This window comes from Oncorhynchus kisutch, unplaced genomic scaffold, assembly GCF_002021735.2.
Source record: "Oncorhynchus kisutch isolate 150728-3 unplaced genomic scaffold, Okis_V2 scaffold770, whole genome shotgun sequence".
Taxonomy (NCBI): domain Eukaryota; kingdom Metazoa; phylum Chordata; class Actinopteri; order Salmoniformes; family Salmonidae; genus Oncorhynchus; species Oncorhynchus kisutch.
Window position 1 is genome coordinate 40001 of NW_022262715.1, and position 126434 is coordinate 166434.

At 45.2% G+C, this 126434-nt stretch overlaps 7 protein-coding genes and 1 long non-coding RNA gene across 21 annotated transcripts in view; 5 read left to right on the forward strand and 3 right to left on the reverse strand.

Moving 5' to 3' along the window:
• LOC116361900 (ras GTPase-activating protein 3-like) overlaps window positions 1–518 on the forward strand; it is a 35243-nt gene extending 34725 nt beyond the window's left edge. The window contains exon 16 of the mRNA XM_031816269.1: window positions 1–518. This exon is cut by the window's left edge and continues 3320 nt beyond it. The gene's annotated coding sequence lies outside the window, so the exon portion shown is untranslated.
• A 4290-nt stretch (window positions 519–4808) lies between these two features.
• Window positions 4809–51169, forward strand: pros1 (protein S). Of its 2 annotated transcripts, XM_031816263.1 has the most exons (14): window positions 4810–5043; window positions 10932–11089; window positions 11829–11853; window positions 16952–17038; window positions 20622–20744; window positions 21840–21971; window positions 28227–28355; window positions 32312–32552; window positions 32656–32842; window positions 43280–43444; window positions 43874–44042; window positions 48927–49063; window positions 49169–49391; window positions 50069–51169. In XM_031816263.1, the coding sequence occupies exons 1-14, from the start codon at window positions 4962–4964 to the stop codon at window positions 50230–50232; spliced, it is 2022 nt and encodes a 673-aa protein (XP_031672123.1). In that variant the 5' UTR covers window positions 4810–4961; the 3' UTR covers window positions 50233–51169. The 2 variants fall into 2 exon arrangements, with proteins under 2 accessions (XP_031672124.1, XP_031672123.1); XM_031816264.1 differs by lacking the exon at window positions 28227–28355 and having other exon boundaries at window positions 4809–5043.
• A 1944-nt stretch (window positions 51170–53113) lies between these two features.
• Window positions 53114–54943, forward strand: LOC116361899 (thioredoxin-like protein 4B). Of its 2 annotated transcripts, XM_031816268.1 has the most exons (4): window positions 53114–53285; window positions 53378–53474; window positions 53676–53827; window positions 54034–54943. In XM_031816268.1, exons 3-4 carry the CDS (start codon window positions 53706–53708, stop codon window positions 54197–54199), a joined length of 288 nt encoding a protein of 95 aa, XP_031672128.1. In that variant the 5' UTR covers window positions 53114–53285; window positions 53378–53474; window positions 53676–53705; the 3' UTR covers window positions 54200–54943. The 2 variants fall into 2 exon arrangements, with proteins under 2 accessions (XP_031672128.1, XP_031672127.1); XM_031816267.1 differs by having other exon boundaries at window positions 53197–53474.
• On the reverse strand, window positions 54585–64619 carry LOC109877028 (cotranscriptional regulator FAM172A homolog). Of its 4 annotated transcripts, none has more exons than XR_004207676.1 (5): window positions 64353–64618; window positions 62281–63117; window positions 59557–60378; window positions 58226–59093; window positions 54585–58183 (listed from the first exon to the last, which is right to left on the reverse strand). XR_004207676.1 is itself a non-coding variant. In XM_031816265.1 (5 exons), the coding sequence occupies exons 2-4, from the start codon at window positions 63039–63041 to the stop codon at window positions 58847–58849; spliced, it is 1830 nt and encodes a 609-aa protein (XP_031672125.1). In that variant the 5' UTR covers window positions 63042–63117; window positions 64353–64619; the 3' UTR covers window positions 54585–58770; window positions 58830–58846. The 4 variants fall into 4 exon arrangements, 3 of the variants coding, with proteins under 3 accessions (XP_031672125.1, XP_031672126.1, XP_020324941.2); XM_031816265.1 differs by having other exon boundaries at window positions 54585–58770; window positions 58830–59093; window positions 64353–64619; XM_031816266.1 differs by having other exon boundaries at window positions 54585–59093; window positions 62281–63017; window positions 64353–64465.
• Window positions 64620–69700: 5081 nt separating this feature from the next.
• LOC109877029 (39S ribosomal protein L16, mitochondrial) lies at window positions 69701–80114 on the forward strand. 6 transcript variants are annotated; one of them, XR_004207677.1, is made up of 6 exons: window positions 70340–70576; window positions 74007–74078; window positions 75594–75742; window positions 77063–77356; window positions 79295–79591; window positions 79745–80114. XR_004207677.1 is itself a non-coding variant. In XM_031816272.1 (5 exons), the coding sequence occupies exons 2-5, from the start codon at window positions 74045–74047 to the stop codon at window positions 79484–79486; spliced, it is 669 nt and encodes a 222-aa protein (XP_031672132.1). In that variant the 5' UTR covers window positions 69701–69804; window positions 74007–74044; the 3' UTR covers window positions 79487–80114. The 6 variants fall into 6 exon arrangements, 5 of the variants coding, with proteins under 5 accessions (XP_031672132.1, XP_031672131.1, XP_031672133.1 ...); XM_031816272.1 differs by lacking the exon at window positions 70340–70576 and adding an exon at window positions 69701–69804 and having other exon boundaries at window positions 79295–80114; XM_031816273.1 differs by lacking the exons at window positions 79295–79591; window positions 79745–80114 and adding an exon at window positions 79043–79285 and having other exon boundaries at window positions 70339–70576.
• Window positions 80115–81459: 1345 nt separating this feature from the next.
• LOC116361901 (centromere protein Q-like) lies at window positions 81460–102676 on the forward strand. 4 transcript variants are annotated; one of them, XR_004207678.1, is made up of 9 exons: window positions 81460–81810; window positions 82123–82244; window positions 82337–82506; window positions 82830–82898; window positions 96098–96227; window positions 96378–96497; window positions 98080–98151; window positions 100545–101818; window positions 101871–102676. XR_004207678.1 is itself a non-coding variant. In XM_031816275.1 (8 exons), the coding sequence occupies exons 1-8, from the start codon at window positions 81693–81695 to the stop codon at window positions 100710–100712; spliced, it is 969 nt and encodes a 322-aa protein (XP_031672135.1). In that variant the 5' UTR covers window positions 81460–81692; the 3' UTR covers window positions 100713–102676. The 4 variants fall into 4 exon arrangements, 3 of the variants coding, with proteins under 3 accessions (XP_031672135.1, XP_031672136.1, XP_031672137.1); XM_031816275.1 differs by having other exon boundaries at window positions 100545–102676; XM_031816276.1 differs by lacking the exons at window positions 81460–81810; window positions 101871–102676 and adding an exon at window positions 81828–82007 and having other exon boundaries at window positions 100545–101171.
• A 3076-nt stretch (window positions 102677–105752) lies between these two features.
• LOC116361903 (uncharacterized) lies at window positions 105753–106657 on the reverse strand. Its single transcript, XR_004207679.1, has 2 exons — window positions 106330–106657; window positions 105753–106198 (listed from the first exon to the last, which is right to left on the reverse strand). It is a non-coding gene; the product is annotated as an uncharacterized LOC116361903 (long non-coding RNA).
• Window positions 106658–115454: 8797 nt separating this feature from the next.
• LOC109888161 (C5a anaphylatoxin chemotactic receptor 1) lies at window positions 115455–123046 on the reverse strand. The gene is made up of 3 exons (XM_031816278.1): window positions 122705–123046; window positions 118451–118644; window positions 115455–117898 (listed from the first exon to the last, which is right to left on the reverse strand). The coding sequence occupies exons 2-3, from the start codon at window positions 118595–118597 to the stop codon at window positions 116927–116929; spliced, it is 1119 nt and encodes a 372-aa protein (XP_031672138.1). The 5' UTR covers window positions 118598–118644; window positions 122705–123046; the 3' UTR covers window positions 115455–116926.
• Between the last annotated feature and the right edge of the window lie 3388 nt (window positions 123047–126434).

Sequence of the window (126434 nt, forward strand, 5' to 3'; positions counted from 1 at the left end):
CTACAAATGTATATTTTCTATCTTTGTGGGGGGTTTTTTAAATGTTTGATGGTCCTCAACATTGAGTGTGTTTTATATCTTCAGACGAGCGTCTTGTCCTACAGAATAGTCTGTACCTTAATGCTCCTTGTGTTTTATATCTTCAGACTAGCGTCTTGTCCTACAGAATAGTCTGTACCTTAATGCTCCTTGTGTTTTATATCTTCAGACTAGCGTCTTGTCCTACAGAATAGTCTGTACCTTAATGCTCCTTGTGTTTTAAATCTTCAGACTAGCGTCTTGTCCTACAGAATAGTCTGTACCTTAATGCTCCTTGTGTTTTATATCTTCAGACGAGCATCTTCAAATTGTCCCCCCCCTCCCCCTAAAAAATATAATCCCCTCCAGGATTTTCCTCTTCTAAAGGATAACAGTGTATTTTGTATAAATATATCAAGAGTATTAAGACGTTATTATGTATCTCTGTACAGAACAACTGAATGGTTTAAAATGAGAAAGAACTAAATGAAGGCAAACCGGTTGTTGTCTGAGTGGCTTTCATTCAGAATGTGTTGTCTTTTACATGGATGTATCTGTTATTTGACCAGGTAAGTTGACTGAGAAAACGTTCTCATTTACAGCAACAACCTGGGGAATAGTTACAGGGGAGAGGAGGAGGATGAATGAGCCAATTGTAAACTGGGGATTATTAGGTGACTGTGATGGTTGGAGGGCCAGATTGAGAATTTAGCCAGGACACCAGGGTTAACACCCCTACTCTACTCTTACCTCTACTCTAATGATAAGTGCCATGGGATCTTTAATGACCACAGAGAGTCAGGACACCCATTTAACATCCCCCTACACAGGGCAGTGTCCCCAATCACTGCCCTGGGGCATTGGGATATTTTTTTAGACCAGAGGAAAGAGTGCCTCCTACTGGCCCTCCAACACCACTTCCAGCAGCATCTGGTCTCCCATCCAGGAACTGACCAGGACCAACCCTGCTTAGCTTCAGAAGCAAGCCAGCAGTGGTATGCAGGGTGGTATGTTGCTGACCAGGACCAACTCTGCTTAGCTTCAGAAGCAAGCCAGCAGTGGTATGCAGGGTGGTATGTTGCTGACCAGGACCAACCCTGCTTAGCTTCAGAAGCAAGCCAGCAGTGGTATGCAGGGTGGTATGCTGCTGACCAGGACCAACCCTGCTTAGCTTCAGAAGCAAGCCAGCAGTGGTATGTAGGGTGGTATGCTGCTGACCAGGACCAACCCTGCTTAGCTTCAGAAGCAAGCCAGCAGTGGTATGTAGGGTGGTATGCTGCTGACCAGGACCAACCCTGCTTAGCTTCAGAAGCAAGCCAGCAGTGGTATGTAGGGTGGTATGCTGCTGACCAGGACCAACCCTGCTTAGCTTCAGAAGCAAGCCAGCAGTGGTATGTAGGGTGGTATGCTGCTGACCAGGACCAACCAGTGGTATGCAGGGTGGTATGCTGCTGACCAGGACCAACCAGTGGTATGTAGGGTGGTATGCTGCTGACCAGGACCAACCAGTGGTATGCAGGGTGGTATGCTGCTGACCAGGACCAACCAGTGGTATGTAGGGTGGTATGCTGCTGACCAGGACCAACCAGTGGTATGCAGGGTGGTATGCTGCTGGAAAGTGTTCTGAGGTTAGTCTGTTTCTTGTAGTACGGAAAGCCCAAGTGTTCATTGAAGGATCTGTCCTTTTGATTGGTCAAACCAAGACGGGGGGGGGGGGGGGACCAAGGAGTTGAAAGGTCACAGATGTGTGTATTGATGGTACTATTTGGCCATAAACTTGCAGTGTGTCCCGTCAATGTGATAATTTATAATGGAGTGCGTGAGAGAGAAAGTGTGTGTGTAGTGCCTGTGTAGTGCCTGTGTAGTGTGTGCTTGTATGTATGCATATTGGCGTCCCCCTCAAGCAAGGACAGCAGTCCCTGCCTATCTTCTGAAAACATCTGAAACCTCTTCATACAGTATCTAAACATCTGAAACCTCTTCATACAGTATCTAAACATCTGAAACCTCTTCCTCTTCATACAGTATCTAAACATCTGAAACCTCTTCCTCTTCATACAGTATCTAAACATCTGAAACCTCTTCCTCTTCATACAGTATCTAAACATCTGAAAACTCTTCCTCTTCATACAGTATCTAAACATCTGAAACCTCTTCATACAGTATCTAAACATCTGAAACCTCTTCATACAGTATCTAAACATCTGAAACCTCTTCATACAGTATCTAAACATCTGAAACCTCTTCCTCTTCATACAGTATCTAAACATCTGAAACCTCTTCATACAGTATCTAAACATCTGAAACCTCTTCATACAGTATCTAAACATCTGAAACCTCTTCATACAGTATCTAAACATCTGAAACCTCTTCCTCTTCATACAGTATCTAAACATCTGAAACCTCTTCATACAGTATCTAAACATCTGAAACCTCTTCATACAGTATCTAAACATCTGAAACCTCTTCATACAGTATCTAAACATCTGAAACCTCTTCATACAGTATCTAAACATCTGAAACCTCTTCATACAGTATCTAAACATCTGAAACCTCTTCATACAGTATCTAAACATCTGAAACCTCTTCATACAGTATCTAAACATCTGAAACCTCTTCATACAGTATCTAAACATCTGAAACCTCTTCATACAGTATCTAAACATCTGAAACCTCTTCATACAGTATCTAAACATCTGAAACCTCTTCATACAGTATCTAAACATCTGAAACCTCTTCATACAGTATCTAAACATCTGAAACCTCTTCATACAGTATCTAAACATCTGAAACCTCTTCATACAGTATCTAAACATCTGAAACCTCTTCATACAGTATCTAAACATCTGAAACCTCTTCATACAGTATCTAAACATCTGAAACCTCTTCATACAGTATCTAAACATCTGAAACCTCTTCATACAGTATCTAAACATCTGAAACCTCTTCATACAGTATCTAAACATCTGAAACCTCTTCATACAGTATCTAAACATCTGAAACCTCTTCATACAGTATCTAAACATCTGAAACCTCTTCATGCAGTATCTAAACATCTGAAACCTCTTCCTCTTCATACAGTATCTAAACATCTGAAACCTCTTCATACAGTATCTAAACATCTGAAACCTCTTCCTCTTCATACAGTATCTAAACATCTGAAAACCTCTTCATACAGTATCTAAACATCTGAAACCTCTTCCTCTTCATACAGTATCTAAACATCTGAAACCTCTTCATACAGTATCTAAACATCTGAAACCTCTTCATACAGTATCTAAACATCTGAAACCTCTTCATACAGTATCTAAACATCTGAAACCCTTCCTCTTCATACAGTATCTAAACATCTGAAACCTTTTCCTCTTCATACAGTATCTAAACATCTGAAACCCTTCCTCTTCATACAGTATCTAAACATCTGAAACCTCTTCATACAGTATCTAAACATCTGAAACCTCTTCATACAGTATCTAAACATCTGAAACCTCTTCATCTAAACATCTGAAACCATGCCCCCTCTAGTCAGGGGTTTAAATACTGTCTCTGCAGTCTACCAGGATCTCTAGTCAGGGGTTTAAATACGGTCTCTGTTCCTCTGCAGTCTACCAGGATCTCTAGTCAGGGGTTTAAATACGGTCTCTGTTCCTCTGCAGTCTACCAGGGTCTCTAGTCAGGGTTTAAATACGGTCTCTGTTCCTCTGCAGTCTACCAGGATCTCTAGTCAGGGGTTTAAATACGGTCTCTGTTCCTCTGCAGTCTACCAGGGTCTCTAGTCAAGGGTTTAAATACGGTCTCTATTCCTCTACAGTCGACCAGGGCCTCTGGTCTGGAATGTAAAAACTGTCTCTGTTCCTCTGTTCCTCTACAGTCTACCAGGGCCTCTGGTCAGGAATGTAAAAACTGTCTCTGTTTATCTACAATATTCCAGGGCCACTAGTCAGGGGTTCAAATACTGTCCTCAACTCAAAGTCCCAGCACAGCAAAACAGGGCAGGCAGCACAGTGTATGTTTGTAGAGCAGAGAGTAACAGCGCTCCCTCTGTCACCTCCACCCCGTAACACCAGTGTGTCGTGAACAACATTTGCGGGGTCAACAACAGTGGAATGGTCGGTTCACCTTCAAAATAAAAGTCCCCCCACTGAAACAGATGGAAACGGATGCTATTTTTGGAATCATTCCACACTTGTACTAGATAATGCTAAACGCGGTTGGAATGTTGTTATAGAACAACCAGTGTGTGCTCAGTCGGTATATTGCAATGTACAGCCTAATCACTGACACTCACAGAACACAACTGGTATAACTTTAGACAGTCCCCTCGCCCATACCCGGGCGCGAACCAGGGACCCTCTGCACACATCAACAACAGTCACCCACAAAACGCTATTTAGCACGCACCACCGCTAACTAGCTAGCCGTTTCACATCCGTTACACACCCATATTACTATTGTAGCTCTTAAAGACGAACAGTTGTGTTCTGTCAGTTTTTCTGGGTATCTTTACTTGACTTTACTATTTACATTTTTGACTACATTTACTTTTACTGAATTACATTCCTAAAGAAAATAATGTTGTTGTTTTTTAAACTGCATACATTTTTCCTGACAAGTACTGGTTTCATTTTGAATGTTTAATAGGACAGGAAAACGGTCCAATTTATGCACTTATCAAGAGAACATGGACTCAAACGGATCTATACAGACCCAGTGCACTACTTTGGTGAATATATATATATATTAGTATTTTATTTTGAAGGCTTAACGCCGATTCCAGTTTTGTTGCTCATGTTAATGCTGTTCACGACACACACGTCTCCCTCCTCTCCTCTCTCCGCTCCCGGTCCAGTCCCAGCTCCCTCTCCACTGAACAGGCGAAAACATTTTCGGGAAGATTAAAGTTTTTGTCGCGGACCTGAGCTGTTCCGAGGATCGGTTTTATTATGTGGAGAAATAAACATAGTTTATTAGGAGAATCGGTGGCTTGTTTCATCTTTCTGGTGGCGCTTTGCGATGCTCATCGATGTAAGTGAAACTTTATTTGACTTTATGTTGGATAACGGAAACATGGACTTATGTCTGTGGAAAGTCAAAGTACAACTTTGGTGGTTGTTTTACGCTTTAAGATCAGGGGGTGTATGTTTGGTGTTTTTCTTTTCCCAAAGAATTAACGGTAACTTCCATACTAAAATACAATTTATATCCGTCAAAGCCAACGAATTAATGGTAACTTCCATACTAAAATACAATTTATATCCGTCAAAGCCAACGAATTAACGGTAATTTACATACTAAAATACAATTTATATCTGTCAAAGCCAACGAATTAACGGCAACTTCCATACTAAAATACAATTTATATCCGTCAAAGCCAACGAATTAACGGTAATTTACATACTAAAATACAATTTATATCCGTCAAAGCCAACGAATTAACGGCAACTTCCATACTAAAATACAATTTATATCCGTCAAAGCCAACGAATTAACGGCAACTTCCATACTAAAATACAATTTATATCCGTCAAAGCCAACGAATTAATGGTAACTTCCATACTAAAATACAATTTATATCCGTCAAAGCCAAAGAATTAACGATAACTTGCTACTAAAAGACAACTTTAATGCGCCGAAAGCCAACGCTACTTTCCACAACATGTTATAAAGTCTGAAACGTGTTTTGAGCTGCGTATGTCGACAAAAAGGCAACAGGTGATCGGATGTTTTTACACTGTTAATGCAGTCCTGGAAGATGAGTGACGCCTCCTAGATTATTTATGTTTTGTTTTTTTTAAACAAAATTGCTTTAAATAATTTAAATAAGACCACGTGTTGGGGGGGGGGGGGGGTAATACCCTGCTAAAACAAGAACAAAGACCTGTTGAAATGGGACTGTTTACTAATCCGTTTAATCTACAGTTTGATCCAAATGAGTCATCCATCAAATCATGTGTAAAATATCAATATAGATTCCTATGTGGTCACATACACCATTCACACAAACCCCATACTCCCCCCCCCCCCCCCCGCTGTCATCACATTGTAATAACGATGTAATTAAACACGTGTTGTGTGAGTGTTACGGACGTCATCAGTACTTCGTAACTTCTTGCGTTGTGTTTAAAAAAAGAAAGAAAGGACGGGCCCTGCCATCGATCACACAGTTGATTTGGTGTTTATTCTGACTATAGACAGAAGGAAACACATTTAGATGTGCAGGAATCAACCAGTATGTTGACTGCCGAACATTCGTGATTCCTCCGCTTGCATGTCAATATCAGTATTAAGCAGGGAGCTAATGTGACCATTGTAATTAGAGCATGCTAGCTAACTCAAGTTTTACAGCAATAACATTGAATAAAAAGTACATCCCAGGAAGCCCCCTCAATATCTAACAGGTACTATACATGTACTGTATACATCTGGACATGTACCTAGTGAACTCGTACACATTGTCCATCTGAAAATAGAATACAGTGTTTCAGAACGGGACCTAATGCCTAATGCTGGCGTAACCGATGTGAAACGGCTAGCTAGTTAGCGGTGACGCGCTAATAGCTTTTCAATCGGTGACGTCACTCGCTCTGAGACCTTGAAGTAGTTGTTCCCCTTGCTCTGGAGCGATGGGGTGACGATGCTTCGAGGGTGGCTGTTGTCGATGTGTTCCTGGTACGAGCCCAGGTAGGGGCGAGGAGAGGGACGGAAGCTATACTGTTACACTTGAAGTGTTAATATCAGACTGGGAGGAGTTTACATTTTGTGATCTCCCCCTATCTGCAAGTGTCGCCAATATCATGACACCTAATTGATATGTAAATTCAACCAACCCGACACGCCTGCTCCCACTCCCCGTCTCTGGCGCTCGAGGGCGCCAGGCTGCCCATCATTACAGAGACCTGCCACCATCATTACACGCATCAGCGCTCATTGGACTCACCTGGACTCCTTCATGTTGTTGACTGCCCCTTCTATATCTGTCTGTTCCTCAGTTTGTTCCTCGTGTCAGCATTATCGTCGTTGTGTTTTTATCCCTTGTCCAGACGCGGTCCTTGTTTGTTTCTTGTCCCTTGTTTATTAACTGTTAACTCCCCTTGTTTATTAACTGTTAACTGTTAACTCCCCTTGTTTATTAACTGTTAACTCCCCTTGTTTATTAACTGTTGACTCCCCTTGTTTATTAACTGTTGACTCCCCTTGTTTATTAACTGTTAACTGTTAACTCCCCTTGTTTATTAACTGTTGACTCCCCTTGTTTATTAACTGTTGACTCCCCTTGTTTATTAACTGTTAACTGTTGACTCCCCTTGTTTATTAACTGTTAACTCCCCTTGTTTATTAACTGTTAACTCCCCTTGTTTATTAACTGTTGACTCCCCTTGTTTATTAACTGTTAACTCCCCTTGTTTATTAACTGTTAACTCCCCTTGTTTATTAACCTGTTTAACTCCCCTTGTTTATTAACTGTTAACTCCCCTTGTTTATTAACTGTTGACTCCCTTGTTTATTAACTGTTAACTCCCCTTGTTTATTAACTGTTAACTCCCCTTGTTTATTAACTGTTAACGGTTGACTCCCCTTGTTTATTAACTGTTAACGGTTGACTCCCCTTGTTTATTAACTGTTGACTCCCCTTGTTTATTAACTGTTGACTGTTGACTCCCCTTGTTTATTAACTGTTAACTGTTGACTCCCCTTGTTTATTAACTGTTGACTGTTGACTCCCCTTGTTTATTAACTGTTAACTGTTGACTCCCCTTGTTTATTAACTGTTGACTCCCCTTGTTTATTAACTGTTAACTCCCCTTGTTTATTAACTGTTAACTCCCCTTGTTTATTAACTGTTAACTGTTGACTCCCCTTGTTTATTAACTGTTGACTCCCCTTGTTTATTAACTGTTGACTCCCCTTGTTTATTAACTGTTGACTCCCCTTGTTTATTAACTGTTAACTCCCCTTGTTTATTAACTGTTGACTCCCCTTGTTTATTAACTGTTGACTCCCCTTGTTTATTAACTGTTGACTCCCCTTGTTTATTAACTGTTAACTGTTAACTCCCCTTGTTTATTAACTGTTAACTCCCCTTGTTTATTAACTGTTGACTCCCCTTGTTTATTAACTGTTAACTCCCCTTGTTTATTAACTGTTAACTCCCCTTGTTTATTAACTGTTAACTCCCCTTGTTTATTAACTGTTGACTCCCCTTGTTTATTAACTGTTGACTCCCCTTGTTTATTAACTGTTAACTCCCCTTGTTTATTAACTGTTAACTCCCCTTGTTTATTAACTGTTAACGGTTGACTCCCCTTGTTTATTAACTGTTAACTCCCCTTGTTTATTAACTGTTGACTCCCCTTGTTTATTAACTGTTAACTCCCCTTGTTTATTAACTGTTAACGGTTGACTCCCCTTGTTTATTAACTGTTAACTCCCCTTGTTTATTAACTGTTAACTCCCCTTGTTTATTAACTGTTGACTCCCCTTGTTTATTAACTGTTGACTTCCCTTGTTTATTAACTGTTGACTCCCCTTGTTTATTAACTGTTAACTCCCCTTGTTTATTAACTGTTAACTGTTAACTCCCCTTGTTTATTAACTGTTGACTCCCCTTGTTTATTAACTGTTAACTCCCCTTGTTTATTAACTGTTAACTCCCCTTGTTTATTAACTGTTGACTCCCCTTGTTTATTAACTGTTAACTCCCCTAGTTTATTAACTGTTAACTCCCCTTGTTTATTAACTGTTGACTCCCCTTGTTTATTAACTGTTAACTCCCCTTGTTTATTAACTGTTGACTCCCCTTGTTTATTAACTGTTGACTCCCCTTGTTTATTAACTGTTAACTCCCCTTGTTTATTAACTGTTGACTCCCCTTGTTTATTAACTGTTAACTCCCCTTGTTTATTAACTGTTGACTCCCCTTGTTTATTAACTGTTAACTGTTAACTCCCCTTGTTTATTAACTGTTAACTCCCCTTGTTTATTAACTGTTAACTCCCCTTGTTTATTAACTGTTAACTCCCCTTGTTTATTAACTGTTGACTCCCCTTGTTTATTAACTGTTAACTGTTAACTCCCCTTGTTTATTAACTGTTGACTCCCCTTGTTTATTAACTGTTAACTCCCCTTGTTTATTAACTGTTAACTCCCCTTGTTTATTAACTGTTAACTCCCCTTGTTTATTAACTGTTAACTCCCCTTGTTTATTAACTGTTAACAGTTGACTCCCCTTGTTTATTAACTGTTGACTCCCCTTGTTTATTAACTGTTGACTCCCCTTGTTTATTAACTGTTAACTCCCCTTGTTTATTAACTGTTGACTCCCCTTGTTTATTAACTGTTAACTCCCCTTGTTTATTAACTGTTGACTCCCCTTGTTTATTAACTGTTAACTGTTAACTCCCCTTGTTTATTAACTGTTAACTGTTAACTCCCCTTGTTTATTAACTGTTAACTGTTAACTCCCCTTGTTTATTAACTGTTAACTCCCCTTGTTTATTAACTGTTGACTCCCCTTGTTTATTAATTCCATTTAATTCCAACACAACCAATAGATAACTCCCTGTACTTGCATCCTTGTCTCCCAGCGTCCGTCCAACACAACCAATAGATAACTCCCTGTACTTGCATCCTTGTCTCCCAGCGTCCGTCCAACACAACCAATAGATAACTCCCTGTACTTGCATCCTTGTCTCCCAGCGTCCGTCCAACACAACCAATAGATAACTCCCTGTACTTGCATCCTTGTCTCCCAGCGTCCGTCCAACACAACCAATAGATAACTCCCTGTACTTGCATCCTTGTCTCCCAGCGTCCGTCCAACACAACCAATAGATAACTCCCTGTACTTGCATCCTTGTCTCCCAGCGTCCGTCCAACACAACCAATAGATAACTCCCTGTACTTGCATCCTTGTCTCCCAGCGTCCGTCCAACACAACCAATAGATAACTCCCTGTACTTGCATCCTTGTCTCCCAGCGTCCGTCCAACACAACCAATAGATAACTCCCTGTACTTGCATCCTTGTCTCCCAGCGTCCATCCAACACAACCAATAGATAACTCCCTGTACTTGCATCCTTGTCTCCCAGCGTCCGTCCAACACAACCAATAGATAACTCCCTGTACTTGCATCCTTGTCTCCCAGCGTCCGTCCAACACAACCAATAGATAACTCCCTGTACTTGCATCCTTGTCTCCCAGCGTCCGTCCAACACAACCAATAGATAACTCCCTGTACTTGCATCCTTGTCTCCCAGCGTCCGTCCAACACAACCAATAGATAACTCCCTGTACTTGCATCCTTGTCTCCCAGCGTCCGTCCAACACAACCAATAGATAACTCCCTGTACTTGCATCCTTGTCTCCCAGCGTCCGTCCAACACAACCAATAGATAACTCCCTGTACTTGCATCCTTGTCTCCCAGCGTCCGTCCAACACAACCAATAGATAACTCTGTGTACTTGCAGCCTTGTCTCCCAGCGTCCGTCCAACACAACCAATAGATAACTCCGTGTACTTGCATCCTTGTCTCCCAGCGTCCGTCCAACACAACCAATAGATAACTCCCTGTACTTGCATCCTTGTCTCCCAGCGTCCGTCCAACACAACCAATAGATAACTCCCTGTACTTGCATCCTTGTCTCCCAGCGTCCGTCCAACACAACCAATAGATAACTCCCTGTACTTGCATCCTTGTCTCCCAGCGTCCATCCAACACAACCAATAGATAACTCCCTGTACTTGCATCCTTGTCTCCCAGCGTCCGTCCAACACAACCAATAGATAACTCCCTGTACTTGCATCCTTGTCTCCCAGCGTCCGTCCAACACAACCAATAGAAACACATTGAATACATATTTCTGGAGTAGCAAGTGAAAACATAACCAACCCAGTTACACATGTGTGTCTCCAGTCCTAACTCAGAACAGGGCCTCCCAGTTTCTGTCTCGGCACCGCAGGGCCAACTCCATGTTTGAGGAGAGTAAGAAAGGTAACCTGGAGAGAGAATGTATCGAGGAACTGTGCAACAAGGAGGAGGCACGGGAGATCTTTGAGAACTACCCAGAGACGGTGAGTGGCTCCTGAGGGCCCCTGGCACACTACTTACAAGATGGTCATGTCAGGAGGGACCTGGGGAGAGGGTAGTCACTAGATGGTCATATCAGGAGGGACCTAGGGAGAGGGAGAGGGTAGTCACTAGATGGTCATGTCAGGAGGGACCTGGGGAGAGGGAGAGGGTAGTCTCTAGATAGTCATGTCAGGAGGGACCTGGGGAGAGGGAGAGGGTAGTCACTAGATGGTCATGTCAGGAGGGACCGAGGGAGAGTGTAGACACTAGATGGTCATGTCAGGAGGGACCTGGGGAGAGGGAGAGGGTAGACACTAGATGGTCATGTCAGGAGGGACCTGGGGAGAGGGAGAGGGTAGTCTCTAGATGGTCATGTCAGGAGGGACCTGGGGAGAGGGAGAGGGTAGACACTAGATGGTCATGTCAGGAGGGACCTGGGGAGAGGGAGAGGGTAGACACTAGATGGTCATGTCAGGAGGGACCTGGGGAGAGGGAGAGGGTAGTCACTAGATGGTAATGTCAGGAGGGACCTAGGGAGAGGGAGAGGGTAGTCACTAGATGGTCATGTCAGGAGGGACAGAGGGTAGGGTAGTCTGTAACAGACTCAGGTCATTGGGACGTTGACTAGTGTTGACGTAGCTGAGTGGGATGGAGTGGGGCGTTGACCTCAAGCTGTTGACTGGTTGAAGAACTCAGACAGACACGAGGCGTCTGCTAATAATGTCTCCTCTCTTTTTACAGGAACACTTCTATCCTCAATATGTCTGTGAGTTTCAACCCCACTCTGTTGAAGTCCTGTTTTCAGACATGTTTCCATTAACAACATCTAGCGATATAGAATCTAGCTGACCGTTCCTCATTGAGTTATCATGTGACTGATGTCAGCTAATATAACCCCACTGTGTTGTTGTCTGTCTGTCTGATGTCAGCTAATATAACCCCACTGTGTTGTTGTCTGTCTGTCTGATGTCAGCTAATATAACCCCACTGTGTTGTTGTCTGTCTGTCTGATGTCAGCTAATATAACCCCACTGTGTTGTTGTCTGTCTGATGTCAGCTAATATAACCCCACTGTGTTGTTGTCTGTCTGACTGATGTCAGCTAATATAACACCACTGTGTTGTTGTCTGTCTGTCTGATGTCAGCTAATATAACCCCACTGTGTTGTTGTCTGTCTGACTGATGTCAGCTAATATAACCCCACTGTGTTGTTGTCTGTCTGATGTCAGCTAATATAACCCCACTGTGTTGTTGTCTGTCTGACTGATGTCAGCTAATATAACCCCACTGTGTTGTTGTCTGTCTGACTGATGTCAGCTAATATAACCCCACTGTGTTGTTGTCTGATGATATGACTGATGTCAGCTAATATAACCCCACTGTGTTGTTGTCTGTCTGTCTGATGTCAGCTAATATAACCCCACTGTGTTGTTGTCTGTCTGTCTGATGTCAGCTAATATAACCCCACTGTGTTGTTGTCTGATGATATGACTGATGTCAGCTAATATAACCCCACTGTGTTGTTGTCTGTCTGTTTGATGTCAGCTAATATAACCCCACTGTGTTGTCTGTCTGATGTCAGCTAATATAACCCCACTGTGTTGTTGTCTGTCTGTCTGATGTCAGCTAATATAACCCCACTGTGTTGTTGTCTGTCTGTCTGATGTCAGCTAATATAACCCCACTGTGTTGTTGTCTGTCTGACTGATGTCAGCTAATATAACCCCACTGTGTTGTTGTCTGTCTGATGTCAGCTAATATAACCCCACTGTGTTGTTGTCTGTCTGTCTGATGTCAGCTAATATAACCCCACTGTGTTGTTGTCTGTCTGATGTCAGCTAATATAACCCCACTGTGTTGTTGTCTGTCTGTCTGATGTCAGCTAATATAACCCCACTGTGTTGTCTGTCTGATTATATGACTGATGTCAGCTAATATAACCCCACTGTGTTGTTGTCTGATGATATGTCTGATGCCAGCTAATATAACCCCACTGTGTTGTTGTCTGTCTGTCTGATGCCAGCTAATATAACCCCACTGTGTTGTTGTCTGTCTGATGTCAGCTAATATAACCCCACTGTGTTGTTGTCTGTCTGATGTCAGCTAATATAACCCCACTGTGTTGTTGTCTGTCTGATGTCAGCTAATATAACCCCACTGTGTTGTTGTCTGTCTGATGCCAGCTAATATAACCCCACTGTGTTGTTGTCTGTCTGATGTCAGCTAATATAACCCCACTGTGTTGTTGTCTGTCTGATGTCAGCTAATATAACCCCACTGTGTTGTTGTCTGATGATATGACAGATGTCAGCTAATATAACCCCACTGTGTTGTTGTCTGTCTGTCTGATGTCAGCTAATATAACCCCACTGTGTTGTTGTCTGTCTGTCTGATGTCAGCTAATATAACCCCACTGTGTTGTCTGATGATATGACTGATGTCAGCTAATATAACCCCACTGTGTTGTTGTCTGTCTGTCTGATGTCAGCTAATATAACCCCACTGTGTTGTTGTCTGTCTGTCTGATGTCAGCTAATATAACCCCACTGTGTTGTTGTCTGTCTGATGTCAGCTAATATAACCCCACTGTGTTGTTGTCTGTCTGTCTGATGATATGACTGATGTCAGCTAATATAACCCCACTGTGTTGTTGTCTGTCTGTCTGATGTCAGCTAATATAACCCCACTGTGTTGTCTGTCTGATGTCAGCTAATATAACCCCACTGTGTTGTCTGATGATATGACTGATGTCAGCTAATATAACCCCACTGTGTTGTTGTCTGTCTGTCTGATGTCAGCTAATATAACCCCACTGTGTTGTCTGATGATATGACTGATGTCAGCTAATATAACCCCACTGTGTTGTTGTCTGTCTGTCTGATGTCAGCTAATATAACCCCACTGTGTTGTTGTCTGATGATATGACTGATGTCAGCTAATATAACCCCACTGTGTTGTTGTCTGTCTGTTTGATGTCAGCTAATATAACCCCACTGTGTTGTCTGTCTGATGTCAGCTAATATAACCCCACTGTGTTGTTGTCTGTCTGTCTGATGTCAGCTAATATAACCCCACTGTGTTGTTGTCTGTCTGTCTGATGTCAGCTAATATAACCCCACTGTGTTGTTGTCTGTCTGTCTGATGTCAGCTAATATAACCCCACTGTGTTGTTGTCTGTCTGTCTGATGTCAGCTAATATAACCCCACTGTGTTGTCTGTCTGATTATATGACTGATGTCAGCTAATATAACCCCACTGTGTTGTTGTCTGTCTGTCTGATGCCAGCTAATATAACCCCACTGTGTTGTTGTCTGTCTGATGTCAGCTAATATAACCCCACTGTGTTGTTGTCTGTCTGATGTCAGCTAATATAACCCCACTGTGTTGTTGTCTGTCTGATGTCAGCTAATATAACCCCACTGTGTTGTTGTCTGTCTGATGCCAGCTAATATAACCCAACTGTGTTGTTGTCTGTCTGATGTCAGCTAATATAACCCCACTGTGTTGTTGTCTGTCTGATGTCAGCTAATATAACCCCACTGTGTTGTTGTCTGATGATATGACAGATGTCAGCTAATATAACCCCACTGTGTTGTTGTCTGTCTGTCTGATGTCAGCTAATATAACCCCACTGTGTTGTTGTCTGTCTGTCTGATGTCAGCTAATATAACCCCACTGTGTTGTCTGATGATATGACTGATGTCAGCTAATATAACCCCACTGTGTTGTTGTCTGTCTGTCTGATGTCAGCTAATATAACCCCACTGTGTTGTTGTCTGTCTGTCTGATGTCAGCTAATATAACCCCACTGTGTTGTTGTCTGTCTGATGTCAGCTAATATAACCCCACTGTGTTGTTGTCTGTCTGTCTGATGATATGACTGATGTCAGCTAATATAACCCCACTGTGTTGTTGTCTGTCTGTCTGATGTCAGCTAATATAACCCCACTGTGTTGTCTGTCTGATGTCAGCTAATATAACCCCACTGTGTTGTTGTCTGTCTGTCTGATGTCAGCTAATATAACCCCACTGTGTTGTCTGATGATATGACTGATGTCAGCTAATATAACCCCACTGTGTTGTTGTCTGTCTGTCTGATGTCAGCTAATATAACCCCACTGTGTTGTTGTCTGTCTGTATGATGTCAGCTAATATAACCCCACTGTGTTGTCTGTCTGATGTCAGCTAATATAACCCCACTGTGTTGTTGTCTGTCTGTCTGATGTCAGCTAATATAACCCCACTGTGTTGTTGTCTGTCTGTCTGATGTCAGCTAATATAACCCCACTGTGTTGTTGTCTGTCTGACTGATGTCAGCTAATATAACCCCACTGTGTTGTTGTCTGTCTGATGTCAGCTAATATAACCCCACTGTGTTGTTGTCTGTCTGTCTGATGTCAGCTAATATAACCCCACTGTGTTGTTGTCTGTCTGTCTGATGTCAGCTAATATAACCCCACTGTGTTGTTGTCTGTCTGTCTGATGTCAGCTAATATAACCCCACTGTGTTGTTGTCTGATGATATGACAGATGTCAGCTAATATAACCCCACTGTGTTGTTGTCTGTCTGTCTGATGTCAGCTAATATAACCCCACTGTGTTGTTGTCTGATGATATGACTGATGTCAGCTAATATAACCCCACTTTGTTGTTGTCTGATGACATGACTGATGCCAGCTAATATAACCCCACTGTGTTGCTGTCTGTCTGTCTGATGCCAGCTAATATAACCCCGCTGTGTTGTTGTCTGTCTGTCTGATGTCAGCTAATATAACCCCACTGTGTTGTCTGTCTGACTGATGTCAGCTAATATAACCCCACTGTGCTGTCTGTCTGTCTGATGATATGACTGATGTCAGCTAATATAACCCCACTGTGTTGTTGTCTGTCTGTCTGATGTCAGCTAATATAACCCCACTGTGTTGTCTGTCTGTCTGATGATATGACTGATGTCAGCTAATATAACCCCACTGTGTTGTTGTCTGTCTGTCTGATGTCAGCTAATATAACCCCACTGTGTTGTTGTCTGTCTGTCTGATGTCAGCTAATATAACCCCACTGTGTTGTTGTCTGTCTGTCTGATGTCAGCTAATATAACCCCACTGTGTTGTTGTCTGTCTGATGTCAGCTAATATAACCCCACTGTGTTGTTGTCTGTCTGTCTGATGATATGACTGATGTCAGCTAATATAACCCCACTGTGTTGTTGTCTGTCTGATGTCAGCTAATATAACCCCACTGTGTTGTTGTCTGTCTGATGTCAGCTAATATAACCCCACTGTGTTGTTGTCTGTCTGTCTGATGATATGACTGATGTCAGCTAATATAACCCCACTGTGTTGTTGTCTGTCTGATGTCAGCTAATATAACCCCACTGTGTTGCTGTCTGTCTGATGTCAGCTAATATAACCCCACTGTGTTGTTGTCTGTCTGACTGATGTCAGCTAATATAACCCCACTGTGTTGTCTGTCTGTCTGTCTGTCTGATGTCAGCTAATATAACGCCACTGTGTTGTCTGTCTGATGATATGACTGATGTCAGCTAATATAACCCCACTGTGTTGTTGTCTGTCTGATGTCAGCTAATATAACCCCACTGTGTTGTCTGTCTGATGTCAGCTAATATAACCCCACTGTGTTGTCTGTCTGTCTGATGTCAGCTAATATAACCCCACTGTGTTGTTGTCTGTCTGATGTCAGCTAATATAACCCCACTGTGTTGTTGTCTGACTGATGTCAGCTAATATAACCCCACTGTGTTGTCTGTCTGATGATATGACTGATGTCAGCTAATATAACCCCACTGTGTTGTCTGATGATATGACTGATGCCAGCTAATATAACCCCACTGTGTTGTATTTCAGTTTGTCTGGGTTCACATCGTGTGGGCATCAACAACCAGAACTCTGGAGACTCCAACGTCCCTTCAAACCTCAGAACCTGTGTCAAAGGTTGGTAAAGGTTCGAGACGGTTGTTGGGGTTCAGAGGTCAGGGCTACGGGTTGGTTTAGAGAAGGGTTGTCAACTAAAATAATTCCCCGCCGGCCTCATTTAGTCTTCAATGAGGTCCGTAGTGTAATTTAAAGTTGTCACCGCCTTATTTTTACACCACGGTCCGTATATTTGACCCCCCTGGTTTAGGGGTAGGTTGCTGGCCCATGGGTCGTATGTTTGACCCCCCCTGGTTTAGTGGTAGGATGCTGGCCCATGGGTCGTAAGTTTGACCCCCCTGGATTAGTGGTAGGATGCTGGCCCATGGGTCGTAAGTTTGACCCCCCTGGATTAGTGGTAGGATGCTGGCCCATGGGTCGTAAGTTTGACCCCCCCTGGTTTAGTGGTAGGATGCTGGCCCATGGGTCATATGTTTGACCCCCCTGGTTTAGTGGTAGGATGCTGGCCCATGGGTCGTATATTTGACCCCCCTGGTTTAGTGGTAGGATGCTGGCCCATGGGTCGTATATTTGACCCCCCTGGTTTAGGGGTAGGCTGCTGGCCCATGGGTTGTAGATTTGACCCCCCTGGTTTAGTGGTAGGATGCGGGCCCATGGGTTGATTATTTGACCCCCCTGGTTTAGTGGATACTAAACTGGATACCTGTATGGATACCTGTATGTGTTCTGTCTGGATACCTGTATGTGTTCTGTATAGTCCTGTCTGGATACCTGTATGTGTTCTGTCTGGATACCTGTATGTGTTCTGTATAGTCCTGTCTGGATACCTGTATGTGTTCTGTATAGTCCTGTCTGGATACCCGTATGTGTTCTGTATAGTTCTATCTGGATGCCTGTATGTGTTCTGTATAGTCATGTCCTGTCTGGATACCTGTATGTATTCTGTATAGTCTTGTCTGGACACCTGTATATGTTCTGTATAGTCCTGTCTGGATTTCTGTATAGTCCTGTCTGGATCCCTGTATGTGTTCTGTATAGTCCTGTCTGGATCCCTGTATGTGTTCTGTATAGTCCTGTCTGGATACCTGTATGTGTTCTGTATAGTCCTGTCCAGTCTGGATACCTGTATGTGTTCTGTATAGTCCTGTCTGGATACCTGTATGTGTTCTGTCTGGATACCTGTATGTGTTCTGTATAGTCCTGTCTGGATACCTGTATGTGTTCTGTATAGTCCTGTCTGGATACCCGTATGTGTTCTGTATAGTTCTATCTGGATGCCTGTATGTGTTCTGTATAGTCATGTCCTGTCTGGATACCTGTATGAATTCTGTATAGTCTTGTCTGGATACCTGTATATGTTCTGTATAGTCCTGTCTGGATTTCTGTATAGTCCTGTCTGGATCCCTGTATGTGTTCTGTATAGTCCTGTCTGGATCCCTGTATGTGTTCTGTATAGTCCTGTCTGGATCCCTGTATATGTTCTGTATAGTCCTGTCTGGATTTCTGTATAGTCCTGTCTGGATACCTGTATGTGTTCTGTATAGTCCTGTCCAGTCTGGATACCTGTATGTGTTCTGTATAGTCCTGTCTGGATACCTGTATATGTTCTGTATTGTCCTGTCTGGATACCTTTGTGTGTTCTGTATAGTCCTGTCTGGATACCTGTATGTGTTCTGTATAGTCCTGTCTGAATACCTGTGTATGTTCTGTATAGTCCTGTCTGGATGCCTGTATGTGTTCTGTATAGTCCTGTCCTGTCTGGATACCTGTATGTGTTCTGTATAGTCCTGTCTGGATACCTGTATGAGTTCTGTATAGTCCTGTCCTGTCTGGATACCTGTATGAGTTCTGTATTTTCCTGTCCTGTCTGGATACCTGTATGTGTTCTGTATAGACCTGTCCTGTCTGGATACCTGTATATGTTCTGTATAGTCCTGTCTGGATACCAGTATGTGTTCTGTATAGTCATGTCCTGTCTGGATACCTGTATGTGTTCTGTATAGTCTTGTCTGGATACCTGTATGTGTTTTGTATAGTCCTGTCTGGATACCTGTATGTGTTTTGTATAGTCCTGTCTGGATACCTGTATGTGTTCTGTATAGTCCTGTCTGGATACCTGTATGAGTTCTGTATAGTCCTGTCCTGTCTGGATACCTGTATGAGTTCTGTATTTTCCTGTCCTGTCTGGATACCTGTATGTGTTCTGTATAGACCTGTCCTGTCTGGATACCTGTATATGTTCTGTATAGTCCTGTCTGGATACCAGTATGTGTTCTGTATAGTCATGTCCTGTCTGGATACCTGTATGTGTTCTGTATAGTCTTGTCTGGATACCTGTATGTGTTTTGTATAGTCCTGTCTGGATACCTGTATGTGTTTTGTATAGTCCTGTCTGGATACCTGTATGTGTTCTGTATAGTCCTGTCTGGATACCTGTATATGTTCTGTATAGTCCTGTCCTGTCTGAATACCTGTATATGTTCTGTATAGTCCTGTCTGGATACCTGTATGTGTTCTGTATAGTCCTGTCTGGATACCTGTATGTGTTCTGTATAGTCCTGTCTGGATACCTGTATGAGTTCTGTATAGTCCTGTCCTGTCTGGATACCTGTATGAGTTCTGTATTTTCCTGTCCTGTCTGGATACCTGTATGTGTTCTGTATAGACCTGTCCTGTCTGGATACCTGTATATGTTCTGTATAGTCCTGTCTGGATACCAGTATGTGTTCTGTATAGTCATGTCCTGTCTGGATACCTGTATGTGTTCTGTATAGTCTTGTCTGGATACCTGTATGTGTTTTGTATAGTCCTGTCTGGATACCTGTATGTGTTTTGTATAGTCCTGTCTGGATACCTGTATGTGTTCTGTATAGTCCTGTCTGGATACCTGTATGAGTTCTGTATAGTCCTGTCCTGTCTGGATACCTGTATGAGTTCTGTATTTTCCTGTCCTGTCTGGATACCTGTATGTGTTCTGTATAGACCTGTCCTGTCTGGATACCTGTATATGTTCTGTATAGTCCTGTCTGGATACCAGTATGTGTTCTGTATAGTCATGTCCTGTCTGGATACCTGTATGTGTTCTGTATAGTCTTGTCTGGATACCTGTATGTGTTTTGTATAGTCCTGTCTGGATACCTGTATGTGTTTTGTATAGTCCTGTCTGGATACCTGTATGTGTTCTGTATAGTCCTGTCTGGATACCTGTATATGTTCTGTATAGTCCTGTCCTGTCTGAATACCTGTATATGTTCTGTATAGTCCTGTCTGGATACCTGTATGTGTTCTGTATAGTCCTGTCTGGATACCTGTATATGTTCTGTATAGTCATGTCCTGTCTGAATACCTGTATGTGTTCTGTATAGTCCTGTCTGGATACCTGTATGTGTTCTGTATAGTCCTGTCTGGATACCTGTATGTGTTCTGTATAGTCCTGTCTGGATACCTGTATGTGTTCTGTATAGTCCTGTCTGGATACCTGTATGTGTTCTGTATAGTCCTGTCTGGATACCTGTATGTGTTCTGTATAGTCCTGTCTGGATACCTGTATGTGTTCTGTATAGTCCTGTCTGGATACCTGTATGTGTTCTGTATAGTCCTGTCTGGATCCCTGTATGATACCTCTGTGTGTGTTGTTCTGCAGAGATCAGTGACCAGTGCCTTCCGTTTCCGTGTTACAAGGAGGGTTCTGAACGCTGCATCGATGGCCAGGCCTCCTTCACCTGTCAGTGTCGACCAGGCTGGAAGGGGCCGCGCTGTGAGGATGGTAGGTACCAGACAGACAGGGTTGGGGTTAGACAGGCCTCCTTCACCTGTCAGTGTCGACCAGGCTGGAAGGGCTCCAACTTAATACTGGGTCCTACTGGGTAATATATACTGGGTCCTACTTAATACTGGGTCCTACTTAATACTGGGTCCTACTTAATACTGGGTCCTGGCTTAATACTGGGTCCTGGCTTAATAATGGTCCCTACTTAATACTGGGTCCTAGTTTAATACTGGGTCCTGGCTTAATACTGGGTCATACTTAATACTGGGTCCTGGCTTAATACTGGGTCCTGGCTTAATACTGGGTCCTACTTAATACTGGGTCCTGGCTTAATACTGGGTCCTGGCTTAATACTGAGTCCTGGCTTAATACTGGGTCCTGGCTTAATACTGGGTCCTACTTAATACTGGGTCCTGGCTTAATACTGGGTCCTATTTAATACTGGGTCCTACTTAATACTGGGTCCTGGCTTAATACTGGGTCCTGGCTTAATACTGGGTCCTGGCTTAATACTGGGTCCTGGCTTAATACTGGGTCCTGGCTTAATACTGGGTCCTGGTTTAATACTGGGTCCTGGCTTAATACTGGGTCCTACTTAATACTGGGTTCTACTTAATACTGGGTCCTACTTAATACTGGGTCCTGACTTAATACTGGGTCCTGGCTTAATACTGGGTCCTGGCTTAATACTGGGTTCTACTTAATACTGTGTCCTGGCTTAATACTGGGTCCTGGCTTAATACTGGGTCCTGGCTTAATACTGGGTCCTGGCTTAATACTGGGTCCTACTTAATACTGGCTCCTGGCTTAATACTGGGTCCTACTTAATACTGGGTCCTGGCTTAATACTGGGTCCTGGCTTAATACTGGGTCCTGGCTTAATACTGGGTCCTACTTAATACTGGGTCCTGGCTTAATACTGGGTCCTGGCTTAATACTGGGTCCTGGCTTAATACTGGGTCCTGGTTTAATACTGGGTTGCTGGTTTGAATCCGTCTCTAAAAGCTTGGTCAGAAACGTTGGTTTTGCTGACTTACTGGGCAGGAGCAGGACTTCTTGAATAACGATGTTATTGGTTGTTTTATTGATCAGACATTGACGAGTGTTCAGACCCAGATCACCAAGCCGGCTGCAACCAGAAGTGTTACAACTCCCCCGGGAGCTTCCGTTGTATGTGTGACGATGGGTACCGGTTCAGAACCAGCGAGAAGATCCACTGTACAGGTACCAGTTACTGTTATATAGATCCACTGTACAGGTACCAGTTACTGTTATATAGATCCACTGTACAGGTACCAGTTACTGTTATATAGATCCACTGTACAGGTACCAGTTACTGTTATATAGATCCACTGTACAGGTACCAGTTACTGTTATATAGATCCACTGTACAGGTAACAGTTATATAGATCCACTGTACAGGTACCAGTTACTGTTATATAGATCCACTGTACAGGTAACAGTTATATAGATCCACTGTACAGGTACCAGTTACTGTTATATAGATCCACTGTACAGGTAACAGTTATATAGATCCACTGTACAGGTACCAGTTACTGTTATATAGATCCACTGTACAGGTAACAGTTATATAGATCCACTGTACAGGTACCAGTTACTGTTATATAGATCCACTGTACAGGTGACAGTTACTGTTATATAGATCCACTGTACAGGTAACAGTTATATAGATCCACTGTACAGGTAACAGTTATATAGATCCACTGTACAGGTATCAGTTACTGTTATATAGATCCACTGTACAGGTGACAGTTACTGTTATATAGATCCACTGTACAGGTACCAGTTACTGTTATATAGATCCACTGTACAGGTACCAGTTACTGTTATATAGATCCACTGTACAGGTAACAGTTATATAGATCCACTGTACAGGTAACAGTTATATAGATCCACTGTACAGGTACCAGTTACTGTTATATAGATCCACTGTACAGGTGACAGTTACTGTTATATAGATCCACTGTACAGGTACCAGTTACTGTTATATAGATCCACTGTACAGGTACCAGTTACTGTTATATAGATCCACTGTACAGGTACCAGTTACTGTTATATAGATCCACTGTACAGGTAACAGTTATATAGATCCACTGTACATGTACCAGTTACTGTTATATAGATCCACTGTACAGGTACCAGTTACTGTTATATAGATCCACTGTACAGGTACCAGTTACAGTTATATAGATCCACTGTACAGGTACCAGTTACTGTTATATAGATCCACTGTACAGGTACCAGTTACTGTTATATAGATCCACTGTACAGGTACCAGTTACTGTTACATAGATCCACTGTACAGGTAACAGTTATATAGATCCACTGTACAGGTACCAGTTACTGTTATATAGATCCACTGTACAGGTACCAGTTACTGTTACATAGATCCACTGTACAGGTAACAGTTATATAGATCCACTGTACAGGTACCAGTTACTGTTATATAGATCCACTGTACAGGTAACAGTTATATAGATCCACTGTACAGGTACCAGTTACTGTTATATAGATCCACTGTACAGGTACCAGTTACTGTTATATAGATCCACTGTACAGGTACCAGTTACTGTTATATAGATCCACTGTACAGGTACCAGTTATATAGATCCACTGTACAGGTACCAGTTACTGTTATATAGATCCACTGTACAGGTACCAGTTACTGTTATATAGATCCACTGTACAGGTACCAGTTACTGTTATATAGATCCACTGTACAGGTACCAGTTATATAGATCCACTGTACAGGTAACAGTTATATAGATCCACTGTACAGGTACCAGTTACTGTTATATAGATCCACTGTACAGGTGACAGTTACTGTTATATAGATCTACTGTACAGGTAACAGTTATATAGATCCACTGTACAGGTAACAGTTATATAGATCCACTGTACAGGTACCAGTTATATAGATCCACTGTACAGGTACCAGTTACTGTTATATAGATCCACTGTACAGGTACCAGTTACTGTTATATAGATCCACTGTACAGGTACCAGTTACTGTTATATAGATCCACTGTACAGGTACCAGTTATATAGATCCACTGTACAGGTAACAGTTATATAGATCCACTGTACAGGTACCAGTTACTGTTATATAGATCCACTGTACAGGTAACAGTTATATAGATCCACTGTACAGGTACCAGTTACTGTTATATAGATCCACTGTACAGGTACCAGTTACTGTTATATAGATCCACTGTACAGGTAACAGTTATATAGATCCACTGTACAGGTACCAGTTACTGTTATATAGATCCACTGTACAGGTGACAGTTACTGTTATATAGATCCACTGTACAGGTAACAGTTATATAGATCCACTGTACAGGTACCAGTTACTGTTATATAGATCCACTGTACAGGTAACAGTTACTGTTATATAGATCCACTGTACAGGTATCAGTTACTGTTATATAGATCCACTGTACAGGTACCAGTTACTGTTATATAGATCCACTGTACAGGTACCAGTTACTGTTATATAGATCCACTGTACAGGTGACAGTTACTGTTATATAGATCCACTGTACAGGTAACAGTTATATAGATCCACTGTACAGGTACCAGTTACTGTTATATAGATCTACTGTACAGGTAACAGTTACTGTTATATAGATCCACTGTACAGGTACCAGTTACTGTTATATAGATCCACTGTACAGGTACCAGTTACTGTTATATAGATCCACTGTACAGGTAACAGTTATATAGATCCACTGTACAGGTACCAGTTACTGTTATATAGATCCACTGTACAGGTACCAGTTACTGTTATATAGATCCACTGTACAGGTAACAGTTATATAGATCTACTGTACAGGTAACAGTTATATAGATCCACTGTACAGGTACCAGTTACTGTTATATAGATCCACTGTACAGGTACCAGTTACTGTTATATAGATCCACTGTACAGGTAACAGTTATATAGATCTACTGTACAGGTAACAGTTATATAGATCCACTGTACAGGTAACAGTTATATAGATCCACTGTACAGGTACCAGTTACTGTTATATAGATCCACTGTACAGGTAACAGTTATATAGATCCACTGTACAGGTGACAGTTATATAGATCCACTGTACAGGTGACAGTTACTGTTATATAGATCCACTGTACAGGTAACAGTTATATAGATCCACTGTACAGGTACCAGTTACTGTTATATAGATCCACTGTACAGGTGACAGTTACTGTTATATAGATCCACTGTACAGGTGACAGTTACTGTTATATAGATCCACTGTACAGGTACCAGTTACTGTTATATAGATCCACTGTACAGGTACCAGTTACTGTTATATAGATCCACTGTACAGGTACCAGTTACTGTTATATAGATCCACTGTACAGGTACCAGTTACTGTTATATAGATCCACTGTACAGGTAACAGTTATATAGATCCACTGTACAGGTACCAGTTACTGTTATATAGATCCACTGTACAGGTACCAGTTACTGTTATATAGATCCACTGTACAGGTAACAGTTATATAGATCCACTGTACAGGTACCAGTTACTGTTATATAGATCCACTGTACAGGTACCAGTTACTGTTATATAGATCCACTGTACAGGTACCAGTTACTGTTATATAGATCCACTGTACAGGTAACAGTTATATAGATCCACTGTACAGGTACCAGTTACTGTTATATAGATCCACTGTACAGGTAACAGTTATATAGATCCACTGTACAGGTAACAGTTACTGTTATATAGATCCACTGTACAGGTACCAGTTACTGTTATATAGATCCACTGTACAGGTAACAGTTATATAGATCCACTGTACAGGTGACAGTTATATAGATCCACTGTACAGGTGACAGTTACTGTTATATAGATCCACTGTACAGGTAACAGTTATATAGATCCACTGTACAGGTACCAGTTACTGTTATATAGATCCACTGTACAGGTGACAGTTACTGTTATATAGATCCACTGTACAGGTAACAGTTATATAGATCCACTGTACAGGTACCAGTTACTGTTATATAGATCCACTGTACAGGTAACAGTTATATAGATCCACTGTACAGGTACCAGTTACTGTTATATAGATCCACTGTACAGGTACCAGTTACTGTTATATAGATCCACTGTACAGGTAACAGTTATATAGATCCACTGTACAGGTAACAGTTATATAGATCCACTGTACAGGTAACAGTTATATAGATCCACTGTACAGGGAACAGTTATATAGATCCACTGTACAGGTAACAGTTACTGTTATATAGATCCACTGTACAGGTGACAGTTACTGTTATATAGATCCACTGTACAGGTGACAGTTACTGTTATATAGATCCACTGTACAGGTACCAGTTACTGTTATATAGATCCACTGTACAGGTAACAGTTATATAGATCCACTGTACAGGTGACAGTTACTGTTATATAGATCCACTGTACAGGTAACAGTTATATAGATCCACTGTACAGGTACCAGTTACTGTTATATAGATCCACTGTACAGGTACCAGTTACTGTTATATAGATCCACTGTACAGGTACCAGTTACTGTTATATAGATCCACTGTACAGGTAACAGTTATATAGATCCACTGTACAGGTACCAGTTACTGTTATATAGATCCACTGTACAGGTACCAGTTACTGTTATATAGATCCACTGTACAGGTAACAGTTATATAGATCCACTGTACAGGTACCAGTTACTGTTATATAGATCCACTGTACAGGTACCAGTTACTGTTATATAGATCCACTGTACAGGTACCAGTTACTGTTATATAGATCCACTGTACAGGTAACAGTTATATAGATCCACTGTACAGGTACCAGTTACTGTTATATAGATCCACTGTACAGGTAACAGTTATATAGATCCACTGTACAGGTAACAGTTACTGTTATATAGATCCACTGTACAGGTACCAGTTACTGTTATATAGATCCACTGTACAGGTAACAGTTATATAGATCCACTGTACAGGTGACAGTTATATAGATCCACTGTACAGGTGACAGTTACTGTTATATAGATCCACTGTACAGGTAACAGTTATATAGATCCACTGTACAGGTACCAGTTACTGTTATATAGATCCACTGTACAGGTGACAGTTACTGTTATATAGATCCACTGCACAGGTAACAGTTATATAGATCCACTGTACAGGTACCAGTTACTGTTATATAGATCCACTGTACAGGTAACAGTTATATAGATCCACTGTACAGGTACCAGTTACTGTTATATAGATCCACTGTACAGGTACCAGTTACTGTTATATAGATCCACTGTACAGGTAACAGTTATATAGATCCACTGTACAGGTAACAGTTATATAGATCCACTGTACAGGTAACAGTTATATAGATCCACTGTACAGGGAACAGTTATATAGATCCACTGTACAGGTAACAGTTACTGTTATATAGATCCACTGTACAGGTGAACTGGACTCCAGTTTAGACTCTAGTTTAGACACTAGATTTGCAGGCCCAGACTCTAGTTTAGGATCTAGTTTAGACTCTAGATTTGCAGGCCCAGACTCTAGCTTAGACTCTAGTTTAGACTCTAGTCTAGATTCTGGAGTTGCAGGCCCAGACTCTAGTTTAGACTCTAGATTTGCAGGCCCAAACTCTAGTTCAGACTCCAGATTTGCAGTCCCAGACTAGTTTAGAATCTAGTTTAGATTCTAGACTAGAGTTGCAGGCCCATACTCTAGTTTAGACTCCTCTATATTAGACTCTAGATTTGCAAGCCCAGACACTAGATTATTCTCTATCTTTACAGACCCAGACACTAGATTATACTCTAGATTTACAGACCCAGACACTAGATTATACTCTAGCTTTACAGACCCAGGCCGTAATTTAGATTAACAGAGGGAGATGACTGACCAGTTCAGTGTTACATAAGAGTGTTTAAACCTCAGGGTCATTGATTGACCATCGCTGTTACCAGAAACAGGCTTCAGTCTCTGTTGCTGCTTGTGCACCCACTTGTGTTAATGTTCGTGCGATTGTCTCATGACTAAACCAAACCTCCATATTACCAACTCACACTGGAGATGTCAAGATGTCTGTGTCTCCTCCCCAGAGTGTGTCTGCTGTACCCCAATATCTCTGAGGAACCAGCTAAATGTGTCTCCTCCCCAGAGAGTGTCTGCTGTACCCCAATATCTCTGAGGAACCAGCTAAATGTGTCTCCTCCCCAGAGAGTGTCTGCTGTACCCCAATATCTCTGAGGAACCAGTAATAAATGTGTTCCCTCCCCAGATAGTGTCTGCTGTACCCCAATATCTCTGAGGAACCAGTAATAAATGTGTTCCCTCCCCAGATAGTGTCTGCTGTACCCCAATATCTTTGAGGAACCAGTAATAAATGTGTTCCCTCCCCAGAGAGTGTCTGCTGTACCCCAATATCTCTGAGGAACCAGCTAAATGTGTTCCCTCCCCAGATATCAATGAGTGTCTGCTGTACCCCAGTATCTGTGAAGAACCGGCTAAATGTGTCAACAACCCTGGCATGTATGAGTGCCAGTGTCCCCCGGGCTTCAGTTACAACTTCACCTTGCGTTCCTGTTTGGGTGAGATGCCACTACACTGTACCCACACTGACCACAGGAGAAAGACACTATCACAGACAGGAACATGTTTATTTAACTAGTCAGGTCAGTTATGAACAAGTTCTTATTTACAATGACGGCCCTAGGAACAGTGGGTTAACTGGTCTAGGAACAGTGGGTTAACTGGTCTAGGAACAGTGGGTTAACTGGTCTAGGAACAGTGGGTTTACTGGTCTAGGAACAGTGGGTTAACTGGTCTAGGAACAGTGGGTTAACTGGTCTAGGAACAGTGGGTTAACTGGTCTAGGAACAGTGGGTTAACTGGTCTAGGAACAGTGGGTTAACTGGTCTAGGAACAGTGGGTTAACTGGTCTAGGAACAGTGGGTTAACTGGTCTAGGAGCAGTGGGTTAACTGGTCTAGGAACAGTGGGTTAACTGGTCTAGGAACAGTGGGTTAACTGGTCTAGGAACAGTGGGTTAACTGGTCTAGGAACAGTGGGTTAACTGGTCTAGTGGGTTAACTGGTCTAGGAACAGTGGGTTAACTGGTCTAGTGGGTTAACTGGTCTAGGAACAGTGGGTTAACTGGTCTAGGAGCAGTGGGTTAACTGGTCTAGGAGCAGTGGGTTAACTGGTCTAGGAACAGTGGGTTAACTGGTCTAGGAACAGTGGGTTAACTGGTCTAGGAACAGTGGGTTAACTGGTCTAGGAGCAGTGGGTTAACTGGTCTAGGAGCAGTGGGTTAACTGGTCTAGGAACAGTGGGTTAACTGGTCTAGGAACAGTGGGTTAACTGGTCTAGGAACAGTGGGTTAACTGGTCTAGGAACAGTGGGTTAACTGGTCTAGGAACAGTGGGTTAACTGGTCTAGTGGGTTAACTGGTCTAGGAACAGTGGGTTAACTGGTCTAGGAACAGTGGGTTTACTGGTCTAGGAACAGTGGGTTAACTGGTCTAGGAGCAGTGGGTTAGCTGGTCTAGGAACAGTGGGTTAACTGGTCTAGGAACAGTGGGTTAACTGGTCTAGGAGCAGTGGGTTAACTGGTCTAGGAACAGTGGGTTAACTGGTCTAGGAACAGTGGGTTAACTGGTCTAGGAACAGTGGGTTAACTGGTCTAGGAGCAGTGGGTTAACTGGTCTAGGAACAGTGGGTTAACTGGTCTAGGAACAGTGGGTTAACTGGTCTAGGAACAGTGGGTTAACTGGTCTAGGAACAGTGGGTTAACTGGTCTAGTGGGTTAACTGGTCTAGGAACAGTGGGTTAACTGGTCTAGTGGGTTAACTGGTCTAGGAACAGTGGGTTAACTGGTCTAGGAGCAGTGGGTTAACTGGTCTAGGAGCAGTGGGTTAACTGGTCTAGGAACAGTGGGTTAACTGGTCTAGGAACAGTGGGTTAACTGGTCTAGGAACAGTGGGTTAACTGGTCTAGGAGCAGTGGGTTAACTGGTCTAGGAGCAGTGGGTTAACTGGTCTAGGAACAGTGGGTTAACTGGTCTAGGAACAGTGGGTTAACTGGTCTAGGAACAGTGGGTTAACTGGTCTAGGAACAGTGGGTTAACTGGTCTAGGAACAGTGGGTTAACTGGTCTAGTGGGTTAACTGGTCTAGGAACAGTGGGTTAACTGGTCTAGGAACAGTGGGTTTACTGGTCTAGGAACAGTGGGTTAACTGGTCTAGGAGCAGTGGGTTAGCTGGTCTAGGAACAGTGGGTTAACTGGTCTAGGAACAGTGGGTTAACTGGTCTAGGAGCAGTGGGTTAACTGGTCTAGGAACAGTGGGTTTACTGGTCTAGGAACAGTGGGTTAACTGGTCTAGGAGCAGTGGGTTAGCTGGTCTAGGAACAGTGGGTTAACTGGTCTAGGAACAGTGGGGTTAACTGGTCTAGGAACAGTGGGGTTAACTGGTCTAGGAACAGTGGGGTTAACTGGTCTAGGAGCAGTGGGTTAACTGGTCTAGGAACAGTGGGGTTAACTGGTCTAGGAACAGTGGGTTAACTGGTCTAGGAGCAGTGGGTTAACTGGTCTAGGAACAGTGGGTTAACTGGTCTAGGAACAGTGGGTTTACTGGTCTAGGAACAGTGGGTTTACTGGTCTAGGAACAGTGGGTTAACTGGTCTAGGAGCAGTGGGTTAACTGGTCTAGGAACAGTGGGGTTAACTGGTCTAGGAACAGTGGGGTTAACTGGTCTAGGAGCAGTGGGTTAACTGGTATAGGAACAGTGGGGTTAACTGGTCTAGGAGCAGTGGGTTAACTGGTCTAGGAACAGTGGGGTTAACTGGTCTAGGAACAGTGGGTTAACTGGTCTAGGAGCAGTGGGTTAACTGGTCTAGGAACAGTGGGTTAACTGGTCTAGGAACAGTGGGTTTACTGGTCTAGGAACAGTGGGTTAACTGGTCTAGGAACAGTGGGTTAACTGGTCAAGGAACAGTGGGTTAACTGGTCTAGGAACAGTGGGGTTAACTGGTCTAGGAGCAGTGGGTTAACTGGTCTAGGAACAGTGGGTTTACTGGTCTAGGAACAGTGGGTTAACTGGTCTAGGAGCAGTGGGCTAACTGGTCTAGAAACAGTGGGTTAACTGGTCTAGGAACAGTGGGTTTACTGGTCTAGGAACAGTGGGTTAACTGGTCTAGGAACAGTGGGTTAACTGGTCAAGGAACAGTGGGTTAACTGGTCAAGGAACAGTGGGATAACTGGTCTAGGAACAGTGGGTTAACTGGTCTAGGAGCAGTGGGTTAACTGGTCAAGGAACAGTGGGTTAACTGGTCAAGGAACAGTGGGATAACTGGTCTAGGAACAGTGGGTTAACTGGTCTAGGAACAGTGGGTTAACTGGTCAAGGAACAGTGGGATAACTGCCTTGTTCAGGGGCAGAACGACCGATTTTTACCTTGTCAGCTCAGGGATTCGATCTAGCATCCTTTCGGTTACTGGCCCAACTCTGTAACCACTAGGCTACCTGCCTCCTCCACACTCTAACCACTACACTACCTGCCTCCTCCCCACTCTAACCACTAGGCTACCTGCCTCCTCTACACTCTAACCACTAGGCTACCAGCCTCCTCTACACTCTAACCACTAGACTACCTGCCTCCTCTACACTCTAACCACTAGGCTACCTACCTCCTCTACACTCTAACCACTAGACTACCTGCCTCCTCCCCACTCTAACCACTAGGCTACCTGCCTCCTCCCCACTCTAACCACTAGACTACCTGCCACCTCTACACTCTAACCACAAGGCTCTAACCACTAGGCTACCCTGCCACCTCTACACTCTAACCACTATACTACCTGCCTCCTCTACACTCTAACCACTAGGCTACCTGCCTCCTCTACACTCTAACCACTAGACTACCTGCCACCTCTACACTCTAACCACTAGGCTGCCTGCCTCCTCCCCACTCTAACCACTAGGTTACCTGCCTCCTCTACACTCTAACCACTAGGCTACCTGCCTCCTCTACACTCTAACCACTAGACTACCTGCCACCTCCACACTCTTACCACTAGGCTACCTGCCACCTCTACACTCTAACCACTAGGCTACCTGCCTCCTCTACACTCTAACCACTAGGCTACCTGCCTCCTCTACACTCTAACCACTAGACTACCTGCCTCCTCTACACTCTAACCACTAGGCTACCTGCCTCCTCTACACTCTAACCACTAGGCTACCTGCCTCCTCTACACTCTAACCACTAGGCTACCTGCCTCCTCTACACTCTAACCACTAGGCTACCTGCCTCCTCTACACTCTAACCACTAGGCTACCTGCCTCCTCTACACTCTAACCACTAGGCTACCTGCCTCCTCTACACTCTAACCACTAGGCTACCTGCCGCCCCTAAATATACAGTCTGACAAATTAAAAAAAGGACCTAATGGAACTTTTGGTATCAACTGATCTTAACCCTGACCCTGTACCTCCTGTAATGACCTCTGACCTCTACCCTCTCCGCCTGACGCTCGTGGTTGTCCCCAGATGTCGACGAGTGCGAGGTGGGCGTGTGTGAGGGCGTGTGTGTGAACACGATAGGTAGCTACTCCTGCCGCTGCGAAGGTCGTCAGGGCCTGCGGTTAGCGGAGGACCAGCGCTCCTGCGAGGAGGTGCCGGTGTGTGTCCAGCTCTACGACTACAAACACTCTGAGATGCTATACCTGGGAGAACAATTTACCGGAGGGCCTGTCATATACCTCCGCTTCAGACTACCGGAGAACACCAAGTAAGGGGGTTTAAACACACCGAGGCAGAGACAGACATGCAGTCCTGTTCACTACACAACTGTACCCTAAATCGTCCGGGTCGTCTGGGTCGTGTGTCTCCAGGTTTGCTGCAGAGTTTGACTTCCGTACGTTTGATCCAGAAGGGGTGGTTCTGTACGCAGAGTCTTCCCAGGACTCATGGTTCATGCTGGGGCTGAGGGGAGGACGGATCGAGGTCCAGTTCAAGACCCAGCACTCCCTGAAGGTCACCAGCGGGGGCAAGGCCATCAACGACGGACAGTGGCATGTGGTAAGACTGGCTCGTGGATTACTTTCACTGATTACTTTTTACTGTCTCTAGCTGGTTATATTTGTCACCTGTCCAACCTGACTGTCTCTAGCTGGTTATATTAGTCACCTGTCCAACCTGACTGCCTGTCTTTTACTGTCTCTAGCTGGTTATATTAGTCACCTGTCCAACCTGACTGCCTGTCTTTTACTGTCTCTAGCTGGTTATATTAGTCCTCTGTCCAACCTGACTGTCTCTAGCTGGTTATATTAGTCACCTGTCCAACCTGACTGTCTCTAGCCGGTTATATTAGTCCTCTGTCCAACCTGACTGCCTGTCTTTTACTGTCTCTAGCTGGTTATATTAGTCACCTGTCCAACCTGACTGCCTGTCTTTTACTGTCTCTAGCTGGTTATATTAGTCCTCTGTCCAACCTGACTGTCTCTAGCTGGTTATATTAGTCACCTGTCCAACCTGACTGTCTCTAGCTGGTTATATTAGTCCTCTGTCCAACCTGACTGTCTCTAGCTGGTTATATTAGTCACCTGTCCAACCTGACTGCCTGTCTTTTACTGTCTCTAGCTGGTTATATTAGTCACCTGTCCAACCTGACTGCCTGTCTTTTACTGTCTCTAGCTGGTTATATTAGTCACCTGTCCAACCTTACTGTCTCTAGCTGGTTATATTAGTCCTCTGTCCAACCTTACTGCCTGTCTTTTACTGTCTCTAGCTGGTTATATTAGTCACCTGTCCAACCTGACTGTCTCTAGCTGGTTGTATTAGTCATCTGTCCAACCTGACTGCCTGTCTTTTACTCTCTCTAGCTGGTTATATTATTCATCTGTCCAACCTGACTGTCTCTAGCTGGTTATGTTAGTCCTCTGTCCAACCTTACTGTCTCTAGCTGGTTATATTAGTCATCTGTCCAACCTGACTGTCTGTCTTTTACTGTCTCTAGCTGGTTATATTAGTCACCTGTCCAACCTGACTGTCTCTAGCTGGTTATATTAGTCCTCTGTCCAACCTGACTGCCTGTCTTTTACTGTCTCTAGCTGGTTATATTAGTCACCTGTCCAACCTGACTGTCTCTAGCTGGTTATATTAGGTACCTGTCCAACCTGACTGTCTCTAGCTGGTTGTATTAGTCATCTGTCCAACCTGACTGTCTGTCTTTTACTGTCTCTAGCTGGTTATATCAGTCACCTGTCCAACCTGACTGTCTCTAGCTGGTTTTATTAGTCACCTGTCCAACCTGACTGCCTGTCTTTTACTGTCTCTAGCTGGTTATATTAGTCACCTGTCCAACCTGACTGTCTCTAGCTGGTTATATTAGTCTTCTGTCCAACCTGACTGTCTCTAGCTAGTTATATTAGTCATCTATCCAACCTGACTGTCTCTAGCTGGTTATATTAGTCACCTGTCCAACCTTACTGTCTCTAGCTGGTTATATTAGTCATCTGTCCAACCTGACTGCCTGTCTTTTACTGTCTCTAGCTGGTTATATTAGTCATCTGTCCAACCTGACTGTCTCTAGCTGGTTATATTAGTCATCTGTCCAACCTGACTGCCTGTCTTTTACTGTCTCTAGCTGGTTATATTAGTCATCTGTCCAACCTGACTGTCTCTAGCTGGTTATATTAGTCACCTGTCCAACCAGACTGTCTCTAGCTGGTTATATTAGCCACCTGTCCAACCTGACTGTCTGTCTTTTACTGTCTCTAGCTGGATATATTAGTCCTCTGTCCAACCTGACTGTCTCTAGCTGGTTATATTAGTCATCTGTCCAACCTTACTGTCTCTAGCTGGTTATATTAGTCATCTGTCCAACCTGACTGCCTGTCTTTTACTGTCTCTAGCTGGTTATATTAGTCACCTGTCCAACTTGACTGTCTCTAGCTGGTTATATTAGACCTCTGTCCAACCTGGCTGCCTGTCTTTTACTGTCTCTAGCTGGTTATATTAGTCACCTGTCCAACCTGACTCTCTAGCTGGTTATATTAGTCACCTGTCCAACCTGACTGTCTCTAGCTGGTTATATCAGTGACCTGTCCAGCCTGACTGTCTCTAGCTGGTTATCAGTCACCTGTCCAACCTGACTGTCTTTAGCTGGTTATATTAGTCACCTGTCCAACCTGACTGCCTGTCTTTTACTGTCTCTAGCTGGTTATATTAGTCCTCTGTCCAACCTGACTGCCTGTCTTTTACTGTCTCTAGCTGGTTATATTAGTCATCTGTCCAACCTGACTGTCTAGCTGGTTATATCAGTCACCTGTCCAACCTGACTGTCTCTAGCTGGTTTTATTAGTCACCTGTCCAACCTGACTGCCTTTCTTTTACTGTCTCTAGCTGGTTATATTAGTCACCTGTCCAACCTGACTGTCTCTAGCTGGTTATATTAGTCTTCTGTCCAACCTGACTGTCTCTAGCTGGTTATATTAGTCACCTGTCCAACCTTACTGTCTCTAGCTGGTTATATTAGTCATCTGTCCAACCTGACTGCCTGTCTTTTACTGTCTCTAGCTGGTTATATTAGTCATCTGTCCAACCTGACTGTCTCTAGCTGGTTATATTAGTCATCTGTCCAACCTGACTGCCTGTCTTTTACTGTCTCTAGCTGGTTATATTAGTCATCTGTCAAACCTGACTGTCTCTAGCTGGTTATATTAGTCACCTGTCCAACCAGACTGTCTCTAGCTGGTTATATTAGCCACCTGTCCAACCTGACTGTCTGTCTTTTACTGTCTCTAGCTGGATATATTAGTCCTCTGTCCAACCTGACTGTCTCTAGCTGGTTATATTAGTCATCTGTCCAACCTTACTGTCTCTAGCTGGTTATATTAGTCATCTGTCCAACCTGACTGCCTGTCTTTTACTGTCTCTAGCTGGTTATATTAGTCACCTGTCCAACTTGACTGTCTCTAGCTGGTTATATTAGACCTCTGTCCAACCTGGCTGCCTGTCTTTTACTGTCTCTAGCTGGTTATATTAGTCACCTGTCCAACCTGACTCTCTAGCTGGTTATATTAGTCACCTGTCCAACCTGACTGTCTCTAGCTGGTTATATCAGTGACCTGTCCAGCCTGACTGTCTCTAGCTGGTTATCAGTCACCTGTCCAACCTGACTGTCTTTAGCTGGTTATATTAGTCACCTGTCCAACCTGACTGCCTGTCTTTTACTGTCTCTAGCTGGTTATATTAGTCCTCTGTCCAACCTGACTGTCTCTAGCTGGTTATATCAGTCACCTGTCCAACCTGACTGTCTCTAGCTGGTTTTATTAGTCACCTGTCCAACCTGACTGCCTGTCTTTTACTGTCTCTAGCTGGTTATATTAGTCACCTGTCCAACCTGACTGTCTCTAGCTGGTTATATTAGTCTTCTGTCCAACCTGACTGTCTCTAGCTAGTTATATTAGTCATCTGTCCAACCTGACTGTCTCTAGCTGGTTATATTAGTCACCTGTCCAACCTTACTGTCTCTAGCTGGTTATATTAGTCATCTGTCCAACCTGACTGCCTGTCTTTTACTGTCTCTAGCTGGTTATATTAGTCATCTGTCCAACCTGACTGCCTGTCTTTTACTGTCTCTAGCTGGTTATATTAGTCATCTGTCCAACCTGACTGTCTAGCTGGTTATATCAGTCACCTGTCCAACCTGACTGTCTCTAGCTGGTTTTATTAGTCACCTGTCCAACCTGACTGCCTGTCTTTTACTGTCTCTAGCTGGTTATATTAGTCACCTGTCCAACCTGACTGTCTCTAGCTGGTTATATTAGTCTTCTGTCCAACCTGACTGTCTCTAGCTAGTTATATTAGTCATCTGTCCAACCTGACTGTCTCTAGCTGGTTATATTAGTCACCTGTCCAACCTTACTGTCTCTAGCTGGTTATATTAGTCATCTGTCCAACCTGACTGCCCGTCTTTTACTGTCTCTAGCTGGTTATATTAGTCATCTGTCCAACCTGACTGTCTCTAGCTGGTTATATTAGTCATCTGTCCAACCTGACTGCCTGTCTTTTACTGTCTCTAGCTGGTTATATTAGTCATCTGTCCAACCTGACTGTCTCTAGCTGGTTATATTAGTCACCTGTCCAACCAGACTGTCTCTAGCTGGTTATATTAGCCACCTGTCCAACCTGACTGTCTGTCTTTTACTGTCTCTAGCTGGATATATTAGTCCTCTGTCCAACCTGACTGTCTCTAGCTGGTTATATTAGTCATCTGTCCAACCTGACTGCCTGTCTTTTACTGTCTCTAGCTGGTTATATTAGTCACCTGTCCAACTTGACTGTCTCTAGCTGGTTATATTAGACCTCTGTCCAACCTGGCTGCCTGTCTTTTACTGTCTCTAGCTGGTTATATTAGTCACCTGTCCAACCTGACTCTCTAGCTGGTTATATTAGTCACCTGTCCAACCTGACTGTCTCTAGCTGGTTATATCAGTGACCTGTCCAGCCTGACTGTCTCTAGCTGGTTATCAGTCACCTGTCCAACCTGACTGTCTTTAGCTGGTTATATTAGTCACCTGTCCAACCTGACTGCCTGTCTTTTACTGTCTCTAGCTGGTTATATTAGTCCTCTGTCCAACCTGACTCTCTAGCTGGTTATATCAGTCACCTGTCCAACCTGACTGTCTCTAGCTGGTTTTATTAGTCACCTGTCCAACCTGACTGCCTGTCTTTTACTGTCTCTAGCTGGTTATATTAGTCACCTGTCCAACCTGACTGTCTCTAGCTGGTTATATTAGTCTTCTGTCCAACCTGACTGTCTCTAGCTAGTTATATTAGTCATCTGTCCAACCTGACTGTCTCTAGCTGGTTATATTAGTCACCTGTCCAACCTTACTGTCTCTAGCTGGTTATATTAGTCATCTGTCCAACCTGACTGCCTGTCTTTTACTGTCTCTAGCTGGTTATATTAGTCATCTGTCCAACCTGACTGTCTCTAGCTGGTTATATTAGTCACCTGTCCAACCAGACTGTCTCTAGCTGGTTATATTAGCCACCTGTCCAACCTGACTGTCTGTCCTTTACTGTCTCTAGCTGGATATATTAGTCCTCTGTCCAACCTGACTGTCTCTAGCTGGTTATATTAGTCATCTGTCCAACCTTACTGTCTCTAGCTGGTTGTATTAGTCACCTGTCCAACCTGACTGCCTGTCTTTTACTGTCTCTAGCTGGTTATATTAGTCATCTGTCCAACCTGACTGTCTCTAGCTGGTTATATTAGTCACCTGTCCAACCAGACTGTCTCTAGCTGGTTATATTAGCCACCTGTCCAACCTGACTGTCTGTCTTTTACTGTCTCTAGCTGGATATATTAGTCCTCTGTCCAACCTGACTGTCTCTAGCTGGTTATATTAGTCATCTGTCCAACCTGACTGCCTGTCTTTTACTGTCTCTAGCTGGTTATATTAGTCACCTGTCCAACTTGACTGTCTCTAGCTGGTTATATTAGACCTCTGTCCAACCTGGCTGCCTGTCTTTTACTGTCTCTAGCTGGTTATATTATTCACCTGTCCAACCTGACTCTCTAGCTGGTTATATTAGTCACCTGTCCAACCTGACTGTCTCTAGCTGGTTATATCAGTGACCTGTCCAGCCTGACTGTCTCTAGCTGGTTATCAGTCACCTGTCCAACCTGACTGTCTTTAGCTGGTTATATTAGTCACCTGTCCAACCTGACTGCCTGTCTTTTACTGTCTCTAGCTGGTTATATTAGTCCTCTGTCCAACCTGACTCTCTAGCTGGTTATATCAGTCACCTGTCCAACCTGACTGTCTCTAGCTGGTTTTATTAGTCACCTGTCCAACCTGACTGCCTGTCTTTTACTGTCTCTAGCTGGTTATATTAGTCACCTGTCCAACCTGACTGTCTCTAGCTGGTTATATTAGTCTTCTGTCCAACCTGACTGTCTCTAGCTAGTTATATTAGTCATCTGTCCAACCTGACTGTCTCTAGCTGGTTATATTAGTCACCTGTCCAACCTTACTGTCTCTAGCTGGTTATATTAGTCATCTGTCCAACCTGACTGCCTGTCTTTTACTGTCTCTAGCTGGTTATATTAGTCATCTGTCCAACCTGACTGTCTCTAGCTGGTTATATTAGTCACCTGTCCAACCAGACTGTCTCTAGCTGGTTATATTAGCCACCTGTCCAACCTGACTGTCTGTCCTTTACTGTCTCTAGCTGGATATATTAGTCCTCTGTCCAACCTGACTGTCTCTAGCTGGTTATATTAGTCATCTGTCCAACCTTACTGTCTCTAGCTGGTTGTATTAGTCACCTGTCCAACCTAACTGCCTGTCTTTTACAGTCTCTAGCTGGTTATGTTAGTCACCTGTCCAACCCGACTGTCTCTAGCTGGTTATATTAGTCACCTGTCCAACCTGACTGTCTCTAGCTTGTTATATTAGTCACCTGTCCAACCTGACTGTCTCTAGCTGGTTATATTAGTCACCTGTCCAACCTGACTGTCTCTAGCTGGTTGTATTAGTCACCTGTCCAACCTGACTACCTGTCTTTTACTGTCTCAAGCTGGTTATATTAGTCACCTGTCCAACCTGACTGCCTGTCTTTTACTGTCTCTAGCTGGTTATATTAGTCACCTGTCCAACCTGACTGCCTGTCTTTTACTGTCTCTAGCTGGTTATATTAGTCACCTGTCCAACCTGACTGTCTCTAGCTGGTTATATTAGTCTTCTGTCCAACCTGACTGTCTCTAGCTAGTTATATTAATCATCTGTCCAACCTGACTGTCTCTAGCTGGTTATATTAGTCACCTGTCCAACCTTACTGTCTCTAGCTGGTTATATTAGTCATCTGTCCAACCTGACTGCCTGTCTTTTACTGTCTCTAGCTGGTTATATTAGTCATCTGTCCAACCTGACTGTCTCTAGCTGGTTATATTAGTCATCTGTCCAACCTGACTGCCTGTCTTTTACTGTCTCTAGCTGGTTATATTAGTCATCTGTCCAACCTGACTGTCTCTAGCTGGTTATATTAGTCACCTGTCCAACCAGACTGTCTCTAGCTGGTTATATTAGCCACCTGTCCAACCTGACTGTCTGTCTTTTACTGTCTCTAGCTGGATATATTAGTCCTCTGTCCAACCTGACTGTCTCTAGCTGGTTATATTAGTCATCTGTCCAACCTTACTGTCTCTAGCTGGTTATATTAGTCATCTGTCCAACCTGACTGCCTGTCTTTTACTGTCTCTAGCTGGTTATATTAGTCACCTGTCCAACTTGACTGTCTCTAGCTGGTTATATTAGACCTCTGTCCAACCTGGCTGCCTGTCTTTTACTGTCTCTAGCTGGTTATATTAGTCACCTGTCCAACCTGACTCTCTAGCTGGTTATATTAGTCACCTGTCCAACCTGACTGTCTCTAGCTGGTTATATCAGTGACCTGTCCAGCCTGACTGTCTCTAGCTGGTTATCAGTCACCTGTCCAACCTGACTGTCTTTAGCTGGTTATATTAGTCACCTGTCCAACCTGACTGCCTGTCTTTTACTGTCTCTAGCTGGTTATATTAGTCCTCTGTCCAACCTGACTGTCTCTAGCTGGTTATATCAGTCACCTGTCCAACCTGACTGTCTCTAGCTGGTTTTATTAGTCACCTGTCCAACCTGACTGCCTGTCTTTTACTGTCTCTAGCTGGTTATATTAGTCACCTGTCCAACCTGACTGTCTCTAGCTGGTTATATTAGTCTTCTGTCCAACCTGACTGTCTCTAGCTAGTTATATTAGTCATCTGTCCAACCTGACTGTCTCTAGCTGGTTATATTAGTCACCTGTCCAACCTTACTGTCTCTAGCTGGTTATATTAGTCATCTGTCCAACCTGACTGCCTGTCTTTTACTGTCTCTAGCTGGTTATATTAGTCATCTGTCCAACCTGACTGCCTGTCTTTTACTGTCTCTAGCTGGTTATATTAGTCATCTGTCCAACCTGACTGTCTAGCTGGTTATATCAGTCACCTGTCCAACCTGACTGTCTCTAGCTGGTTTTATTAGTCACCTGTCCAACCTGACTGCCTGTCTTTTACTGTCTCTAGCTGGTTATATTAGTCACCTGTCCAACCTGACTGTCTCTAGCTGGTTATATTAGTCTTCTGTCCAACCTGACTGTCTCTAGCTAGTTATATTAGTCATCTGTCCAACCTGACTGTCTCTAGCTGGTTATATTAGTCACCTGTCCAACCTTACTGTCTCTAGCTGGTTATATTAGTCATCTGTCCAACCTGACTGCCTGTCTTTTACTGTCTCTAGCTGGTTATATTAGTCATCTGTCCAACCTGACTGTCTCTAGCTGGTTATATTAGTCATCTGTCCAACCTGACTGCCTGTCTTTTACTGTCTCTAGCTGGTTATATTAGTCATCTGTCCAACCTGACTGTCTCTAGCTGGTTATATTAGTCACCTGTCCAACCAGACTGTCTCTAGCTGGTTATATTAGCCACCTGTCCAACCTGACTGTCTGTCTTTTACTGTCTCTAGCTGGATATATTAGTCCTCTGTCCAACCTGACTGTCTCTAGCTGGTTATATTAGTCATCTGTCCAACCTTACTGTCTCTAACTGGTTATATTAGTCATCTGTCCAACCTGACTGCCTGTCTTTTACTGTCTCTAGCTGGTTATATTAGTCACCTGTCCAACTTGACTGTCTCTAGCTGGTTATATTAGACCTCTGTCCAACCTGGCTGCCTGTCTTTTACTGTCTCTAGCTGGTTATATTAGTCACCTGTCCAACCTGACTCTCTAGCTGGTTATATTAGTCACCTGTCCAACCTGACTGTCTCTAGCTGGTTATATCAGTGACCTGTCCAGCCTGACTGTCTCTAGCTGGTTATCAGTCACCTGTCCAACCTGACTGTCTTTAGCTGGTTATATTAGTCACCTGTCCAACCTGACTGCCTGTCTTTTACTGTCTCTAGCTGGTTATATTAGTCCTCTGTCCAACCTGACTCTCTAGCTGGTTATATCAGTCACCTGTCCAACCTGACTGTCTCTAGCTGGTTTTATTAGTCACCTGTCCAACCTGACTGCCTGTCTTTTACTGTCTCTAGCTGGTTATATTAGTCACCTGTCCAACCTGACTGTCTCTAGCTGGTTATATTAGTCTTCTGTCCAACCTGACTGTCTCTAGCTAGTTATATTAGTCATCTGTCCAACCTGACTGTCTCTAGCTGGTTATATTAGTCACCTGTCCAACCTTACTGTCTCTAGCTGGTTATATTAGTCATCTGTCCAACCTGACTGCCTGTCTTTTACTGTCTCTAGCTGGTTATATTAGTCATCTGTCCAACCTGACTGTCTCTAGCTGGTTATATTAGTCACCTGTCCAACCAGACTGTCTCTAGCTGGTTATATTAGCCACCTGTCCAACCTGACTGTCTGTCTTTTACTGTCTCTAGCTGGATATATTAGTCCTCTGTCCAACCTGACTGTCTCTAGCTGGTTATATTAGTCATCTGTCCAACCTTACTGTCTCTAGCTGGTTGTATTAGTCACCTGTCCAACCTAACTGCCTGTCTTTTACAGTCTCTAGCTGGTTATGTTAGTCACCTGTCCAACCCGACTGTCTCTAGCTGGTTATATTAGTCACCTGTCCAACCTGACTGTCTCTAGCTTGTTATATTAGTCACCTGTCCAACCTGACTGTCTCTAGCTGGTTATATTAGTCACCTGTCCAACCTGACTGTCTCTAGCTGGTTGTATTAGTCACCTGTCCAACCTGACTACCTGTCTTTTACTGTCTCAAGCTGGTTATATTAGTCACCTGTCCAACCTGACTGCCTGTCTTTTACTGTCTCTAGCTGGTTATATTAGTCACCTGTCCAACCTGACTGCCTGTCTTTTACTGTCTCTAGCTGGTTATATTAGTCACCTGTCCAACCTGACTGTCTCTAGCTGGCTATATTAGTCACCTGTCCAACCTGACTGTCTCTAGCTGGTTATATTAGTCGCCTGTCCAACCTATAAAATATATTTTGATTTGTTTACTCTACAATGTAGGAAATAGTAAAAATAAAGAAAAACCCTGAACTGAGTATGTGTGTCCAAACTTTTAACTGGTACTCTTATATATGGAGGGTTGGAAATGACATTGATAGAAGCCACATTCTATCACAATCTATCACAATCTACCACAATCTATCACAATCTACCACAATCTATCACAATATACCACAATCTATCACAATATACCACAATCTATCACAATATACCACAATCTATCACAATATACCACAATCTATCACAATATACCACAATCTATCACAATATACCACAATCTATCAAATCTATCACAATATACCACAATCTATCACAATAATGTTGTTGTTGCTATGTAATGTTGTAGTTGTGTATTGTTGTTGTTGTTGCTATGTAATGTTGTTATTGTTTTGTAATATTGTTGTTGTTGTGTAATGTTGTTGCTGTGTAATGTTGTTGTAGATCTCAGTAGATGAACTAGAGTCCAGTATCAGTGTTAAGATCAGTAAGGAAGCTGTGATGAGCATCAACAGCCCTGAGAGTCTCTTTACGTCCATTAACGGGAAACTGGAGACCAAGGTGTACATCGCAGGGCTGCCCAACCGCACCGACAGCGTCATCAAACCGGTAAACAGCCCGCTGCCGCAACACCACAACCACAGAACAACCATAGAACAACCACAGAACAACCACACCACAACCACAGAACAACCACAGAACAACCACACCACAACCATAGAACAACCACAGAACAACCACACCACAACCACAGAACAACCATAGAACAACCACACCACAACCATAGAACAACCACAGAACAACCACAGAACAACCATAGAACAACCACAGAACAACCATAGAACAACCACAGAACAACCACAGAACAACCATACCACAACCACAGAACAACCGCAGAACAACCGCAGAAGAACAACCATACCACAACCACAGAACAACCGCAGAACAACCGCAGAACGACCATAAAAACAACGATTCCATAACCGTAAAACAACCATCATACAACCACCTGATGACATTGATGTGACCCCTGTACAGATCAACCCTCGTCTGGACGGGTGTATCCGGGGCTGGAACCTGATGAACCAGGGGGCGTCTGGGGTCAAAGAGGTTATTCAGGAGAAGAAGAGTAAACACTGTTTCCTGCACGTAGAGAGAGGAACCTACTTCACTGGGGCAGGACTGGCTCACTTCAACGTAGACTACAGTGAGTAGCGTACACTAGACTGGCTCACTTCAACGTAGACTACAGTGAGTAGTGTACACTAGACTGGCTCACTTCAACGTAGACTACAGTGAGTAGTGTACACTAGACTGGCTCACTTCCACATAGACTACAGTGAGTAGTGTACACTAGACTGGCTCACTTCAACATAGACTACAGTGAGTAGTGTACACTAGACTGGCTCACTTCAACGTAGACTACAGTGAGTAGTGTACACTAGACTGGCTCACTTCAACATAGACTACAGTGAGTAGTGTACACTAGACTGGCTCACTTCAACATAGACTACAGTGAGTAGTTTACACTAGACTGGCTCACTTCAACATAGACTACAGTGAGTAGTGTACACTAGACTGGCTCACTTCAACATAGACTACAGTGAGTAGTGTACACTAGACTGGCTCACTTCAACATAGACTACAGTGAGTAGTGTACACTAGACTGGCTGACTTCAACAGACTACAGTGAGTAGTGTACACTAGACTGGCTCACTTCAACAGACTACAGTGAGTAGTGTACACTAGACTGGCTCACTTCAACGTAGACTACAGTGAGTAGTGTACACTAGACTGGCTCACTTCAACATAGACTACAGTGAGTAGTGTACACTAGACTGGCTCACTTCAACATAGACTACAGTGAGTAGTTTACACTAGACTGGCTCACTTCAACATAGACTACAGTGAGTAGTGTACACTAGACTGGCTCACTTCAACATAGACTACAGTGAGTAGTGTACACTAGACTGGCTCACTTCAACATAGACTACAGTGAGTAGTGTACACTAGACTGGCTGACTTCAACAGACTACAGTGAGTAGTGTACACTAGACTGGCTCACTTCAACAGACTACAGTGAGTAGTGTACACTAGACTGGCTCACTTCAACATAGACTACAGTGAGTAGTGTACACTAGACTGGCTCACTTCAACGTAGACTACAGTGAGTAGTGTACACTAGACTGGCTCACTTCAACGTAGACTACAGTGAGTAGTGTACACTAGACTGGCTCACTTCAATGTAGACTACAGTGAGTAGTGTACACTAGACTGGCTCACTTCAACGTAGACTACAGTGAGTAGTGTACACTAGACTGGCTCACTTCAACGTAGACTACAGTGACTAGTGTACACTAGACTGGCTCACTTCAACGTAGACTACAGTGACTAGTGTACACTAGACTGGCTCACTTCAACATAGACTACAGTGAGTAGTGTACACTAGACTGGCTGACTTCAACAGACTACAGTGAGTAGTGTACACTAGACTGGCTCACTTCAACGTAGACTACAGTGAGTAGTGTACACTAGACTGGCTCACTTCAACGTAGACTACAGTGAGTAGTGTACACTAGACTGGCTCACTTCAACGTAGACTACAGTGAGTAGTGTACACTAGACTGGCTCACTTCAACGTAGACTACAGTGAGTAGTGTACACTAGACTGGCTCACTTCAACGTAGACTACAGTGACTAGTGTACACTAGACTGGCTCACTTCAACATAGACTACAGTGTGTAGTGTACACTACTATAATAGTGGACTATATATATTCTACTATAGTGGACTATATATATTCTACTACTATAGTGGACTATATATATTCTACTATAGTGGACTATATATTCTACTATAGTGGACTATATATATTCTACTACTACAGTGGACTATATATATTCTACTACTATAGTGGACTATATATATTCTACTATAGTGGACTATATATATTCTACTACAGTGGACTATATATATTCTACTACTATAGTGGACTATATATATTCTACTATAGTGGACTATATATATTCTACTATAGTGGACTATATATATTCTACTACAGTGGACTATATATATTCTACTACTATAATGGACTATATATATTCTACTATAATGGACTATATATATTCTACTACAGTGGACTATATATATTCTACTACAGTGGACTATATATATTCTACTACTACAGTGGACTATATATATTCTACTACTATAGTGGACTATATATATTCTACTACTATAATGGACTATATATATTCTACTACTATAATGGACTATATATATTCTACTATAGTGGACTATATATATTCTACTACAGTGGACTATATATATTCTACTACTATAGTGGACTATATATATTCTACTACTATAGTGGACTATATATATTCTACTACTATAATGGACTATATATATTCTACTACTATAATGGACTATATATATTCTACTATAGTGGACTATATATATTCTACTACAGTGGACTATATATATTCTACTACTATAGTGGACTATATATATTCTACTATAGTGGACTATATATATTCTACTACTATAGTGGACTATATATATTCTACTATAGTGGACTATATATATTCTACTACTATAGTGGACTATATATATTCTACTACAGTGGACTATATATATTCTACTATAGTGGACTATATATATTCTACTATAGTGGACTATATATATTCTACTACAGTGGACTATATATATTCTACTATAGTGGACTATATATATTCTACTATAGTGGACTATATATATTCTACTACTATAGTGGACTATATATATTCTACTACAGTGGACTATATATATTCTACTATAGTGGACTATATATATTCTACTATAGTGGACTATATATATTCTACTATAGTGGACTATATATATTCTACTACTACAGTGGACTATATATATTCTACTACTATAGTGGACTATATATATTCTACTACTATAGTGGACTATATATATTCTACTACTATAGTGGACTATATATATTCTACTACTACAGTGGACTATATATATTCTACTACTATAGTGGACTATATATATTCTACTACTACAGTGGACTATATATATTCTACTACTATAGTGGACTATATATATTCTACTATAGTGGACTATATATATTCTACTACTACAGTGGACTATATATATTCTACTACTACAGTGGACTATATATACAGTGCCTTGCGAAAGTATTCAGCCCCCTTGAACTTTGCGACCTTTTGCCACACATGCTTCAAACATAAAGATATAAAACTGTCTTTTTTTGTGAGGAATCAACAACAAGTGGGACACAATCATGAAGTGGAACGACATTTATTGGATATTTCAAACTTTTTTAACAAATCAAAAACTGAAAAATTGGGCGTGCAAAATTATTCAGCCCCCTTAAGTTAATACTTTGTAGCGCCACCTTTTGCTGCGATTACGGCTGTAAGTCGCTTGGGGTATGTCTCTATCAGTTTTGCACATCGAGAGACTGAAATGTTTTCCCATTCCTCCTTGCAAAACAGCTCGAGCTCAGTGAGGTTGGATGGAGAGCATTTGTGAACAGCAGTTTTCAGTTCTTTCCACAGATTCTCGATTGGATTCAGGTCTGGACTTTGACTTGGCCATTCTAACACCTGGATATGTTTATTTTTGAACCATTCCATTGTAGATTTTGCTTTATGTTTTGGATCATTGTCTTGTTGGAAGACAAATCTCCGTCCCAGTCTCAGGTCTTTTGCAGACTCCATCAGGTTTTCTTCCAGAATGGTCCTGTATTTGGCTCCATCCATCTTCCCATCAATTTTAACCATCTTCCCTGTCCCTGCTGAAGAAAAGCAGGCCCAAACCATGATGCTGCCACCACCATGTTTGACAGTGGGGATGGTGTGTTCAGGGTGATGAGCTGTGTTGCTTTTACGCCAAAAAGTTGCCAAAAAGTTCAATGTTGGTTTCATCTGACCAGAGCACCTTCTTCCACATGTTTGGTGTGTCTCCCAGGTGGCTTGTGGCAAACTTTAAACAACACTTTTTATGGATATCTTTAAGAAATGGCTTTCTTTTTGCCACTCTTCCATAAAGGCCAGATTTGTGCAATATACGACTGATTGTTGTCCTATGGACAGAGTCTCCCACCTCAGCTGTAGATCTCTGCAGTTCATCCTTGGCTGCATCTCTGATCAGTCTTCTCCTTGTATGAGCTGAAAGTTTAGAGGGACGGCCAGGTCTTGGTAGATTTGCAGTGGTCTGATACTCCTTCCATTTCAATATAATCGCTTGCACAGTGCTCCTTGGGATGTTTAAAGCTTGGGAAATCTTTTTGTATCCAAATCCGGCTTTAAACTTCTTCACAACTGGACCTGCCTGGTGTGTTCCTTGTTCTTCATGATGCTCTCTGAGCTTTTAACGGACCTCTGAGACTATCACAGTGCAGGTGCATTTATACGGAGACTTGATTACACACAGGTGGATTGTATTTATCATCATTAGTCATTTAGGTCAACATTGGATCATTCAGAGATCCTCACTGAACTTCTGGAGAGAGTTTCCTAGCACTGAAAGTAAAGGGGCTGAATAATTTTGCACGCCCAATTTTTCAGTTTTTGATTTGTTAAAAAAGTTTGAAATATCCAATAAATGTTGTTCCACTTCATGATTGTGTCCCACTTGTTGTTGATTCTTCACAAAAAAATACAGTTTTATATCTTTATGTTTGAATCCTGAAATGTGGCAAAAGGTCGCAAAGTACAAGGGGGCCAATACTTTCGCAAGGCACTGTATTCTACTACTATAGTGGACTGGCTCACTTCAACATAGACTACAGTGAGTAGTGTACACTAGACTGGCTCACTTCAACATAGACTACAGTGACTAGTGTACACTAGACTGGCTCACTTCAACATAGACTACAGTGTGTAGTGTACACTACTATAATAGTGGACTATATATATTCTACTATTACAGTGTGAGGTGTGTGTGTGTGTGTGTGTGTGTGTGTGTGTGTGTGTGTGTGTGTGTGTGTGTGTGTGTGTGTGTGTGTGTGTGTGTGTGTGTGTGTGTGTGTGTGTGTGTGTGTGTGTGTGCGTGCGTACGTGTGTGTGTGTAGGGGAGTCAGGGAGCTGGAGGGTGGCTCTGAAGATGCATATCCGTCCGTCCAGCAGTACAGGAGTCCTCTTCGCTCTGGTCCTCAACGATACCGTCCCCCTGTCTGTCGCCGTGGTTACACAAGGACCTGACGAAGCTGTGAGTTCAGCAACGATCCCCATGCACACACACACACACACACACACACACACACACACACACACACACACACACACCCATCACCTCTCCCCCTCCTTTCTCCAGGACCTGCAGGTGTTCCTGGATGGAGTGTCCGTGGCAACGCTGCAGTCGTTGATGTTGTGTTACCCGGACCGTCTGTCTGTAGAACTGACTGTCACCCCCACTAGCCTGGAGATCGTCGCCAACACCTCCACCTGGTCCTACAGCCTCCCTGACGGGGCGCTGGATCGACTCAACAACACAATGATGACACACTCTGTCAGGACATGTATAGGAGGACTTCCAGGTAACTAGCTAGTTACTAACTAACTAAACACAATGATGACACACTCTGTCAGGACATGTATAGAAGGACTTCCAGGTAACTAGCTAGTTACTAACTAACTAAACACAATGATGACACACTCTGTCAGGACATGTATAGGAGGACTTCCAGGTAACTAGCTAGTTACTAACTAACTAAACACAATGATGACACACTCTGTCAGGACATGTATAGGAGGACTTCCAGGTAACTAGCTAGTTACTAACTAACTAAACACAATGATGACACACTCTGTCAGGACATGTATAGGAGGACTTCCAGGTAACTAGCTAGTAGCTCATTAGGCACAGGACTTCCAGGTAACTAGCTAGTAGCTCATTAGCCACAGGACTGCCAGGTAACTAGCTAGTAGCTCATTAGCCACAGGACTGCCAGGTAACTAGCTAGTAGCTCATTAGCCACAGGACTTCCAGGTAACTAGCTAGTAGCTCATTAGCCACAGGACTGCCAGGTAACTAGCTAGTAGCTCATTAGCCACAGGACTGCCAGGTAACTAGCTAGTAGCTCATTAGCCACAGGACTGCCAGGTTGGGGAAACTGACTAACGTAGTCCATATTTCAGAACTGATTCAGATTTCATTGATGACGTGTGAAACCACAAGTGTTTCTGGGTATTTAATCACTCCGTTCGTCTCCAGATGAGGTCCCAGTCTCCGCCACCCCAGTGACAGCCTACTACCACGGCTGTATGGACGTCACCGTCAACGCTCGACTGTTAGACTTCGATGAGGCAGACAGTAAACACAACAGCATTAAGTCCCACTCCTGTCCCCCTGTCTCGCCCCCCCAAGACACTCTCTGACGACCCCCCCCACCACCACTCACCCTACAGGAAGTGACCTCACAGCCAGGTCGACCAATCACCACACATCTCTGTCCTGAGGCCCACATCTGTGTATATGATCCTCTACCTAATGATTAGGAGGAGGGGGAGGGAGGGGGGTAGGGGGAGAGGAAGGGAGGGAAGAAAGGAGTGGGGGAGGGAGAGAGGGAAGAAAGGGGGAGGGAGGGGGGAGTGGAAGGGAGACGGGGGAGGGAGAGATGATGGGTGGACTTGCACAATGCAGTCATTTCTGTTTATTTAGTTTCCTGCACTCTTTGTTAGACTGTTTTTGAAGGTTTCATATTTTTCATTGGACACATTGCCCTCACCCTCACCATCACCCCACCATGGTTTGTATTGCCGTGAAATAAACACCAGGCTCTGTTCCTGTGAAGAAGAGGAGTTACCAAAACATGTTGCCATGGACACTGACTGTTCCAGCATCACTGGTTCTGTTGCCATAGACACGGACTGTTCCAGCATCACTTGTTCTGTTGCCATAGACACTGACTGTTCTAGCATCACTGGTTCTGTTGCCATAGACACTGACTGTTCCAGCATCACTTGTTCTGTTGCCATAGACACTGACTGTTCCAGCATCACTGGTTCTGTTTCCATAGACACGGACTAATCCAGCATTACTTGTTCTGTTGCCATAGACACTGACTGTTCCAGCATCACTGGTTCTGTTGCCTTAGACACGGACTAATCCAGCATTACTTGTTCTGTTGCCATAGACACTGACTGTTCCAGCATCACTGGTTCTGTTGCCAGGGGTTCCATAGACATGTAGTGAAACAGCTGAGCTCTGGAAGGTTCTGATACAGTGGACCTGGGATACATGGTTCTGGTATATACAGTCGGAAGTTTACATACACTTAGGTTGGAGTCATTAAAACTTGTTTTTCAACCACTCCACAAATGTCTTGTTAACAAACTATAGTTTTGGCAAGTCGGTTAGGACATCTACTTTGTGTATGACACACACAATTTTTCCAACAATTGTTAAAAGACAGATTATTTAACTTATAATTCACTCTATCACAATTCCAGTGGGTCAGAAGTTTACATACACTAAGTTGACCGTGCCTTTAAACAGCTTGGAAAATTCCAGAAAATGTCAAGGCTTTAGAAGCTTCTGATTGGCTAATTGACATAATTTGAGTCAATTGGAGGTGTATTTTAAGGTATTTTACCTTCAAACTCAGTGCCTCTTTGCTTGATCTCATGGGAAAATCTAAAGAAATCAGGCAAGACATCAGAAAAAAAATGTAGACCTCCACAAGTCTGGTTCATCCTTGGGAGCAATTTCCAAACGTCTGAAGGTACCATGTTCATCTGTACAAACAATAGTACGCTAGTATAAACACCATGGGACCACGCAGCTGTCATACCGCTCAGGAGGGAGACGCGTTCTGTCTCCTAGAGATGAACGTACTTTGGTGCGAAAAGTGCAAATCAATCCCAGAACAACAGCAAAGGACCTTGTGAAGATGCTGGAGGAAACAGGTACAAAAGTATCTATATTCACAGTAAAACGAGTCCTATATCGACCTGAAAGGCCACTCAACAAGGAAGAAGCCACAGCTCCAAAACCGCCATAAAAAAGCCTGACTACGGTTTGGAACTGCACATGGGGACAAAGATCGTACTTTTTGGAGAAATGTCCTCTCTGGTCTGATGAAACAAAAATAGAACTGTTTGGCCATAATGACCATCGTTATGTTTGGAGGCTTGCCGAAGAACACCATCCCAACCGTGAAGCACGGGGGTGGCAGCATCATGTTGTGGGGGTGCTTTGCTGCAGGAGGGACTGTTGCACTTCACAAAATAGATGGCATCATGACGGAGGAAAATTATGTGGATATATTGAAGCAACATCTCAAGACATCAGTCAGGAAGTTAAAGCTTGGTCGCAAATGGGTCTTCCAAATGAACAATGACCCCAAGCATACTTCCAAAGTTGTGGCAAAATGGCTTAAGGACAACAAAGTCAAGGTATTGGAGTGGCCATCACAAAGCCCTGACCTTAATCCCATAGAACATTTGTGGGAAGCACTGAAAAGCGTGTGCGAGCAAGGAGGTCTTCAAACCTGACTCAGTTACACCAGCTCTGTCAAGAGGAATGGACCAAAATTCACCCAACTTATTGTGGGAAGCTTGTGGAAGGCCACCTGAAATGGTTTGACCCAAGTTAAACCATTTAAAGGCAATGCTACCTGATTGGTAGTTGAGTGTATGTAAACTTCTGACCCACTGGGAATGTGATGAAAGAAATAAAAGCTGAAATAAATAATTCTCTCTACTATGATTCTGACATTTCACATTCTTAAAATAAAGTGGTGATCCTAACTGACCTAAGAAAGTGAATTTTGACTAGGATTAAATGTCAGGAATTGTGAAAAACAGAGTTTAAATGTATTTGGCTAAGGTGTATGTAAACTTCCGACTTCAACTGTATGTAGATGAGATAGATTGAATAGATATGTACCACATACAGGGTGATTTCTGGTTCTCTCTTTTGTCTCTCTCCCTTTCTTCAGACACCCCAATGGTTAACTGTATATACAAACATGCTCACTTTAATATAAACGTTACATGTAGTTGTTTTTGTTGATGGATTGAGTGTTTTTTTGTGTGTGTTTATTTGAACAGAAGTGATCCAAAGCATGCTTGCTTTGGTACGAAAAACTGTGTTTGTGTCTGAAATCTTTCAAGGCTACTGCTTACTAATCAAATCAAATGTATTTATAAAGCCCTTCGTACATCAGCTGATATCTCAAAGTGCTGTACAGAAACCCAGCCTAAAACCCCAAACAGCAAGCTAAAATGTACTAGCCATACTACGTACGGATATACTAGTAAAACTAGTACTAGCCATACTACGTACGGATATACTAGTAAAACGCAGTATTAGACGTTAAACAAATATCAACACACTTGGCTCAAACGACAGGAAAGAAGCAGCGGACACTAGCGGCTGTTCGGTCACAGTTTCTGACGGACGTTTTATGGTGTTACACCACATACCGGTACGTGCCATTTTCGTTTGTTAAAAATGAACACAATGCTACCCAGCAGCTAACAAAATGAGTTTGTTTTTGGCCAAATTGTCATGCAAAAGGGACATAGACGAGGTAATAAAAACGGTCGCCGAAAAGGTTTTAGTTCTTCGGTTTGGAAGAGATGAAGACTCGGTCTGCCTGCAGCTTGACGAGATTGTAAGTAGCTAACATTAGCATGTGTAGCTAGCTGGCTAACTAGCTAGCTCTACCAGCTAACTACTACAATATTGTGGCCAGTAAACATTGACATGCATGTCAGTCGTTACCAATATTTACACCAACACTGTCATTGTAAAACAAAACAAAAAACGTTTGTCTGTCTGAATCGGAATGACAGTGTTATCATTATTTTGCCAGCTGTCCAAAACCTCCCACGACCTGAGTAACATGGCGTCTATCTACATCGTGGATGTGGACTCGGCTCCCGTCTACACGAGATACTTCGACATCAGCTACATCCCGTCTACCGTCTTCTTCTTCAACGGACAACACATGAAGGTTGATTATGGGTGAGTGGTGACATCTTAGTGTGAGAAGGAAGATGGCCTACAACTGGACTCGGGCACTAGAATACCACTGGTTGATTATACAGTGTTAGTTTCAGTGAGTTGTAACACACTCTCCTTTTAATGTTATAGTTGTGGGTACTCCTCATATTAGCTACAAACCATTTCCCCTTTGTAGGCCTATCGCTAAAACACTTGTCCCTATACAGGTCTCCAGATCACACCAAGTTTGTGGGCAGTTTTAAGACCAAGCAGGACTTCCTGGATCTGATCGAGGTGATCTACAGAGGAGCTATGAGGGGGAAGATGATCGTCAAGAGTCCCATCGACCCTCAGAACATCCCCAAGTACGACCTGCTCTACCATGGGATCTAATCCCATCACGGCCTGCTCAACCATGGGATCTAGATTTCACCACGATTCCCCACCCTTCAGCGCGGTTTCAAGCACCCTGGCTGTAGATCTTGTCTGGGGGGCCTTCAGCACGGTTTGAGCACTCAAGCTGCAGATGGGGCGGCAGGGTAGCCTAGTGGTTAGAGCATTGGACTAGTAACCGAAAGGTTGCAAGTTCAAATCCCCGAGCTGACAAGGTACAAAATCTGTCATTCTGCCCCTGAACAGGCAGAATCATTGAAAATAAGAATTTGTTCTTAACTGACTTGCCTAGTAAAATAAAAATAAAAAATTTGTCTGGGGGGCCTTCAGCACGGTTTAAGCGCTCAAGCTGCCGACAATTCATGGGAAAAGAAAATGTCTACCCAGCACAGAACGGATTGGCCCAGCACAGAACGGATTGGCCCAGCCTGGACAATTGTGGTATTGAGGTTATCAAGTGACACCACTGCAACTGGCACCATCTCACTTCACCATTCTGATGTGGTGTTTAGTGAAACTCTCCATAATGTGCGGTTTGATATTTCCTAGGTAAATAGAACTCTATAAGAGACACAGGTACATGTCAGAGTGGACAATCCTTTATTTCATACAATGAAGACTCGTTGACAGCTGGACATTTCTTGTTGCCTCTTGTTTATAGTGGGAATGCTGAATCTAATGTATGTTTGGTGACACGGTCTGACCCCTTTTGAAATGTGTTAATAAATGTGTCACTTCAAATAATGTTTGGTTTCATCTCTACTTTTTCACCACAATAGATGTAATAATCCCATTCACAGTGCTGGAGATCCTTGTATTAACTCAGCCCAGGCACCAGACAGTGTTAGAGGTCCTTGTATTATCTAAGCCCAGGCACCACAGACAGTGCTGGAGGTCCTTGTATTATCTAAGCCCAGGCACCACAGACAGTGCGGGAGATCCTTATATTATCTAAGCCTAGGCACCACAGACAGTGCTGGAGGTCCTTGTATTATCTAAGCCTAGGCACCACAGACAGTGCTGGAGGTCCTTGTATTATCTAAGCCCAGGCACCACAGACAGTGCTGGAGGTCCTTGTATTATCTAAGCCTAGGCACCACAGACAGTGCGGGAGATCCTTATATTATCTAAGCCTAGGCACCACAGACAGTGCTGGAGGTCCTTGTATTATCTAAGCCCAGGCACCACAGACAGTGCTGGAGATCCTTATATTATCTAAGCCTAGGCACCACAGACAGTGCTGGAGGTCCTTGTATTATCTAAGCCCAGGCACCACAGACAGTGCGGGAGGTCCTTGTATTATCTAAGCCTAGGCACCACAGACAGTGCTGGAGATCCTTATATTATCTAAGCCTAGGCACCACAGACAGTGCTGGAGGTCCTTGTATTATCTAAGCCCAGGCACCACAGACAGTGCGGGAGATCCTTGTATTATCTAAGCCCAGGCACCACAGACAGTGCTGGAGATCCTTGTATTATCTAAGCCCAGGCACCACAGACAGTGCGGGAGATCCTTATATTATCTAAGCCTAGGCACCACAGACAGTGCTGGAGGTCCTTGTATTATCTAAGCCCAGGCACCACAGACAGTGCTGGAGGTCCTTGTATTATCTAAGCCCAGGCACCACAGACAGTGCTGGAGGTCCTTGTATTATCTAAGCCTAGGCACCACAGACAGTGCTGGAGGTCCTTGTATTATCTAAGCCCAGGCACCACAGACAGTGCGGGAGGTCCTTGTATTATCTAAGCCCAGGCACCACAGACAGTGCGGGAGATCCTTGTATTATCTAAGCCCAGGCACCACAGACAGTGCTGGAGGTCCTTGTATTATCTAAGCCCAGGCACCACAGACAGTGCTGGAGGTCCTTGTATTATCTAAGCCCAGGCACCACAGACAGTGCTGGAGGTCCTTGTATTATCTAAGCCCAGGCACCACAGACAGTGCTGGAGGTCCTTGTATTATCTAAGCCCAGGCACCACAGACAGTGCTGGAGGTCCTTGTATTATCTAAGCCCAGGCACCACAGACAGTGCTGGAGGTCCTTGTATTATCTAAGCCCAGGCACCACAGACAGTGCTGGAGGTCCTTGTATTATCTAAGCCCAGGCACCACAGACTGAATGACTGGCATCAATTTGGAGATTTGTTGGTATTTTGGCCAATTAATATTAGTATTTTCAAAACTAATTTATATTTTCTTTAGTTTATCATACTACCATCAACATTTGAATGAATTTTAACCACTTTAAGAAATGTACATGGATCAATAATGTAAAAGCCCATTTCATACAGAATGTTACAAACTGGACAACATTTAATAACTTACTTTGAAGAGGGTGATTGGGTCTAAATGGGCTTTTTGGTGTTTGTTCGTCTTCAGTGTTACATTTCCAGAAAGTCAGACTTCCCACACTTACTCATTATTCTCAGAATCATCTACACTCACCGCGTTGTGTGGTTACCATGAGATATATTACCCAGAGTTGTGTGGTGACCATGAGATATATTACCCAGAGTTGTGTGGTGACCATGAGATATATTACCCAGAGTTGTGTGGTGACCATGAGATATATTACCCAGAGTTGTGTGGTGACCATGAGATATATTACCCAGAGTTGTGTGGTTACCATGAGATATATTACCCAAAGTTGTGTGGCGACCATGAGATATATTACCCAGAGTTGTGTGGTGACCATGAGATATATTACCCAGAGTTGTGTGGTGACCATGAGATATATTACCCAGAGTTGTGTGGTGACCATGAGATATATTACCCAGAGTTGTGTGGTGACCATGAGATATATTACCCAGAGTTGTGTGGTTACCATGAGATATATTACCCAGAGTTGTGTGGTGACCATGAGATATATTACCCAGAGTTGTGTGGTGACCATGAGATATATTACCCAGAGTTGTGTGGTGACCATGAGATATATTACCCAGAGTTGTGTGGTGACCATGAGATATATTACCCAGAGTTGTGTGGTTACCATGAGATATATTACCCAGAGTTGTGTGGTGACCATTAGATATATTACCCAGAGTTGTGTGGTTACCATGAGATATATTACCCAGAGTTGTGGTTACCATGAGATATATTACCCAGAGTTGTGTGGTTACCATGAGATATATTACCCAGAGTTGTGTGGTTACCATGAGATATATTACCCAGAGTTGTGTGGTTACCATGAGATATATTACCCAGAGTTGTGTCGTTACCATGAGATATATTACCCAGAGTTGTGTGGTGACCATGAGATATATTACCCAGAGTTGTGTGGTTACCATGAGATATATTACCCAGAGTTGTGTGGTGACCATGAGATATATTACCCAGAGTTGTGTGGTTACCATGAGATATATTACCCAGAGTTGTGTGGTGACCATTAGATATATTACCCAGAGTTGTGTGGTGACCATGAGATATATTACCCAGAGTTGTGTGGTGACCATGAGATATATTACCCAGAGTTGTGTGGTGACCATGAGATATATTACCCAGAGTTGTGTGGTGACCATGAGATATATTACCCAGAGTTGTGTGGCGACCATGAGATATATTACCCAGAGTTGTGTGGTGACCATGAGATATATTACCCAGAGTTGTGTGGTGACCATGAGATATATTACCCAGAGTTGTGTGGTGACCATGAGATATATTACCCAGAGTTGTGTGGTGACCATGAGATATATTACCCAGAGTTGTGTGGTGACCATGAGATATATTACCCAGAGTTGTGTGGTGACCATGAGATATTATTATATTATACTATTATTATTAATATTAATTGTTGATAAATGCTGTACATTTATTATTCTAGATAACATTTTATTTGTAAAAATGTGCCAAAAAAATGCATTTTACATAAATGTCTTTAGTGTTTTACAGATAGTAAGATGAAAAAAAGTATTTATCCACAATCTGCTGTCGACAAGTCCGACCCTGGAGTGTCTTAGCAAAATGAAACTAAATATTTAGGATGACCTGGAGTGTCTTAGCAAAATGAAACTAAATATTTAGGATGACCTCATCCAGAGTCCAGTAAAATGTATTCACGTGAATTAGACACGTGTCTTTCTGACCGTAAGATAAATACTCAATTCCCACTGTACTCCTGTACTTCACTGGTGCTGTCAGTAAGGCCTGGTGATGCCTGATCTGTCCCACTGGTGCTGTCAGTAAGGCCTGGTGATGCCTCTCCCGTTGTGAGGTCTGATCTGTCCCACTGGTGCTGTCAGTAAGGCCTGGTGATGCCACTCCCGTTGTGAGGTCTGATCTGTCCCACTGGTGCTGTCAGTAAGGCCTGGTGATGCCTCTCCCGTTGTGAGGTCTGATCTGTCCCACTGGTGCTGTCAGTAAGGCCTGGTGATGCCTCTCCCGTTGTGAGGTCTGATCTGTCCAACTGGTGCTGTCAGTAAGGCCTGGTGATGCCTCTCCCGTTGTGAGGTCTGATCTGTCCCACTGGTGCTGTCAATAAGGCCTGGTGATGCCTCTCCCGTTGTGAGGTCTGATCTGTCCAACTGGTGCTGTCAGTAAGGCCTGGTGATGCCTCTCCCGTTGTGAGGTCTGATCTGTCCCACTGGTGCTGTCAATAAGGCCTGGTGATGCCTCTCCCGTTGTGAGGTCTGATCTGTCCCACTGGTGCTGTCAATAAGGCCTGGTGATGCCTCTCCCGTTGTGAGGTCTGCTCTGTCCCACAATGCCCCTGCTGCGGGTCACCATACTGAAGGTGGTGGGTGGTTTAGGACTCAGCGTTTTGGAGAAGAATCTGAACACAGACTCCATGCAGACAGATGGAGCCGCGTCATGACTCTGTGTCCCAGCTGACATCTGAGGGCATCCTGCTTTCAGCGACCCCACCGGCTGGTTCAGGGGCTTGGAGCTCAGTACCCACCTAAAAGGCAACGTGTTATGTCATGTTCAATGTAAAAGAGAATATATTCTCAATTACTTCCCTGGTTATATAAAGACACCTCCTAGAGCGCGTCCTGACTTCCCTGGTTATATAAAGACACCTCCTAGAGCGCGTCCTGACTTCCCTGGTTATATAAAGACACCTCCTAGAGCGCGTCCTGACTTCCCTGGTTATATAAAGACATCAACCCACTTCCTAGAGCGTGTCCTGACTTCCCTGGTTATATAAAGACATCAACCCACCTCCTAGAGCGTGTCCTGACTTCCCTGGTTATATAAAGACATCAACCCACCTCCTAGAGCGTGTCCTGACTTCCCTGGTTATATAAAGACACCAACCCACCTCCTAGAGCGTGTCCTGACTTCCCTGGTTATATAAAGACATCAACCCACCTCCTAGAGCGTGTCCTGACTTCCCTGGTTATATAAAGACATCAACCCACCTCCTAGAGCGTGTCCTCAGCCACTCCCGGCCCACCGCGTCCAACTGCTGGTGCCACAGGCTGTGGGAGGAGTCCAGGAAGGCCGCCGCCCACACCTGCCCCACCACTTGTTGTGGGCGTCGGCACAGCAGGTCCACGAACGCCAGGCCTCCGTAACCGTGCGCTACCACGACGACACGCCGGGAGACGCAGCGCGACACCAGGAGGTCCCAGACGCGGTGAACGTGCTCCTCCGGAGTCTCCCCAACACCTCCTCCCTGGTTGGGGTTCATCAGGAGGACAGAGCTGCCCTCTTCTAGGACCCTCTTCACGTAGGGGATCATGCTGCCTCTTTCCAGACCTCGGCTGGCAGCAGCCCTCCAGCTCCACAGCCCGCAGCGCATCGTTCCCCGGTCCTGGACCACCAACAACAGGGTGGCAGGGCTCTCCAGGGCCCCAGGGGAGAGGTACACGTAGCCCTGGCTGGGGGCTCCTCGGTGGGGGCTAAAGTAGACCCTGTGGTCCCCCTGAGGCTCTGGTGGAGGAGGGAGGTAGACCTCCTTGCTGAGGGGTGGGAGGTAGAGCCTGAAGAGGTGCAGCTGCTCCTCCAGGAGAGAGTGAACGTGTTGGGTGACGTGGAGACATAGGGCCTGGTCCTCTCTCTGGGCGGCGTCTGGGTCACAGCTCCGCTGGAACATGAAGGGCTCCTGGGTGACCCGGTGACACAGACGCCCGTCCGAGGTGAAGCGATAGGGGAAGATTGAGGGAGGGGAGACAGTCTGACCCCCCTGGCTCTGGGTCTGACCCCCCTGGCTCTTAGCGGTGTCCAACATTAACTCCATTCTGGTGCAAAGCATAAAGGGAGATGTCAAACACTGGGACAACTGATCCTGTTAGTCTCTAGCCTGGGAGTATTGAGGAAGGGCTATCTGATCCTGTTAGTCTCTAGCCTGGGAGTATTGAGGAAGGGCTATCTGATCCCGTTAGCCTCTAGCCTGGGAGTATTGAGGAAGGGCTATCTGATCCCGTTAGCCTCTAGCCTGGGAGTATTGAGGAAGGGCTATCTGATCCCGTTAGCCTCTAGCCTGGGAGTATTGAGGAAGGGCTATCTGATCCCGTTAGTCTCCAGCCTGGGAGTATTGAGGAAGGGCTATCTGATCCCGTTAGTCTCCAGCCTGGGAGTATTGAGGAAGGGCTATCTGATCCCGTTAGTCTCCAGCCTGGGAGTATTGAGGAAGGGCTATCTGATCCCGCTAGCCTCTAGCCTGGGAGTATTGAGGAAGGGCTATCTGATCCTGTTAGCCTCTAGCCTGGGAGTATTGAGGAAGGGCTATCTGATCCTGTTAGCCTCTAGCCTGGGAGTATTGAGGAAGGGCTATCTGATCCCGTTAGTCTCTAGCCTGGGAGTATTGAGGAAGGGCTATCTGATCCCGTTAGCCTCTAGCCTGGGAGTATTGAGGAAGGGCTATCTGATCCCGTTAGCCTCTAGCCTGGGAGTATTGAGGAAGGGCTATCTGATCCCGTTAGCCTCCAGCCTGGGAGTATTGAGGAAGTGCTATCTGATCCCGTTAGTCTCCAGCCTGGGAGTATTGAGGAAGTGCTATCTGATCCCGTTAGTATTGAGGAAGGGCTATCTGATCCCGTTAGCCTCCAGCCTGGGAGTATTGAGGAAGGGCTATCTGATCCCGTTAGCCTCCAGCCTGGGAGTATTGAGGAAGGGCTATCTGATCCCGTTAGCCTCCAGCCTGGGAGTATTGAGGAAGGGCTATCTGATCCTGTTAGCCTCTAGCCTGGGAGTATTGAGGAAGGGCTATCTGATCCTGTTAGCCTCTAGCCTGGGAGTATTGAGGAAGGGCTATCTGATCCCGTTAGTCTCTAGCCTGGGAGTATTGAGGAAGGGCTATCTGATCCCGTTAGTCTCCAGCCTGGGAGTATTGAGGAAGGGCTATCTGATCCCGTTAGCCTCTAGCCTGGGAGTATTGAGGAAGGGCTATCTGATCCCGTTAGCCTCCAGCCTGGGAGTATTGAGGAAGGGCTATCTGATCCCGTTAGCCTCCAGCCTGGGAGTATTGAGGAAGGGCTATCTGATCCCGTTAGCCTCCAGCCTGGGAGTATTGAGGAAGGGCTATCTGATCCCGTTAGCCTCCAGCCTGGGAGTATTGAGGAAGTAAGCACATTGTTATTTGTTTTCAGGGATCATTTGACATTTCATGTAATAGATACAGTGGGCTTCCAAATGATTGACACCCTTGATAAAGATGAGCAGAAATGACTGTATTAAATTATACAAACACTAAGCTATATTGTACACTGACAATTTTTTTAATTATATCATTTTATGCTAATACAACTGTTCCATTGGTGTGTGGCTAAAGAGCTCTCTATTCATGTCATCCAACAAATGTAAACAGCTGGAGTTTTCTAAACGCCACTTGGATTGGAACCTGGTGCTTTGGGTCAGATCACCTGTAAATAGAGCTCTTTGTCCACGCAGACCAGTGGTGGGTTTGGTGTCCAAATCAGGATGTATGAGCAGAGAATAACCCCATTACCTACTGTGGAATATGGTGCTGGATCTTAAATCAGGATGTATGAGCAGAGAATAACCCCATTACCTACTGTGGAATATGGTGCTGGATCTTAAATCAGGATGTATGAGCAGAGAATAACCCCATTACCTACTGTGGAATATGGTGCTGGATCTTAAATCAGGATGTATGAGCAGAGAATAACCCCATTACCTACTGTGGAATATGGTGCTGGATCTTTGATGTCATGGGGCTGTTCTGCTTCCGCTGGTCCCGGGGCTCCGGATGCTTCCGCTGGTCCCGGGGCTCCGGATGCTTCCGCTGGTCCCGGGGCTCCGGATGCTTCCGCTGGTCCCGGGGCTCCGGATGCTTCCGCTGGTCCCGGGGCTCCGGATGCTTCCGCTGGTCCCGGGGCTCCGGATGCTTCCGCTGGTCCCGGGGCTCCGGATGCTTCCGCTGGTCCCGGGGCTCCGGATGCTTCCGCTGGTCCCGGGGCTCCGGATGCTTCCGCTGGTCCCGGGGCTCCGGATGCTTCCGCTGGTCCCGGGGCTCCGGATGCTCCCGCTGGTCCCGGGGCTCCGGATGCTCCCGCTGGTCCCGGGGCTCCGGATGCTTCCGCTGGTCCCGGGGCTCCGGATGGTTCAGCTGGTCCCGGGGCTCCGGATGCTTCCGCTGGTCCCGGGGCTCCGGATGCTTCCGCTGGTCCCGGGGCTCCGGATGCTTCCGCTGGTCCTGGGGCTCCGGATGCTTCCGCTGGTCCCGGGGCTCCGGATGCTTCCGCTGGTCCCGGGGCTCCGGATGGTTCAGCGGTCCCGGGGCTCCGGATGCTTCCGCTGGTCCCGGGGCTCCGGATGCTTCCGCTGGTCCCGGGGCTCCGGATGCTTCCGCTGGTCCCGGGGCTCCGGATGCTTCCGCTGGTCCCGGGGCTCCGGATGCTTCCGCTGGTCCTGGGGCCTTTGTTAAGGTCAACGGCATCATGAACTCTACCAGGACATTTTAGCCTCAAGAAACTGGTTGCCTCTGTCAGGTGGCTGAAACTTGTCCCCAAGTGGATCTTCCAGTAAGACAATAACCCCAAGCACACATAAAAATCCACATAGAAATTGTTAATTGGCCACCAAAAATCAACATTTTGCAATGGCCATCTCAGTCTCCGGACTTAAAAACCCCATTGAAAGGCCATCTCAGTCTCCGGACTTGAAAACCCCATTGAAAGGCCATCTCAGTCTCCGGACATAAAAACCCCATTGAAAGGCCATCTCAGTCTCCGGACATAAAAACCCCATTGAAAGGCCATCTCAGTCTCCGGACTTAAAAACCCCATTGAATGGCCATCTCAGTCTCCGGACTTAAAAACCCCATTGAAAACCTTCGAATTGCAGAGGGCAGTTCATAAACACATTTCATACAGTCCTCTCATCTTTACCAAGGGTGTCAATTATTTGGAACCACACTGTATATCCTAACCAAGGGTGTCAATAATTTGGAACCCCACTGTATATCCTAACCAAGGGTGTCAATAATTTGGAACCACACTGTATATCTTAACCAAGGGTGTCAATAATTTGGAACCCCACTGACAATCCTAACCAAGGGTGTCAATAATTTGGAACCCCACTGACAATCCTAACCAAGGGTGTCAATCATTTGGAACCCCACTGACAATCCTAACCAAGGGTGTCAATAATTTGGAACCCCACTGTATATCTTAACCAAGGGTGTCAATAATTTGGATCCCCACTGTATATCCTAACCAAGGGTGTCAATAATTTGGAACCCCACTGTATATCTTAACCAAGGGTGTCAATCATTTGGATCCCCACTGTATATCCTAACCAAGGGTGTCAATAATTTGGAACCACACTGTATATCCTTACCAAGGGTGTCAATAATTTGGAACCCCACTGTATATCCTAACCAAGGGTGTCAATAATTTGGAACCACACTGTATATCCTAACCAAGGGTGTCAATAATTTGGAACCACACTGTATATCCTAACCAAGGGTGTCAATAATTTGGAACCACACTGTATATCCTTACCAAGGGTGTCAATAATTTGGAACCCCACTGTATATCCTAACCAAGGGTGTCAATAATTTGGAACCACACTGTATATCCTAACCAAGGGTGTCAATTATTTGGAACCCCACTGTATATCCTAACCAATAACAGGTCAAACGGTTTGCATTACCATTTATTTAAACTAGGATTTATTTTTGCATTGGATTTATCAGTTCATTTATCACCATGGCTACTGGCTAATAGCATCCCTCCTCACCAAAACATACCTGGCTAAAGTGATGCGTTGTGGCACTCGTCAGCCAAAAATAGTCGCTGTATGCGTTCTGGCGACCAGTTGTATCCAATAACCCAAAGAAGCCAATGAGAAAAGGCACTAAACGTTACTTTACTCTCGACTGAATATTAGTAAAGACCGCGCCGATGATGCTTTGACAGATGGACGCTACAAACGAAAAAGCGACGACGTGACGACTCAACCCCCATCTATAGGTCAAGGTGCATGACATAGAGCGCGAATGGCATGGAAATGCCGCGTGACATAATCAGTCACAAGATACAAATATATGCATTTTTTTTAAACAAACATTTTATGTTTAACTTCGAGATAACAAGCTTCAACCACACAGAGATGCTTTTATTTAAAATATTACGTTTTATTGTACACTTATTTCACACTATTTATTACTGAGCAATATGATATGGCCATTTCAGGACTGTCATCTTTATCCACACATTGGCAATTGTTCCACCATGAATGTATTCTGAAGTATATGAGTTTGCATGTTGCTAGATCTTTCTCTATGTCTGCCGGGTGCTGTGAGCGTGTGTGATGATGTTTGGTGGCTTGTATCCAAATGACCTTTTGTCGTGTTGATCCGTCTACTTGTCTGTCTACCCCTGCTGTCATACAGGGGGTCGGACCTCCGGGTGCCACTGCAGGAACACAGGGTCAGAGGTCAGAGATTAGGGACAAGGTCAAGGAGTGGTTGATGAGAGGTGTTGTGGTCAGAGAGCATGACGGACTAGAAAGGGTTCCCGCTACCAGGATAAATACGCCTGGTCTGAAAACAATCTATGCATTTTACATGATTGGGCAGGGGCACTGGCATGAGTGGGCCTGGGAGGGCATTGGCCCACCCACTTGGGAGCCAGGACCAACCAATCAGAATGAGATTTATCCCCACAACAGGGCTTTATTATATACAGAAATACTCTTCAGTTCCATCAGCTGTCCAGGTGGCTGGTCTCAGACGATCCCGCAGGTGAAGAAGCCGGATGTGGAGGTCCTGGCCTGGCGCGGTTACATGTGGTCTGCGGTTGTGAGGCCGGTAGGATGTACTGCCAAATTCTCTAAAATGATGTTTTTTTCTGCTGTGGTAGAGAAATTAACATTAAATTATCTGGCCACAGCTCTGGTGGACATTCCTGCAGTCAGTATGCCAATTGCACACTCCCTCAAAACGACAGACATCTGTGGCATTGTGTTGTGTGACAAAACTGCACATTTTAGAGTGGCCTTTTACTGTCCCCAGCACAAGGTGCGCCTGTTTAATGATCATGCTGTTTAATCAGCTTCTTGATATGCCACACCTGTCAGGTGGACGGATTACTTTGGCAAAAGATAAATGCTCACTAACAGGAATGTAGTGCCAGCTGCCCAGTGACACGAGCCTACCAGACGAGCTAAATTACTCTATGCTCGCTTCGAGGCAAGCAACACTGAAACAGGCATGAGAGCATCAGCTGTTCTGGATGACTGTGTGATCATGCTATCCGTAGCCGTTGTGAGTAAGACCTTTAAACAGGTCAACATTCACAAGGCCGCAGGGCCAGACGGATTACCAGGACGTGTACTCCGAGTATGCGCTGAACAACTGGCAAGTCTCTAAACTGACATTTTCAACCTGTCTCTGTCAGAGTCTGTAATACCAACATGTTTCAAGCAGACCACCATAGTCCCTGTGGCCAAAAACACTAAGGTAACCTGCCTAAATGACTACCGCCCTGTAGCACTCACGTCTGTAGCCATGAAGTGCTTGGAAATGCTGGTCATGGCTCACATCAACACCATTATCCCAGAAACCCTAGACCCACTCCAATTTGCAATACCGCCCCAACAGATCCACAGATGATGCAATTTCTATTGCACTCCACACTGCCCTTTCCCACCTGGACAAAAGGAACACCTATGTGAGAATGCTATTCATTAACTGCAGCTCAGCGTTCAATACCATAGTGCCCTCAAAGGACCCTGGGACTAAACACCTCCCTCTGCAACTGGATCCTGGACTTCCTGACGGGCCGCCCCCAGGTGGTAAGGGTAGGTAACAACACATCTGCCATGCTGACCTCAACACGGGGGCCCCTCGGGGGTGCGTGCTCAGTCCCCTCCTGTACTCCATGTTCACCCACGACTGCCACGACTGCATGGCCAAGCACGACTCCAACACCATCAATACGTTTCCCGACGACACAACAATGGTAGGCCTGATCACCGACAACGACGAGACAGCCTATAGGGAGGAGGTCAGAGACCTGGCCGTGTGGTGCCAGAATAACAACCTATCCCTCAATGTAACCAAGACTAAGGAGATGATTGAGGACCGAGCACTCCCCCATTCTCAACGACGGGGCTGTAGTGGAGCAGGTTGAGAGCTTCAAGTTCCTTGGTGTCCACATCACCAACAAACTAGAATGGTCCAAACACACCAAGACAGTCGTGAAGAGGGCACGACAAAGCCTATTCCCCCTCAGGAGACTGAAAAGATTTGGCATGTGTCCTTGGATCCTCAAAAAAGTTTTACAACTGCACCATTGAGAGCATCACTGCTTGGTATGGAAACTGTTTGTGTAGTGGGTGAACCAATACACTACAACCACTACACTACAACCACTACACTACAACCACTACACTACAACCACTACACTACAACCACTACACTACAACCACTACACTACTACCACTACAACTACTACACTACAACCACTACACTACTACCACTACAACCACTACACTACAACCACTACACTACAACCACTACACTACAACCACTACACTACAACCACTACACTACAACCACTACACTACTACCACTACACTACAACCACTACACTACTACCACTACAACCACTACACTACTACCACTACAACCACTACACTACAACCAATACACTACAACCACTACACTACAACCACTACAACCACTACACTACAACCACTACACTACAACCACTACACTACAACCACTACACTACAACCAATACACTACAACCACTACACTACAACCACTACACTACAACCACTACACTACAACCACTACAACCACTACACTACAACCACTACACCACAACCACTACACTACAACCACTACACTACAACCACTACACTACAACCACTACACTACAACCACTACACTACAACCACTACACTACTACCACTACAACCACTACACTACAACCACTACACTACAACCACTACACTACAACCAATACACTACAACCACTACACCACAACCACTACAACCACTACACTACAACCACTACACTACAACCACTACACTACAACCACTACACTACAACCACGACACCACAACCAATACACCACAACCAATACACCACAACCACTACACTACAACCAATACACCACAACCACTACACTACAACCACTACACTACAACCACTACACTACAACCACTACACTACAACCAATACACCACAACCACTACACTACAACCAATACACCACAACCACTACACTACAACCAATACACTACAACCAATACACCACAACCACTACACTACAACCAATACACCACAACCACTACACTACAACCAATACACCACAACCACTACACTACAACCAATAAACCACAACCACTACACCACAACCACTACACGATGTGTGCTTGGAAGCATGCATCTCTCCAAAGCACTGATTCCCAATACCCACTGATTCCCAATAACCATTTAATACCCACCGATTCCCAAAACCCATTTAATACCCACTGATTCCCAAAACCGATTTAATACCCACTGATTCCCAATACCCATTTAATACCCACTGATTCCCAATACCCATTTAATACCCACTGATTCCCAATACCCATTTAATACCCACTGATTCCCAATACCCATTTAATACCCACTGATTCCCAAAACCCATTTAACACCCACTGATTCCCAATACCCATTTAATACCCACTGATTCCCAATACCCATTTAATACCCACTGATTCCCAATACCCATTTAACACCCACTGATTCCCAATACCCATTTAATACCCACTGATTCCCAATACCCATTTAATACCCACTGATTCCCAATACCCATTTAATACCCACTGATTCCAAATACCCATTTAATACCCACTGATTCCCAATACCCATTTCATACCCACTGATTCCCAATACCCATTTAATACCCACTGATTCCCAATACCCATTTAATACCCACTGATTCCAAATACCCATTTAATACCCACTGATTCCCAATACCCATTTCATACCCACTGATTCCCAATACCCATTTAATACCCACTGATTCCCAATACCCATTTAATACCCACTGATTCCCAATACCCATTTAATACCCACTGATTCCCAATACCCATTTAATATCCACTGATTCCCAATATCCATTTAAGGAAACGGCTCCCTAACCCAATATGTCTCTTATGTATCAACGGTCATCATATAAAGTTTAAACAGACATAAAACAAACAAGAATAACCAGATCATTGTTATGCATCTCAGCTGGGCAAGTAACCTCATTTAATTTCTGAAAACCTTTTTTGGTGAAGTGTCAATAGGAACTATTGGATTCCATGTATGTGTTCCACACGGTGCAATATTACCAGGGCACCGGATGTTGTTGCGACCATCGTTCCCGCCAGCAAGAATAAGGCAGTGACATCAGTGATTTTCCTTTAAAATAAAAGTCCCGCAATGAATTTGGGTGAAAAATTATACAAATGGTCGAAATTTGTAACATTTTATAAAGAAATGTTAGCATACTTTTGATTAACTATATGAAAATAATAATAAAGTGAATCGCCTTTATAGCACAAATAATATTATAGCATTGACATTATTGTTAACAGCATTAAAAGTAATGATTATTAGATAGTTTCTATGGTAACAACAATACAAATAAACAAAACAATTATTTATAATGCTACTATTAATAATGATAGTAATAACAATATGAATAATAATATTATTATAATAATGAACTTTAGAAAACACTTTTTCTGTTTAGGGGACCTGCGTGGTTCTGGTAGTGGTTAGAGTGTTGGACTTGTAACCGAAATGTTGCTGGATCAAATCCCCGAACTGACAAGGTAAAAATCTGTCGTTCTGCCCCTGAACAAGGCAATTAACCCACTGTTCCTAGGCCGTAATTGAAAATAAGAATTTGTTCTTAACTGACTTGCCTAGTAAAATAAAATAAAATCGCTTATAAATCAATGGCGTGTATTGAGCAATAGCCCTGGTTCCCATGGATACAGTAGTACATTTTCATTCGCTCTTCCCGACTGTCCATCAACTCCTGGCTGAACTTTACGTCACAGCCACTGACAAAGTACGTCTCTGCAATCCTGACATTGTAGCACAGCAGGAGAGAGTGGGTTCATCACGGGAGTACATGCAGAGATGAATCGAAAATAATATAGATAATAATATACACCTCAGCAATGTATAATTATTTTTTACCATAAAGGTGAGATTTGAACCTTTCTTGGAGTATGCAGCATTACCAGTTATTGTATATGGTCCTCTTATGATAAATACGTATTACATTTAAAATGACATTTAGTTACATTTAACTGGTTAAATCCCATCGTTAATTAGCCCATTTCATATTGCACGATGTTCGTTTTTCATATTGGACATACTGCACCGTAGTACACAATTTCCTGTTCGTTGTGTCGCAGTAATATGGTTACAATTTCTACTCAGGACCACCTCTAGTTTACAAATCCATAGAGTGTACAACCCAAGGAGCGTCACTGCTCGTTCTGTGGCCCTTAAAGTGACCAATCAGCTTACACAAACAACAAACATTGTTGATCATGTAGGCTTGACATATATATATATATATTTTTTTAAGACATAATATCTTATAGAACTACTTTTAATTATTCTTTGTATGATAACTTAGTATAAAGTATATTAATAATTATATACATTTTCCATAATTTTCGCCCTAATTATGGGACTTTTATTCTGAAGGGTTGCAAAAATCCGTCACCCGGAAGTACTTAGTCATTCTTGCCCACTTCATAGCGGCGTGACCTTGTGCAACGCGTTATTTTATGAACGAACCTATTTATCGTAACCTTTAATAGTTGTTTATTTGAAATGATGGTAACGATAGCATAAACTATCAATTTCTAACATAGTCAATAGTCATAACTGGCAAGCTATGCTTTCTCTATTCAAATCCGCTCTTGTCGGATTGGCCAACACTGGTAGATCCACGGGGCTCCAAGGTAAGGTTCTGTCACAGTAGCTGGTTTGCGGACGAGGGGTAGACTTGTCACGCTGCAAACTGTTCAATGTTCTTTATCTCATCAAAAAACATGACAAGACTGGCCCGTGTTTTGAGTGTGAGAGGGCTTGACAACTAGCTCATGTTGGAAATGGACGCGAGTAGTGTGGACGAAATGGAGAAAAGATTGGAGAAGCAACAGCAGGACCGACAGGCTCTCAGCAGGACCGAATTCAGATCCGTGACCCTCATCCTTCCGCTCCATATCACAACTGGAGATAAAGAACAATATGGATGTCAGTTGTGATATGGAGCGGAAGGATGAGGGTCACGGATCTGAATGGGCTGTAGTAGGAAGATGAGAGAGCCTGATACAGGAAGCGGTGGAGCGTCTAGTAAAGAACGTATAAAGAGGGCCAAGGTAGGAAACAATAGTAGTGATGTGTTGTAGTGGAAAGTCGTGATGGTGTTTGATGAGACCACAGGGCTTCATTTACACACTATCCGACTAACCAATGTCATAGAGAAAGAGAGAGGTGTGAAGTCAAACTGGCCCGGTTCATTAGAAAAGGTAGATTGCAAATATTTTGTAGTTGTCAGGCTCATCAAGGGAAGACAATGCAATTGGAATAGCTTAATGGGAAGAAGATAGTCATGTCCCGGGTTCTTATGCTTGGTTGAGTAGAGTCATCGCTGGTGTCCCAATATGTCCACAGATGATATTAAAGAACATGTGAAGGGAGGCAGAGTGGTTGAGGCCAAAAGGTTGATCAGTAGGAAAGAAGTGAGAGCCTGTCGGTCCTGCTGAGAGCCTGTCGGTCCTGCTGAGAGCCTGTCGGTCCTGCTGAGAGCCTGTCGGTCCTGCTGAGAGCCTGTCGGTCCTGCTGAGAGCCTGTCGGTCCTGCTGAGAGCCTGTCGGTCCTGCTGAGAGCCTGTCGGTCCTGCTGAGAGCCTGTCGGTCCTGCTGAGAGCCTGTCGGTCCTGCTGAGAGCCTGTCGGTCCTGCTGAGAGCCTGTCGGTCCTGCTGAGAGCCTGTCGGTCCTGCTGAGAGCCTGTCGGTCCTGCTGAGAGCCTGTCGGTCCTGCTGAGAGCCTGTCGGTGCTGCCGAGAGCCTGTCGGTGCTGCCGAGAGCCTGTCGGTCCAGATGAAGGAGCTAGCTAGCTGTGAATGGTTGCCCTTCAAACCAACCAGCTAGATGGAGAAGGAGCTAGCTAGCTGTGAATGGTTGCCCTACAAACCAACCAGCTAGATGAAGGAGCTAGCAGTGAATGGTTGCCCTACAAACCAACCAGCTAGATGAAGGAGCTAGCAGTGAATGGTTGCCCTAAAATCCAACCAGCTAGATGAAGGAGCTAGCTAGCTGTAAATGGTTGCCCTACAAACCAACCAGCTAGATGAAGGAGCTAGCTAGCTGTGAATGGTTGCCCTACAAACCAACCAGCTAGATGGAGAAGGAGCTAGCTAGCTGTGAATGGTTGCCCTACAAACCAACCAGCTTGATGAAAGAGCTAGCTAGCTGTGAATGGTTGCCCTACAAACCAACCAGCTAGTTGGAGAAGGAGCTAGCTGTGAATGGTTGCCCTACAAACCAACCAGCTTGATGAAAGAGCTAGCTAGCTGTGAATGGTTGCCCTACAAACCAACCAGCTAGATGGAGAAGGAGCTAGCTGTGAATGGTTGCCCTACAAACCAACCAGCTTGATGAAAGAGCTAGCTGTGAATGGTTGCCCTACAAAACAACAAGCTAGATGAAGGAGCTAGCTGTGAATGGTTGCCCTACAAACCAACCAGCTAGATGAAGGAGCTAGCTGTGAATGGTTGCCCTACAAACCAACCAGCTAGATGAAGGAGCTAGCTGTGAATGGTTGCCCTACAAACCAACCAGCTAGATGAAGGAGCTAGCTGTGAATGGTTGCCCTACAAACCAACCAGCTAGATGGAGCTAGCTGTGAATGGTTGCCCTACAAACCAACCAGCTAGATGGAGAAGGAGCTAGCTGTGAATGGTTGCCCTACAAACCAACCAGCTAGATGAAAGGGCTAGCTAGCTGTGAATGGTTGCCCTACAAACCAACCAGCTAGATGAAGGAGCTAGCTGTGAATGGTTGCCCTACAAACCAACCAGCTAGATGGAGAAGGAGCTAGCTGTGAATGGTTGCCCTACAAACCAACCAGCTAGAAGAAGGAGCTAGCTGTGAATGGTTGCCCTTCAAACCAACCAGCTAGATGGAGAAGGAGCTAGCTGTGAATGGTTGCCCTACAAACCAACCAGCTAGATGGAGAAGGAGCTAGCTGTGAATGGTTGCCCTACAAACCAACCAGCTAGATGGAGAAGGAGCTAGCTGTGAATGGTTGCCCTACAAACCAACCAGCTAGATGGAGAAGGAGCTAGCTAGCTGTGAATGGTTGCCCTACAAACCAACCAGCTAGATGAAAGAGCTAGCTAGCTGTGAATGGTTGCCCTACAAACCAACCAGCTAGATGGAGAAGGAGCTAGCTGTGAATGGTTGCCCTACAAACCAACCAGCTAGATGGAGAAGGAGCTAGCTGTGAATGGTTGCCCTACAAACCAACCAGCTAGATGAAAGAGCTAGCTAGCTGTGAATGGTTGCCCTACAAACCAACCAGCTAGATGGAGAAGGAGCTAGCTGTGAATGGTTGCCCTACAAACCAACCAGCTAGATGGAGGAGCTAGCTAGCTGTGAATGGTTGCCCTACAAACCAACCAGCTAGATGGAGAAGGAGCTAGCTGTGAATGGTTGCCCTACAAACCAACCAGCTAGATGGAGAAGGAGCTAGCTGTGAATGGTTGCCCTACAAACCAACCAGCTAGATGGAGAAGGAGCTAGCTGTGAATGGTTGCCCTACAAACCAACCAGCTAGATGGAGAAGGAGCTAGCTGTGAATGGTTGCCCTACAAACCAACCAGCTAGATGGAGAAGGAGCTAGCTGTGAATGGTTGCCCTACAAACCAACCAGCTAGATGGAGAAGGAGCTAGCTGTGAATGGTTGCCCTACAAACCAACCAGCTAGATGGAGAAGGAGCTAGCTGTGAATGGTTGCCCTACAAACCAACCAGCTAGATGGAGAAGGAGCTAGCTGTGAATGGTTGCCCTACAAACCAACCAGCTTGATGAAAGAGCTAGCTGTGAATGGTTGCCCTACAAACCAACCAGCTAGATGGAGAAGGAGCTAGCTGTGAATGGTTGCCCTACAAACCAACCAGCTAGATGGAGAAGGAGCTAGCTGTGAATGGTTGCCCTACAAACCAACCAGCTAGATGATCTTAAATAAATGCTCATGCAGTATTCTTGCCATTTTGACAACACGTTTGACTGGCGGCCTGCAGCCACTATTATATTAGCTGGGCTTTCTAGCTAACGGCTTTAGCTAGCTAGCAGCAATATAAAACTATGATTGTTTGTTGTCTAGGTGTCCTGCAGAGTCATCGGAAGGTCCTGTCTGCTGGGATGAAGACATACGAGGTGCCTCCAGACTACAGCGGTAACTATCTTTCTTTGCCCTGCACCTTCAGCATTCAATCAGTTGACCTGAGTTCCTAGAATGGATGAAGCATTGTGTTGACCTGAGTTCCTAGAATGGATGAATCATTGTGTTGACCTGGCTTCCTAGAATGGATGAAGCATTGTGTTGACCGGAGTTCCTAGAATGGATGAAGCATTGTGTTGACCTGGCTTCCTAGAATGGATGAAGCATTGTGTTGACCTGAGTTCCTAGAATGGATGAAGCATTGTGTTGACCTGAGTTCCTAGAATGGATGAAGCATTGTGTTGAACCCCTCTTATCTAGAATGGATGAAGCATTGTGTTGAACCCCTCTTATCTAGAATGGATGAAGCATTGTGTTGAACCCCTCTTATCTAGAATGAATTAATCATTGTGTTGAACCCCTCTTATCTAGAATGGATGAATCATTGTGTTGAACCCCTCTTATCTAGAATGGATGAATCATTGTGTTGAACCCCTCTTATCTAGAATGGATGAATCATTGTGTTGAACCCCTCTTATCTAGAATGGATGAATCATTGTGTTGACCTGGCTTCCTAGAATGGATGAAGCATTGTGTTGACCTGGCTTCCTAGAATGGATGAATCATTGTGTTGAACCCCTCTTATCTAGAATGGATGAATCATTGTGTTGACCTGGCTTCCTAGAATGGATGAAGCATTGTGTTGACCTGGCTTCCTAGAATGGATGAAGCATTGTGTTGAACCCCTCTTATCTAGAATGGATGAATCATTGTGTTGAACCCCTCTTATCTAGAATGGATGAATCATTGTGTTGAACCCCTCTTATCTAGAATGGATGAATCATTGTGTTGAACCCCTCTTATCTAGAATGGATGAATCATTGTGTTGAACCCCTCTTATCTAGAATGGGTGAATCATTGTGTTGAACCCCTCTTATCTAGAATGGATGAAGCATTGTGTTGAACCCCTCTTATCTAGAATGGATGAAGCATTGTGTTGAACCCCTCTTATCTAGAATGGATGAAGCATTGTGTTGAACCCCTCTTATCTAGAATGGATGAAGCATTGTGTTGAACCCCTCTTATCTAGAATGGATGAAGCATTGTGTTGAACCCCTCTTATCTAGAATGGATGAAGCATTGTGTTGAACCCCTCTTATCTAGAATGGATGAAGCATTGTGTTGAACCCCTCTTATCTAGAATGGATGAATCATTGTGTTGAACCCCTCTTATCTAGAATGGATGAATCATTGTGTTGAACCCCTCTTATCTAGAATGGATGAATCATTGTGTTGAACCCCTCTTATCTAGAATGAATTAATCATTGTGTTGAACCCCTCTTATCTAGAATGGCGACAAGTTTGATGGTCATGGTGGTCAAGCATTCAGTTTGCATCATAACAACATTGCATCATATCCGTCAAGGTTTCTGACCACACACACTTTGGCTACAGGTCAAGATCACCCAGACTCCATATACTGTTTACCGTGACCCCCTCTCTGTGACCCCCTCTCTGTGACCCCTGTAGAGGTTGTGCTACCTGAAAGACCCAAGCTGAAGTTTCTGAACAAGGTGCCCAACTTTAAGAAGGCGAGGAAGGAGATGAAGAAGCTAAGAGACATCCAGGGACCAGCCCAGACAGCCAACACCTTCACCAAGGGACAGTATGGCATCGTGGTGAGTGTGTGTGTGTGTGTGTGTGTGTGTGTGTGTGTGCGTGTGCGTGTGTGAGTGTGTTGAATACACAGAGAACTCCGTCGACATGCCTACGAGGGTTATGTGTTAAAATAATCTCCCATCAGGGTCTGTGGATGTAGTTATATTGATCAAAACTTCCCCCTAAAGGTCAATGTTCCAGAACTGTTCTGTGGTTGATAAAAGTTCATTTATTTCTTCACTGTTTCAAACTTCCTCCAATCATCCTCCTCTCCTCAGGCGCTGGGCGGGGCTACCTCCACTTCTTATCTAATCATCCTCCTCTCCTCAGGCGCTGGGCGGGGCTACCTCCACTTCTTATCTAATCATCCTCCTCTCCTCAGGCGCTGGGCGGGGCTACCTCCACTTCTTATCCAATCATCTGCCTCTCCTCAGGCGCTGGGCGGGGCTACCTCCACTTCTTATTCAATCAACCTCCTTTCCTCAGGCGCTGGGCGGGGCTACTGCCACTTCTTATCCAATCATCTGCCTCTCCTTAGGTGCTGGGCGGGGCTACCTCCACTTCTTATCCAATCATCTGCCTCTCCTCAGGCGCTGGGCGGGGCTACCTCCACTTCTTATCCAATCATCCTCCTCTCCTCAGGCGCTGGGCGGGGCTACCCCCACTTCTTATCTAATCATCCTCCTCTCCTCAGGTGCTGGGAGGGGCTACCTCCACTTATCTAATCTCCCTCCTCTCCTCAGGCGCTGGGCGGGGCTACCTCCACTTATCTAATCATCCTCCTCTCCTCAGGCGCTGGGCGGGGCTACCTCCACTTATCTAACCATCCTCCTCTCCTCAGGCGCTGGGCGGGGCTACCTCCACTTATCTAATCATCCTCTCCTCAGGCGCTGGGCGGGGCTACCTCCACTTATCTAATCATCCTCCTCTCCTCAGGTGCTGGGTGGGGCTACCTCCTTATCTAATCATCCTCCTCTCCTCAGGCGCTGGGCGGGGGCTACCTCCTTATCCAATCATCCTCCTCTCCTCAGGCGCTGGGTGGAGCTACCTCCACTTCTTATCTAATCATCCTCCTCTCCTCAGGCGCTGGGTGGAGCTACCTCCACTTCTTATCTAATCATCCTCCTCTCCTTAGTCGCTGGGCGGGGGCTACCTCCACTTCTTATCTAATCATCCTCCTCTCCTCAGGCACTGGGCGGGGGCTACCTCCACTTATCTAATCATCCTCCTCTCCTCAGGCACTGGGCGGGGGCTACCTCCACTTATCTAATCATCCTCCTCTCCTCAGGTGCTGGGTGGAGCTACCTCCACTTCTTATCTAATCATCCTCCTCTCCTCAGGCGCTGGGCGGGGGCTACCTCCACTTTGGTCACATGGAGATGATGCGTCTGACCATCAACAGGAGGATGGACCCTCGCACCACCTTCGCCCGCTGGCGTATTAACGCCCCCTACAAGCCCATCACCAGGAAGGGCCTGGGCCAAAGGATGGGCGGGGGCAAAGGGAACATAGACCACTACGTCACACCGGTGAAGTACGGACGGATGATTGTGGAGGTTGGGGGACGGCTGGAGCTGGGCGAGGTGGAGCCTATCCTCAAGGAAGTGGCCAAGAAACTGCCCTTCCCTGCCAAGGTCAGCTCCCCACTGGGGGTACTTAAAGGTGTAATAAAAGGGCCACATCTAGGGGTGGTGCTGGCCAATCACAGTAGCATCTGCTCCTCTAAATGCTGGGATATGTTGGGGGAAGAACTAGTTCCCTATTAGGCTTGGGATATTGAATTATACTGTGGTAGCATCAGAGACCTCGTTACAGTCTACTGCGGTAGCATCAGGGACCTCATTACATTCTACTGTGGTAGCATCAGAGACCTCATTACATTCTGCTGTGGTAGAATCAGAGACCTCATTACATTCTACTGCGGTAGCATCATAGACCTCATTACATTCTACTGCGGTAGCATCAGAGACCTCATTACATTCTGCTGTGGTAGAATCAGAGACCTCATTACATTCTGCTGTGGTAGAATCAGAGACCTCATTACATTCTGCTGTGGTAGAATCAGAGACCTCATTACATTCTACTGCGGTAGCATCAGAGACCTCATTACATTCTACTGCGGTAGCATCAGGGACCTCATTACAGTCTACTGCGGTAGCATCAGAGACCTCATTACAGTGTACTGCGGTACCATCAGACCTCATTACATTCTACTGCGGTAGCATCAGAGACCTCATTACATTCTACTGTGGTAGCATCAGGGACCTCATTACATTCTACTGCGGTAGAATCAGAGACCTCATTACATTCTACTGCGGTAGCATCAGAGACCTCATTACATTCTACTGTGGTAGAATCAGAGACCTCATTACATTCTGCTGTGGTAGAATCTGAGAGCGTATTACATTCTACTGTGGTAGAATCAGAGAGCGTATTACATTCTACTGCGGTAGCATCAGAGACCTCATTACAGTCTACTGCGGTAGCATCAGAGACCTCATTACAGTCTACTGTGGTAGCATCAGAGACCTCATTACAGTCTACTGCGGTAGCATCAGAGACCTCATTACAGTCTACTGCGGTAGCATCAGAGACCTCATTACATTCTACTGCGGTAGCATCATAGACCTCATTACATTCTACTGCGGTAGCATCATAGACCTCATTGCATTCTACTGCGGTAGCATCAGAGACCTCATTGCATTCTACTGCGGTAGCATCAGAGACCTCATTACAGTCTACTGCGGTAGCATCAGAGACCTCATTACAGTGTACTGCGGTACCATCAGACCTCATTACATTCTACTGCGGTAGCATCAGAGACCTCATTACATTATACTGCGGTAGCATCAGAGACCTCATTACAGTCTACTGCGGTAGCATCAGAGACCTCATTACAGTCTACTGCGGTAGCATCAGAGACCTCATTACATTCTACTGTGGTAGAATCAGAGACCTCATCACATTCTACTGTGGTACCATCAGACCTCATTACAGTCTACTGCGGTAGCATCAGAGACCTCATTACAGTCTACTGCGGTAGCATCAGAGACCTCATTACAGTCTACTGTGGTACCATCAGACCTCATTACATTCTACTGCGGTAGCATCAGAGACCTCATTACATTCTAATGTGCCACCTTATAGGGAGGACTATGAATCTGATTCTAAAGACATGTCTATCATTTCCTCTGATTCTAATCCTATACCTGACCTCTGACCCCCCCCTCCACCAGGTAGTGTCCAGAGAGAACCTGGCTGCGATGGAGCAGGAACACTATACCTGACCTAGTGTAACCTCTGACCCCTCTCTCCACCAGGTAGTGTCCAGAGAGAGCCTGGCAGCCATGCAGCAGGAACACTATACCTGACCTAGTGTAACCTCTGACCCCTCTCTCCACCAGGTAGTGTCCAGAGAGAGCCTGGTAGCCATGCAGCAGGAACACTATACCTGACCTAGTGTAACCTCTGACCCCTCTCTCCACCAGGTAGTGTCCAGAGAGAGCCTGGCAGCCATGCAGCAGGAACACTATACCTGACCTAGTGTAACCTCTGACCCCTCTCTCCACCAGGTAGTGTCCAGAGAGAGCCTGGCAGCCATGCAGCAGGAACAGCAGGACATGGAGCAGAACAACCAGAACCCCTGGACCTTCCAGAGGATCGCCAGGGGCAACATGCTGGGGGTCAGGAGGGTCCTCAGCCCCTTTGACCTCCACAACCACGGGAAGTACAGCGGAAAGTTCCACAACCCGGGCAGGGTGTGAGGGAGTCGCCGTGGTGCCCTCAAATACATTTTAACAGCTGACTGCAGTTTGGAACATGGCTTGCATCCAAAATGGCTGCCTGTTCGCTGCACTACTTTTGACCAGGTGCCATGTCAGACACAGCCCATGGAGCCAAAATGGCAGCCTGTTCCCTATTCAGTGCACTACTTTTGAGCAGAGCCCGGGTGCTATGTCAGACGCAGCCCATGGAGCCAAAATGGCTGCCTATTCCCTATTCGCTGCCTTACTTTTGACCAGGTGCCATGTCAGACACAGCCCATGGAGCCAAAATGGCTGCCTATTCCCTATTCGGTGCACTACTTTTGACCAGAGCCCGGGTGCTATGTCAGACGCAGCCCATGGAGCCAAAATGGCTGCGTATTCCCTATTCGCTGCACCACTTTTGACCAGAGCCCGGGTGCCATGTCAGACACAGCCCATGGAGCCAAAATGGCTGGCAATCACGTGGAGAATTCTCTCCTTCTGTGTGACTTCCTTATTGGAATGTAGCCTGTTGTCTGTACCAGATCAGTGATTGGTGTTCAATCAGGTCTCTCCTTCTGTGTGACTCCCTTATTGGAATGTAGCCTGTTGTCTGTACCAGATCAGTGATTGGTGTTCAATCAGGTCTCTCCTTCTGTGTGACTCCCTTATTGGAATGTAGCCTGTTGTCTGTACCAGATCAGTGATTGGTGTTCAATCAGGAAATAAAGATACTTGTCTTCTAATCTTCTGTTTTTAAAAGACTGTTTAATCTGGAGCCATCTGAAGAATGAAAGTTAGTGTGACAGATTGACATTTGATGACCAAAGTTGTGCCGATCTCTCCAACAAAAACATTTGACCCCATGTGATCCACCTGGTCATGTGATGTTGTTAGACAACAATTGTTTAATTTTTTTTCACCTTTATTTAACCAGGTAGGCTAGTTGAGAACACCTTTATTTAACCAGGTAGGCTAGTTGAGAACACCTTTATTTAACCAGGTAGGCTAGTTGAGAACACCTTTATTTAACCAGGTAGGCTAGTTGAGAACACCTTTATTTAACCAGGTAGGCTAGTTGAGAACACCTTTATTTAACCAGGTAGGCTAGTTGAGAACAAGTTCTCATTTACAACTGCGACCTGGCCAAGATAAAGCAAAGCAGTCCGACAGATACAACGACACAGAGTTACACATGGAGTAAAACAAACATACAGTCAATAATACAGTATAAACAAGTCTATATACGATGTGAGCAAATGAGGTGAGACAAGGGAGGTAAAGGCAAAAAAGGCATGGTGGCAAAGTAAATACAATATAGCAAGTAAAACACTGGAATGGTAGTTTTGCAATGGAAGAATGTGCAAAGTAGAAATAAAAATAATGGGGTGCAAAGGAGCAAAATAAATAAATAAATTAAATACAGTAGGGAAAGAGGTAGTTGTTTGGGCTAAATTATAGGTGGGCTATGTACAGGTGCAGTAATCTGTGAGCTGCTCTGACAGCTGGTGCTTAAAGCTAGTGAGGGAGATAAGTGTTTCTAGTTTCAGAGATTTTTGTAGTTCGTTCCAGTCATTGGCAGCAGAGAACTGGAAGGAGAGGCGGCCAAAGAAAGAATTGGTTTTGGGGGTGACTAGAGAGATAAACTACTATGACTGACCCTGTAAAACAACACCTATCATACTACTATGTCTGACCCTGTAAAACAACACCTATCATACTACTATGACTGACCCTGTAAAACAACACATTTCACTGCACCTGTGACAATATATATATTTTGTGACACCATGGGCTGTGCCATTGAGGCATTCTTCCTTTTGAAGTAGTCAATTTTCTTCTTCACGATTGGCTGACCCCTCCTGATGACCCAGTTGGACACGACCCCAAAAGAGTCACCAGGAGGGATCAGCCAATGAAGTTGAAAGTCCCACCCAGTTTAGTCCCACCCAGTTTAATACATTTTAAATGGTGAAAGCCCTCAATGGTGTTGCCCACTGAGGAGTGGAATGGAATGCACCTGGACCTCACTTCCTCTTGAAGACGTGCATTGAATTAAGAAAGCAGTTTCAGGGGGTTTGGATTGGGAGTGGTGGTGATTGGGAGTGATGGTGGCTGGGGAAACATGGAGAGGCCAGAGAGAGCCATACTTGTAAATTGTGCTAAGGAGAAGAACGCTGCCTAAAACGTCCTTTTTGGCCACTAGAGGCCCCTATCATCCTCTATGAGGAGTGCCCTCATTGCCCTTTCCATCATGGCCGCCTGGAGTGGCCTGCTTGCCGCTCATAACGCATGCGCAATGATTACAAACAAATGTTTGAAAGAAATTTACCGCGAAACTGGTAAGTCAAGTTACAAACGTTTGTTTTAAGTGTTTTAACTATTGTTATTCTCCGACATTGGACCTTAACTGCGACGAGAAATAGCACCTCTAAACTGTTCTACTAAATCGCCTTGTGTATAAAATGTTTTAAAAAATAAAAAGTATTTCGCTAGCTGTTGTTGACAAAACAAACTACATCCGTGTTTCGTCTAGGAGGTGATCATGTTAGTTAGCTTTCAGATTGAATATCATTATATATTTAGCGGCTATATTATTTTTCCCCCACATTTCCCGTGTATGCCTTGATTAGCTGTCTGTCTCTTTTTCCTAGTTGAAATTATGAAGCCTGTCCGGGGATCGGAACGCGCCTCCTCCAAGGCACCTAAAGGCAAGAAGACAGGCGAGAAGCCAAATAAGCCCGGTATAAAGACACGTCAACGGAGAGTATCTCAGGTGAGAAAGTTCTGAAGAATTAAACCTCTGAGAGGATACGGTTCTCCTTTTTGTTTTCATCACATCATTCTGTCTTCGTGTACCCTCTTCAGGAGGAGCCCCAGCCAGGAACCAGCAGCCAGATCCCTCAGCCAAAACCACAGAAGAAGAAGAAAGGTGGCACAGTTGCAAGTCCCAGGAAGCTGAAAGGTCAGGAGAAGTGGAAACCGCTGACCAAGCCCTCAATTACGGCTCTAGACAACATACTGGGACTGTCTATACTGTGAGTAACATCCTCCATGGTTCTTGACTGGGCCGGTCTATACTGTGAGTAACGTCCTCCATCATGGTTCTTGACTGGGCCGGTCTATACTGTAACATCCTCCATCATGGTTCTTGACTGGGCCTGTCTATACAGTGAGTAGCACCCAGGAAGTCGACTGTGAATCTCGGCCACTGTTCATCTGTCTAGGAGAACCGAGGCGCTGTAATGGCCACTGGCCCATCGGTGAACTGACGCTTGAATAGCCCTGGTTTAAGGTTTCCCTGGGTTGTTGTTACTAACTGATTCATTTTTAACCCTCTCTCCTTTTCTCGCTCTCTCAGGTCTGTTCTGGCTGGAAGACGGACTAACAAAGAGGAATCGCAGAAACATCTGAACATGGTGAAAAACAGGTGAGAGAACAGAACTCGGTGTAGGACTGGGGACAGTGGACCTACTATGATCAGTGTCGCCCTGTACTGAGGGATAAGCCCCTCAATAGATGCACTTATGTCACCCAAAATACTGGATTATTTTCATATACAGTACCAGTCAAAAGTTTGGACACCACCTTCCAGAATTGTTCTTTATTTTTACTATTTTCTACATTGTAGAATAATAGTGAAGACATCAAAACTATGAAATAACACATATGGAATCATGTAGTAACCAGAAAAATATTAAACAAATCAAAATTGATTTTATATTTTATATTCTTCAAAGTAGCCACCCTTTGCCTTGATGACAATGTTGGACACCCTTGGAATTCTCTCAACCAGCTTCATGAGGAATGCTCTTCCAACAGCCTTGAAGGAGTTCCCACATATGCTGAGCACTTGTTGGCTGCTTTTCCTTCACTCTGCGGTCCAACTCATCCCAAACCATCTCAGTTGGGTGATTGTAGAGGCCAGGTTATCTGATGCAGCGCTCCATCACTCTACTTATTGGTCAAATATCCCTGACACAGCCTGGAGGTGTGGTGGGTCATTGTCCTGTGGTAGCCATGCTTGTTAAGAGTGCCTTGAATTCTAAATAAATCACAGACAGTGTCACCAGCAAAGCACCATCACACCTCTTCCTCCATGCTTCACGGTGGGAAACACACATGCGGAGATCATCCGTTTACCTACTCTGCGTCTCACAAAGACACAAACGGTTGGAACCAAAAATGTCTAATTTGGACTCATCAGACCAAAGGACAGATTTCCATCGGTCTTATGTCCATTGCTCGTGTTTCAAGCAAGTCTCTTCTTATCGGTGTCCTTTAGTAGTGGTTTCTGTGCAGCAACAGTCTTCTCTGAACAAATCATTTTATTTGTCAAATGCGCCGAATACAACAGGTGTAGTAGACCTTACAGTGAAATGCTGAATACAACAGGTGTAGTAGACCTCACAGTGAAATGCTGAATACAACAGGTGTAGTAGACCTTACAGTGAAATGCTGAATACAACAGGTGTAGTAGACCTTACAGTGAAATGCTGAATACAACAGGTGTAGTAGACCTTACAGTGAAATGCTGAATACAACAGGTGTAGTAGACCTCACAGTGAAATGCTGAATACAACAGGTGTAGTAGTCCTCACAGTGAAATGCTGAATACAACAGGTGTAGTAGACCTCACAGTGAAATGCTGAATACAACAGGTGTAGTAGACCTCACAGTGAAATGCTGAATACAACGGGTGTAGTAGACCTCACAGTGAAATGCTGAATACAACAGGTGTAATAGACCTCACAGTGAAATGCTGAATACAACGGGTGTAGTAGACCTCACAGTGAAATGCTGAATACAACAGGTGTAGTAGACCTCACAGTGAAAAGCTGAATACAACAGGTGTAGTAGACCTTACAGTGAAATGCTGAATACAACAGGTGTAGTAGACCTTACAGTGAAATGCTGAATACAACAGGTGTAGTAGACCTTACAGTGAAATGCTGAATACAACAGGTGTAGTAGACCTTACAGTGAAATGCTGAATACAACAGGTGTAGTAGACCTTACAGTGAAATGCTGAATACAACAGGTGTAGTAGACCTCACAGTGAAATGCTGAATACAACAGGTGTAGTAGTCCTCACAGTGAAATGCTGAATACAACAGGTGTAGTAGACCTCACAGTGAAATGCTGAATACAACAGGTGTAGTAGACCTCACAGTGAAATGCTGAATACAACAGGTGTAGTAGACCTCACAGTGAAATGCTGAATACAACAGGTGTAGTAGACCTTACAGTGAAATGCTGAATACAACAGGTGTAGTAGACCTCACAGTGAAATGCTGAATACAACAGGTGTAGTAGACCTTACAGTGAAATGCTGAATACAACAGGTGTAGTAGACCTTACAGTGAAATGCTGAATACAACAGGTGTAGTAGACCTTACTGTGAAAAGCTGAATACAACAGGTGTAGTAGACCTCACTGTGAAAAGCTGAATACAACAGGTGTAGTAGACCTCACAGTGAAATGCTGAATACAACAGGTGTAGTAGACCTCACAGTGAAAAGCTGAATACAACAGGTGTAGTAGACCTCACTGTGAAATGCTGAATACAACAGGTGTAGTAGACCTTACTGTGAAAAGCTGAATACAACAGGTGTAGTAGACCTTACTGTGAAAAGCTGAATACAACAGGTGTAGTAGACCTCACAGTGAAATGCTGAATACAACAGGTGTAGTAGACCTCACAGTGAAAAGCTGAATACAACAGGTGTAGTAGACCTTACAGTGAAATGCTGAATACAACAGGTGTAGTAGACCTCACAGTGAAAAGCTGAATACAACAGGTGTAGTAGACCTTACAGTGAAAAGCTGAATACAACAGGTGTAGTAGACCTCACAGTGAAAAGCTGAATACAACAGGTGTAGTAGACCTTACAGTGAAATGCTGAATACAACAGGTGTAGTAGACCTTACAGTGAAAAGCTGAATACAACAGGTGTAGTAGACCTCACAGTGAAAAGCTGAATACAACAGGTATAGTAGACCTTACCGTGAAAAGCTGGGGTACAGGCTGGTCGGCGTGCTGGGGTACAGGCTGGTCGGCCTGCTGGGGTACAGGCTGGTTGGCGTGCTGGGGTACAGGCTGGTCGGTGTGCTGGGGGTACAGGCTGGTCTGTGTGCTGGGGTACAGGCTGGTCGGCGAGCTGGGGTACAGGCTGGTCGGCGTGCTGGGGTACAGGCTGGTCGGCGTGCTGGGGTACAGGCTGGTCGGCGTGCTGGGGTACAGGCTGGTCGGCGTGCTGGGGTACAGGCTGGTCGGCGTGCTGGGGTACAGGCTGGTCGGCGTGCTGGGGTACAGGCTGGTCGGCGTGCTGGGGTACAGGCTGGTCGGCGTGCTGGGGTACAGGCTGGTCGGCGTGCTGGGGTACAGGCTGGTCGGCGTGCGGGGGTACAGGCTGTTCGGCGTGCTGGGGTACAGGCTGGTCGGCGTGCTGGGGTACAGGCTAGAGGTGCCTATATAATTAACAGTGAGTTGCAGCAGAGTAAAAACAAAGGGGGGGGGGTGTCAATGTGGACATTTTGATTAGATGTTCAGGAGTCTTATGTCTTGGGGGTAGAAGCTGTTGAGTCCTGTTGATGTTAAAGGAGAGAGACTCCCTGGAGCAGCAGTAGGAGGAGTCTTATGTCTTGGGGGTAGAAGCTGTTGAGTCCTGTTGATGTTAAAGGAGAGAGACTCCCTGGAGCAGCAGCAGTAGGAGGAGTCTTATGTCTTGGGGGTAGAAGCTGTTGAGTCCTGTTGATGTTAAAGGAGAGAGACTCCCTGGAGCAGCAGTAGGAGGAGTCTTATGTCTTGGGGGTAGAAGCTGTTGAGTCCTGTTGATGTTAAAGGAGAGAGACTCCCTGGAGCAGCAGTAGGAGGAGTCTTATGTCTTGGGGGTAGAAGCTGTTGAGTCCTGTTGATGTTAAAGGAGAGAGACTCCCTGGAGCAGCAGTAGGAGGAGTCTTATGTCTTGGGGGTAGAAGCTGTTGAGTCCTGTTGATGTTAAAGGAGAGAGACTCCCTGGAGCAGCAGTAGGAGGAGTCTTATGTCTTGGGGGTAGAAGCTGTTGAGTCCTGTTGATGTTAAAGGAGAGAGACTCCCTGGAGCAGCAGTAGGAGGAGTCTTATGTCTTGGGGGTAGAAGCTGTTGAGTCCTGTTGATGTTAAAGGAGAGAGACTCCCTGGAGCAGCAGTAGGAGGAGTCTTATGTCTTGGGGGTAGAAGCTGTTGAGTCCTGTTGATGTTAAAGGAGAGAGACTCCCTGGAGCAGCAGTAGGAGGAGTCTTATGTCTTGGGGGTAGAAGCTGTTGAGTCCTGTTGATGTTAAAGGAGAGAGACTCCCTGGAGCAGCAGTAGGAGGAGTCTTATGTCTTGGGGGTAGAAGCTGTTGAGTCCTGTTGATGTTAAAGGAGAGAGACTCCCTGGAGCAGCAGTAGGAGGAGTCTTATGTCTTGGGGGTAGAAGCTGTTGAGTCCTGTTGATGTTAAAGGAGAGAGACTCCCTGGAGCAGCAGTAGGAGGAGTCTTATGTCTTGGGGGTAGAAGCTGTTGAGTCCTGTTGATGTTAAAGGAGAGAGACTCCCTGGAGCAGCAGTAGGAGGAGTCTTATGTCTTGGGGGTAGAAGCTGTTGAGTCCTGTTGATGTTAAAGGAGAGAGACTCCCTGGAGCAGCAGTAGGAGGAGTCTTATGTCTTGGGGGTAGAAGCTGTTGAGTCCTGTTGATGTTAAAGGAGAGAGACTCCCTGGAGCAGCAGTAGGAGGAGTCTTATGTCTTGGGGGTAGAAGCTGTTGAGTCCTGTTGATGTTAAAGGAGAGAGACTCCCTGGAGCAGCAGTAGGAGGAGTCTTATGTCTTGGGGGTAGAAGCTGTTGAGTCCTGTTGATGTTAAAGGAGAGAGACTCCCTGGAGCAGCAGTAGGAGGAGTCTTATGTCTTGGGGGTAGAAGCTGTTGAGTCCTGTTGATGTTAAAGGAGAGAGACTCCCTGGAGCAGCAGTAGGAGGAGTCTTATGACTTGGGGGTAGAAGCTCTTGAGGAGCTTTTTGGTCCTAGACTTGGTGCTCCGGTACCGCAGAGAACAGTCTGTGACGTGGATGGTTGGGGCCTTCCTCTGACAGTGCCTGGTATGGAGGTCCTGGATGTCAAGAATCTTGGCCCTGGTGATGTAGTGGGCCGTATGCACTACCCTCTATAGGGTCTTCCTCTGACACCGCCTGGTATAGAGGTCCTGGATGTCAAGAATCTTGGCCCTGGTGATGTACTGGGCCGTATGCACTACCCTCTATAGGGTCTTCCTCTGACACCGCCTGGTGTAGAGGTCCTGGATGTCAGGAAGCTTGGCCCCAGTCATGTACTGGGCCGTAAGCACTACTCTCTGTAGCGCCTTACGGTCAGAAGCTGAGCAGCTGCCATACCAGGCGGTGAGGCAACCGGTCAAGATGCTCAAAAAGTTCTAGTTGCACCATCAAGAGCATCTGGGGACCCATGCAAAATATTTTCAGTCTCCTGAGGGGAAAAGGTGTCGTCGTGCCCTCTTCACAACTGTCTTGGTGTGTTTGTACCATGATCAGCTCCTTTGTCTTGCTCACATTGAGAGTTTTGTTGTCCTGGCAACACACTGCCAGGTCTCTAACCTCCTCCCTATATGCTGTCTCAATGTTTTGTCGGTGGTCAGGCCTACCTTCGATAGGTCGTTGGAGATGTGGACTTGAACCGTTCCACTTCAGTCCTGTTGATGTTAATGGGGGCCCTCTGTTCAGTCCTGTTGATGTTAATGGGGGCCCTCTGTTCAGTCCTGTTGATGTTAATGGGGGCCCTCTGTTCAGTCCCGTTGATGTTAATGGGGTCCCTCTGTTCAGTCCCGTTGATGTTAATGGGGGCCCTCTGTTCAGTCCCGTTGATGTTAATGGGGGCCCTCTGTTCAGTCCCGTCGATGTTAATGGGGGCCCTCTGTTCAGTCCCGTCGACGTTAATGGGGGCCCTCTGTTCAGTCCCGTCGACGTTAATGGGGGCCCTCTGTTCAGTCCCGTCGATGTTAATGGGGGCCTGTTCAGCCCTCTTTTTCCGCAGTCCACGATCAGCTCCTTTGTCTTGCTCACATTGAGAGGTTGTTGTCCTGGCAACACACGGCCAGGTCTATGACCTCCTCCCTGTTGAGGGGCCTTAATGTTGAGGATCAGCGTGGCAGATGGGGTGGCAGGTAGCCTAGTGGTTAGAGGGTTGGGCCAGTAACCGAGAGGTTGCTGGATCGGTTCCTCGAGCTGACAAGGTACAAATCTGTCGTTCTGCCCCTGACAGGCAGTTAACCCACTGTTCCTAGGCCAGTTAACCCACTGTTCCTAGGCCAGTTAACCCACTGTTCCTAGGCCAGATAACCCACTAGACCAGCTAACCCACTGTTCCTAGACCAGATAACCCACTAGACCAGTTAACCCACTGTTCCTAGACCAGTTAACCCACTGTTCCTAGACCAGTTAACCCACTACACCAGTTAACCCACTGTTCCTAGACCAGATAACCCACTAGACCAGTTAACCCACTGTTCCTAGACCAGTTAACCCACTAGACCAGTTAACCCACTGTTCCTAGACCAGTTAACCCACTAGACCAGTTAACCCACTGTTCCTAGACCAGCTAACCCACTGTTCCTAGACCAGCTAACCCACTGTTCCTAGACCAGCTAACCCACTGTTCCTAGACCAGCTAACCCACTGTTCCTAGACCAGCTAACCCACTGTTCCTAGACCAGTTAACCCACTGTTCCTAGACCAGTTGTTCCTGGGCCGTCATTGTAAATAAGGATTTGTTCTTAACTGACTAGTTGAATAAAGGTTAGATGCATAATATACACCTGGAGGTCTGTGACAGAAACACGACCGTTCTAAAGTTTAGGGTCACTTAGAAATGGCCTCGTTTTTGAAAGAAAATAAACATTTTTTTTGTCCATTAAAATAATATCAAATTGATCAGAAATACCGTGTAGACATTGTTCATTTTGTAAATTACTATTGTAGCTGGAAACTGAAAAAAATGAATATCTACATAGGTGTACAGAGGCCCAATTATCAGCAACCATCACTCCTGTGTTCCAATGGCACGTTGTGTTTAAAAAAAAAATTAATTTTATTTAACCAGGTAGGCTAGTTGAGAACAAGTTCTCATTTGCAACTGCGACCTGGCCAAGATAAAGCATAGCAGTGTGAGCATACAACAAAGAGTTACACATGGAGTAAACAATTAACAAGTCAATAACACAGTAGAAAACAAAGGGGGAGTCTATATACAATGTGTGCAAAAGGCATGAGGAGGTAGGCAAATAATTACAATTTTGCAGATTAACACTGGAGTGATAAATGATCAGATGGTCATGTACAGGTAGAGATATTGGTGTGCAGAAAAGTAAATAAATAAAAACAGTATGGGGATGAGGTAGGTGAAGAAGGGTGGGCTATTTACCAATAGACTATGTACAGCTGCAGCGATCGGTTAGCTGCTCAGATAGCTGATGTTTGAAGTTGGTGAGGGAGATAAAAGTCTCCAACTTCAGCGATTTTTGCAATTCGTTCCAGTCACAGGCAGCAGAGTACTGGAACGAAAGGCGGCCAAATGAGGTGTTGGCTTTAGGGATGATCAGTGAGATACACCTGCTGGAGCGCGTGCTACGGATGGGTGTTGCCATCGTGACCAGTGAGCTGAGATAAGGCGGAGCTTTACCTAGCATGGACTTGTAGATGACCTGGAGCCAGTGGGTCTGGTGACGAATATGTAGCGAGGGCCAGCTGACTAGAGCATACAAGTCGCAGTGGTGGGTGGTATAAGGTGCTTTAGTGACAAAACGGATGGCACTGTGATAGACTGCATCCAGTTTGCTGAGTAGAGTGTTGGAAGCCATTTTGTAGATGACATCGCCGAAGTCGAGGATCGGTAGGATAGTCAGTTTTACTAGGGTAAGCTTGGCGGCGTGAGTGAAGGAGGCTTTGTTGCGGAATAGAAAGCCGACTCTTGATTTGATTTTCGATTGGAGATGTTTGATATGAGTCTGGAAGGAGAGTTTGCAGTCTAGCCAGACACCTAGGTACTTATAGACGTCCACATATTCTAGGTCGGAACCATCCAGGGTGGTGATGCTAGTCGGGCATGCGGGTGCAGGCAGCGACCGGTTGAAAAGCATGCATTTGGTTTTACTAGCGTTTAAGAGCAGTTGGAGGCCACGGAAGGAGTGTTGTATGGCATTGAAGCTTGTTTGGAGGTTAGATAGCACAGTGTCCAAAGACGGGCCGAAAGTATATAGAATGGTGTCGTCTGCGTAGAGGTGGATCAGGGAATCGCCCGCAGCAAGAGCAACATCATTGATATACACAGAGAAAAGAGTCGGCCCGAGAATTGAACCCTGTGGCACCCCCATAGAGACTGCCAGAGGACCGGACAGCATGCCCTCCGATTTGACACACTGAACTCTGTCTGCAAAGTAATTGGTGAACCAGGCAAGGCAGTCATCCGAAAAACCGAGGCTACTGAGTCTGCCGATAAGAATATGGTGATTGACAGAGTCGAAAGCCTTGGCAAGGTCGATGAAGACTGCTGCACAGTACTGTCTTTTATCGATGGCGGTTATGATATCGTTTAGTACCTTGAGTGTGGCTGAGGTGCACCCGTGACCGGCTCGGAAACCAGATTGCACAGCGGAGAAGGTACGGTGGGATTCGAGATGGTCAGTGACCTGTTTGTTGACTTGGCTTTCGAAGACCTTAGATAGGCAGGGCAGGATGGATATAGGTCTGTAACAGTTTGGGTCCAGGGTGTCTCCCCCTTTGAAGAGGGGGATGACTGCGGCAGCTTTCCAATCCTTGGGGATCTCAGACGAGATGAAAGAGAGGTTGAACAGGCTGGTAATAGGGGTTGCGACAATGGTGGCAGATAGTTTCAGAAATAGAGGGTCCAGATTGTCAAGCCCAGCTGATTTGTACGGGTCCAGGTTTTGCAGCTCTTTCAGAACATCTGCTATCTGGATTTGGGTAAAGGAGAACCTGGAGAGGCTTGGGCGAGGAGCTGCGGGGGGGGCGGAGCTGTTGGCCGGGGTTGAAGTAGCCAGGCGGAAGGCATGGCCAGCCGTTGAGAAATGCTTATTGAAGTTTTCGATAATCATGGATTTATCAGTGGTGACCGTGTTACCTAGCCTCAGTGCAGTGGGCAGCTGGGAGGAGGTGCTCTTGTTCTCCATGGACTTCACGGTGTCCCAGAACTTTTTGGAGTTGGAGCTACAGGATGCAAACTTCTGCCTGAAGAAGCTGGCCTTAGCTTTCCTGACTGACTGCGTGTATTGGTTCCGGACTTCCCTGAACAGTTGCATATCACGGGGACTATTCGATGCTATTGCAGTCCGCCACAGGATGTTTTTGTGCTGGTCGAGGGCAGTCAGGTCTGGGGTGAACCAAGGGCTGTATCTGTTCTTAGTTCTGCATTTTTTGAACGGAGCATGCTTATCTAAAATGGTGAGGAAGTTACTTTTAAAGAATGACCAGGCATCCTCAACTGACGGGATGAGGTCAATGTCCTTCCAGGATACCCGGGCCAGGTCGATTAGAAAGGCCTGCTCACAGAAGTGTTTTAGGGAGCGTTTGACAGTGATGAGGGGTGGTCGTTTGACTGCGGCTCCGTAGCGGATACAGGCAATGAGGCAGTGATCGCTGAGATCCTGGTTGAAGACAGCGGAGGTGTATTTGGAGGGCCAGTTGGTCAGGATGACGTCTATGAGGGTGCCCTTGTTTACAGAGTTAGGGTTGTACCTGGTGGGTTCCTTGATGATTTGTGTGAGATTGAGGGCATCTAGCTTAGATTGTAGGACTGGCGGGGTGTTAAGCATATCCCAGTTTAGGTCACCTAACAGAACAAACTCTGAAGCTAGATGGGGGCGATCAATTCACAAATGGTGTCCAGGGCACAGCTGGGAGCTGAGGGGGGTCGGTAGCAGGCGGCAACCGTGAGAGACTTATTTCTGGAGAGAGTCATTTTCAAAATTAGTAGTTCGAACTGTTTGGGTATGGACCTGGAAAGTATGACATTACTTTGCAGGCTATCTCTGCAGTAAACGGCAACTCCTCCCCCTTTGGCAGTTCTATCTTGACGGAAGATGTTATAGTTGGGTATGGAAATCTCTGAATTTTTGGTGGCCTTCCTGAGCCAGGATTCAGACACAGCAAGGACATCAGGGTTAGCAGAGTGTGCTAAAGCAGTGAGTAAGACAAACTTAGGGAGGAGGCTTCTGATGTTGACATGCATGAAACCAAGGCTTTTTCGATCACAGAAGTCAACAAATGAGGGTGCCTGGGGACATGCAGGGCCTGGGTTTACCTCCACATCACCCGCGGAACAGAGAAGGAGTATTATGAGGGTGCGGCTAAAGGCTATCAAAACTGGTCGCCTAGAGCGTTGGGGACAGAATAAGAGGAGCAGGTTTCTGGGCATGGTAGAATATATTCAGGGCATAATGCGCAGACAGGGGTATGGTGGGGTGCGGGTACAGCGGAGGTAAGCCCAGGCACTGGGTGATGATGAGAGCGGTTGTATCTCTGGACATGCTGGTAGTAATGGGTGAGGTCACCGCATGTGTGGGAGGTGGGACAAAGGAGTTATCAGGGGCGTGAAGAGTGGAACTAGGGGCTCCATTGTGAACTAAAACAATGATAACTAACCTGAACAACAGTATACAAGGCATATTGACATTTGAGAGAGACATACAGCGAGGCATACAGTAATCACAGGTGTTGAATTGGGAAAGCTAGCTAAAACAGTAGGTGAGACAACAGCTAATCAGCTAGCACAACAACAGCAGGTAAAAAGGCGTAGACTAGGCAACGGGGCCAACAGATAAAACAAACAAGCAGAATGGAGTACCGTGATTAATGGACAGTCCAGCGTGCATCAGCTATGTAGCCAAGAGATCAGTGTCCAGGGGGCAGCGGTGGATGGGGCAGGGAAGCTGGACTGGCGAGTGTTATCCAGGTTTTAAAAAACTAACAATGACTAAATAGCTTGTAGCTAGTTAGCTGGTTAGCTTCTGGAGGTTCTTGAGTGTGTTCTAAAAATAATAATAGCGATTCCGTATCACATTGGGTGAGGCAGGTTTCCGGAAGGTATAAACAAATTAAAAGTCAAAAGAGATAGAAAGTAAATGTGGGTCCGGTGAGCGTTTGGGACGCGGCGATTCAGGCGGTTAGCAGGCCTGTGCTAACAAGCTAACAGTTTGTAGGCCCGGGCTAGACAAGGTAGCAGTTAGCGGACCGGAGCTGGACAAGCTAGCAGTTAGCAGGATGAATTAGCAAGCAGGGAGATAGCGAGGGCTAGAGAGTTAGCCTTTGGGGGACGTCGCGATGGGGTGAGTCTGTTTATTCCTCTTCATGCGGTGACATCGATAGACCGGTCGTGGGCCCGGGTATTGTAGCTCAGGAGTATGCTACGGTGGTAGCGCAGGCCGGGCTAGCTTCAAGCTAAGTGGGTGGAAACGCTAGCCAGGGGTAATCATCCGGGGTTGCGGTTTAGCTAGATAGCTAGTTGTGAAGATCCAGCTGAAAAATGTTCCGTTTGCGGTGGGAATCCGGGGATGAATCCGGGGATGAAAAATAAATAGGTCCGTTATGCTCTGGTTAGAGTCGCGTTGTTTCCGAACTACAGGTTAGCTGATGACCGGTTAGCTGAAGACCGCTAGCATAGCTGGTGGTTAGCTGGCTAGCTTCAGTTGAGGGGTTCCGAAGTAAATATAAATACTTTAGGAAAAATAGCTACATTGGGTGAGTCAGGTTGCAGGAGAGTATTTGGAAGCTTAGGTTTAGCAAAATGTTTTTAAAGGGATAGCTATGTAAAAAACGAAAAATATGTAAAAAACGAAATATACAGGGACACGACACGACGACTTGGAACCTGTTGGCTACTCCTGTGTTCCAGTGGCACGTTGTGTTAGCTAATCCTGTGTTCCAGTGGCACGTTGTGTTAGCTACTCCTGTGTTCCAGTGGCACGTTGTGTTAGCTACTCCTGTGTTCCAGTGGCACGTTGTGTTAGCTACTCCTGTGTTCCAGTGGCACGTTGTGTTAGCTACTCCTGTGTTCCAGTAGGACGTTGTGTTAGCTACTCCTGTGTTCCAGTGGCACGTTGTGTTAGCTACTCCTGTGTTCCAGTGGCACGTTGTGTTGGCTACTCCTGTGTTCCAGTGGCACGTTGTGTTGGCTACTCCTGTGTTCCAGTGGCACGTTGTGTTAGCTACTCCTGTGTTCCAGTGGCACGTTGTGTTAGCTACTCCTGTGTTCCAGTGGCACATTGTGTTAGCTACTCCTGTGTTCCAGTAGGACGTTGTGTTAGCTACTCCTGTGTTCCAGTGGCACGTTGTGTTAGCTACTCCTGTGTTCCAGTGGCACGTTGTGTTAGCTACTCCTGTGTTCCGCTGGCACGTTGTGTTAGCTAATCCAAGTTAATACTTTTAAAAGGCTAATTCATCATTAGAAAACCCCTTTTAGCAATTATGTTAGCACAGTTGAAAACTGTTCTGATTTTAAAGAAGCAATAACACTGGCTGCCTTTTAGACGAGTTGAGTATCTGGAGCATCAGCATTTGTGGATTCGATTACAGGCTCAAAATGGCCAGAAACAAATAACTTTCTTCTGAAACTCGTCAGTCTATTCTTGTTTTGAGAAATTAAAGCTATTTCATGCGAGAAATTGCCAAGAAACTGAAGATCTCGTACAACGCTGTGTACTACGCTGTGTACTACTCCCTTCACAGAACAGAGCAAACTGGTTAGTGTCTAGTTTAAGAAACAGACACCTCACAAGTCCTCAACTGGCAGCTTCATTAAATAGTACCCGCAAAACACCAGTCACAACGTCAACAGTGAAGAGGCGACTCCGGGATTCTGGCCTTCTAGACATTTTTATTGTAGCGCCATCGGCAGCGATTACAGCCTCAAGTCTTCTTGGGTCTGATGCTACAAGCTTGGCACACCTGTATTTGGGGAGTTTCTCCCATTTTCTTTTCTGCAGATCCTCTCAAGCTCTGTCAGGTTGGGTGGGGGGCGTCGCTGCACAGCTATTTTTAGGTCTCTCCAGAGATGTTCGATGGGGTTCAAGTCCGGGCTCTGGCTGAGCCACTCAAGGACATTCAGACTTTTTTGATACCTTTCCCCAGATCTGTGCCTCGACATAATCCTGCCTCGGCGCTCTACGGACAATTCCTTCGACCTCATGGCTTGGTTTTTGCTCTGACATGCACTGTCAACTGTGGGACCTTTATATAGACAGGTGTGTGCCTTTCCATATCATGTCCAATCAATTGAACTTACCACAAGTGGACTCCAATCAAGTTGTAGAAACATCTCAAGGATGATCAATAGAAACAGGATGCACCTGAGCTCAATTTCGAGTCTCATAGCCAAGGGTCTGAATACTTACGTAAATAAGGTATTTGTTTTTTCTAAAAAATAAACAGTTTTTGCTTTATCATTATGGGATGTGTGTAGATTAAGGCTGTAACGTAACAAAATGTGGAAAAAGGGGAATGGGTCTGAATGCTCTGTGTATGTATATGTGTTGAGTCTACTGCAAGATGTCTTTCTTGGCTAACCACATTGACTGCATTCTGGTTCCAGGTTCCTGTCTAAACTGGCTCAACTGTCAGTGCCAATTCAGAAACAGGAAATGATGAGTCATTCTTCTCGTCAACACCAGGAAGAGACGAGGAAGTCAGCCGTTGGCAAGAAGATCCTCACCAAGCTGGTGGTGAGACACTGGAAGGGGAGTGTGTGTGTGGTTATCGTCTGATGTTGCTCCTGTGTGTCCAGGCGGATCTGGGTGCTGTGGTGGGCTCTCTAGAACAGCTAGAGAAGGATTGTGTGTGGTTCTCGTCTGATGTTGCTCCTGTGTGTCCAGGCGGATCTGGGTGCTGTTGTGGGCTCTCTAGAACAGCTAGAGAAGGAGAGAGACTCCCTGGAGCACCAGTGTTTTAACCTCAGACAACAACTGGAGCAGCAGGAGGAGAGTAACCAGCAGGTAAGACAGATCTGGGTTAAAATACTACTTCAAATATCTCATAGGTAGTTCTGTAGGCCTTTCCCACAGCCGGGCCTTTCCCCACAGCCGGGCCGTTCCGCGGGCCCTTCCCCACAGCCGGGCCATTCCGCGGGCCCTTCCCCACAGCCGGGCTGTTCCGTAGGCCTTTCCCCACAGCCGGGCTGTTCCGCGGGCCCTTCCCCACAGCCGGGCCGTTCCGCGGGCCCTTCCCCACAGCCGGGCCGTTCCGTTCCGCGGGCCCTTCCCCACAGCTGAAGGCCTCTCAGAAGGCCTACAATTGGTTTTGTAATAGAAGGACTAGAAAATAGGAACTAAGCCCATATTTGGGTATCTGGTCTGAGCATCGGCCTCTGGTCATTGTGACATTCATTGTTGGTTCTTTCATTGATACTGCAATATTTTCCCCAGGGCCCAAAAGCTCTGGTCAAAGGCTAATACACTATATAGGAAACAGGCCCTGGTCTAATACACTATATAGGAAACAGGCCCTGGTCTAATACACTATAGGGAACAGGCCCTGGTCTAATACACTATATAGGAAACACGCCCTGGTCTAATACACTATAGGGAACAGGCCCTGGTCTAATACACTATAGGGAACAGGCCCTGGTCTAATGCACTATGTAGGAAACAGGCCCTGGTCTAATGCACTATAGGGAACAGGCCCTGGTCTAATGCACTATGTGGGGAACAGGCCCTGGTCTAATGCACTATGTGGGGAACAGGCCCTGGTCTAATGCACTATGTGGGGAACAGGCCCTGGTCTAATGCACTATGTGGGGAACAGGCCCTGGTCTAATGCACTATGTGGGGAACAGGCCCTGGTCTAATGCACTATGTGGGGAACAGGCCCTGGTCTAATGCACTATGTGGGGAACAGGCCCTGGTCTAATGCACTATGTGGGGAACAGGCCCTGGTCTAATGCACTATATGGGGAACAGGCCCTGGTCTAATGCACTATGTGGGGAACAGGCCCTGGTCTAATGCACTATGTGGGGAACAGGCCCTGGTCTAATGCACTATGTGGGGAACAGGCCCTGGTCTAATGCACTATATGGGGAACAGGCCCTGGTCTAATGCACTATGTGGGGAACAGGCCCTGGTCTAATGCACTATGTGGGGAACAGGCCCTGGTCTAATGCACTATATGGGGAACAGGCCCTGGTCTAATGCACTATGTGGGGAACAGGCCCTGGTCTAATGCACTATGTGGGGAACAGGCCCTGGTCTAATGCACTATGTGGGGAACAGGCCCTGGTCTAATGCACTATGTGGGGAACAGGCCCTGGTCTAATGCACTATGTGGGGAACAGGCCCTGGTCTAATGCACTATGTGGGGAACAGGCCCTGGTCTAAGGTCATTTCAGCCTTCTGTTTGTGCTTCTGTTTGTCTCCTTCTCCCTCTCCTCTTCTCTCTCTCCTCCCCCTCCTCCTTTCTCTCCTCCCTCTCCTCTTCTCTCTCTCCTCCCCCTCCTCCTTTCTCTCCTCCCTCTTCTCTCTCTCCTCCCCCTCCTCCTTTCTCTCCTCCCCCCTACTCTCCTCTTCTCCCTGTTGTTTCAGATCCTCCAGTTGTCAGAACAAGGAGTCCTGCGTCTCCCCCCTGTACCTCAGCGCAAAGACAGACCCTTACAGGTCAGCGAGCCATAACACACACACACCACACACACACCACACCCACACACACACACACACACACACCACACACACACACACACACACCACACACCACACACACACACACACACACACACACACACACACACACACACACACACACACACACACACACACAACCACAACCACACACACACAACCACAACCACAACCACACACCACACACCACACACCACACCACACACACCACACACCACACACACACACACCACACACACACCACACACACCACACACACACACACCACACACACACACCACACAACCACACACACACACCACACACACAACCACACACACAACCACACACACACACACACACAACCACACACACACACACACACACACACAACCACACACACACACACAACCACACACACACACACACACACACACACACAACCACACACACAACCACACACACACACACACACACACACACACAACCACACACACACACACACAACCACACACACACAACCACACACACACAACCACACACACACAACCACACACACACACACCACACACCACACACACACACACCACACACACACAAAACCACACACACAACCACACACACACACAACCACACACACACACACACGCGGTTTCCATGCATTTTGGTGCCCATGAACAGTCCCCCCCCACCCCCCATGAACAGTCCCCCCCACCCCCCACCCATGAACACCCCCCCCACCCCCCACCCATGAACACCCACCCCACTTGAACAGTCCCCCCCACCCCCCATGAACAGCCTCCCCCCACCCCCCACCCATGAACACCCCCCACCCATGAACAGTCCCCCCCACCCATGAACACCCCCCATCCCCCATGAACAGTCCCCGTGAAGCCTCAGGTTTCATAGCTGTGGTTTTATTGCAGCTGTGATCTGAGTTCTGTGGAAGAGGAAGTGACACATCTACGACATTCTGCTTTACTCTTTCAGGGAAGATTGTTTTTCCATTTCAGAGCTCTCAGAATAACCTGGAGGTCTATGACAGAAACACGAGCGTTCAAAAGTTTCGGATCACTTAGAAATGTTTTCTGTAGGCCTTTCCCCACAGCCGGGTCGTTCTGTAGGCCTTTCCCCACAGCCGGGTCGTTCTGTAGGCCTTTCCCCACAGCCGGGTCGTTGTTTTTGAAAGAAAAGCACTTTTCCCCTACATTAAAATAACATCAAGTTGATCAGAAATACAGTGTAGACATTGTTAATGTTGTAAATGACTATTGTCGCTGGAAACGGCTGATTTTTAATGGAATATCTACATCGGCGTACAGAGGCCCATTATCAGCACCCATCACTCCTGTGTTCCAGTGGCACGTTGTGTTAGCTAATCCAAGTTGATCTTTAGAAAACCCTTTTGCAATTATGTTAGCACAGTTGAAAACTGTTCTAATTTTAAAGAAGCAATAACACTGGCCGCCTTTAGACTAGTTGAGTATCTGGAGCATCAGCATTTGTGGATTCGATTACAGGCTCAAAATGGCCAGAAACAAATAACTTTCTTCTGAAACTCATCAGTCTATACTTGTTCTGAGAAATGAAGACTATTCCATGACAGAAATTGCAATGAAACTGAAGATCTCGTACATCGCTATGTACGACTCCCTTCACAGAACAGCGCAAACTAGCTCTAACCAGAATAGAAAGAGGAGTGGGAGGCCCCGGTGCACAACTGAGCAAGAGGACAAGTACATTAGAGTGTCTAGTTTGAGAAACGCCTCACAAGTCCTCAACTGGCAGCTTCATTAAATAGTACCCACAAAACATCAACAGTGAAGAAGCGACTTTTCTAAGTGGCCCCAAACTTTTGAACGGTAGTGTACATGTCATTAAAAAGTGACATCTTTGCCTCCTGAGTAGCGCAGCATTGCAGTGCTAGAGACGTCACTACAGCCCCGGGTTCGATCCCGCAGCCGGCTGTGACCGGGAGACATACGAGACACCTCACAATTGGCCCAGCGTCATCCGGGTTAGGGGAGGGTTTGACCGGCCCGGGATGTCCTTGTCCCATCGCTCTCTAGCGACTCCTTGTGGCGGGCAGGGCGCAGTGCACGCTGACTCGTCTCACCAGTTGTTTCCTCTGGCTGGCTTCCGGGTTAAGCGAGCAGTGTGTCAAGAACAGTGCGGCTTGGCAGGGTCGTGTTTCGGAGGACGCATGGCTCTTGACCTTCGCCTCTCCCGAGTCCGTACCTTGCAGTGATGGGACGAGACTAACTACCATGAAATTGGGGGGGGGGGGGAAGAACCAAAAAAAAAACTGTAAAATCTTGAAGGAGAAACAGTTTGGCAACTTCTGAGCAACGTAAGATGAAATAGGAAGCACTAACTGTCCTCTCCCCTTCTAGGAGCAGATGTTGTGTCTGGTTCATAGCAGACACTCCGTCACCACGGCCCGTCGCCTAGCCAAGACCCTCCAGACATCAGGGCCGGTCCAGGATGCTCAGACCCTACTGGAACGAGCCTACAGACACGCTGACCGCCTGATCACTCCACCTACAGCTGTCAGCCAATAGCAGGACTCCATCCAGGCTGGTTGGCCAATAGCAGGACTCCATCCAGGCTGGTTGGACAATAGCAGGACTCCATCCAGGCTGGTTGGCCAATAGCAGGACTCCATCCAGGCTGGTTGGCCAATAGCAGGACTCCATCCAGGCTGGTTGGCCAATAGCAGGACTCCATCCAGGCTGGTTGGACAATAGCAGGACTCCATCCAGGCTGGTTGGCCAATAGCAGGACTCCATCCAGGCTGGTTGGCCAATAGCAGGACTGTATTAGCGATATATATGACCATGTATAAGCCATGTGTTATATGGCTCTGGCATGGGCTTTGCACGGACCACCTGACTTTAACTGCTACATAGTTAACATTGTATTCTGTAATGGGAGGAGCCCCAATTGTTCATATCTGTATTTTTTCCCTAAGTGTTTCTTCTTTTGGCTGTAGATGATCATTAATAACCTGTAGAAGTGTTTTGGACTGTTTTGATGAGTTCTTATGATGAATATAGTTCTGATAATGCCTCTAGTCCAGACAGGCTGGGTGACAGGTTGACTTCAGCCCTAAGATAATGCCTCTAGTCCAGACAGGCTGGGTGACAGGTTGACTTCAACCCTAAGATAATGCCTCTAGTCCAGACAGGCTGGGTGACAGGTTGACTTCAACCCTAAGATAATGCCTCTAGTCCAGACAGGCTGGGTGACAGGTTGACTTCAACCCTAAGATAATGCCTCTAGTCCAGACAGGCTGGGTGACAGGTTGACTTCAACCCTAAGATAATGCCTCTAGTCCAGACAGGCTGGGTGACAGGTTGACTTCAGCCCTAAGATAATGCCTCTAGTCCAGACAGGCTGGGTGACAGGTTGACTTCAGCCCTAAGATAATGCCTCTAGTCCAGACAGGCTGGGTGACAGGTTGACTTCAACCCTAAGATAATGCCTCTAGTCCAGACAGGCTGGGTGACAGGTTGACTTCAGCCCTAAGATAATGCCTCTAGTCCAGACAGGCTGGGTGACAGGTTGACTTCAGCCCTAAGATAATGCCTCTAGTCCAGACAGGCTGGGTGACAGGTTGACTTCAACCCTAAGATAATGCCTCTAGTCCAGACAGGCTGGGTGACAGGTTGACTTCAACCCTAAGATAATGCCTCTAGTCCAGACAGGCTGGGTGACAGGTTTACTTCAGCCCTAAGATAATGCCTCTAGTCCAGACAGGATTACTTCAACCCTAAAATAATGCATCTAGTCCAGACAGGATTACTTCAACCCTAAAATAATGCCTCTAGTCCAGGCGGGATTACTTCAACCCTAAAATAATGCCTCTAGTCCAGACAGGATTACTTCAGCCCTAAAATAATGCATCTAGTCCAGACAGGATTACCTCAGCCCTAAAATAATGCCTCTAGTCCAGGCGGGATTACTTCAACCCTAAAATAATGCCTCTAGTCCAGGCGGGATTACTTCAACCCTAAAATAATGCCTCTAGTCCAGGCGGGATTACTTCAACCCTAAAATAATGCATCTAGTCCAGGTGGGATTACTTCAACCCTAAAATAATGCCTCTAGTCCAGACAAGATTACTTCAGCCCTAAAATAATGCATCTCGTCCAGACAGGGCTGAAGCAGGGACGTCGCTAGACAGAACATCCGGGGGCTCCGGCCTGAAGACCTGGGGCTGACTCCGGGGGGGATTTGATCCCTGCGCAAGCTAGCAGTGAATGTTTTGCAGAAATATGACGCTAGGTTGCATATCTCACTGCTTTCTTCCCTGCGCTGTGCTCTCTTGACGCCAAATAATCAACACTTCATATTCCATTGAATTAATATTATGTCAAATGTTTATTTATTAGCAAGTACAAGTGCAAAACTATATAATTTTCCATAACGAGAAATAGTTGAGAAAAGTATGTTTCATTTGGTTGCAATGTTTTCATAAACCATGTCCAATATTAGATTGGCAATAAAAGCCTCATGATGTTGATCACATTACTGCTAACTAATGGGGGGGCACATTACTGTTAACTAATGGGGGTGGGGCACATTACTGCTAACTAATGGGGGGGGGGCACATTACTGTTAACTAATGGGGGGGGCACATTACTGTTAACTAATGGGGGGGGCACATTACTGCTAACTAATGGGGGGGGGGCACATTACTGCTAACTAATGGGGGGGGGCACATTACTGCTAACTAATGGGGGGGGGCACATTACTGTTAACTAATGGGGGGGGCACATTACTGCTAACTAATGGGGGGGGGCACATTACTGCTAACTAATGGGGGGGGGGGCACATTACTGCTAACTAATGGGGGGGGGGGCACATTACTGCTAACTAATGGGGGGGGCACATTACTGCTAACTAATGGGGGGGGGCACATTACTGTTAACTAATGGGGGGGCACATTACTGCTAACTAATGGGGGGGGCACATTACTGCTAACTAATGGGGGGGGCACATTACTGCTAACTAATGGGGGGGGCACATTACTGCTAACTAATGGGGGGGGGCACATTACTGCTAACTAATGGGGGGGGCACATTACTGCTAACTAATGGGGGGGTGGGGCACATTACTGTTAACTAATGGGGGGGTGGGGCACATTACTGCTAACTAATGGGGGGGGGGGCACATTACTGTTAACTAATGGGGGGGGGGCACATTACTGCTAACTAATGGGGGGGGTGGGGCACATTACTGCTAACTAATGGGGGGGGGCACATTACTGCTAACTAATGGGGGGGGCACATTACTGCTAACTAATGGGGGGGGCACATTACTGCTAACTAATGGGGGGGGGCACATTACTGTTAACTAATGGGGGGGGCACATTACTGCTAACTAATGGGGGGATAATATGCACATTACTGCTAACTAATGGGGGGATAATATGCACATTACTGCTAACTAATGGGGGGATAATATGCACATTACTGCTAACTAATGGGGGGATAATATGCACATTACTGCTAACTAATGGGGGGATAATATGTACATTACTGCTAACTAATGGGGGGATAATATGCACATTACTGCTAACTAATGGGGGGATAATATGTACATTACTGCTAACTAATGGGGGGATAATATGTACATTACTGCTAACTAATGGGGGGATAATATGTACATTACTGCTAACTAATGGGGGGATAATATGCACATTACTGCTAACTAATGGGGGGGCACATTACTGCTAACTAATGGGGGGATAATATGTACATTACTGCTAACTAATGGGGGATAATATGTGCATTACTGCTAACTAATGGGGGGGGGCACATTACTGCTAACTAATGGGGGGATAATATGCACATTACTGCTAACTAATGGGGGGGATAATATGCACATTACTGCTAACTAATGGGGGGATAATATGCACATTACTGCTAACTAATGGGGGGATAATATGCACATTACTGCTAACTAATGGGGGGGGGCACATTACTGCTAACTAATGGGGGGGGGGGGCACATTACTGCTAACTAATGGGGGGATAATATGCACATTACTGCTAACTAATGGGGGGATAATATGCACATTACTGCTAACTAATGGGGGGATAATATGCACATTACTGCTAACTAATGGGGGGATAATATGTACATTACTGCTAACTAATGGGGGGATAATATGCACATTACTGCTAACTAATGGGGGGATAATATGCACATTACTGCTAACTAATGGGGGGATAATATGCACATTACTGCTAACTAATGGGGGGATAATATGCACATTACTGCTAACTAATGGGGGGGGGCACATTACTGCTAACTAATGGGGGGATAATATGCACATTACTGCTAACTAATGGGGGGATAATATGCACATTACTGCTAACTAATGGGGGGATAATATGCACATTACTGCTAACTAATGGGGGGATAATATGCACATTACTGCTAACTAATGGGGGGATAATATGTACATTACTGCTAACTAATGGGGGGATAATATGCACATTACTGCTAACTAATGGGGGGATAATATGTACATTACTGCTAACTAATGGGGGGATAATATGTACATTACTGCTAACTAATGGGGGGATAATATGCACATTACTGCTAACTAATGGGGGGATAATATGTACATTACTGCTAACTAATGGGGGATAATATGTGCATTACTGCTAACTAATGGGGGGGGCACATTACTGCTAACTAATGGGGGGATAATATGCACATTACTGCTAACTAATGGGGGGATAATATGTACATTACTGCTAACTAATGGGGGGATAATATGCACATTACTGCTAACTAATGGGGGGGGGGGGGGGGCACATTACTGCTAACTAATGGGGGGGGCACATTACTGCTAACTAATGGGGGGATAATATGTACAGACGCAGGTACCCAACACCCTTAAGTCACGCTTTTATCGTGTTTGTGGTAATACATCAGATTCCAAGGTCGATTAGCTACAGGACGTTATTTCTACCAAACTAGTTACAGAAACAAATACTCCCAACACACCCCTCCCTGTACATACCAGCATACCGTCCTTTCCCCCAACTAAATATTCACAATGTTTGTGAGTTATATTACACAATTCTAGGATGTTAGCCCATCCATAAAGATTAGACATTAAACTAGGTGCGAACCTATGACTTCACTCTTTCCCATAAGCGTTTATATCTTTAAGAGAGATCGCTCACCGCTGTTTATTCACACAGGATGTGGCAGTCGCGGCATATTTGTTTTGAGAAGTAATGTTTAGCAAGGACTACATTCTGTCTTGATAGGAATATGTCGTGTTTGTCTTTGTGTCGGCCTCCCCTTCTCTCTATGTTCTCGCTCTGTTTTGCTTTCCTGTATCTCCTATAGTACAGAACACAGCAGAACTATGGAGTAATCTGAACAGACACACACACAGAATATGAACTAAATCATGTTTAAATCTGAGATCATTTCTGTTCCTTAATGATATTAGCAGTTCACTCCCATCTTAAACCCGATTTAACATTCAACTGTCTTCTCCTTCATTTACCTCAATAACCGGTGTTCTCCTGCTGTCGCTTTGGCAACAAAATGCGTGCAACCAAAACAGATGTCTTAGATTGTTAACGTGGAAACTATATTTCGTCTCCGATGTTTATTGGAAGAAAAAAACAAAACAACATTTGCACAATGACCACTTGTTGTTTCAAATACATCATTACAGTTGACGGTGAGCAAGTTATCACACTTTCTTTTTTTTTTAAATACATTTGCGTTGACATGAAATCAGTCAAAACACCTCAAAAGACAACATGGTATCAATAACAAGATGAAACATGCTGAAATAAGCCCTGTATGATTCCTCCCATGACAGTGTCTCTCTGGCGAGCAGTCTGGCCAACCAGAACCACAACAGGCTGAGGAGCGCACATCGTTGGCAGCCAACCCATCTACCATGTAGCGAGATGATCAATCATTGTAAACACAAACTATTCACTTACTGCTACAAATACAACAACCGTGTCTGTTGAGTTGCATCTTCTGTTCCGTATGTCCATCGTCTATAAATTGGGGGAAAAAATGTTAACTCAAGCTACCGAGTTTTGTTTTTTCAACAGAAAGCGGATTGAGCTGAAGCTACCAAAAGTGGCTAACATCTTTATCAGTAATGTATAACATATTTGGACAGTACCTGATTAAACGGTAATTGGTTAGCTATACTTTTGTCGGGTGGTGAACAGAGCTTCAGCAGTTGGATTGGATTCGAGTTGTCTAAGGCACTGATGTCAGTGTAAGAGTCGTCACTACAGTCATCGGCTCGATTCCAGGCTGTATCACATCCGGCCGTGATTGGGAGTCCTACAATTGGTCCAGCGTCGTTCACGTTAGTTTTAACGTTATAGCTAGACTGGGTACTCTGCTTGGCGTTTCCATGTGGGACTGAGAGGAAGCCCACTGGAGGGCAAATGGGAGAAGGCGGAACGAGACGGATTTTGGCCAACATTTTCAATAAAGTTTTATGTTCCTGTAGAGAAATGCTAATTCTTATGTAGGTGACCAAACTATTGTTGATAAAGGGCTACCACTCAGAGGTGAGCCTGTGGGGTCCCCTACAGGATAGCTCCCGCATTACACTAATGGCCAAAACCAGCGCACACACACATGATCTCCGTTGTAGCTGAACGTTGAATACCTGAAGAGGATTCTACGATGACGGACAGACAACTGAGCCAATGGCGGAAGACTACAGACTACACCCCAGCTGAACCAATCCAAAGATCCGATCTTCCAGAATCAACCTACTTTCTGTTCTATATATAAGTGGTGTACTGATTGTATCGGGCTCTTCTTCGTCTGCGCTTCCGTACGAACCAGCGGGAGAGCCGTAATTACGCTGTTCTAGATATCTTCACTCTGAATAAACTGTAGCTTGTCATACAATTTACCACCTTGTCTGAATCGATCCTTGACCGACTCGTCCGTCTACATACCAAATTACTAACAGAAATGGTAGCAGAGTATAGTTTACTAACGATCCAGTCGAAGTGAGTTGATTTGGGTGTGGAGAAGGCGAGTTGGGGAAAGGACGATTCATTAAATAAATAAGAAAGACGGGTGAAGACTTTCGGGGGAGGGCAACAATTCTGCTCAACTCGGAAAACTGATTTCAAGGTGCACCATATAAAAATAAGGTAAGCAAAAGCCTGTTAAATCAAACTTTGCATATTGTCGAATAGTCTGTCCAAATTTTTATCAGTTTTTCCGAGTAAGTATGAATTCTTGTGTAAATTTATAATTTGCTGACGAGTCGAAATAACAGTGTATGTGAACATATGTAGTAACGAACCGGCGACGGCCGGTGTGATTTAAATCATTGATGAGATATCAGTCCGGTCAGCACAGTCTGCTAGCTTTCAATGATGAGTGATCACTGTTTTGTCTTTGTTAGTTCCGATAGGGGTCGGGAATAGAGATCAGTAGGGGATAGCTAATTACTATTCTTCAAATCTGGCACCGAGGGGGATAAATTGTAATTTTATCCTGTGGCCCGGTACGGCTCAGTCTGATAGAGATTCACCGATAGGGGTCGGACATGTGTGTTAGTTCCGATAGGGGTCGGGAATAGAGATCAGTAGGGGATAGCTAATTACTATTCTTCAAATCTGGCACCGAGGGGGATAAATTGTAATTTTATCCTGTGGCCCGGTACGGCTCAGTCTGATAGAGATTCACCGATAGGGGTCGGACATGTGTGTTAGTTCCGATAGGGGTCGGGAATAGAGATCAGTAGGGGATAGCTAATTACTATTCTTCAAATCTGGCACCGAGGGGGATAAATTGTAATTTTATCCTGTGGCCCGGTACGGCTCAGTCTGATAGAGATTCACCGATAGGGGTCGGACATGTGTGTTAGTTCCGATAGGGGTCGGGAATAGAGATCAGTAGGGGATAGCTAATTACTATTCTTCAAATCTGGCGCCGAAGGGGATAAATTGTAATTTTATCCCGTGACCCGGTACGGCTCAGTCTGATAGAGATTCACCGATAGGGGTCGGACATGTGTAATAATTCTGATAGGGGTCAGCTCGATAGGGATCAGGAATAGAGATCAGTAGGGGATAGCTAATTACTATTCTTCAAATCTGGCGCCGATGGGGATAAGTTGTAATTTTATCCTGTGGTCCGGTACGGCTCAGTCTGATAGAAATTCACTGATAAGGATCGGCTTTCAGGGGTCAGAGATATAACGTGCTGTTTTGTCTTGTTTTGTCTATTTGTAACTGTTTATGTTATGTTATGTTAAAATGCAATGTGGTTGTAATTGTTTCCATTAAGATTGTTGGTGGTTAGATAGAGGGAGAGAGAGAGAATTATAATAAGGGATATTGGATAAATCCGAAACTTCTATATTGTACCTATGTACCTATGTTAATAGGTACATGTATAAATGTATAATCAGGAATGAAATGACTGATGTATAATTGAAATAATATCTGAATATAATATTTAAATATTGAGACTAAATAGTCGAATAGATCCCTTGGTTGTGCGCTCCACAAATGCTATACCAGCCCATGCGGTTTTTCTCAACCTGAATATACGAAGGAGAAGCTCTGAGATAAGGCAGAGCACGAGCAATAGTGTCTCTTCGAATACCTCGTGGGCATTAATCAACGTCGGGCGAAGTATATGCTAACTATATTCAGATAGAAGGAGAGAATTTCGATTAAAACTACGATTAAATTCCGATTGAATTAAATTAAATTACGTTTAAAGCAAATTCACAATGGCGAACCCCAATACTCCAAAGCTGAGGTTTAATGAGTTCCTAGAACAAAAAATTAAATATAGATCAGGGGGAAAGGAACGATGGACGCCTATAAAGAAAGTTTGGGAGGGATTGAAGTTAAGATGGACACAAGCAGGTTATCTAGGGGGGTGGCCGCCAACAGGGGCCCAGCTGAAAACAATGGAACGTGAGTTGAGAGGGACGTAGCAGGAGGCCAGAGACAAGGAAGTTGAAAGAAATAAAAGCCATGTATTTAAGAACCAAGGGACCAAACAGAGAATGAACAGAAGGCGGGGCCATTGCGTCTCCCACTGGTCTGCTTACTGGCGTAAATGAAGATTTGCAAGAATCAAATCCTGTGCATGAAACACGCTTGATATTCAGTCGGGGACTAATATCGATATGAATGAGGTCGGGGACAAAGCGAGTGTGGTACATGAGGTGTTTCAGTTGGAGCTGGAACCGGTGAGAATGTTGAAAAAGTCGCAGGCTTGCTGATGAGAGTTATATCATAGAATATTGAGGGGGGTGCATGACTGTTGGAAAGAGTGTTAAACTCTATTAACGCAAAATTCTTTTTGCGGATTTATATTATGAGGTTTGAACTATACTAATGTTGTAGAATTACATAATCAACATCTGAACATACTTACGTTAAACATGAATTGAGCCACTGAGTAATAGATAAGCTGTACACTAGGTACGGGGCGAAGGGTGTGGTCGATGTAAGACTGGAGTGGTGTTCTAACCAAATTATTTAGTTATTTTAATTCATTTACACAAGTACTTCCCGGGTATTGATTTTGGTTTGATTGTTCAGATAACATCATTGAAATTAAACAGGAGGTCAAGGTATACTAACATTAGAATCTGTTTTCATTATGGAGAACTATGAAAGGCCCGCAGAGTGGATTGCAGGCTGAGGTTTTTATGTTAAAGGGACAGTGCACATTTATCACAGTTGTGTGTGTCTGTCTAATGGCTGGGTATTTAAGAAGTATTTTTGGGAGAAAATTTGGAGAAACACGAATAAGACATGAAACATCGAGACAAATTATTTGAGTTTGAGGGGATTATCATAATTATTAGGTTTTGTTTTTGTAGTAAATGTTTGGGTTAAGGGGATTTCCATGTTCCCAGAGACATGATATTTTAAAGAGGCACGCTCACATATGGAACCTTTATGAGTTTATTTTATGAGTTTTAATTACACAAGCGATTTTTATTTTATTTTAAGGATAAAGGGTTCTTTAATATGTCTAATATGGTATGGAACACGAATGTGGGGGGATGGTGTAACCCGTGACCGGATTTCATGGCTCTCTCGGGTGGTCTGATCAGCCACAAGGGGGTGCCATTTGAATAATACATTTGTGGTCATGGGTAATACTGTTTTATAAAAATATATATTTTTTTTTAAATTTAATTTTTTAAGGTAACTTAATTATAGTGGAGTTTACTTAACCTATATAAAGACTTTAGTAATTGCCACCATAGACATGTTTTTCAAAAAATAAAAATCCATGAGTTTAGATAAAGCCAAACAGTGAGACATTTAGTTAAAATGTGGAAACATGGGAAAAGGCAGACAGATGAGCCCTCCCCCGCACTGCAGAGACCTTGACGGTTGGAGAGCAGAGAGGAGAAGTTTTAGAAGGGAGCCAGGACGAGCAAAGATAACGGAGTGTGTAGATAACAGTCACTGAGTGGAGACAAAAGGGAGAATTGGACATGTGGGAAATTTAAAGGGGCGCTCCTACATGATAATGTCAGAACAGAAGGATAATATACTAATCTTACCTAAGTCATTATTTAGAGTAGGTAAGGTTGTTACCTGGGCATAGCCAGGTATCAAAAGGGGGGTAGGTAAATTGTGGTCTAGGATAGGATGGGGCCTATTGGATAAGAAACTAATATTTTTTTAAAATGTAGTTAACAAATGGGCATAGAAGTTAAAGATAGAATCAGATAAAACATGAGAAACTGTTTGTTAACCAAGCCTGTATGTCCAGCATTTTATGCATTATAGGTGAACTGCAGGTGAAGTCACTCAATCCAGTCCCAGAGGCTTGTTGGGGGGACCATACCAAGGTCTCCTGGTGACAGCTAGCTGAAAGAGCTACCCGGATTCATATCGCACGGCGGGAGGGTAAGACACACTGACACTATCGAACAATAAACAGTGTTCGAGAGGAGAACTGGAATTAACAGAATTCCGGGGGCCATCTCTCGAATGAAGAAAATCCTCCCTGTCCTGTCACCCCTGTTTTTGTTCATAGAAGTGAAGATGTGTCTGGCTCTGGCTAAGTGATGTGTTCTCGGGGAAAGGGTGGGGCTTCACATGGAAGCTGTTTGTCTGAGCTGTCTTATCGTGGGTGACATCCCAAATAACACAGCTCTGTACGAATCAGTACCCGAAGCCTCAGCTGGTTTGACCACCCTGGCTCACGGGTTGACAGAAAACACTGGGGTGGATACTTCTCTGATTAATTGGGTTTGATAGTATGTTTAGAAAATGGGGAAAATATTATGATCACTGTATTATGGGCTACATTCACCTGTGTGACTGTTTTAGTTTTATGGGGCTGTTGTCTATGAGGCCTTATTTCCAGGACTCTGGAGAAATCGATGGAAATAGATGGTGATGTACCAGCGGATTCCAGGTTCTGACCCGTGGAATGCTGAATGTATGTCTACAGAACAAGTGGACGAAAATTATAAATGAAATTATATTAAATTGGGAGGGTGTCCGAATGGGGATTACAGGATAACCGACTTGGGACAGTTCTGGGATTGGAAGAGAGGGTATCCTTATAGCATAGGGGATCCCACAAAGGTGGATAGGCTTTTCATGATATGGGAAAACCTGGGAGCACTGTTGAACTTTGTAAAGGTGATGAAATCTTGCTAACCATCAAAACTATTAAGCTCTCTGATGCAGGCACTTACACCCTCGGACTACAAAGGACCGGGACAGACACGATGGGTGTGTTTTCTATTAAGGTGCTGCCAAAACCAGAGGTCCCAGATGAACCAGGGCCAGACACACTCCTCTACCACCCCTGGACCGAACCTGCCACCACTGTATTAAAAAATCCCATTCAGGTAATTAATGTTAGACTATTCAGCTATTGATCAATTAGGCACTGAGACTGGTGTTATTGGTAGGGACAATTTGTGGCTTTCTTATGAGGTACAGTTAAGACCCTGAAAAGAAAGGACTACATGAGTTACATGAAACATTGGTCATGATGGACCTGTTCTGGCTACACACCCATTTGCTATAGGAGAAGGAGAGGGGTGGTTGTGTATTCTGAGAGGTTTATACCTGGTTGAGGCCAATTCAACTCTCTGTTCCTCTTTGAGCCTTGTGTTTCCTACAGTACCTCCTCATCGGGCCCCTTGGGGTGTTGAGGCATATGGGGGCAATTACAGTTGCATCACGGGTACAGGTAATGGCATTGATTATGGGAGATTGCCTGAAGCTGATTGCAGTAGTAACATAACCATTAATTCCACTTGGCCAGTTACAGGCCTAAACCAAACTAGTGGTCTGGCTGATGTGTGGTGGATCTGTGGACCCAAAAGAGTGCTGAGACCCATTCTTAGAGGAGACTGGCAAGGTACGTGTGCTCTGACCAGTTTGATAATTCCACTGACCATTGTTGATGTTACTGCTGAACAGCTGTTGGGTTCTGTATCCAGGGGACCTGAAAACATTCCATCCCATGGGAGACATAGAAGTAGTGCTCCATGGACAGAGGATGTAGTTGACATACACACTAACCTGTTGGGAGTGCCGGTGGGGGTTCCTCATGAGCTTCAGGCCTTGGGCAGGAATGAGGGATTATAGGTCCAGCCATAGTGGATGCAAGACAGACTGCATGGATTCATTACATCTACTATGATCAACAGCGTTTTGTTAATTACCCCCGTGATGCACTCACTGGTATGTCTGAACAGTTTGAGGCCACATCTAGGGTTGCCAGACAGAATAGACTTGCTTTGGATATGCTTCTTGCCAGTCAGGGGGGCGTATGCAAGATGTACGGTGAACAATGTTGCACGTATATTCCTAATAACACCAGTCCAGATGGTAGTATATCTAAGGCCCTTAGTGGGCTTGATGCACTATCTGCTGAGATGAGGACCATGGCGGGGGTGGAGGAGTCTGGCCTGTTCTCTTGAGTGGGAGCCTGGTTTTGGTAAGTAAACTAGAATGGTGGTTACTGGATTTCTGACCCTAATTTTTGTTATTTGACGTGTTGTGCTGCTTGCATCATACCGTGTTTCAAGAAGTCTGTTACAGATGTGGTGAAGGCTTCAGGCATGATGATGCCTTTGCTTGATGCTCCAGTTGGAGATGCTGATACTGAAGCATGCTTTCAGGGGAGGATGGGACTGACTGAGGATGACCCATGGTATGCTGTGGGCGAGGTAGTAGAATAAATCTTACACCACCACAGTTCCTTGTTATACATCTTTATGATGGGTTTTCTTTCCAGTATGTTTGTTCTCCCTGTTGTGAAGGTTTTGAGTCCCTGGGTGGCATGAAGCCCAACTGGTGCAGGATAGGAGTAGCTGAGAGGACCAGATGGTTTATAATAATGCTTTGCTTTGTTTTACTCTGTTTTCCATGACCAAAGTTTTATATCTTACATGTCAATAAACAATAAAGTGTTATCCTGTTTTTGCTAAGTGACACCCTTGTGGGTGTCAAAAGGGGGACTTAAATTTCACACAATTTTTTTTTTAATGTGCTGTTTTTGAATGAGCTGTTCTCTTTTGACATGAAGGTATTTTAAACTCTGTGACTGTTATATGATTCATTGCTGAGTTTTTGTTCACACCCTGGGGGGTGTGAAAAAGAGGGATTATTGGTTCCTGTGTTTTACATTATAGCCATTACCATATATATGATTTAATATTATCTGCTGTTGGCTTGTGTTGATGTATGCAAGTGTTATGCAACATAGCTGACTTGAAACATTGTTAAAAGTGTCAGGGCCAGGGGACTTTCTCATGCTGGAAAAATACAGAAGGGAGGGCACATTCAGAGCGTGGGGTTGCGAGAACAAGCGTTTTTTTTGTTAGATAACAGGAGCCAGGTGCGTGATAACGGTATGGAGCATGAGAGCCTGGCTGCAACTTCTCTTATGACATTCCAGAATCGCATTGCAGTAGATATGCTACTGGCGGAGAAAGGTGGAGCTTGTACTATGTGTGGTGAACAGTGTTGCACTTTCATCCCTAATAACGCAGCCTCCGATGGTAGCTTGACCATGGCCCTAGAAGGTTTGAGGACGCTTAATGGTAAAATGAAATCTCATTCTGGGATGGATACCTCGATGTGGGACTCCTGGATGAGTGCGTTTGGTAAATATAAAACCCTGGTGTCCATTTTGGTATCCATTTCGGTGTTCGCTGCCATTTTAGTTCTCTGTGGATGCTGTTGCATTCCATGCATCCGTTCCCTTGCCACTAGGGTTATCTCTAAAGCCATTGACCCTTCCTCCCCTTCCCAGATGTTTCCTCTGCTGGATAAAGACCTACATGAATTCGAGGATGAGGAGGAGAGTGCCTATTTAGGTTTACATTATATCTGCTGTTGCCTTATGGGGATGTATGTATGTGTTATGCAAGTGGATCATTCCGCCTGACTTGCCTAGTTTAAGTCACATCTCTTTGGAGATGTGAAGAGAGGGAATCACAACTTTTTCCTGCGGGAAAAAAGTTGGCTTATGTAGACAAGCATTTACTTTTATTTTGAGCTGTTGTTCTCCGCTCTGTAAAATGAGGGTTGTAAGTTCCTAGGTGGCTGGTAGCCAACTTAGTACATAGTGGGATTGAATGGAGAACATGATGTAATACATATATATCTATTTCTGTTTAAAACCGTGCCTTATTTCATAGTCCCATTGGGAGAAGTTTCTCTTTGTGTCTGGATCCAGTTAGGTTGTGTCACGTCTCTGGTGAGACGTGAAGAGAGGGTTTTGTAGAGAAATGCTAATTCTTATGTAGGTGACCAAACTATTGTTGATAAAGGGCTACCACTCAGAGGTGAGCCTGTGGGGTCCCCTACAGGATAGCTCCCGCATTACACTAATGGCCAAAACCAGCGCACACACACATGATCTCCGTTGTAGCTGAACGTTGAATACCTGAAGAGGATTCTACGATGACGGACAGACAACTGAGCCAATGGCGGAAGACTACAGACTACACCCCAGCTGAACCAATCCAAAGATCCGATCTTCCAGAATCAACCTACTTTCTGTTCTATATATAAGTGGTGTACTGATTGTATCGGGCTCTTCTTCGTCTGCGCTTCCGTACGAACCAGCGGGAGAGCCGTAATTACGCTGTTCTAGATATCTTCACTCTGAATAAACTGTAGCTTGTCATACAATTTACCACCTTGTCTGAATCGATCCTTGACCGACTCGTCCGTCTACATACCAAATTACTAACATTCCCAAAACTAGAATATCTTATGAACAAAGTAGACTAAGGTTTGTAGACTTGAACATTTGCAAAACTTTTATTTTAAATTTTTAATCGCGTTGTTTTCGGAGTGTAAAGGTGAATACATTTATTGCACATGCGCACTTCACAGAGGAGGCGTTCCCTAACAGAAATATGCAGATGATAATAGAACGAGCCAATAGGATCTCGCTAAGTTGTGCTTGGTTCTGCCCAACGTGGCTCATTTGTTCCATGCTTTTTTTGGGCGAATCAAAAATGACTTTGAGAAACCACTGTGACTCGGGGCTCCTAAAGTGCCACCGTACACAGAAATGGTGGTTTTAGGCATCACTGAAGAGGCAGGCCAGGCCTGTCCTGGCTCATGATTGGAGAGTTTGTTGCAGTGTGTAATGCAGTGTAGCCGAGCTTGTTTTACACCAAGACTCGGGGCTAAATCCCCGAAAGCCCAGGTCTGATGACATCAGTGGGCTGAAGCAAGCCTGTCACCCAGCCTAAGATAATGCAATATAGTCCTAATAATGTAGTCCAGACAGTGCTGAAGCAAGCCTGTCACCCAGCCTAAGATAATGCAACATAGTCCTGATAATGTAGTCCAGACAGGTCTGAAGCAAGCCTGTCACCCAGCCTAAGATAATGCCTATAGTTATAATATATACATGTAGACCAGACAGGGCTGAAGTAAGACTGTCACCCAGCCTAAGATAATGCCTATAGCTATAATAATGTAGTCCAGACAGGGCTGAAGCAAGACTGTCACCGAGCCTAAGATAATGCCTATAGTTATAATATATACATGTAGACCAGACAGGGCTGAAGTAAGACTGTCACCCAGCCTAAGATAATGCCTATAGCTATAATAATGTAGTCCAGACAGGGCTGAAGCAAGACTGTCACCGAGCCTAAGATAATGCCTATAGTTATAATATATACATGTAGACCAGACAGGGCTGAAGTAAGACTGTCACCCAGCCTAAGATAATGCAATATAGTCCTGATAATGTAGTCCATGCAGTGCTGAAGCAAGACTGTCACCCAGTCTAAGATAATGCAATATAGTTCAAATAATGTAGTCCAGACAGCGCTGAAGCAAGCCTGTCACCAAGTCTAAGATAATGCAATATAGTCCTAATAATGTAGTCCAGACAGGGCTGAAGTAAGCCTGTCACCGAGCCTAAGATAATGCATGTAGTCCAGACAGGGCTGAAGCAAGCCTGTCACCCAGCCTAAGATAATGCAATATAGTCCTAATAATGTAGTCCAGACAGGGCTGAAGCAAGACTGTCACCCAGTCTAAGATAATGCCTATAGCTATAATAATGCAGTCCATGTAGTCCACACAGGGCTGAAGTAAGCCTGTAACGTCTGAGTTCATGTTGGCCAGCAATCACAATGGATCTCTACAGTCTGCTAGTAAAACTGCAAGGTCCCTAACAGGACTGTGGAGCACTAGATCTGTGAATCTCCCATATGTACGGTCCCATATGTACGGTCCCTAACAGGGCTTTTTAGGGCACTAGATCTGTGAATCCTCCCTCCTTAGGGTCCGTCTACTCCTGGAGTCAGAATAGTCATCGTTGAAGACTCTCTCGATGGTGGAGGGGAGCGAGGCGCGGACGGTTCGCCCCAGGCCTCGGGCGGCGAACACGTAGAGGACAGGGTTCAGGGAGCTCTTCAGGTACACCAGGAACAGAGAGACGTACGCCCCTGTGAACGACGCTCGGTAGAGCCCCGCCCGGTCAGGCCGCCCTGCAGCCAGCGCCCGCAGGAAGCGGCAGGTAAAGTAGGGGACCCAGCAGGAGAGGAAGAGGAGCATGGTGAGGAAGAGGACCCGGTACAGCCTGGCCATCTGTCTCGCAGTCGCCGAAAAGGAAGAAGAGGAGGATGGAGAGGTCGGTCCGGCGACCCCTGCCTGCCTGGCGGTCCACAGCACGGCTACGTTACTCACCAGGAACACCGTTAGCGGCAGGAGGAACCCGGCCACCGTCTCGGTCACAAACAGCCCCGTGCTGTACCCCAGGCTCTCCAGACACTGGGTAGTACCGTTGAGCTCCAGCAGGTCGGCAGTGTGGAGGTAAGGGGTAGCCAGGGCAGCAGCCAGACCCCAGAGGAGACCACACACCAGGGGAACTGCCCAGCGAGGACGCTTCAGACTGGACCAGACCGGCCTGAGGAGACACAGACATCTCTCCACAGCCACGGCACACAGCAGGAAGGCTGCGGCGTATAGTCCCAGGCCTCTCAGGAATACCACCAGGCGACAGGCCAGTCTCCCCACGGGCCAGCTACAGCTGTGGGCCAGGTACGCCAGCATCAGAGGGGTGCGGAGGAGGAGGACCAGGTCAGCCAGCGCCAGGTTCACAACGTAGACACGGAAGCTGCTGGCGCCGCGCGTCTCCCCTTGGCCCAAGCTGCCACGTCTCGTCAGGCGGCCACGCCCACGCCAGGCCAACGCATACACCACTAGGCTGTTCAAGGACACGCCCACCTAGGGACAGATAAGAGGAAGTGATGTCATAAATCAGAAGACACTGCAGGAACCTCAAGAACTGGAGCTATGCCAAGTGGGAATGGTCTTGTTCCAGCCCAACACTAGCCCCCCTGATTCAACATGGCATGGTCTTGTTCCAGCCCAACACTAACCCCCCTGATTCAACATGGCATGGTCTTGTTCCAGCCCAACACTAACCCCCCTGATTCAACATGGCATGGTCTTGTTCCAGCCCAACACTAACCCCCCTGATTCAACATGGCATGGTTTTGTTCCAGCCCAACACTAACCCCCCTGATTCAACATGGCATGGTCTTGTTCCAGCCCAACACTAACCTCCCTGATTCAACATGGTTTTGTTCCAGCCCAACACAAACCCCCCTGATTCAACATGGTTTTGTTCCAGCCCAACACAAACCCCCCTGATTCAACATGGCATGGTCTCGATTAAAGCCGATTGAATCAAGTGCGCTGGAACGAAAAACCTGCACAGCAGTACCTGTATTGATGTAGGCTGAACTATAATGATTCTCTAGACTAGAGACTCACCAGGAAGATGAGTACGGTGATTACCATCTGAGTGATGCGGCCTGTCTCTGCCTGCCAGGTATTACTACAACCCAGTCCTTTACTGGGTCCTGCTGGGCTGGGAGACGGCTGGGTCAGGAACCACTGGCTGCTGTTCACAAGGTTCATAGTGGCTCAGATAGGAAGATATAGGCCTGGAGCTGCAGTGAGGAGACCTGTGTAGACAGACAGTATGGAGATATATGTTAGTGTGGAGACAGACAGTATGGAGATATATGTTAGTGTGGAGACAGACAGTATGGAGATATATGTTAGTGTGGAGACAGACAGTATGGAGATATATGTTAGTGTGGAGACAGACAGTATGGAGATATATGTTAGTGTGGAGACAGACAGTATGGAGATATATGTTAGTGTGGAGACAGACAGTATGGAGATATATGTTAGTGTAGAGACAGACTAGCTAGACTACAGTGAGGAGACAGACTAGCTAGACTACAGTGAGGAGACAGACTGGCTAGACTACAGTGAGGAGACAGACTAGCTAGACTACAGTGAGGAGACAGACTAGCTAGACTACAGTGAGGAGACAGACTGGCTAGACTACAGTGAGGAGACAGACTGGCTAGACTACAGTGAGGAGACAGACTGGCTAGACTACAGTGAGGAGACAGGCTAGCTATACTACAGTGAGGAGACAGACTAGCTATACTACAGTGAGGAGACAGACTGGCTAGACTACAGTGAGGAGACAGACTAGCTAGACTACAGTGAGGAGACAGACTAGCTAGACTACAGTGAGGAGACAGACTAGCTAGACTACAGTGAGGAGACAGACTAGCTAGACTACAGTGAGGAGACAGACTAGCTAGACTACAGTGAGGAGACAGACTGGCTAGACTACAGTGAGGAGACAGACTGGCTAGACTACAGTGAGGAGACAGACTGGCTAGACTACAGTGAGGAGACAGACTAGCTAGACTACAGTGAGGAGACAGACTAGCTAGACTACAGTGAGGAGACAGACTGGCTAGACTACAGTGAGGAGACAGACTAGCTAGACTACAGTGAGGAGACAGACTAGCTAGACTACAGTGAGGAGACAGACTAGCTAGACTACAGTGAGGAGACAGACTGGCTAGACTACAGTGAGGAGACAGACTAGCTAGACTACAGTGAGGAGACAGACTAGCTAGACTACAGTGAGGAGACAGACTGGCTAGACTACAGTGAGGAGACAGACTGGCTAGACTACAGTGAGGAGACAGACTAGCTAGACTACAGTGAGGAGACAGACTAGCTAGACTACAGTGAGGAGACAGACTGGCTAGACTACAGTGAGGAGACAGACTAGCTAGACTACAGTGAGGAGACAGACTAGCTAGACTACAGTGAGGAGACAGACTAGCTAGACTACAGTGAGGAGACAGACTAGCTAGACTACAGTGAGGAGACAGACTAGCTAGACTACTATTTGTCTCACCCCGTCACTGCTCTGTGACTGACAGTCTGTGGGACTGGTTTTACTGCCTCATCCAACGTGTCCATCTGGGTCTGGGTAACCTATCCTTCTGTGTTGAAACGTAGATACATTTAATATACGTTTGATGGTCATATGACTCAGAGGGCTCGATTCCCAAATCCAGATTAAGCCTTGTCATGGACAAACAATGACTCTAAATGGTGACTTGACATTGAAAAGGTGTTTAGTCCAGGACCAGGATTTAATCTGGGTCTGAGAAACCTGTCCAGAGAGCCTTTAATCTGGGTCTGAGAAACCTGTCCAGAGAGGCTTTAATCTGGGTCTGAGAAACCTGTCCAGAGAGGCTTTAATCTGGGTCTGAGAAACCTGTCCAGAGAGGCTTTAATCTGGGTCTGAGAAACCTGTCCAGAGAGGCTTTAATCTGGGTCTGAGAAACCTGTCCAGAAAGGCTTTAATCTGGGTCTGAGAAACCTGTCCAGAGAGGCTTTAATCTGGGTCTGAGAAACCTGTCCAGAGAGGCTTTAATCTGGGTCTGAGAAACCTGTCCAGAGAGGCTTTAACGTGTCAAAACCACATGCTTCCTGGTACATTCATACTCTGGCTGGAGTTAGTTGGAGGAATGCACAGTGAGTGAGTCAGGGAGGTTTTGGGGGAAAGGAATGAGGACCATCCCACCCTGAAGCCATTACCACAACCTGAGTTCGGGTCACCACAACCTGAGTTCGGGTCACCACAACCTGAGTTCGGCTCACCACAACCTGAGTTCGGCTCACCACAACCTCAGTTCGGGTCACCACATTCTGAGTTCAGCTCACCACAACCTGAGTTTCACCCCTACACTCTCTCTCTCTCTCTGGGCCTGTCTACACACATCAGACACACACACACACTGTCCTACACACACACACATTGGGCGAAAACTGGTTGAATCGACGTTGTTTCATTTCAATCAGTGATGACGTTGAATCAATGTGGATTTGCAAAAAATCATCAAAGTAGGGGCATTTAAAAATGTTGTCTTCTTTTAACCTTTGAACCTAAATCTCAACCAAATGTAAATCCAAACTAGATGTTGAACTGATGTCTGTGCCCAGTGGGATTTAATCTCTCTCTCTCTCTCTCTCTCTCTCTCTCTCTCTCTCTCTCTCTCTCTCTCTCTTTCTCTTTCTCTTTCTCTTTCTCTGTCTCTCTCTCTCTCTCTCTCTCTCTCTCTTTCTCTTTCCTCTTTCTCTGTCTCTGTCTCTGTCTCTGTCTCTCTCTCTCTCTCTTTCTATCTCTCTCTCTCCTCTCTCCCCTTCTCCCTCCCTCCCTCTGTCTCTCATTCTCCCTCCCCTTCTCTCTCATTCTCCCTCCCTCCCTCCCTCTCTGTATCTGTCTATCTCTCTCTCTCTCTCTCTTCTCTCTCTCTCCCTCCCTTTCTCTCTCTCTGTCTATCTCTCTCCTCTCTCTCTCTCCCCTTCTCCCTCCCTCCCTCCCTCCCTCCCTCCCTCCCTCTGTCCTCTCTGTATCTGTCTATCTCTCTGCTCTCTCTCTCTCTCTCTCTCTCTCTCTCTCTCATTCTCCCTCCCTCCCTCCCTCTCTGTATCTGTCTATCTCTCTGCTCTCTCTCTCTCTCTCTCCTTTCTCTCTCCCTCCCTTTCTCTCTCTCTGTCTATCTCCCTCTCTCTGTATCTGTCTATCTCTCTGCTCTCTCTGTCTATCTCTCTGCTCTCTCTCTCCTTTCTCTCTCTCTCTCCCTCCCTTTCTCTCTCTCTGTCTATCTCTCTCCTCTCTCTCTCCTTCTCTCTCTCCCTCTCTCTCTCCTTCTCCCTCCCTCCCTCCCTCCCTCCCTCCCTCCTCCCTCCCTCCCTCCCTCCTCCCTCCCTCCCCTCCCCTTCTCTCTCTCTCTCATTCTCCTCTCTCCTCTCCCTCCCTCCCTCCCTCCCTCCCTCCTCCCTCCCTCCCTCCCTCCCTCCCTCCCTCCCCTTCTCTCTCTCTCATTCTCCCTCCCTCCCCTTCTCTCTCTCTCTCATTCTCCCTCTCTCCTCTCTCCTCTCTGCCTCTCCCTCCCTCCCTCCCTCCCCTCCCTCCCTCCCCTCCCTCCCCTCCCTCCCTCCCTCCCTCCCTCCTCTCTCTCTCTGCTCTCCTCTCTCTCGTCTCTCTCTCTCCTTTCTCTCTCTCTCTCTCTCTCTCCTTTCTCTCTCTCTCTCCCTCCCTTTCTCTCTCTCTGTCTATCTCTCTCTCCCCTTCTCCCCCTCCCTCCCTCCCTCCCCTCCCTCCTCCCTCCCCCTCCCTCCCTCCCTCCCTCCCTCCCTCCCTCCCTCCCCTCCCTCCCTCCCTCCCTCTGTCTCTCTCTGTATCTGTCTATCTCTCTGCTCTCTCTCTCTCTCTCTCACTCTCTCTCTCTCTCTCTGGGCCTGTCCATTCTTATCAGACATACCTACCTTCCTAGGAATTAGTCAATTACAAACACACCCTGAACCACGCTCCAACACACCCTCACCTCCTCCAATACAGCCTCACCCCCCCCCCCCCCCCCCCTCTCCACCCCCCATCCTGCCTTGCAACACACCTTCACTTTCATGCCTCTGGGTCTACTTCCACTGACTTCTGCCAACTCACTGCAGCTCTGTGTGTTCTGATAACTTATCAATTTCAACCGACCGCTGCTGAGAGCCATGGCCTTTTACAAAACACCACATAGAAACTATTTCCATTTCACAAAATACATGTGATATTTACGGTTTTGTGATAAGATACAGTTATTTATTTAATAGTTCAGGTAGGGAAGTTTTAGTGAAGGTTTGACTTACCTGCCTCTCTGCGTCTGTCGGCCGCCCTGTGCTTCTGAGACAGAGACAGAGAGAGAGAGAGAGAGAGAGACAGAGAGCGAGAGACAGAGAGAGAGAGAGAGAGGGAAGGACGGAGTAAAGAGGAAGGAGTGGCTACTTTATTGATGAAATCTCTTGAGAAGGTAGCTAGAGGGCCTGTTTCCTCTTCTCTCTATGAAGGCAACACTAAATACGTGGAGGATCATTACACAACCTGCTGATGCTTTCCTTACTGAGTCTATAGGAAGGATCAGGGTGGAGGATCATTACACAACCTGCTGATGCTTTCCTTACTGAGTCTATAGGAAGGATCAGGGTGGAGGATCATTACACAACCTGCTGATGCTTTCCTTTCTGAGTCTATAGGAAGGATCAGGGTGGAGGATCATTACACAACCTGCTGATGCTTTCCTTACTGAGTCTATAGGAAGGATCAGGGTGGAGGATCATTACACAACCTGCTGATGCTTTCCTTTCTGAGTCTATAGGAAGGATCAGGGTGGAGGATCATTACACAACCTGCTGATGCTTTCCTTACTGAGTCTATAGGAAGGATCAGGGTGGAGGATCATTACACAACCTGCTGATGCTTTCCTTTCTGAGTCTATAGGAAGGATCAGGGTGGAGGATCATTACACAACCTGCTGATGCTTTCCTTACTGAGTCTATAGGAAGGATCAGGGTGGAGGATCATTACACAACCTGCTGATGCTTTCCTTACTGAGTCTATAGGAAGGATCAGGGTGGAGGATCATTACACAACCTGCTGAATGCTTTCCTTTCTGAGTCTATAGGAAGGATCAGGGTGGAGGATCATTACACAACCTGCTGATGCTTTCCTTACTGAGTCTATAGGAGGATCAGGGTGGAGGATCATTACACAACCTGCTGATGCTTTCCTTACTGAGTCTATAGGAAGGATCAGGGTGGAGGATCATTACACACCTGCTGATGCTTTCCTTACTGAGTCTATAGGGAAGGATCAGGGTGAGGAATCATTACACAACCTGCTGATGCTTTCCTTACTGAGTCTATAGGAAGGATCAGGGTGGAGGATCATTACACAACCTGCTGATGCTTTCCTTTCTGAGTCTATAGGAAGGATCAGGGTGGAGGATCATTACACAACCTGCTGATGCTTTCCTTTCTGAGTCTATAGGAGGATCAGGGTGGAGGATCATTACACAACCTGCTGATGCTTTCCTTACTGAGTCTATAGGAAGGATCAGGGTGGAGGATCATTACACAACCTGCTGATGCTTTCCTTACTGAGTTATAGGAAGGATCAGGTGGAGGATCATTACACAACCTGCTTGATGCTTTCCTTACTGAGTCTATAGGAAGGATTCAGGGTGGAGGATCATTTACACAACCTGCTGATGCTTTCCTTCTGAGTCTATAGGAAGGATCAGGGTGGAGGATCATTACACAACCTGCTGATGCTTTCCTTCTGAGTCTATAGGAAGGATCAGGGTGGAGGATCATTACACAACCTGCTGATGCTTTCCTTATGAGTCTATAGGAAGGATCAGGGTGGAGGATCATTACACAACCTGCTGATGCTTTCCTTACTGAGTCTATAGGAAGGATCAGGGTGGAGGATCATTACACAACCTGCTTGATGCTTTCCTTACTGAGTCTATAGAAGGATCAGGGGTGGAGGATCATTACACAACCTGCTGATGCTTTCCTTACTGAGTCTATAGGAAGGATCAGGGTGGAGGATCATTACACAACCTGCTGATGCTTTCCTTACTGAGTCTATAGGAAGGATCAGGGTGGAGGATCATTACACAACCTGCTGATGCTTTCCTTACTGAGTCTATAGGAAGGATCAGGGTGGAGGATCATTACACAACCTGCTGATGCTTTCCTTACTGAGTCTATAGGAAGGATCAGGGTGGAGGATCATTACACAACCTGCTGATGCTTTCCTTACTGAGTCTATAGGAAGGATCAGGGTGGAGGATCATTACACAACCTGCTGATGCTTTCCTTTCTGAGTCTATAGGAAGGATCAGGGTGGAGGATAATTACACAACCTGCTGATGCTTTCCTTTCTGAGTCTATAGGAAGGATCAGGGTGGAGGATCATTACACAACCTGCTGATGCTTTCCTTACTGAGTCATATGAAGGATCAGGGTGAAGGTTATATCAGGATTTACCATCTGATACAGAATGATACGTCTATAGGAAGGATCAGGGTGAAGGATTTATATCTGATACAGAATGATACGTCTATAGGAAGGATCAGGGTGAAGGATTTATCATCTGATACAGAATGATACGTCTATAGGAAAGATCAGGGTGAAGGATTTATCAGGATTTATCATCTGATACAGAATGATACGTCTACAGGAAGGATCAGGGTGAAGGATTTAACAGGATTTATCATCTGATACAGAATGATACGTCTATAGGAGGATCAGGGTGAAGGATTTATCAGGATTTCACATATAAGGTTAGCAGTGGGTTTAGGTTAGGTATAAGGTTAACAGTGAGGTTTAGGTTAGGTATAAGGTTAACAGTGAGTTTAAGGTTAACAGTGAAGTTTAAGGTTAGGTATAAGGTTAACAGTGAGTTTAAGGTTAACAGTGACCGGCATTAAGGTTAAGGTATAAGGTTAACAGTGAGTTTAAGAGTTAACAGTGTGGGTTAAGGTTAGGTATAAGGTTAACAGTGAGGTTAAGGTTAGGTTAAGGTTAACAGTGAGGTTAAGGTTAACAGTGTGGTTAAGGTTAGGTATAAGTTAACAGTGAGGTTAAGGTTAGGTATAAGGTTAACAGTGAGTTTAAGGTTAACAGTGTGGTTAAGGTTAGGTATAAGGTTAACAGTGAGGTTAAGGTTAGGTATAAGGTTAACAGTTTGTGGTTTAAGGTTAGGTATAAGGTTAACAGTGAGAGGTTAAGGTTAGGTATAAGGTTATTGTAGTTTGGGAGTTAGGTAAAGTGTGGTTAAGGTTAAGGTATAACGGGGTTACAGTGTGGTTAAGGTTAGGTATAAGGTTAACAGTGAGGTTAAGGTTAGGTATAAGGTTAAGGTTAGGTATAAAAGGTTAAGGTTTAGGTATAAGGTTAACAGTGAGTTTAAGGTTAACAGTGTGGTTAAGGTTAGGTATAAGGTTAAGCAGTGAGGTTAAGTTTAGGTATAAGTTAAGGTTAGGTATAAGGTTAAGTTTAGGTATAAGGTTTACAGTGAGTTTTAAGGTTAACAGTGTGGTTAAGGTTAGGTATATAGGTTAACAGTGGAGGTTAAGGTTAGGTATAAGGTTAACAGTGAGGTTAAGGTTAAGGTTATAATTAGGTTAACAGTGTGGTTAAGGTTAGAATTAGGGTTAACAGTGTAGGTTTAGGTTAGGTATAAGGTTAACAGTGAGTTTAAGGTAAGTGGGTTAAGGTTAGGTATAGGTTAAAGTGAGGTTAAGTTAGGTATAGGTTAACAGTGGAGGTTAAGGTTAGGTATAAGGTTAAACAGTGAGGTTTAGGTTAGGTATAAGGTTACAGTGAGGTTAAGGTTAGGTATAAGGTTTAACAGTGAGGTTAAGGTTAGTTATAAGGTTAACAGTGAGGTTAAGGTTAGGTATAAGGTTAAACAGTGAGGTTAAGGTTAGGTATAAGGTTAGGTATAAGGTTAACAGTGAGGTTAAGGTTAGTTATAAGGTTAACAGTGAAGGTTAAGGTTGGTATAAGGTTAACAGTGAGGTTAAGGTTA

Excerpts from the sequence above, each read along its gene's own strand:
- pros1 (XM_031816263.1), top strand. The coding sequence starts at position 4,962 with ATGTGGAGAAATAAACATAGTTTATTAGGAGAATCGGTGGCTTGTTTC. Across the intron at positions 32,843-43,279 it reads ACGACGGACAGTGGCATGTG|ATCTCAGTAGATGAACTAGA; the intron begins GTAAGACTGGCT and ends ATGTTGTTGTAG. Across the intron at positions 49,064-49,168 it reads CACAAGGACCTGACGAAGCT|GACCTGCAGGTGTTCCTGGA; the intron begins GTGAGTTCAGCA and ends TCCTTTCTCCAG.
- LOC116361899 (XM_031816267.1), top strand. The coding sequence starts at position 53,343 with ATGAGTTTGTTTTTGGCCAAATTGTCATGCAAAAGGGACATAGACGAG. Across the intron at positions 53,475-53,675 it reads GCCTGCAGCTTGACGAGATT|CTGTCCAAAACCTCCCACGA; the intron begins GTAAGTAGCTAA and ends TTATTTTGCCAG. Across the intron at positions 53,828-54,033 it reads CACATGAAGGTTGATTATGG|GTCTCCAGATCACACCAAGT; the intron begins GTGAGTGGTGAC and ends GTCCCTATACAG.
- LOC109877028 (XM_031816265.1), bottom strand. The coding sequence starts at position 63,041 with ATGATGCCGTTGACCTTAACAAAGGCCCCAGGACCAGCGGAAGCATCC. Across the intron at positions 60,379-62,280 it reads ATCCAGCACCATATTCCACA|AATGGAGTTAATGTTGGACA; the intron begins GTAGGTAATGGG and ends GCTTTGCACCAG. Across the intron at positions 59,094-59,556 it reads CTGAGGACACGCTCTAGGAG|GTGGGTACTGAGCTCCAAGC; the intron begins GTGGGTTGATGT and ends GTTGCCTTTTAG.
- LOC109877029 (XM_031816270.1), top strand. The coding sequence starts at position 70,510 with ATGCTTTCTCTATTCAAATCCGCTCTTGTCGGATTGGCCAACACTGGT. Across the intron at positions 74,079-75,593 it reads GGTGCCTCCAGACTACAGCG|AGGTTGTGCTACCTGAAAGA; the intron begins GTAACTATCTTT and ends TGACCCCTGTAG. Across the intron at positions 77,357-79,294 it reads AACTGCCCTTCCCTGCCAAG|GTAGTGTCCAGAGAGAGCCT; the intron begins GTCAGCTCCCCA and ends TCTCTCCACCAG.
- LOC116361901 (XM_031816275.1), top strand. The coding sequence starts at position 81,693 with ATGAGGAGTGCCCTCATTGCCCTTTCCATCATGGCCGCCTGGAGTGGC. Across the intron at positions 82,245-82,336 it reads GTCAACGGAGAGTATCTCAG|GAGGAGCCCCAGCCAGGAAC; the intron begins GTGAGAAAGTTC and ends TACCCTCTTCAG. Across the intron at positions 98,152-100,544 it reads GCAAAGACAGACCCTTACAG|GAGCAGATGTTGTGTCTGGT; the intron begins GTCAGCGAGCCA and ends CTCCCCTTCTAG.
- LOC109888161 (XM_031816278.1), bottom strand. The coding sequence starts at position 118,597 with ATGAACCTTGTGAACAGCAGCCAGTGGTTCCTGACCCAGCCGTCTCCC. Across the intron at positions 117,899-118,450 it reads TCACCGTACTCATCTTCCTG|GTGGGCGTGTCCTTGAACAG; the intron begins GTGAGTCTCTAG and ends ATCTGTCCCTAG.